This window comes from Henckelia pumila, chromosome 1 (genome assembly GCF_033568475.1).
Source record: "Henckelia pumila isolate YLH828 chromosome 1, ASM3356847v2, whole genome shotgun sequence".
In the NCBI taxonomy this organism is placed as follows: domain Eukaryota; kingdom Viridiplantae; phylum Streptophyta; class Magnoliopsida; order Lamiales; family Gesneriaceae; genus Henckelia; species Henckelia pumila.
In genome coordinates, this window is record NC_133120.1 from 89,013,745 (window position 1) to 89,151,509 (window position 137,765).

Consider the following 137,765-nt stretch of genomic DNA (forward strand, 5'->3'; position numbering starts at 1 on the left):
TGAGAGAAGTTCAGAATGAAGCGACGATAATACCCTGCTAGACCCAGAAAACTACGGATCTCAGCAACTGTCGTCGGACGCGACCAATTAAGTACCGCTTCAATCTTGCTTGGATCAACAGAAATCCCCTCCCTGGATATGATATGGCCAAGAAAGACCACTCTATCCATCCAAAACTCACACTTGCTCAGCTTGGCGTACAACTGCTCATCTCGAAGAGTCTGCAGTACTAACCGCAAGTGAGAAACATGCTCTTCCGTATTACGCGAATACACCAAGATGTCGTCAATGAAGACCACGACAAACTTGTCCAAATACTCCCTGAAGACACGGTTCATCAGATCCATGAATATAGCCGGCGCATTAGTCAAACCAAATGGCATCACTAGGAACTCGTAATGCCCATAGCGAGTACGAAATGCAGTCTTGGCTACGTCCTGATCACGGACTCTCAACTGATGATACCCAGATCTCAAGTCAATCTTGGAGTAAACTGACGTGCCCTGCAGCTGATCAAACAAGTTATCAATACGTGGCAACGGATACTTGTTCTTCACAGTGACTCGATTCAGCTGCCGATAGTCAATGCACAACCGCATCGACCCATCCTTCTTCTTCACGAAAAGAACAGGAGCTCTCCAAGGAGATACACTAGGATGAATGTACCCCTTGTCCAAAAGATTCTGTAGCTAATTCTTCAACTCACGCATCTCTGACGGAGCCAGACGATACGGTGCTCTAGAAATACGTGAAGTACCCGGCATCAACTCTATGCCAAACTCGACTTCCCTAACAGGAGGAAAACCCGGAATCTCATCAGGAAATACATCTGGAAATTCATCCACAACAGGAATGCTCTCTATCCCAATGCTCTCAGCGGACAAATCAACTGCATAGATAAGGTAGCCTTCCCCGCCAGACTCTAGAGCTCGACAGGCTCTCAAAGCTGATACCAAAGGCATCGGGGGTCGCGCTCCCTCACCATAGAAAAACTAGCTCTCACTTCCCTCCGGATGAAAGCGTACTAATCTCTGATAGCAGTCCACTGAAGCTCGATAGGTAGTCAACATATCTATTCCCAGAATGCAATCAAAGTCGTCCATCGCCAGGACCATGAGATTCGCTAACAGAATGTTCCCTTCGAACTCTAAAGGGCAACCCATCACTAGACGCTTAGCCAAAGCAGATTGGCCCGTCGGAGTAGAAACAGACATCACTACGTCTAGTGCAATGCATGGTAACTTATGCCTCTTAACAAAACGTGCAGAAATGAAAGAATGAAATGCACCAGTGTCAATAAGTACAAGAGCAGGTATACCATAAAGCAGAAATGTACCTGCGATGACTTTCTCATTCTCCTCCACTGCCTGATCATGTCTCAGGGCAAATACCTGGCCAGAAGCTCGTGGCCTCAAATGAGAACTCCCAGCAGACTGTCCCTGCGACCTCTGCTGTACGGTGGCCTGAGAACCAGATTCAGAACCAGATCCAGAACCGCCTCCCCCAGATAGTGGACAATCTCTCCGGATATGACCAGTCTCTCCACAACGGAAACAAGCTCCAGAAGCTCTACGGCACTTGTCGGATGGATGGTTCTTCCCACAGTGATCACACTTGTCCTTCTTACCGAAATGGACAACACCTCCAGAACCAGAGGAAGAAGTAGATCCAGACTTCTTGAAAAATTGGGCACGGGGACCCAAAGAACTAGCAGGCCTCGACTGAGGGAAAGACCTGTTCCGCCGAATGATGTCCTTTGCTTGGTGACAACGGCTCACCAAACCTTCATAGGACATGTCGTCGCCAACCGCCACACGGTCATGGATCTCAGGGTTAAGGCCCTGAAGGAATAGATTATACTTCATCTCTGAGCTATCAGCAATCTCGGGGCAATAGGATAGCAGATCAAAGAACCTCTGCTGATACTCATCGATAGACATGGCTCCCTGTCGCAGACTTAGTAGCTCGCCTGCCTTCGACTGACGGAGTGCAGGAGGAAAATACCGCTTTTGAAAAGCTGTGTGGAACTCGGCCCAGGTGGCCACTCCTCTCGCCGCAATAAAGGGTGTAGAAGTAAACCTCCACCACCTACGGGCTCGCCCATCCAGAAGATAGCCAAGGGTCTCCATCTTCTACTCCTCGGTGCAGTGGAAAGTCTGAAAAGTCGTCTCCATGCGGTCTAACCAGTTCTCCGCATCCTCCGGAGACTCACCTCCAACTAAGGGCTTAGGACCCATAGCTAAGAATCGATGCACAGTGAAACGCTTGTCGTCATGATGACGATGACGACGTTCTCGACGAGGCTCCCGGTCGGCATCACCCCAACGCCCACCAATACTGCCATGAGAACTCCGGTCGTCACGATTTGTCATCTACAAAAATACCTCATGATGAGACTAAATCCCAAGAATTCTTTTGCATGCTCTGATACCATAAATGTAGTGACCCTTACCCGGATCACCTACTAAATAGAACTTAGGCATGCAATTAACTTAATTAAACAGATATCAGAATAAAACTGCGGAAATCATAAACATTATACAATCCCAAGTAAAGGAATCTGTAATTTATCCAAATAATATACAACCAAATCGAATAGCTGTATAAACCCAAACAACAGTAATAAAACCTAGACGAAGCTCCAGCTGGCCAACCACTGACTAGCCCCTCCTGGATCCACCCTCCTCGTCCAATCGTAAACCTGCCCCATGGAATAGGGTGTCCAGAAACACAGAGTACGAGACGTGAGCATAAAACACTCAGTACGAGAGTATGAGTATACATGCATGCAAAGTGAACTCCCTAAAAACTCGAGGTCAAGGATCAGATAACAGAGACAGACCGGACCCTGGTATGTAGCACGCTGTGCCGTCGCTTCAGAAGGTGGCTCCCATACCGAGATAACCGTGGATACGCCGAACCCAAATCGATGGAAGTCCATCCACTAACAGGATAGGGTACAACCCTACTAACAGACATCTCAAAAGAGATACAGCAAGATGCAAATGAATGCAGCATAATATCATGGCATATAAATCATGCAGTCACATAATACATGCATACTCAGTCAGGATATCTCGAACAGTACTTCCGTACCTCAAAACAGTGCAAGCTCTACCAACTCTAGGTCCACGCCTATAGTCAGCTCTACACTGCCAAATGATACTACTATCATTAAAGTGCTTTAAAGTCTTAACTAAGCTATTGCATACTCCTAAATATTTATAGGAAGCAAAAGTTATACCTTCGTCTGTCGTTAGCCCTTTGATGTCGATGCCTCCAGAACTTGGGCACAACTCCACTACGACTACCGAACGCCTCGCCGACCGCCGGGTCAAGCCTAGGAAGGCTAGAACAACTCGAATAGACTAGAAAGGAGAGGGAAACACTCGGAATTGGAAATTGGAAATGAAGCCTCGGCCCTCTATTTATAGACAACGATCGGAACTTCCGATCCTCGATCGGAACGTTCGAACCTCGATCGGAACATCCGATCCTGCCATCGGAGCTTCCGAAGATCCTGATCTGCTACGTGTCAAAATATCACTTGTTGAATCCGGATAGGGTGATCGGAGCTTCCGGTCCTGATCGGAGCTTCCGATCTAACCACACGTCATGGATGACGTAATATCATCGGTGCCTCCGATCGCTCATCGGAGCTTCCGATCCTGTTCGGAGCTTCCGATCGTGCCTTCGGAGCTTCCGATCCGTCCGATACCCAATTTATTTAATTAGCATTAATCCTTTAATTACTCAATTAGGGTACGAGCTACTACATTTTATATAAAGTAATTAATACAAAAAAAATTCACAACTTTTATTAAAAAAATACATTTATCACAATAAAATTTAAAATAAAATATTAATTTTTCAGGCCCGCGGGCCAACCCAGGTCGTGGCAGGCCAACCCGCGCGGGTCACTGGACTAGGCGGGTTGGCCCATCTAGGCCCACATTTTGATGGGTTGAAAAAATTTCAACCCAACCCACTTAAATTGTATATGGAAACTAGATTCTGTAGATTCAACGATATAAAAACTATGTCATGTTCTCCCTCCTTCAGGTCCCTGCCGCTCGTGCACATCCTCGATTTACCCTCCGCATGAGCCAATGGGCCTGTAATTCATGTGGAATGGGGTCCCCTTCAGGGTCAACCTTTTTTTTTTAAACGATATAAAAACTATGCGCAAAATTAAAAGTATTCGAAAAATATTAATATCGTCTCTTTGAAAATTAACCTAACAAAACATATAATATAATATATATACACACGACTTTTTATCCATGAAGTGGATATGTAAATGAATACCAATATAGGGGATTTGATAATGTGAAGAAATTTAGCGTAATTACATATTCGAACCCAAAAAATATCGGAAATGGACCCAAGTTATATTTGAAATTTAATTCAAATTTGGACGAATTTTAACCTGATGGCCACTTTTTAACTATTGTAGTCTGTTTTTTTCAACAAAAAAAAAAACTATTGTAGTCTGTAGACGTTGAGCTAAAAAAAAACTAATGTAGACGTTTTTAGAAGATATCTTACACATATTTATTATTATTATTATTTTGAATGGACAAAAAAAAACTATATAATAGTTCAATATATTTTTAAAATATGGTATGATGAGACCCCGTTAACTTTAGAATTAAATATACTTCGTTTTGGGTTTTTAACTATACACTTTACAAAGTCACCTCTTATTCATAATATTAAATAATATGGACATTTTAAAAATTAATTTAATGAAAAATAATATAGAATGAATGTAATAATATAATAAACCAAAAAACATAATTTTGATTGTGAAAACTAAAAATTTTAAAGTTTATTCCATGTATTTAGAACTAAAATCGATAGGATTAACCAAAGGAAATTCTTAATGTAATGATACTAAAACTTTTGCTTAAAAAAACTAATATAAATAAAAAAAAACCATTTTTTAGGCGTGGTTACGTTTGTTCTAAAAATCTATTATAAATAAAAACTCATTAATGATAGAACGTAAAATAAAATAAAAAAATTTCTATATCCAAAGAAAAATTACACTAGTAACATATTTTTATGCTAATAATATAATCGATTTGGTCGAGTTTATTTTTTATCCAAAACTTGAATAATTTAATTTTTTCATTTGAATAATTTTAAATACAATTCAATCCGTGATTTGACTCAAAATCGATCCAAAGTTCCAAACCACGTACTTCGATTTTTTTTTAAAGTTGGATTATTTCCGAACACTTCTTATTACAAAACCTTTTTCTAAAAATTTTAAATATGATTTTGGTGCCATATGGTATAATGGCATCGATGTAAAATAAGGTAACCCTCAAGGGCTGCCATGTCAATCCGTTTCCTCGTACACTGAAAACTCCTCCGTATTCTTGATTAGGGTTTTGATCTTACAGCAAGGTTCGTTATTTTTTCGAAATGATTTGCCTCTGCAGCTGTTACTGGTCTATCTAATGAATCGAACCCTTGATTTCATTTTTGCCCATTCAGGTTTTGATTTGGAGCAATGCAATCTCTGTTCGGTAAGCTTCGATTTTTGTCGCGTCTAAGGGTCGACAATCTGAAAAATGTTGACTTGAGGACAGTATGTTTTGAGTCGAAATTCCTGTCGAATTTGGATAATCAGGCGCCGCGATTCAATTATCAGCTTCATTCCAGCTCGGCATTCTTCTTGGTATGTGTTGATTATTGATATACTCGTCAGTGCTCGCTGAATGCTGATTGTCCTTTGATGTCGTTTATTGGAGTCGTACTCCTAGAGTTATTCATTTGGTCGATTCAGTAAAGTATAAATCCAGAAGTTTGTGAGATGGGCATAATGACGCTGCCAGCTTAGTATAATTAGAATGTGAGCCTTGGATACAAAAGTCGAGGTTATTTATTCATTAGACCAAATTGACTGAGTATAGTATTATATCGTGTAAATCTGGTGTCTTTGATGTATTTGAGCTTCTATTGTTCACTCTCTTAATGTTGATCACGGAGATTTCGGCACTTGTTTGTATCTGGCCATTTGGTTTTCTGATTCTGATGAAAGAGTTCTTGTTCCAGGATAGAAAAATTGGCACTATAACTTCATCTCCAAAGTTTTCTTCACATGATGGAATAGGTCTAAACTCATGCTTGAATCAATCATCTTCAATGGTATTTGCCTCACCAACAAGGAATATTACAACTGTTGGATCTGCTTCTGAAGATGCATCCCAATCTGGTGACGTGCCTCAGCGCATCAAATTCAAGAGGCTGGATAAAACAGCCAGGCACATTATGCAGGCACTATTTGCGAAATTTTCACTCTATTATTTTCCTTTTTAATTTCATGATATGGTAGAAATTATTCCGTGGTGGCTACATTATTTTCTCGATACAAACTGCAGATAGTTGATAAAGAAGCAGTTGAGGATGTGAAATCAAATCGAGAGATACCCGATGTCAGGCCAGGTTATATTGTCCAGCTTAAAGTGGTACTGGTTTTCCCCTCAGAATGGTCATGATAGTGCATTTTTTACATTCTCTATCTTTTAAGGCTTTGTTTGTTTTCTTATGACCTTGCCATGGTAGGAAGTACCAGAAAACAAGAGACGTACGTCAATCATAAAAGGTATTGTTATAGCTAGACGAAATGCTGGTCTAAATACGACTTTCAGAATAAGAAGACTTGTTGCAGGAATTGGCATTGAATCTCTATACCATTTGTGAGTATGCATTTCCGGGTTGTAAACCCTTCATTTGGTTATTTTTCGAATACACTGTCATTGCTTGTTTTGGGAGTGCTTATCAGGGAATAGGTAGTAAATTTCTCAGAGTGGTGCAAAGTATGAGGAACTTACTAGTCAAGATCCTCACTCCTCGCCACCGTTACACCTGTTATCACCTGTTCTCTTTTGGAACGATTTCTCAGAATTCATATATGTTCTTGGCGTTTGTACTTCCACAAGAGGCACACAAAAAATATGATTAAATCATTAATAGAAGTCTGAAGTATTTGCATAAAACGAACTTCGTAGAACCCCTTGATCTAAAGTTTTTTTGTTACATTCTTTCTCGCTCTCTGATGATATTCTGTACAATTGATTTTATTAATAGAAGTCTGAAGTATTTGCATAACACGAACTTCGTAGAACCCCTTGATCTAAAGTTTTTTTTGTTACATTGTTTCCCGCTCTCTGACGATATTCTGTAGAATTGATTTTATAAACTTCCTCATCAGTTATCTTTCTCTGATACCACCACGAGTTAGCGGCTAAATGAATGGGTGATGACAGGTATTCTCCCAATATAAAGGAGATAAAGGTGTTGGACAAGAAGAAAGTGAGGAGAGCCAAGCTTTACTATCTCAGAGATAAAATGAATGCCCTTAAAAAGTAGTGATCAATGCATCTGAGAAGCAGAACTTCCTGTCTAGATAGTGGTGATGGAAAAGGTATATTGATTGATTAATGGTGGGTCTGTGTTGAGTGGAAAACACACATTTATTTTTGAAGGAAAAGGTTTTTGTCGTGTTTATTACCGTCCAAGGACTCGATCTCTTGGTAGACACGACTTATTAGGCAATCAGCATGTGGATTCAGAATATATGAAAAATGAGTGGAATTATTGGCTAGCTACCAATTTGTTCATTGCTGCTGTAGAGAAAATTTGTAAAACTTAGATATCATTCCCAATGTAGACTCTTATTCACAAAAGCTTTGATTTCCTACCATTTACTGTAAAATGGCTTGTTAACTGCTTTAAGATAGAATTCCGGGGAAAATACAACTCTATCTGGATAATGAAAAACATAGAGCAAAAGCATCTAATGCATGTTTCTGTTGGCTACTTTTATGAGGTATCCGTGAAGCTTTTAATTTGACAAGAACTGGGGTAGTGATTGGTTTCAATTTCTCCGTACTTGGAACGTTGTATTTTGAAATGTAATATATCATGTCATAATAATAAACGAAATAGTAGAGTTTATAGAGGGATAAAGGTTAAATAGAAGATAATAATCGTTTTAGCAAATTTAAAGGTAAGGTTTCGGGGAATGAAAATAAGCATCAAGTGCAAAATATTTATTTAGACTTTTGTGCTTTGTTTGCAAGTCGTCTTCCTATCGCGCTGGCTATTCTCTCCATCCATGATTCAACTTGTTTCGATCACACATCTCTTGATTTAGCTGAGTTCATGCTTTGACTGATGCTAGGCATGGAGACGTTTTGCGGTTACAGTGTGTGTGTTCAATGTATTATAATGAACTTAAAGGCAAATGTTGAATGAATACTCGGACGACGGCTGGTAACTCCAACTTATCTACATCACATGCTCTCTGTGACTCTATGCCATGTAGCTCTACCTTTTAATGCTTACCAATATTTTCTTGTGTAGATCATAATTAGAATCAAGTTTATTTTAAGATTTCTTCCTTTTTTTTTTTTTGAAAAAATAGATAACAGTATCCGTTGTCACTCAAGATCGGGGCCGTACAGATAGCGGCCTTCGGCTATGGTTATTTCAAACTCGTCGATCAGAGCCACGGTGGGCCGGCTAATATGAACGAATTTTTATTTCCTGTCTGTGAAAGGTGTTTGGTTGTTTGAAGATGAATTTTGGGTACATTGGTGATGGGAAAATTTTTTGAAACTAAATATTAGATTTAATAAGGTAAGAAGTATTTCAAGGTTTCACCGTGAAAAATAAAATGTGTATAGCCACCAAAATTTGTTGCGTTGGCTGTCCGATTCCATGTTAAAATTAGAATTGATCGCAAACTTGATGATTGGCGTTTTGAATTATTATTATTATTGCAAATTTGCAATACCCTCGATTCTACCGCATTGACAAAATAATTAATTTTTTTTTTTAAAAAAAAACTAGTTGCAGCTATAAGTTTTTTGGAGTTATTAGGGTTCATATATCATTTTTTTAGTTATTAATACTTCCACCCAAAAAAAAATACATGAAACTAATAGAAAGGACAAATGTTTACAAAAAATTGATCATTTTTTTGAAAATCTAAAATTACATCGTAATAATCATAATATCACAAATATTTGAGCTAAAAACATATCAAAAATATTTATATAGGATTGTCTAATTTATGAAAAATTATTACTTTTATTTCAAAAACATTACTTTTATTACATGAATTTGATTAATCCGTTTCGGACCGTATCCGTTTCCCCAGAGACACATCACTAATAACATTTGTCTTTATGAACAGAAAGGTCTTTTTAATTTTTTCCGAAATGAAAAATAAAATAAAAACCTGAGCCAGATAGATTTTGCTTCCTCATTTCGATCAAAATCTTTTTCTATGTGGCCAAATCCCACGTATGTGTACACACACACATATTTATTATAAAATAAAATATAATATAATATAATAATAATACCCACAATACAGAATTCTCCCTATTCAAATGTTGCAGAGTTAGAAATTCTTGCATAATTTTGTTCGTTCGTTTTTCGATATCTTTTAATGTTCTTGATTCCAATTCGACTGTCAACTACTTGAATCAGCCGTAAATACTCCAACTTTTCATTATTAGATTGGATAGATCTGAATCTGAGGGGTCTTTTGTTTCTAGAATTCTTTTTTTTAATTAACTGGGACAATGCCACAAGATTCCGCGGCGGAATCCGACCCGGACGATTCCGATTCCGAGCCTGAGTTTGTTGAGGTTGATTTGTCTGGTCGCTACGGTCGGGTGCGTACCCTTCTTAGAGTTTCTCTCCGTGCTTTGATTTGATTTGATTATTTTTTTTATGTATATGATAATGGCTAATGGTGCAATATAAAGTTTGGGATTATTTGCGTTTGCGAAAGGTGTCTTTTTTTTTTTCTTTTTTTTTTTCTATCGTCTTTCTATTGTCGTTTAGGAAGTATTTGGATTGCTTCTACAAAGTAATTTCGAGCTTTTTCCTTCACGAAATTGTTTTCTTGAAGCAATCTCAAACACTGGCTTATTCGATATTCGTTTGCTCTCTGCTTGCTGATTTGTTTCCATTTGTTGTGGTGCAATTTTGTAGTATAAAGAAGTGCTTGGGAAAGGAGCTTTCAAGAAAGTGTAAGATTTTCTGGAATTCATGCTGCTGTTGCTGCTTCAATTTATCTAATTATTAGTACATGTTCATAATTTGACTAATTATGGTGTTTTTGCGATCATGCCTCTTTTTTATGCTGACGAAATAGGTATAGGGCATTTGATGAACGCGAAGGAATAGAGGTAGCTTGGAATCAAGTTAAAATTGCTGATCTCATGAGGAATTCCGTGGACTTTGGGAGGTTGTATTCCGAAGTTCACTTGCTAAAAACCCTCAAGCACAAAAATATAATCAAATTCTACAATTCTTGGATTGATCCCAAGAACGAGCATATCAACTTCATAACTGAAATTTTCACGTCTGGGACTCTGCGACAGTATGTTTAAAATTTAAGCGAATATTTGATTTATAGAGTCAGCTGTGGATGGTGTATTGGGAGCTGAATATGGTTTTCTGTTTAGGTATAGGAAGAAACACAAGCATGTTGATTTGAGGGCACTGAAAAATTGGTCAAGACAAATCCTGGAGGGGCTTTCGTATCTTCATAGCCATGACCCACCTGTTATTCACAGGGACTTAAAGTGTGACAATATTTTCGTTAATGGAAATCAAGGGGAGGTGAAAATTGGTGATCTAGGACTTGCTGCCATTCTTCAACAGGCACGTGCAGCTCATAGTGTTATAGGTAAGATTTGATTTACTTGTATTCTTAGTGTTTGTATGTGGCATGCAATATGTTATATCTTGAAGGCAATGATGTATTGTAATTTTGATGTCAGGCACACCGGAATTCATGGCTCCGGAGCTTTATGAGGAGGAATACAATGAACTTGTAGATATATATGCTTTTGGTATGTCCTTGCTGGAGCTAGTGACCTTCGAGTATCCGTACGTTGAATGTGCTAATGCTGCTCAGATATATAAGAAAGTGACAGCGGTAAGTCATTTGTGACTCTCTGTGTGATATTTGAATCTTTTCTAAAATCAGATTGTGTTTCAGTTGGAATTTGTATTATGGTATATTTTGTTCCTTTTAGATTCATTCTTCATTACTAGTTTTTTTATGAAGATTGGAGTTGCTGTTTGGTAATGGGCATTAAAAGAAATTAGTCCCTGACTAATAAAGGTTCTCTTATCATAATAAATGCCTAAAGTTATGTTCACACTCTGTCATGCTTTTTCATCGGTGTACTTCTCTAGAGACTCATGTTGAATGTCACACTTTGTCATGGTTGTTCATTTGAGTACTTCTTCAGTTGGTGTGGATTTTTTATTTTTTTGTGTACTATTAAACGCTCGACTCATCCCTATAGACTCTATCCTATCGAGATTGTTCAGTGTTGAGTTTGTCAAATATTTTGTTTGTGATCCACTTTATTTGCGAGTTTGTCAAATATTTTGTTTGTGATCCACTGTATTTGCATGGTTTGTATTGATTTTCTTGTCACTCTAAAACTGGATTATTAGTGAGATTCATAGCTCTACGATTTGGATGTTAAAGCCTGGAAAGAAGTAAAAGTAAAAGTTTATTGCTTCTTGGTTATATTTTTCTTTACTTTCTCTTCTGTGTCACTGTTTTCACTTGAACAGGGAATAAAACCTGCATCATTGGAAAAGGTGAAGGATCCGGGGGTTAGGTCATTTATAGAGAAGTGCATTGCAAAAGTCTCTGATAGGTTGTCGGCCAGAGAACTTCTAATGGACCCATTTCTCCTACCTGATGAGGAATCTGGAAGTAGACATCGGTGGTTGCAATCTCAACCCTTAGATACAGGTACATGTGACAGTTTCCGCTTTTCTTGATTGAAATTCTATCATCCTAATCTTTTTTTGACATTCATATTTGAAGATGACAATGTCAATCAGCATGACCGAGGAAAAGCCCCCGAAGATTCTTTGCCTGAGGGAAGTCGAGATTTCACAGTGCAGGGTCAAAGAAAAGATCATAATACAATTTTTTTGAAACTTCGAATCGCAGATTCATCAGGTTATGTTTTTTCCTTCTCGCCTAATTAAGTTCCATGTTTTTTCACAAAAATTTCTGTATGGGTGTAATTGTATTTCTTGTTTGAGCAGGTCATATTCGAAACATTCACTTTCCATTTGATATTGAGGTGGATACTTCAACTGCTGTTGCTAGTGAGATGGTTGAAGAGCTCGACCTAACCGATCATGATGTCTCAGTGATTAGTGAAATGATTGATTCTGAAATTCGATCCCATATTCCTGATTGGGCGCCTATAGAAGTCTCTGGCGACAATGTTGGTGGTGAGATTATCTCAGAAAGTGGTGAATCTGGAGCTATGGATGATACTTCCCCCATTACTAATGATTCTGGCCCATTTGTTCTAGAAAGATTACCATCGGGTCGGAAGTATTGGTCTGATTCACCCAAAGCAAGTGGGGAATCCTCACCACTTAGGCCTGGACCATCTACGTTGTTGGCAGAGTCGGTAGCCTCCGTAGATAGCTTGTCTGAAGAAAATTTACAATCTCCGAGTGGCCATGGAGGTATGAGTCCTTACCATCTTACTTCTTTGCTCGGTCACGTGGAATATTATTCTGATTGTGATAGTAATGTAAAAGAGGAAGCGAACTCTGGACCTCCTGATTCAGAAGCTGTCGATATTCCTGCCAACCGTTCTTTTACGTTTGAGAATAACTCAAATCAACACGAAACAGATTCAACTGACATCAGAATTATTGTTGGTAAGCTAGAGCATTTATTGAATGAGCAGCTTGGGGAGCTAGCCAATCTTCATAAGAATCATGAACTAGCTGTTATGGATCTTCTGAATGACCTTCCTCAAGACACTCGTCGAGAGGTTCTTAGCATCTGCCATCAAAAGTTATGCGAGCATAAATTGCTCCATACATGGGACAAATAATCATTGGTATTAAAGTTCTGGTTGGTGTAACTCTTGCAATCTGATATTTCTAACTCACCCGTCGAAACGGACCGGCTAGCACGAACACATAGGACATGCTGTTAGGTGATAGATATATCATTAAATATTTATCATATAACAAACTTTATACCTCTGATATATTTCTCTATCTATTCCACATATTATCTAACTTTCTTGAAAAGTATACATGTAAATAGCTACATCTTTGTGTATTAACGACTAGCCATATATTCTTCAATCTACTGTTGTTACCCTAAAAGGAGACTACTTGTTATTTTGGCTCGTGAGACTGTACGAGGATGACGGGAAATTGTTTATATTTGTTTTATCTAATCTGTGTTGTAAAGAAATATATTTTGGCATGGATGTTATTGTGTGTTGCTGTGTTTATTCTCAGTTCAATATATATTATTGGTGGCTAACTTGCAAGCTTTAGCCAATTTATTTGAAGCCTTTTATTTATTTATTTTGTATCATTTCAATAATTTAACAAAGCTTGAAACAAGTCCACGGCATTATTGTTTGTCTTGCTGCCAGTTATTGTACAGAATATTTCATTGGATAAAATAATCTCAAAATTAATATGAGCTTGAACCTTGTAATTTTTGTGGCCCAAATTTTTGAACGTGGACCAGAAGTAGACTCAAAATTTTTTTGGGTATTCAAATTTTTATTCATCACATTCAAGTCTCTTTTCTTCACATAGGCCACAATAAATGTGAAGCGCCTCATATTTATACATATTTATAGGATTAGTTTATGCTATACCAAGAAAGTCATATCTCATTTTTCTTCAGATGTTCGCGCGATGTTTGCTAAAACAATCTCAAAAAAATATTGATAAGGTCTCCACGTGTTTTTTTTCAGTGAGATGTTCGCGCAAATATATGATGTGTTGAACGTCATTTTCGCACGAACATCTCTAGAAAACACTACTTGAGAACATATTACAAACTATTTTTTTTTTACAAGTTGTAGCTTTATTAAATAAATTCAACGTCCCTTGTTACAATATTAACCAGTCAAAATGAAAAATTATCAGGCACCAAAAGTAATTGAAAGTTGAAAGCCAAGTTCTATCATACTAGGCTGCGTTATGATTAAGTTTACTTCAAAAGTTTTTGCAATTTGAAACTTAGCTAAACTTTCCAATGACTAATGCAAGCATTTATGATTTATTAGCTATGGGGTGGGTTCAAAAAAGGCAAAATAAAAGAAGATAATAATTTTTTTTTAAAAAAAAAAAAAAGAAAAGAAAGAAAAGAAGTTGAGGATATGAGAAATGGATGGATAGGAATGAGACGAAAGGCCATATTTGCTCTACCAAACATATAACACACACTCACACACACACTCGTTATCCCTCCAAACCCCATCCCATCTCTTCATCTCCACTCTCCTCTCAGCTGTCGCCGCCCATGGCATCGATTTCCGCCGCAGCAGTGAGCTCCGCAACCGCCACCACAAAATTGGGATACCCCTCTGCCCTTTCCGTCTCTAATCCCATTTCTTCAAAACCCACCAAAGTCATCCTATCCTCTTCCTTCACACCCTCCTTATCCACTACCCTCTTCCTCCAACCCACCACTGCTACCACCGCGCCGCTCCGCCGCTTCACAATCCGCGCCGCGCGTGGCAAATTTGAGCGGAAAAAGCCCCATGTCAACATCGGCACCATTGGCCATGTCGACCACGGGAAAACCACCCTTACTGCTGCGCTTACCATGGCTTTAGCTTCGGTTGGTAACTCCGCTCCTAAGAAATACGATGAAATCGATGCTGCCCCTGAAGAAAGAGCTCGTGGGATTACTATCAACACAGCTACCGTGGAGTATGAAACTGAGACACGACACTATGCTCACGTTGATTGCCCGGGACATGCTGATTACGTTAAGAATATGATTACTGGAGCTGCCCAAATGGATGGAGCGATTTTGGTGGTTTCTGGGGCTGATGGACCAATGCCGCAGACCAAAGAACATATTTTGTTGGCGAAGCAAGTTGGGGTCCCGAATATGGTGGTTTTCTTGAATAAAGAAGATCAAGTTGATGATGAGGAGTTGATTCAGTTGGTGGAGCTTGAGGTAAGGGAGTTATTGTCTTCTTATGAGTTTCCTGGTGATGATATTCCTATTGTTTGCGGTTCTGCATTGCTTGCGTTAGAGGCTTTAATGGAGAATCCCAAGATTAAGAGAGGGGAGAATAAGTGGGTGGATAAGATTTACAAGTTAATGGATGAGGTAGATGCTTACATTCCTATTCCTCAGAGGCAGACCGATTTGCCATTTCTGATGGCGGTTGAGGATGTTTTCTCGATCACGGGTAGAGGGACTGTGGCTACCGGTAGGATAGAGAGAGGGACTGTTAAGATTGGTGATACCGTGGATCTTGTGGGATTGAAGGATACTAGGTCCACAACTGTGACCGGAGTTGAGATGTTTCAGAAGATTTTGGATGATGCCATGGCTGGAGACAATGTTGGGTTGCTGTTGAGAGGTATTCAAAAGCTTGATATTCAGAGGGGTATGGTGTTGGCAAAGCCGGGAACTATCACTCCACATAAGAAATTTTCGGCTATTGTCTATGTGTTGAAGAAGGAAGAGGGTGGAAGGCATTCCCCGTTCTTTGCAGGATATAGACCACAGTTTTACATGAGGACTACTGATGTGACGGGGAAGGTGAATGCCATTATGAATGACAAGGATGAGGAGTCAAAGATGGTGATGCCCGGTGACCGTGTCAAGATGGAGGTTGAGCTAATTATGCCGGTTGCTTGTGAACAGGGAATGAGATTTGCCATCAGAGAGGGAGGCAAGACTGTAGGCGCAGGTGTCATTCAATCCATTATTGAGTGAAGTGGATAATATATGGAGGACCATGGATTGATCTTCACTTGTTGTGCGTTTCAACTAATGATATATGGGTGGCCATGGATTGATCTTCCCTTGGGAGTGAATGCGTTTTCAGTTAATTGTCATAGATTATTCCCTTTTTGGTTCACTTTTCTTATGCATTAGTGTATTAGTTTAGCTGAAATCATTGTTGTGATAATTCAATGAAAGATCCAAGATGTTTTGCTTCTGTTGTTCTTAGAGCAACTTATAGGCACCTTGTCAATTGATTCTGCTCTGGAAAAATGAGAAATCCGCTTCTTTACTTGATTGCTCGGACCAACCCTTATCCAACCCCCGCATACCCCCTCTAATAATAATAATAATAATAGTAAGAAGAATAAATAAATAACTGCAAGTTATTTGAGAAAGCAGCTTTGCAAAAGCCAAGGGTACATCTAAAATGAATTTGGTCTGTCCTATTATGCCTTTTGGCAAGGTACAGTTTGTATTATTTTTGAGATTTTGCTTGTTGAAAGACATTGGCATTGTCATCATTTTGCCATATTATGGCAGAGTAAGGAGAATATATGAAAACTCAAGATTGTGTGGAATATGTGTATGGTCTTCCTGAAACAGCTTTGTTGATGCAATTTTTCAACTTTTATTCATATTTCAGGTACAGTAAATGCTTGATATTAGTTGTTTGTGCCCATGAACTTGTACCCGATAATCATTTGGTCACCCACTTAGTTCTATGTTTACTGACCAGTGTGTCACCCTAGGTGGACTGTTCTTTCATCTTTGCATGAAACTCTCAGCGGAGTCTGCATCATTGTATATCTGTGTGGATCCTTCGATAGCCATTTGTTGTGGCACCCACCTCATCATGGGAGAATCATAGAATTTTTCCAATTTTTTTAGGGGCAGAAGAGGGCTTTACAGATACCATTCAGTGAACATCTTCTGGGTAATTTTCTAACACACACCAGTTTCTACTCTTGAAAATGTATCAGCTCTCCCATTAGACTAAACTTCTGGGTTCACGCTTGATTATGTGACTATGTTGCTAGTGTCTTATCTGTGGACTCAGCAACGTGTGAAGTAGGCAGGTTGATTCGCGTGCTTCTGGTTGCAGCTAGAGGTAAACGTCGGTTCACAACCCTCTAGCCTATATCTGACTGGCAGCTGCCCCTAAACACGGAGTATACAATGACAAGATTTATCTTCAGAATTTAGTCCAGATTCAGGGATGTGTAGTGGCCACAGTCGAGGTTGTTAAAACATAAACTCGAACAAAGGTTTAGTTCATCTGCAAAATCGGCACTCATCATTCTTCTGAAACCAAAATAGCATCTTCTCGAATTGGGTTTGCTTCGTCTTAACAATGTCTTGGACCTTAACAACATTAATCACTGACTTGTTCCGTCGTCTCGACCAATATAAAACTCTTTCATTGGCTCAGGAAAATCCATGAGCTATGTTCCAACTGCTGCTATGGTCAGAACGAAAATGGAAGATTGAATAAGATGACATTCTGGGAGAGATGGATAGTATCGCAATTCCATTTGCGTCACTCTTCTGGTTTGACCGAACTTTTTCATCACATTTGACACTATTGCATTTTGTAGAACAAGTGGTTATTTGTATGTACCAAATTAATTAGATCGTAGAAGCTGTATGGTTTGAGTCTTATTAATTTTCTTTTATCCTGCACACATTGAAGTACAAAGAGTTTAGATTGTGATGTGAATTAATGAATTATCAACAATATACCAACTGAATTTATTTTTAAGATTCATCCAATTAAATTAATAAATTACGCACAAATACTATAAGAATTAAAATAAATGAAAAATTAAAGACTTCCAGAATTCGTTTGTCTACATGCACATATGACACTGACCATCTAAGATGAAAAACGGGTGAGACTATGCTGCACCTGGAGTTATTCTCCAGGTGCAGCACAATCGTTGGATGAAGAGCTCCTACATGAGCATGATTTCATGTGGGAGCTCCTATGATCCAACGGCTAAGCTTCACCAGACACCACCTGATAGAACATAGTCTTACCCGATGAAAAACAAACTACACCTGATGAAACATAGTCTCATCCGGTAAAAAAACAACTTATTTCTAAAGATTTTATTTGTCAGTCAGAAAACACGATTGAGTTTTTTAAATTATGTTTAATTAAAGTAAAATAAATAAATAAAATGATAAAACAAGTGGTCTGGAACCCAAACCCTCGAAAAGCTCTCTTGGTTGAAGTTGTGAGAGAATGAATCAAAAAAGAGCAGCCATGAATCACATAAAGAGAACACTGAGTGGCGTCCGATTCGTTCACTCTCCCTCTTCAATTCAACTCTCCAGATCTCCATCAATTCGCAAACTTGTTAACCCCTTTTCTCAATTTGCACCTTTTCTTTTCTCAAAGATTCAGTCTTTTGAAAGCAGCACTCGTAAGCAGATTCACTTCTTTTCATCGAGTCCGGAATCGGTTTTGTCCCTTTTTTCGTCCGAAGATTGGAGCAAGAATCTAGATAAAGAGATGCAAGATTCAAATTTGGCTCTAACCCATGAAAATGTTGTGTTTATCTTGAAGAAATTAAGCAAAAGCCCGGAAAAAGCTTCGAGGTTCTTCAAATATGTTAACGAAGATGGGTTCGAGCCTAGTTCTTCTATTTACAGTTTGATGTTAAGAATATACACTAGCAAGGATTTCTTGAAGGAATTCTGGATCACGATAAAGGAAATGAAAGAAAAAGGGTATTATCTCGATGAAGAAACGTACAGGACAATTTTTTCAACTTTTCGTGGTTTGAAGATGGAAAACGAGGCCACGGCACTAAGACATTTTTATCAAAGGTTGATTAGAGAGAATGCTATGGGGGAAGTTGTGAATGAGGTGGTTGAGGTCATTAAAAGTTCGGAATCGGGCGAACGGGCTGAGAGGAAGTTGGAGGAGATGAAAATCGTTCTTTCGGATAATTTTGTGTTGAGGGTGTTGAAGGAGCTTAGAGGGAAAGGAGGGTGTATTTTGAAAGCTCACAGATTTTTCAAGTGGGTAGAAAATAGTATGGGTTTCAAGCACAATGGTATTACTTACAATGGAATGCTAAGGGTTCTGTGTTGGGAAGAGTCGATCGCAGAGTTTTGGAGTGCCATGGAGGAGATGAAAAGTGCAGGTTTTGAGATGGATCTTGATACGTATATAAAGATTACGAGGCAGCTTCAGAAGAATAAAATGTTGAAGGATGCAGTGCGACTCTACGAGCATATGATGGACAGCCCGTTTAAGCCATCTTGTAAGGAATGTGATTTGCTTTTACGAACCATTGCCACTCATTCTAGTCCAGATCTTGACTTGGTGTTTAAAGTAGTGAACAAATTTGAGGCAGCTGGATATTCGAAGTCTAAGAGTGTTTATGATGGAATTCATAGGTCTCTCACAAGCTTGGGGAAGTTTGATGAAGCAGAGAAAATTGTTCAAACAATGAAGAGTGCTGGTTATGAACCGGATAATATCACGTATAGTCAATTGGTGTTTGGACTTTGTAAAGCAAGGAGGTGTGATGAAGCATCTATCGTCCTAGCCGAGATGGAAAAACAAGGCTGTAGTCCCGATATCAAGACTTGGACCATTCTGATAAAAGGGCATTGTGTGGCTAACGAGGTTGCTGAGGCAATGCTTTGCTTTGCGAAAATGATGGAGAAGGGATTCGATGCTGATGCTGACCTCATAGATGTGTTGGTCAATGGGTTCTTGAGTCAGGACAGAGCAATAGGTGCATATACATTGCTGCTTGAGTTGGTGAAAAAAGCTAGGTCGCGGCCTTGGCAAGCAACTTATAAGAATCTGATCCAAACGCTATTGGGAGGGAGGAAATTCGAGGAGGCTCTGGAACTTCTACACATGATGAAGAAACAAAAGTACCCACCTTTTTCTGAACCCTTTGTTCATTATATTTCGAAGTTTGGGTCAGTAGAAGATGCTCAGGAGTTCTTGAAGGCTTTAAGCGTGAAAGAGTATCCATCTGTTTCTGCTTATCAACATGTTTTCAAGTCCTTCTTTGATGAAGACAGACATTCTGAGGCTAAAGATTTGTTATTTAAGTGCCCACCTCATATACGTAAACATTCAGCAGTATGCAGTCTTTTCGGTTCTGCAACTTAATGTCTAGAAATGCAGGTATTTCTCTGGAACGCAAAATATAAATGGTGATTTGAAAAACAGTTGCACTCCAAAATTATTGAAAAAACAATCATATTATTGTATGAACTCCAGCAAATATAACTATGTTAAAGTGTTGCTGCTGAAATTTAGCAATTGAGCTAATCTGTCTGATACAAATATTGGCTTGATACTCCATAACTATTGCCCTTTCCTGGAAATTGATGGGCATATGTCTGATGGGGCGAACGACCCTTGATGGCTGCTTTCTGTGTAGCTTTCATTTGTGCAGTTTCTGAAACACGCTACTGTCAGATTTGAATGAGACCTAGACCTTGAATGAGACCTAGATGTAGAATAATTCAGTCAGTCTGGCATCTCAGAACATTCTCGTTTTGCTGTATCTATCATCTTCCGCAAGAATTTTTCTGGTCCACAGGCAAAAGGATTTGCAAGGGTTGCGTGAGCCAAAAATGGCAGTTTTCTGAGTGATCTTCCACTTAAACCCTGCAGATGAAAGTGTTCAATTATCAAATGTCTCCTCAACGGTGGACTGAGCAGCTGAAATCTGAGAGAGATTTACTTGAAGTTTATTGCACACATGAGAAGCTCTAACTGTATGGACAGAACAATGATGAAAGTTTTGAACGATTAATTTTTTGTGACATTACAGGGAAAAAATAACCTTGGGTTCAGCATTTCTATTTACATGATTTTTTCAAAACTATGCTTCAAATCCACGCAGAGAAGATGAAGTAAACGGCAACCTTTTACCAGAAATCATAAAATGCAAAGTCTCCGGCAATTTTTAATTTCTAGTCACAGATAAAGGAGCAACATTACAAAATAGAAAACATTCCCAACTTCCAATGGAAGTACAGAACGAGTAAATGAAGTTACCTCGCATGCTTCTGCAACTTCCAGCAATTGTTTACACAAATTTAATGGGGCTGCAGACTCCGTTGCTCCCGTTGTGGAATTTAGTTGTTCTTTCAGACTAGTAAAACTCTGAAGAAAGGGGTCACCATCCTGCATGAATACCATATCTTACTAAAAGATGAGCATAGTTGCAACGACTCATTAGTCTATTAAGCAGTACTGGAAGAACAATGAATCTCATTCAACATTTACAGCAATGTCAATTAATCAAGATTTAAGAAGCCTACAGCTCATCTGTGAAACATATACCTGGATCTGGGAATCTGATAATATTCCAGCCCGTAAAAGTTCAAGCAAGCAAGATCTTAAAATTTCATAGCGTGCTTGGAGGGTTGGAGGTCCCACGTATGCCTTTATATCAGCTCGATCCACAAAGGCTATATCTGCAACCCCAAAATGATAGATATTCAAACACTTGGCATATAGGTTTTCCGAACTTACATAATGTGTTCAAGTAATAAAAAGGCAAGAAAGTTATTTTTTTTTATTAATCTCAATTCCTTTGAAAGCTAAGATGATCATATAATCAAATAGTCCCTCACCGAAATCTTCAAGTGGTGTTATGATGAAGAGTCAAACATTTAACTGTTATCGTTCTTGGATCAAACTTGAAAAGGCAGAACGTAAATGAATCACCGTGATGTCATTTTCTTAACAAAGGGCAGCTTTATAATTAATAATTTAATACTTCTCATTACTCAAAATATTGACTCTGATTGTCTCCTGTAGGAATCTGATGATCTATATGCCTCAAAACTATACTAAAGTTTTCTTTTATTATTAATCATTCTCAATCTTAAAATGAACAGACTTTGGCAGTTCCCATGGAATACAACGGCCAATAATCAACTCCAGACTTCAAGCCTTTCATATCGTCCACAACTGAAGGAGAATAACGTGCATCACTTAGTGGCTTATATATATTTAACTAGCCAGCCAAATAACATGTGAGATGTTTTCAAAAGTTAGCATATCCTTTAACCATACCTATAGCAGCAGTTATATTTGAGGTGGTTAGAATTATCACATTGGGAGAGGACTTCAACTTGTCCATCTGTGTCAGGAGAGCATTGACAACCTGGAAGACAAGATTAAGTTTTTCAAGGTATAAAGGGTTCACAGGCACATTCAGTTACTCGAGAATATTCTTATGACATGAGAAATGTACCCGGATGGAATCAGAAGGTTCAGATCCAGACAAAGCAGCCTTCCTAGCGGCAGCTAGACTTTCAACTTCGTCTAGTTATTTCATTTAAAAAGATTTAGGCAGGCCTTAAGGCAATTAGGCTAGGAGGACAATTAATAATCTACCATCAAAATTACTTACCAATCAAGACAAACACGAGATTGTTTTCTTCTTCTACCATTTCTTGAATCTTAGAGAAAAGTTTTGCAACCTGAAATCCCGACGACGTAACAGCAACAAACAATCAACAGTAAGAACTAGGAAAACTTCCCCGTAACAGTTGAAGTTCATAAACATGCAGCTTCAACACAAATTTAAGCATAATATGGTATGCTCAGTTATTAGCCTTAACTATGTCAAAGAACATTGTACAAATCATCATACTTCATTTTGAACATTGAAATTCAAAGTATTTGAAAGGCACCTATTCAATGACGGCAGCTTATACATAAGGAAGGTTTCAAGCAAGTTGGTTACTTGGTTTCAATTGAGTAGTGAATAATTTTAAGCTGAAGGCCTAGAATACACAGAAAGCTACTTTCTCAAATTTGTTGGGCAAATGGATTTTTAGAGATTTGCTATCTGGATCAGGATATTTACAATAACATGATCTGAATAATATGATCAACATTTGAAATTAGAGAAAAAAAACATATGTTGCTTATTGTGGTCTGAAGCTGCCCTTGTATCCCTGGAAATCATACTTTTCATTATCATGAGAAATTGTAGACTTCCATCTATCTTGTAGTTGCTGTCCTCAGTTTGAGGTCATTTCTGTCCATACTCGGATTAATAATGTCTAATCATGACCATTCAGACCATCAGGGACAGGAATACAGTAATTTTCCAATCTGTTCTTTGATGGCCCATTTGGAAGCTAAAGCCCCAAATTTCTGATGATATCGATTCCAATACAGCTAAAATCTATGGTTGGGTGAGGAAATCTGGTAACAAATACAAGGAAAAAAGATAAGTTAAATTGAATGAAAAGGACAGTGGACGTACCAGCTTGCCACTTTCAGAAAACCATTTACTGAACAAGGAATGTGCATTAACCTCTATCAACTGGCACTGTGGGTATCTGATTTTTTAACAATATCAAATGCTGAACTGAAATGATGAAATGAAACTAAATAATGGCCTAAATATGAAATGACTGCTACACACAAAAAGGTTTTTAATCATAACCTGGAGCTTAAGCGTATGGAGAGTTTTTGTGCCAATGCTTTACACAGAGATGTCTTCCCCGTACCTGGAGGTCCATGAAGAAGAACGATGCTGTATAACCATTGAAAAGGGATCAGCAATCGTCTGAAATATTCTTACAAAATTCTGAATCAAAGAAGTGATATAATTCATAAATTTCCAACTCATAAGCATACATTGACTGAATACTTCTTAAATATTGTTTCTACCAAATATAATACGAAAAATAGTAGTAAAATATTTCTAAAACCAGTAATCTCACCGGTTCCAAGACACAATAAAAGGGTTCACACCCTTGTCAGTGAAAAGCAATGCACTCGCTGCATATCGTAGTAACCTCTGCTTCAGGCCAGATTCATAGATTAAGCTGTAAAAGAAAATCATAATAACAACAATAAACACGCCATCAAGGCTCTACATTCATCAAATTAGAACGAGGTATTGCTGAACAGACCTTTCCCACAGGCCGTCAAATTCCTTCGCTGGAAGAATCCATTCATTAAAGCTAGCAAGTTGGCCATCATTATTAAATTCCTCGCACGGCCCTTCCTCACTGAGCTGAAAATGCAAAAATTAGACAACTGCAGAAATTGTTGAAAAAATTTCAAATTTGACCGGTACCGATGGCAAAAAAGTCAAGTAGTTAAAAGATATTTCTGGAGGCATCATTCTTTTCTTAATGATTCTCGGTTTAAAATGATTGATTGATTTCTTTACTATATATAAGGTGTTTACAGTCCACTCCATGCAATCAAGGTACGAGACCACAAGTCATCAGACTAATGATGTTCCTACAGATAAATATAGACAATCTAAATCATACCTAGTATAGAAAGGGTTGATATATAAATGGACTTAGTACGAGGATGAGGATTCATATTTCAAGGCCTTAATTAAATACATAGCAAACAAGAAATACAGACCAGCCATTGTTCTCACAATCAGCCATAATTATACAATTATAAAACTGACCTGAAAAACATGGATGACGGGTCTGACTTGCCAAAACAGTAGAATATCGTGCTTTTCTACCCACATGTCTATAAACAACGAAACCGTTAGACAAAAGAAGGAATCAGAGTCTATGGCCGCATGCCTGCATCTTAATTTTCAAGTATTTTAATGTAAGCAACAATGAAAGAAGGGCGGAAATCCACCTCTCATTTCCCGGTCTCTTTCAAAAAGAACCAACTTTGAAACCAGTAAAACGGATTTTAAGAAAAGAATCCACAATACCTGTATCACATATACATATCCTTTGTACATTATCTACAAGAAATGAATTATCCACTGGAACAGGGATTGAACCATCAGCGTAGCTCATGCTTCTCTTTTCGAGCATACTACATACAAGAAACCCACAATAAATTTTAAAAAATCCAACAAAAAATTTTTTTTAAAAAAAAAGTTGAGATAAGAAAATTCTTGACCTACATTATTTAGACCGAAAAATACAAATGCCTGAATGAAAGAGTTAAAAATCATTTAAATTTTACCTTTCTACTGTTGACCTGACATCATCAAACCGAGCTGTACTGGAAGGTTTCAATAAAACTTCAACTGTGACAGCAATTCGAAAATATTAGGTTAATCTGGAAAATACATTCCACAGTTGGACTGAAAAATTAAATAAACTAAACATATTTTGCAAATTTACGCTGTTATTAGCTTGCACCTGAAACAAGGACTTTATCTTCGTTGTATGTCGGCGGATCAGGAGGCGGAGCAGATGGTGCAGCTGGTGGCTCAGTAACGGCGGCGCCTTGTTCGAGAACACCGCATTCCGCGGGGTTCTGCATGGTGATATCCATGGGAATACTCGTTTCAGCAGCTGTCATTGCAAGAAATCGGAGAACTTGAAGAAGATGAAGATCTGATTGCAGAAACACTAATCGATGTGTGAATTTGGTCAGTGTGTTTAATTTTAAACTGAACGCGGGAGAAAGAACATTTTTATTATGGTAATATTATTTTTTTAGAAAATGATATTTAAAAAAAAATAATATAATTATAATTTAATTTAAAATAACGATATCGACCACCGATCTCACGAATCTATTTTTTTTAAACAAATCGACTTAATCTATATTTATAAAGGTTGACTACTTTTGTGTCATCATTTTTCAATTATATCTTTTTTTGTCTACATTTTTCTCAACTTATTTTTCTAACCATCCTCTTCCATCTTTTCTTCAACCAATCTATCTCATATTTGTTTATACATTATTTCATAAAAAAAATCATTTATTATATCACACTCACACACGCAACTGCGTGTGCTTCTATCGCTAATGAATAATAATACTTGTTAACTCCGAATTGGTTTCAAAGCTAATTTAACCAAACAAATAAGAACATTCGTAAAACCTCCCACCACTTGATTGACCTTGAGTTGAAATGATTTGAAGTTGGATGCATTCCATTTCTCAGATGATAACAATAACAATAATAATAGGGAGTGATCTAAAATATCTTTATTTCCTATTAAAGTCAAACCAATTTGGTCTCTACGTAAGTTCCATTATTCAAAGTGTAGAAAAAAACAAGTAAATGCCATCCCATATTTCCTCATCTTTAATGGCAACAAGATAGATAAATTGCAGCCAAAAAATCATAAATACCATCATCATCAGAACTCCAACATGAGGCTCAGATTCACCCTCAACACATTAGCATGGATCCATAAACATCTCACTCACAAAAAACCATGAAGAAAACCAAGATCCAAGAACAAGAAAGCCACGCCAACATCATAAAGGCCGTGGCACAGGCCTGGCATGGACACTCCAGCAGCCCCGTGATCGAGTCCACTTCCGAGTTCGACGCTCACAGGCTGTGCTTCCAGTCGAAACCCACCCGGTTCAAGATCGAGGCGTTGCGGGAAGGAGTACTTCCACCTGGTAGCACTGTGAAGAAATGGGATTTCGCCAAGTCTCTCTGGGACTCTTATGAGATTGTGAATGTATCCAAGAAGCTGGAGAGATGCTTGTTGAATATGGAGGATCCTTTTTCGGAGTCGAACAGGGAAAAGGTGAAGCGGGTTCTTGTCAAGAAGCGGAAAGAGAGCAAGAACAGCCTCAGGAATTTGTTTAAGACGTCTTCCAGGAGATTCAATGAAGTCCCTTTTTCGTCGGATCAAGGTTAATTAGGTAGTGTTTGAGAGAGCTTTTGTGAAACATTTCTCAGCTTTTCTTTCACAAGATTTTGAGATTTGGTGAAATTTTGTGAAGCAAAAGTTGTGAAGTGCGTCATAGAAGATTGCTTCAGAACACTACCTTAAGCTAGTCTAGTTTTTATCGAAACCTTGAATCCCTTTTCAAAATGATGTTTCTTCTGCAGGTGAAAGTGAATTCTTTTTTCGTGCTATTGTGTTAGAAAAGAAGGGCTATACTGATCCATCATGTAATCTCCATTTTTTTTTTTTAACAAAATGGGACAAAACCATGAATTAATGAGCGCGGGTGATGTGATTCTTACATGTCCATGAATATCAGTATATATTTCAACAACTACATAATCATCAACAACATAAGATACAGGCATGTTATTTATGCGTATAATTCTAGGACAACGTATTGATGAACCTTATTTAGGTTGCCACACACAGCCTGTTTGTAGATCAATCCATATCTACTAACTCCAACCTTAATACCTCTTGAACGTTTCCCATTTATCAAAAGTTTGATGCTTCTTCTGAATGAATCCATCGGCCTCAACATCGACGCTGATCTCCTCATCGCGAACTTGGTGTTTCCCATTCTTGTCGATCTCCACATGTTCAACGAAATGAACTTTCTTGTTCACTTCCGGCACCCCATGATGCCCTTTATTGTGATGACGATTGATCATGGTAAAATTCTTCTGGTGATGATCATCATACTTGTCAAAGCCGCGCGTGGAGTCGCTCTTGAGACCGTAGTTGGCAGTTGGGGCGTTGGCGGAGGCGTAGGCAGGGGGTGCTTGAAAGACAATGGGAGGCATTAGGAAATATTCATCGTCGGAGATGGTATCTCTGCCGTAATATAGGGCAGAGGTGGTGTAGTAATCGTGGTTGTTTTGCATTTTTGTTGGCTTGTTTTAGCAAGTCCTGGTTGCGCTGGGAGAGTTGTGGAGTGGAATTCCAAATTTATAGGGGGGTCATGTCCAAAAGATATTCTTTAGTGACTTGGGTTAGATCCAAATATAAATAATATTAATAAAAACTTGAAACGGTTGGAAGAAACAATTTTTCAAAAATTTATTGATCAATTGATGCATATAACTTTGGGGAGTTGTATTTTTCCTTAATGAGGTTGGCAAGAATCAGATTCTTGTCTTTAGTCCATTTTCAGAATATTTGAACGATGTTTCCAGGTTAAATCATATCATCGGCGGGAATCAATATTGTAGGACCAAAAACTATTTGAACTATTTATCAAGACATGTTTCACATTGTAGATAATATTATAGATGTTCATGGAGAAATTACGAATATTCAAAATTTTAGAGATCTTGATTTAATTCACGAGAAGCCGAAACATACCACCAACTTAGGAGAGTAATTTTGCAATTTTCCCTGTGGTTTCACAAGCCCTCTAAATCGAAGAACGAACAAAGGATTTCCATATGGACAAAATAGCAGTCTTTGTACTAGGGAGCAGGGAAACGTCCCATGATTGAAGTTTGGGAGAAAAAAAGTTATTCTTGAAAAAAAGGAATATGAAAAGGGTGATTCTCTAGCACTAGTGAGAATATGAGATAAAACGAAAAACCAAAAAAGAAACAGAATATGAAATAATCAATGCAGAAGGAGCCTATTGGGTTTCATCGAATTGACTGAGAAATCCACAATTTTAAAGCAATGGAACATTATATTCCACCGACCACTTTTCGCTAGATTTTGATCATCAGAAGTTACTTGCACCTAAAGAAGATGAGATGGAAAGGAAAGGAAAGGAGATATTTGCAAAATACGCTTAAAATTTCAATATAGGAAAGAGAACATAGTTCAATAACTGTTGTTAGTGACATACATAACCTATGTTTTGGTTTCTAATTTTTAAATGAACATAAAATAGATCATAAAGACTTAGCATTCCAAGACAAAAGATCGAGCCTTTGTCTGAATGTGTTCGAATTGGCTAGAAAAGTCACTCGGATTCAATGTGACTCGGACATAAAACCTGTAACTGCGATGCTTGCGCAAAATAAAGACATTGGACTACAGCTATGAATTTGAAATCATCCGAACCTAAAGATATGGATGGGATATGTATTTCGTTTGCATCCTTCTGTATGCAACATACTATGTATCATTCCAGGAATCAAATAAATAATCCAATAAACAGTCAGGAAAGGAATAGGGGACATATTAACATCGAATAAACAAGTTCAACCAGCAAAAATCCAAATAAACAAGTTTATAAGAGACCAAGAACCAGAAACAAGCTCTAACAATTTACTCATGTCAAATGTTCCTAATACCTCTTCTCCAGGAATAAGATCCATGACTAAAGTGTGTTACCTCCGCAAAGATCTATCAGTGTTTGCTGGAAATCATACTCATGAAACCTCAAGATCTCCCTGTTTAACTCAACCTCAGAGAAGCCCAACGCCTCGAGTTCCCACAGAAGCTTCTCCTCTAATTCTTCAATTCCTTGAACCCCTTCTGAGTTTTCTAGTGTATCTCCAGCAGGTGAGAGCCGAGAATAGGACGGAGGTGGTGATGGTGAAGTATAGTCATGGAGCGAAACCGGATGTGGAGGAGAGATCGTCGGAGGAGTTGGTGGCGGTGGTGAATAGAAATTTGGTGGCGGAGGATATAGCAGAGATGGTTCTGGTGGTTGAATAGGATAGAACACAGCTGGTGCCGGTTGAGAATAGAGAAATGGCTGAGTTGGATAAAAGGTCAGTTGAGGTGGTGGAGCTGGATAGTGCATATATGGTGGAGGGTACACTGCTGATGCCATATCCGACCGATCGCCAACAGGGTTTAAGGTCCACGAAGGGGAAGTTGGTGCCAAGTTTGTTGCACCACTTCCTATCATTGAACTGTCAGGGATAGGAAACTCCATATCCTGTTCAATGTTTGGCAACGGTGTAATAGGTTCAGATACTTCCTCCGGGCGACTGTCTTTCACCAGTGGATCCATTACAGCATTATTGACTTTGGGGCCAGTTAAGGCATTATTTACCGGGGGTAAATTTAGGTTCAAGCCCCGAACACCATGTTGTGCCTCTTCAGTGGTAGCTTGAACCTACAGGTATACACAAACTGTCTCTTGAATTTTATAGTAGACATGACATAAAGAAGAAAGACAAAAGAGTACACGATTTGAGTTGATAGGGCATAGGCATAAAAGCCTACATCCAGACAGAATGGCAAAAAAAAAACAAAACAAAACAAAACAAAACTTTTCCAAATCTCTCGTACGTTTCATCATAATCTTAAAAGTTTTAAAATTTCGATTCCAAAGAAATGACCAACCTGGATGTGGACCCAAACACATTGCCCAAAGGTTAGCCCAGATGGTGCAGCCATTCTCCAATAAGAGATACATCGACCTGGAAGCTCGGGAGAAATGAAATCAACTGCGACATCAAACTCCTGGTTGACCGCCAAACCAGCCGCAGGAATCTGACATGACATGAAACTCATTATGGCGGAGTAACACACTTAAACAAGGATGAATTTCAGTAAATTGTCAAGAACAAAGGCATCAAGAAAACAGTAATCAAAATTCATTTGATGACCTATAGAAATGAGGATGAAATATAAATAGCACATAAATCAATAGACGGAGAGAAAGAGCGATACCGATCCACGCTAATGTCATGCATTCACCACTGAAGAAAAGGAAAAACTAAGGATATGGTACAGATGAAATAAGAGAGCATTGACAAAGTCAGCACAAAATAATGGCATATCTAAACCCAAAGAGAGAAGCTTACCTAGTTACCTATATAGGTGGTAATAGAAATTATATGAAATCATGACAAAGACAACTCACCTGTAATTCTACAGAACATGAGTTGCTCAACTTATTTCCTCCATCCCAAACAAGTCTTGTGTTTTCGGGCCAAGCAAGTGTACCGTTGTTCCTCATGCGCCAAATCTTGGTAAATGTAGTTGATGGAGTTATAATAGTGCCATCACTCATGGTGACATCCGCAATGAAGCAACTATCTAGCTTGGATACACCCAGATTAACTTCCATACCCCGGGGAACTTGTGAGTTCAATGAATAGAGCCACCGGGCATACTGATTTAGGACAGGAGTACAGAACACAAGGCATACATCACAGGCAACACAAATTAGCACAAGAAAAGAAGTGCTAAAAGAAATAAAATAAAGCATTGATGAAAACGCATACAAAATCATGCAACCCTGTAGAAGGCCAGTGATATGGATATGTCGCAGGGGGATCAGCGAGTGGTTGTGTACAGCTGCTAAAACCACCGGAATGGGGAACAATGTGCGGAGAGTTCCCGGGATCACATGGGGTCCAACCCTTCATACAATCATGTGCACCAACAAATGCCGGGTTTGGTCCAAGGTGAGGTCCAATAGCCTTATTGACCTTCTCTCCTGTAGAAACATTATTGCAACAAAAGGATCACTGAAAGAAGCACAAAAAGTTTCACCTAAACAATGCATTGAAAAGAGTTGCAAATCAGCAGATGTCAAATAAGACTTATCATTTGTGTAACCTCCGCCGACCACATTAGCTGGTTAATTCTTACCGACGTTATCAGGCACAAGTCTTGATTTAGGGAGAATGGGTTCTGAATCACAATGATTTTTGTTGATGCCGTCAATCGACCTAGCCACATCACTAATACCAGGTGCCTTTGAAGATGATGCCTCCATGCTTCCTTCAGGTGTACTAGCTTTCACATCTTGGATTTTCATGGTCGCCTCAGACTTGAGTTTTGGTGAGTGCAACGGCTTTTCAGATCCTCCTTGTGATTGGGCCTTCAATGGGGTAGGATCAACCATGGTTGCCACAGACTTGAATTTTGGTGAGTTCTCATTATTCGGAGGCAACTGCTTTTCATATCCTCCTTGTGATTGGGACTTCAATGGAGTAGTAGGATCAACCTTGGACAAACCAGAATCTTTGGTCTCTGTCACAGTTTCCCTTCTTTCAGGAACATCGTTTTGTGAGCTAGGCCGCACCCTAGCTTGGAGTTCTAAACTCTGGGAAAGATAGCCCAAACCCATGTTGGAAAAGTATTCAATAATCGCCGCGGTACCTGGAGTTATACCAGCAGCAGAAGAAGACGAGTTAGGTACCAAATCAGTCAAGAGCTTTGCAAGTCTCTCATGTAGAGGATCGGGTATAGGTTTTAGAATTTCAGAGACAAAAGAGTTAATGTTTTGAAACTGTTGTTGCACTGGAGGGGAACTCAAGGGAGTAGAAGATGAGCTCTTCTTTTCTTCATTCATTGTAACCGTGATCCTCAGAGGATCCAGGCCCTGTTTCACAACATCTCGGAGATCTTCATCATCAATCAGAGTAACTGTCTCCCCATCTTCATCAATGTAAGTAAGTGTGAGCTCAGTATCAGTAGGAAGGTTGAAAAGGATACAAATCTTCTCCATCAGTTTGCCCATACTAAGACCCAATTTATCATCTGTAACACTTGCATTGAAACGCCTGAGACAATCCCCATATTTTACCTGTCAAAATGTTGAGTTTGGTGAGCTGGACATATAGGACTTTAAGATTATGTTAATCACAGGCTGAAAAGCAGGCTGCCTGCTTGCAAAGTGTGCACACAGGGGTAACTCAACATGATTCAGATATCACTCATAACAGGTCAGAATCTACTAGAGGATCAAGGCTCACTTCAAAAAGCAGAAGTTCGCATTATTTGAAAGCACTCAAATTTATATACAAACTTTATCTATATGTTCTAACATTAATAATACAAGAGTGTTATTTGCATTTCAATTTTGGTTAAATATACTTCAATAATATCCTTTGTTTATTAATGTTTTAGTTTATTTTATTTTAAGAGTTAAATGTACTACAATCAACATAAAACGAATAAAGCTCAAATATATATTCAATTTAATTTACAAAAAATGTGAGCTTGATGACACAATGAACGTGAAATCTCAAGAGTCAAGATGGCTCGTGAGAAGAGTCTCATATATCGAGTAACACCTGTCTAAACTGCCTCACCTCGACAAAAGATCAAAAAATTGTTTGAAAATATAATCTTGCGTCATATTTTTCGATACCTCGGGTTTTTTTGGCGATCACTTCATGGCACTGCACCCACATGTGGGTGGCGCAAAAGGTAGTGAAAAATAACCTCTTGCAAATACGGAGAAAAGTGGATTTTCAAGAACCAAGAAGAACTCAGACACCCATCAAACAATGATCATGAAGAATCATTAAACAGAAACAGAGAGGGAGAAGAAAAAATAACCTTGATCACCAAAGTAGAAGCCTCCATAGCAATAGCAATAGCAGAGACCGAGAGAGAGAGAGAGAGAGCCCTTCTGTAGCTATGTTCTGTTCCTTAATATTTTCACGTTTCAGTGTATAATATTATTTATTATTATTAAATATACATACGATATTTCAAGTATGATTTATGAACACCCAGTCTTATCAAATATTTGGGTTTGGATATAATAAAGCATCAAACGACGATAAATCACAAGTTTAAATTTTAAATTAGAGATAACAAAATTATATCATATAGAAATTACATTGGCGTGATTAGATCGTGTTAGGTTTGGACACTCTAAAATCACAGAAATATCAAAAAACTTTTTGAGTGAGTGTTATCTATTAGTGTTGTCAGAGACGGAACCGGATTACGTAGTATGGAGGGCTAAATTTTTATGTTTTTATTGTTAAACAGGTTAACAAGTTCTTTACATTGCATTAATATTTAATACTATTAAATTATATATCTTATATTTCCTAATTATATATATTTTTTAAAAAAAACAATTTTGTAAAAATTTGACTGCGTGATTAGAAATTTATTTTTGATTTTTAATTTGCTTGAATTAATAGTTTATTATATATTATCCAAATGTACCAATTGTCTTGCAATTTTCTATTAGTATTTTTCAAAGAAGAAAATTGAAAAAATATAAACAAACTCCCCTGCAAATCCATAAGTTACGAAAAAATAAAACTAAAAAACGCACTAAATTTTGAACTCAAGATTACATTTTCATAGCCAAAATATTTCGTAAACATGCTAAGAAGCATTAAGCCTAATAAATGTAGTGAAGATTTGGGTTGTACTATAAAAATTATATTAAGCTCAATACATATACAAATATACATATACATGTGAGGGGTTAAGGGTGTGGGCTAGGCTGGGCTTCACAATGGGTCCGTCTCTGAGTGTTGTCAACACTTCACGATAACACTGTGCAGCAGATTATTTAACTAATAGCAAAAGTAAACAATAACACAGATAATTATGCACAAGTATCAAGTACTTGCGCGATGCCTCATGGCGAAATAATCACTAGAAAAATAAAATCAGTTTACAAAAACCAACTAGTGATTGTTTTATGAAAAACAATTTTTTCTCAACAAATTGAGAAAATAAAAGACTTCCTAAAAACTAGTAAGAACTAGAATAAAACATCAATAGGAAGTACTAAGCCGAAAAACAAAAAACCAAAGAAACACTTTCTGAACAACACTTCACTCGTGTGTTCTTCCGTGTTTCCAACACTACTCGGCAATACAACGTAGTAGCGATGAACACTTCAAAAATTCTTCAACGATTGATCTTCAATACTTTAGAATTTCTGCAGTACTTTCTCTATATATTTTGCTCTCTATATTTCACTCTCTTCATTTTTTTTCGTTGTCTCTCTTAGTCCAAGCACTCCTATAAATAGATTTTCAATATATTTTCATAAATAAGAACCTACAAAGCATGGAAACAATATATCATCAGAATCAAATATTTCGAATCAAGATATAACTGATATTACCAATCTTAAAACTTGTTCTAAGAAAGGCAAAACTATAAATATAGAAATTGAATGCAATAAGGAAATAATTTAAAAGACATGTACACAACATGTTCTTTTAAACTCTCTCTTTTTGCCTTTCTGGACAAAACACACAAACAAGTGCAAATAACTCTCCCTATCTTATGTAACTAAAGCTCCCCCTGAATTTAATCATCTCAAAACACAGTGTTGTGTAATTGTGTTGGCAACACCAACTCTCAACACTTACTAGATCAGAGTAGCAAATAGTTTAATATCATATCAGAGAGTAATAAGAAGCACAACCTAATCAACTCAGAAAAATATTACTAACTCAGAGCAAAATAATAAATAACAAAAATAAAAGATAAGGATAAGAAAAAAAATCCTAAAACCAATTACGATCAACCACAACTAATCATCTGCCTCTTCAGCTTGCTCAGCACTTGATTCTACTCCCCCTTTTTGTCCAGAGGGTCCTAGTAGTCCAAGTTTAGTCCTGTACTCAGCCATTAAGGCTTCATAGTACTCGAGATCAGCTTTGGCTTGTGCAATTTTCAGTTCAGCATGAGCCATTTGAGCACGAATTGCAGTAGAATTCAACATAATCACAGCAGTGCTATGAATGGTCATAGGTGGAACAAACTCAGTGTTGGCGATACTGGGTACAACACCAGTCCATGGTAGATCAAGCTTCCTATTTCCCTTCAACAGTCCAGGTGCAATCTTGATAAGCTCTTTTCCTCCGATCAATTCTTCATCATCATCTGGTTTGAACCCTTGAGATTCCAGCATACCATAGATCAAAGAAGGAAACGAAAACTTTGTTGCTTTCCAACCACCTTCTCTAAAGGTCATAATATTTTCAAACACCAAATTTCCAAAGTCCAAAGGTGCTTGAGTTCCAATAGCAAATAATGCAAGTGCTTGTGGCTTAGTTACCACGGTTGTATTGGTCGATGGCGTCCAATTCCTGATTGCAATCTTGTGAAGCACAGAAAAGAAAGAGGTAAGCTTTGCAGCTGACAACCTGTCTGGGTGCAGTGGAAATTTGTGAACCATGCCACCAATGATCACCTTTGTGACTTGATCAATGTCTTCAGTAACTGCATCATCTTCGAAATCAGCAGTATTGTAGTGCTCATTGATCAAAACAGGAGTAAAATCATACACCTTTCCCCTGATGTATACTCTTCCAAACTTGAATGATTCTTCATCTCCAGTCTTGATGTTCAGGTTGCAGTAAAATTCTAAAACAGCATTCCTGGAAAAAGGTCCAGCAGTGGTGAAAGTAGAATATAAATTCTGCTGTTGCAAGAATGTCACCAAATTCTGCTTTTCGATGGACACTTCATCAATATTCCTTTCTTCCAAACAGTCCTTTCCAGACAGACTCTCCCATTCGTCAGCAGACTCTTTTGAATAAAACTGAAGATTGTATGCTTTATCAGGATCAATCTCAGAGTCAGATTCGGCTGTAGTGTTGTCATCAGTGTTGGCAACACTGTCATCAGCAGCTTGTTCCTCAGAACTTCCAGATTCATCAGAAGAAGCATCCTCATAATTTTCTTCTTCAGAACTTGAAGAGGATGAACTATCAGAATTCTGGGGCCTGTTATCCTTAAATTCCTTCATCATTTCAGAATCTGGTTCATCATCATCAGATGGAACCTGTGAAGATGCAACGGGTTTAGCCTTGGTCTTTCGAATATTCGCCATGAAAGTGGCCAGTGAAATTTCCTCATCAGTAGACACTGGAACCTCTGTGATTGTCTTTGTGGTATCATCAACAACAGCAGCAGTTGGCTCTTTCTCACTCGAAGCCACAACAGTAGAATCTTCTTTAGATGAATCATCACTCGTTGATGATTCCTCATTCTTTGAGTTGGCCTTTGCAGCAACAGAAGGTTTTGGTATGGCAACCACCTCAAAGTCTTGATCTGTAGAATCATCTCCAGATGAAAAATCTGGATCATCTACAATAGGACGAGAAGTCTCCCCCTTTCCACGAAATCTCTTGGTGGTAGTAAAATCGGGGTTGAATCCCGCTTGGCGCTTTGACCTCCTTGCTATTGGCTGTGTATATCATGCGAATCAAAAGTTTTGCCTGCCATTATACATAATTTAGAGAGTAAGGGTTTCAGAAAATTTTAGCAGAGAGAAAATTAGATAAGGTTGAAAATGATTTCTACAGTAATAGAAATATATAGGGATAAGGGGTTCAAACGGTAAAAAAAAAAAATCAAAAGCCTCTATTTCTCATATCAGACTAAGAATCTCCCCCTAACGGTAACAATTCTCCAACGGATAAAAAAAATCTCTCTAATTAAGGAAATTAAATTTGATTAATTAAGGACACCCTGAAACTCTTACTTAAGAATATATCAATATTTCCCAAAAATAAATAACTCCACATCGAGTTTTAACTCCACTGAAACATATTCAATCTCAATCAATTCAATTTTCAGCTAGTTGGGCAATTTTTCCAATTTTTGTTCGTCTTTGAACTGTTAACTCTGACCATGATATGATCACAATAAATGCAAAATGCATGACCTAATTTATGTCTAAAACAGAATGTAATGAGATTAGATAAAAAATGATGCATGCAAAGTGTGTGCAGCACGTGTTAAGCACCAGTATTGGCAACACTTCCCAACAACACTGTAGTCTTCAAAATATTTTGAACTTTTTCACACTTCCAGAGCCATGTTTTTCTTCTTTTTATTTTGATTCAGAAGTGGTAGCCTGCACACTAAAAGAACGGTCTTCATTGGACTCTTTTAGGTAGCTTTTTCCAATTTTCTTCCGATTTTTGTTTGATTTTCAAGACATTGGTCACTGAAATTTTATCAAACCATGCTTTTTAATTTTTAAAACCACTTTTCACATGGGACAAGATCATGAAATACACGAACATCCCTCAACTACTTCGTGGTTTAAAGCACTTTTTCATGGCAAGTGTGATCTGAAAATAACTTTGGCAGAAGAACTACAAAGTGTTAGTCAGTATTATCAAACAGTGCAAAATATAGAACATTATGAATATGCAGTATGCCTAAAGTCCTAAAAATGCACATGCATGATTGGTGTTGTCCTTCAGTGTTGGCAACACTTCAGGACAGCAACTGTGAGTGCTTATAAAGAACACATGTTAAGAGATTTCTTTAAACTGGAGAATCTCTCAAAGTTTAATGCTTTTGTAAAAATATCGGCCAGTTGATTATTGGTCTCGATAAACTCCATTTGGATCATGTCCTTCTCAAATAAATCTCAAATGAAGTGATGTCTTATGTCAATGTGTTTAGTTCGAGAGTGTTGTACTGGGTTTTTTGATATATCTATAGCACTTGAGTTATCACAGCACACAATTGGTATTTCACTTTTAAGACCATAGTCTTGCAGCATTTGATTCATCCAAATTAATTGAGAACAGCAACTTCCCGCTGCTACATATTCGGATTCAGCAGTGGAAAGTGACACACAGTTCTGTTTCCTACTATACCATGACACCAAGTTGTTACTCAAATAAAAACAACCACCCGTGGTGTTTTTTCTTTCATCAACATCTCCTGCCCAATCAGCATCACTATAGTCTACCAAATTAGTATTGGTTTCGTTAGAGTATCATAGCCCCAAGTCTAAAGTTCCTGCAACATACTTCAAAATTCGTTTTACAGCCTTCATATATGTGACTTTAGGATCAGATTGATATCGGGCATACAAACACACACTGAACATAATATCAGGTCGACTTGCACTTAAATACAGCAGACTTCCAATTATATGCTTCTGTACAGAGTGTTGCCAACACTGTCAGCAACACTGTCTTTGCACATTTTTTCATTAGTTCCCATTGGTGTTTTCATATGTCTAACATGATCAGTACAAAATCTCTTTATCAAATTCTTAGAATATTTGCTTTGACACAAAAAGATTTCATCACTAATTTGTTTCACTTGTAAACATAGAAAGTAATTCAATTCTCCTACCATGCTCATTTCAAAGGTAGCAGTCATGCTTTCAACAAAATCATTCACAAGTTTTTGAGATGAAGCACAGAAAATTATGTCATCAACATAGATTTGACAAATAAGAATGTTACCTTGTACTTTTTGAACAAAAAGTGTTTTGTCTACCTCACCTCTTTTGAATCCAATGTCAAGCAAATATTCTGCGAGCCTTCCATACCAAGCACGAGGTGCTTGTTTCAATCCATATAAGACCTTCTTCAACTTATAAACATGATCAAAATGATTTGGATCTTCAAATCCATTTGGTTGTCTTACATAAACTTCTTCACTCAAAATTCCATTCAAAAATGCGCTTTTGACATCCATTTGAAAAAGTTTTATCTTCATGTGACAAGCAATAGCTAACAGTAATCTAACAGACTCTATTCGGGCTACAGGTGCGAAGGTTTCATCAAAGTCCACCCCCTCAACTTGTGTATACCCTTGAGCTACTAATCTAGCTTTGTTCCTTACAATATTTCCTGATTCATCAGTTTTGCTCTTAAAAATTCACTTTGTTCCAATGATATTACTATGATCAGGTGGAGGAACTAAGATCCACACATCATTCCTAACAAATTGTTCAAGTTCTTCATGCATAACATTGACCCAAAACTCGTCTTTTAAAGCTTCACCAATATTTTTTGGTTCAATACTAGACACAAAGCAAGAATGTCTTACCTGAGAGTATGCGGAAGTCATGCACACTAACCCGCTCATCTTTCGATAATCAACTTTTTCCTTTCTTTGGGTCTGCATCCTTCCTTGTGCATCTCCTATGATTTGTGAAGTAGGATGGTTTTTTTGAATTTTGCTAGGTACATCATGTCCAGCATCTTGTATTTCATCTTCAAAATCATCCTGATCTTCTGTATTCTGTTCATCCATAGTCAGTGTTGGACTCAGTGTTGTGCTGGGTGATTTTTTAGGTGGGACAACACTATTGACAACACTGAAATCAGTCTATGGAGTAACAGTATCTAGCAGATCATCAATATGGTCTTCAATTGTTTTCCCTTTCAGATCTGCATAATCATCAAATATCACGTTAATAGATTCAATGATAGTTCTAGTTCTCAAGTTAAACACACGATAAGCTCGACTATTCAAAGCATATCCAAGAAATAAACACTTATCGCTTTTTGAATCAAATTTAGCCAACTGCATCCTGTCATTCAAAACATAACATATGCATCCAAAAATATGAAAATATTTAAGGTTAGGCCTCTTTCCCATGAGAATTTCATAGGAAGTCATAGTAGAACCTTTCCTTAAATACACCCTATTGGATATGTGACAAGCAGTATTTAAAGCCTCAACCCAAAATCTTTTTGCAATATTTTTTGAGCTTAACATAACCCTTGCCATCTCTTGGAGGGTTCTATTTTTCCTTTCGGCAATGCCATTCTGTTGAGGTGTCTTTGGTGCTGAATATTCATGTGATATTCCTTCCTTTTCACAGAATTGCTCAAACAATGAGTTTTCAAATTCCTTACCATGGTCAGTTCGAATCCTGATAACCTTCAAAGCAAACAGATTAGTGATCTGCTTTATCAATTTTTTGAAAGAATCGAAAGTCTCAGACTTTTCTCTTAAAAAACTTACCCATGAGTACCTTGAAAAGTCATCAACACATACAAATAAATACTTCTTACCTCCACAGCTTTCAACCTCCATAGGTCCCATTAAATCTATGTGTTAGAGTTCAAGACATCGTTTTGTCCCACAATGTTGTAACATTGGATGTGACACACGAGTTTGCTTACCTTTTTGACAGTCTCCACACACGTATGGAACTCCAGAAGTCAAATTTGGCATCCCACGAACAGCTTCATACTTGCTCAGTTTCTTCAGAGCTTTGAAGTTAGCATGTCCTAACTTTTGATGCCACAAATTCAAATCATCAACCTTGGTGAATTTACAAGAAATTTCTTCTCCAAGTTGATAACAGTTGTCCGATGATCTAGTTCCTATCAAAACACAAGAGTTACTTTTATCAAATACTTGACATAGATTCTTATCAAATTTAACATAAAGATCATCATCACAAAGTTGACTAATGCTAATAAGATTGGCATTTAATCCTTCAACATGTAGAACATTGTGAAGCTTAGGCAGTCCTTCTACATTCAATGTGTCTTTTCCAACATTCTTTCCATTAGCTTCTCCTCCATAAGTCACTTTTCCTTTATCCTGTTCAACATAGTCAGAAAGATACTTCTTCAATCCTGTCATGTGGCGTGAACTGCCACTGTCGAAGTACCAATGACCTGCAACATTAGTTTTCAAGGAAGTATAAACAACATTACAACTGGATTTAGCTTTTGGTACCCAAACCTTTTTCTCAGTATTTTTCCTCCTGGCAGTGTTCTGGTTCAGTGTTGGCAACACTGATGACAGCTCTTGCCTGGAATTCCAGTACATATAGTCATACCTGAGTTTGAAACAGTAAGGCTTGATGTGACCTTGCTTGTGACAGTAATGACAAACAAACCTACGCTTCCTTTGATTTTTCCTCTGAACAGGAGCTTGTGTCTTCAAAGGAATTGGTTTTTCTTTTGGAATTACAGTTGGATTCTTAACAAAGTTATTGTTCTCCTTGACAAAAATAGTTTTTGATGACTCCCCTTCTTCAAACTTGCTATTATGAAAGCCTAGACCAGCTCTATCATCTTTTCCCATCATCAGAATTGAATCCAGCTTGGTCTTGCTCGAATTAAACTTTGCAAGAGTTGCATTGGCTCTTCCAAGCTCTTCTTTAACCTTGCCAAGTTCTAAATCCTTCTTGCTCAGCACAACTTCAAGTCTAGCCACTGAAGCTTTTAGTTCACGGTTCTCCTTTGTTAAAGCAGAATTTGACTTGTTCCTTACTATCCAATCATTATACAATTCTTCATACATCTTCTGAGCATTATCCCAAGAAAGTTCTACTTCACCAGCTTCTTGATTTGAGTCTCCAGAAACAGATGCATTCAGACAGAATAACTTTTGGTCAGTGTTGTGACCAAGTATTGGGACACCTGTGACAACACTGTTTTTCTGCTGTACCAGAACTAACAGTGCATTGTGAGTCTCATCATCTCCTTGTTCTGTACCCTCCTCATCTTCATCATTACTTAGGAAAGCACTCATTCCTTTGCGAAGTCTGGTTGGACACTCATTAGCAAAGTGACCGAAGCCAGTGCACTCATGACACTTCACAGACTCAAACCTCTTTGAGTTATTCAAGGTTTTTCCTTCATTCTGAAATCGATTTTGACTCTTTGATGGAATGGTATTCTGTTCTGGTCCACCGATTCTTAAGGGTTTTCCAACAGCAGGAGTATTTAAAACTTTGGGCTTCTGACCAGGTTTCTTTGAATCTCTCATCCTTTTCAAATAGGTACCAAATTGTTTGGTAAGAAAGGCAATGGAATCATCTCCTAGATCAGACTCGTTTACTCCCTGTGTCAAATCAACAAAATCATTAGTCGTTAGAAACTTGAAGTGCAATAGACTTACCTTTGTCCTTTTTCCCTACATTCATCTCCAACTCATATGTTCGTAGTGAACTCATCAATTCATCCAATCTCAGAATTGATGTGTCTTTTGATTCATCAATTGCACAAATCTTCATTTGAAATCTTTCAGGCAGTGATCTCAACACTTTGTTCACAAGTCGTTCATTCGAAATAGCATCACCAAGATCAATTGCCTCATTTTCAATCTTCCTCAAGCGACGTTCATAATTATCAATCGTCTCACTTTCTTCCATTCTCAGATTTTCAAACTGAGTAGTGAGAATCCTTCTTTTGGTTCGACGCACACTATCAGATCCTTCACAGTGCATTTGAAGTTTTTCCAAGACCTGTTTAGCACAAACACAATTAGTGACCAGAGAAAATATATTAGAATCAAGAGCAGTGAAAATAGAATTAAGGGCTTTGTTGTTCATATTCGAAGCAGCAGTTTCTTTGGCATTCCATTCCGTTTCTGGTTTGAGCGGAAAGTCTCCTTCTCCATCAGTTCTTCTTGGTGGATTTCAGCCTTGTAGCACACGTTGCCATGCCCTTTCATCAATCGATTTGATGTAAACACGCATCCTGACTTTCCAGATAGCATAGTTGGATCCATCCAAGGTTGGAGGACGTTGAGCAGTTCCTGAATAAGGTATTTCCATTGTGATGTCCTGTCAAACACAAAAACAGAATCACACTTAGTATCGTCAAGTGAATGTCTCTGACGCCACTTGTTAGGTTTGGACAGTCTAAAATCACAGAAATACCAGAAAACTTTTTGAGTGAGTGTTATCTGTTAGTGTTGTCAACACTTCACGATAACACTGTGCAACAAATTATTTAACTAATAGCAAAAGTAAACAATAACACAGATAATTATGCACAAGTATCAAGTACTTGCGCGATGCCTCATGGCGAAATAATCACTAGAAAAATAAAATCAGTTTACAAAAACCAACTAGTGATTGTTTTATGAAAAACAATTTTTTCTCAACAAATTGAGAAAATAAAAGACTTCTTAAAAACTAGTAAGAACTAGAATAAAGCATCAATAGAAAGTACTAAGCCGAAAAACCAAAGAAACACTTTCTGAACAACACTTCACTCGTGTGTTCTTCAGTGTTTCCAACACTACTCGGCAACACAACGTAGTAGCGATGAACACTTCAGAAATTCTTCAACGATTGATCTTCAATACTTTAGAATTTCTGCAGTACTTTCTCTATATATTTTGCTCTCTATATTTCACTCTCTTCATTATTTTTCGTTGTCTCTCTTAGTCCAAGCACTCCTATAAATAGATCTTCAATATATTTTCATAAATAAAAACCTACAAAGCATGGAAACAATATATCATCAGAATCAAATATTTCGAATCAAGATATAACTGATATTATCAATCTTAAAACTTGTTCTAAGAAAGGCAAAACTATAAATATAGAAATTGAATGCAATAAGAAAATAATTTAAAAGACATGTGCACAACATGTTCTTTCAGATTGAACCAAATTTAGTAAGAGGAAACGAACCGGGAATAAAACTTAGAGATAATTTTTATATCTATTTTATGAAACGTTATTATTTGTACTTGTGTGTGTATACTATATAGTATAATATGTGTAAATACAATATATTTTTATCTCATATTTATATTCAAAAATTATCTCGTTATCACTAATCGTTAAAATATCTAACTCTCTCATATCATCATTATGACTTTATCTTGTGATTTCAAATTATATATGACCTTCTTAATTATATGTGACCTTCTTATCTCTTATAATATGACCTTATCTCTCTAACTTTCATATAATTTTTAAAACTTATCTTATGATCTCAAATTACCTTATGACCTCTAATTATATATAGCAACGGAACGCGTGTGTAATATAACAAATAAAAAAATATTAGTTAAACTGAAATTAATTTAAAAATATATTGATTAAGTAAGTTTTATCATCAAGTTGAAATATACATTGCCCCTAAAATAATTAGAGTGAGAAATTAGTTATTTCCGCCAGATTGTGTAAAAAAAAATTAAAAAAAAAAAAAAAAAAAAACGAATGCAAGAGTATGATGAAAAATTAAGCTAAGAAATTAGAATACAAGAGGCCAACTTCAGCATTTCCAATTACACTTGAATATGCATCAATGTTTATACCTGTTCATTTACATTATATTGCAACTGTTGTGTGTCTATTAATTACATCATTATAAGTAGTAACTCTCAAGGTATACTCATTGATGTTCAATCCCCACTCATTCTTGCAACTTCTCGCAAGTCCAAAAAATTACCATTCTGCTTGTAAGAGCTCGCCTTAATTTGTTTCAGTGGTTATTCTATCCCGGCTTCGCTCGACCCGGAATACTACAAATTTATTAACTCAGCGTGTAAGATCGAGCGATTGCAGCTTTCGTGTGAGTGTGTTGCAATTATATATCATGCAAATTATTGGCAACTATCGAGTTGCTGCCAATAGAATCTCACTCTCCATCATTTGCAGTATTTCCTTGAACCGTTGGGTGAACATGCCAATAACATTCTTCGTTATTCTCTGCTGAAACGTGGTGCCTTTTAACCACACGACACCTGTATAAATTTCGCACTTGCAAGAATCATGAGCCAAAGAAGAGTTCTTGATCTGGTATTTCACATGAACCTGCAAGCATGCCACAGAAATTTTTTGAAAATCACTATTAGCTGTTCTGAAAAGAATAAAAAAGCAATAAATTCTGTCAGCTCCAGGGAAATTTGATCATACTCGAAAATGATCGCCAAACGGCACATCACGGAGGGTCATGATCTCGTTCACCACCCATCCTCCCTCATTTTCGAGGGGGGATTTTTGTTGTGTAGACGCAACATCCCCTCCAAAGATCGAGATATGGCGACTAAACTTGTACGAAACCTGTCGCTCTTGAATCTCGGGAGCCACAGGTTCCCATGTCGTCGTCACATAGTTGAGACAACCGGACTTGGTCATAACTCTGTGTTCCAAGTCTCCTCCGTCAAACATCATCACAAGTGATTTGTTCTGCAACATTAGACAAGCAGAGTCCATCAATACATAGAAAAATAAACTCGTAGCAGAAATTTTTTATTGATAAAATATTTACATCCATGGAAAGTTCAGCAGAACAGATCAGAGACATCTCCAAATCATCAGCAATAAAGCGCGATCCGGTGTCTTCAAATAAATGTTTTCCATGCTCATCCATCTGTTGTTCCAACAGTATTTCATGTTTCTGTTCTCTTTCCGACGTTCTTGTTTTCCACAAAGCCATGATTGTCCTTTTTCATCATGTTGTGAATTAGCATATACTATTTTAAGTGAAGAAAATTAGACAAAATTATATATATATATCCTCAGAATACCTGGACGCTGCATTGAAAGAAACGAAAGAATGAAAGTAGAAATGCAGCCTTCCTTCGTCATCTAAAATCTTTGCTCCGTGTTTTGCATCGACACCTCGACCCTTGTGCAGAATAATTACAAGAGAGGGGCTTCCAACCGTTGAAAACGATGGTGGAAGCTCCTGAATATCTTCTATGTCCTCCCAAAGGAAGAAAAATTTTGTTTTGTGACCCAAAAAGTTGGCATAAAACCCAATTATTCGAGCAGAACAAAATAGCCGCCCCTGCAGAAAATTAGCTAACACCTCAAACACAATAATGGAAATTCTTGATTACAGGTAGTATGGAACCATTCCATACGAACGAAGAAAACATGTCCACTGTTTATCAAGATGAGGGATGTTTCAAAATCTACCACTAATATATGAGTTCGATTTCTCATTCCAAGAAAACGTGCACTACCTGTAACGGCAAACTTCTTTTCAAGGAACATGTGAAATCATTGATAAGAAATTCTTCAGCGGGCAATCCAAATAATTTCTGAAAGGTTGAATTCTTGTATGGCGACCGAAGTTTTAACTGCGGCCACAAAACATTTGATGCTTCAACACAAATAGTGAGAAAAATCCAATTTCCCATCATTACAATATAAGAAAGGGACCGAACGCACCTTCTTTCCAACCTCTTTCTCCATTTTTGCTAGATAATCTGCAATTGTTTCGACCCCGTTATTATTGTACAGAAATATTCTCAAGTGCAGCTTCGACTGTGCAGACTGAGCAAGCTTTCCATTCAAAGGAATCCACAAGTCTGCCAGTTCAGCAGAAGTGTGTTTCAAAAAATTGATCTCCGCATGCCCAAGAGAAAAAACTTGATCAAATGGGCCATCAAAATCAAAAACTTCCACATTGAGCACGGAAGGTGGATCTTCTACAAGATCAAACTCGAGTATCTCTGCATAAATATGTACAAATACATAGCAGCAAATAATAGTAGCGTGGAAAAACAAGACAAACCGTTTGAAGAGATCTTACCGTTCCATTGAGGACAGAGAGTTTGAAGCTTGACAGAGCTTGTTCTTGTCTTACCATTGCAAGTGAACACGACGTAAGGATCAGATAACTCCGTAGAGTTCAAAGAAGTTAAATTTGCTCCTTCGATCAAAGCGATGGTTAGAATCCATCCATCACCGTGTGCTCGAACTCCAGAATCACTTCCTATTAACATTGTAATATCAGAGCATAGAGGGTAAAAGCTTTTCCTTTATATAAATAAAACTGACACACAACATCGGGTTAATGCACGCCAAAATGTGTAGATATATACAGCTGAAACAGAAGTATATAGAAGAAGATTGAGCTTTATGCCTAAGATATAAATCTTATCATACCAATAATTTATTGGTAATAAAACATTTTAACGAGAAAGATAGAAGCCAAAAAGAAATGATGAGCCAAGGGGATTAAGGACAAAGATTTCAGGAAACCTAAGAGTAATTCCCATGATACACAGTTAAAACATACCTGAGTCCCCAAGATTCACAGAAATCCGATAACATAATTATGGTCCATCTCTCAACATAGAGAGGCATTCTCAACCAAAATAACAGTATTTTTCACATACAGTAATCCCAAAAATTCAAATCAAGAAAAGGTTACCTCTTCGTAGCCTAGCATCCACAAAATGCATAATCATGCCATAAACTCTTTCCAATTGAATAACTATTATTCCACAGGTGATGATTTCTCCAAAACTATCTGGTAAGTCAAGCCCATCGAATTCTAACCCTCTCAGTTTGTCTCGCTCACAGAGAAGAACATGAATCAAGACGTACAAAACAACGAAAACGGTGGACACAACCGTGAAATTCCAAAAGTATTTCACATTTAACTCCATATCAGACCGAAGCCCCGACTCTCGAGTAGCCAAAATGTGATCTTCCCCTGACATATCTGCAGCAGTAACTAATTTAACTTTTCGAGACAGTAAGCTTGCAAACTGTTCAAAACTCTCTTTCAAGCCTTGCTTCACTCCTCCTTCAATCACGCTTTTCATCATCGTTTTTTGGCCAAAGTTAACAGCCCAAGATACTTCAAGACGGGAAGATTCCTCTCCCAAAGACAGAGATGTGCCAGGCATTATCCTATAAAGCAATTCAACCTTGAAAATGGTTCCATATGGGACATCAGGAGTACTTACATTAACTGAAACTGCGAATTCTGTCCCACCAGCCGTTACATATTTTTGTTGCTCAGTGGCTTTCACAGCCTTGACTAATTTTGTTGCAGATTTTGTGTAAGATACAGTTCGTGTCAAACAGAAATCATCTTCAGGTTTACACATCCAAGCTCCCTCGTGAATATCTACCGTACCCTGTAATTCTGACAGCTCGTTTCGGAAATCAGAATCGGGAGCAAAGAGAATGATATTAAGATCATCGGCAGAGGTCATGTATGTCTGATCCAGAAGAACACCACCTTGAAGAGTCTCCGGAAGCTCTCCTTTTCCATGCTTGGATTTCATAAGTTCAATTAATTCATGGAAGCTAGAGCTATGATGAGTTTCCTCCAAACAATCTTCCCCTTCTGATGTGCTGGAAGCTTCAGATGAATTGTCAATTTTCGATGTTTCCTCTGTCTTCACGAATAATTTGTCCAAACGACCAGTTATGGACTTCATCACCGACTTCCCATCATGCATCTTTTTAGGCCAAAGGGTGGACGGATAAGAAAATCGAGACCAAGCAGATTTGACCCCTGACTCACTAGAACTATCTTGGTCTCCTTCATGCATGGAAAGTGAGAGAAGAAGTTTACCTAAGTTCGCACAAGAAAAATTGGCTCATATCCTGTTTAAAATAACATCATCTTTACCAAGGTTCTGGTACTATCCAAAGGTAAATATAGACAAAACTTCAGCACATTTTTTGAAAATAGCATCCCCTGATTAACATAACATCATCGTATTCTTAATTTAATATGATAAAATAGAGATTGAAAACACAAAATCTCAACTTCACCTGATCGCACCCCTGCCTATAGTTTACATAAGTAGTTCTTGAATTCATGGATGTCTAATCTAACCGATTAAAACTGAACCAAAAACCGCATGAAAATAACTGATGAACACAATACCGGAAGACATATCTAAAAGGTGAGTTAGAAAAGAATGTCGTAGAAATTTCCAAAAGAAAATAATGCCTTAACTCAACTCACCACAATCCCCGTCGATTGATTTCACGTTCTTGGACCTGTGAACGGAAAACCAAGTTGGGGGCAGATTCTGATTCTCTTCCTCTACAATACTCCAAAGAGGAATCTTGACCCGACCCACCAAATTCCCAGTACTGACATTGAAGAATCCTGGTTCATGATCATTATGTTTATACACCGAAACCACCAGCTCATCCTGCAAATCATGCACCCCAAACACAAACTCCTCGTTCCAAACCGGGTTCTTGGTATTCTTCAAAACTCTGGTTTTCGACTTAAATTTCCCAACTTTCAGCTTCAAGTAAGAGTCCTCCACCGCCAAGTCTCTGCCCTCCAACAAATATGCGTGAAGCTTCTTCATTCCTTTACTTGCCTTGAATATTTGAGTGCGTTGTTTCTCGAAAAAACCAAAAAGGTGGGAATAAAAAGCCGAAGCGACAGTTAAATGGGAAAGGGATAGGGGAGATTTGTGTACGAAGCCATGAAGAAACGTGGTGAATGGTGACGGTGACACGAAGCTACAACAAAGCAAGAAAATGGGAGTTTCCCATTTAAGATGGTTTGGTATGGTGAAATATGGCAAAAAAAACCTTTTGAAAAAAGCAATATGCTATTTTTTATGGGTTTTTTTTTAAGTTTTTGTATGGAATTATATATTTTCAAATATTGTGTTAAAAAATAATGCTTTTTTTAGTTGGAAAAGGAGATTTTTTTTATAATAGAATTTCGAATCCGAAACTTCATCTCATGCTTGGAACTTTAAACTTTGGTAATAAATGAGCTACACGTTCTTAAATAATACATGTTATAAATAAGAAAATTTGTGTCAAAAAAAATCATATATGATTCTCATTTCAAAAAATAATAATAATAATTCGGATTATGGTGATATACCTTATAAAAGTCATTTTCTTTTCGGAATACTTTTTTTATTTATTAAGTTCGTCTTATTTTTTTAGTACTTTTTAGTTGTATCAACTTGACTAGTTTTAATTGATTTGAGCACGACGAAAAGTTGAGAAGAAAGTGTCAACTCAATTGGACGTTTTAAGTAAATTAATCGAGCATGTTGAATAATATTTTGTAATATAAAGTGCGCCTTTAAATTTTTATGACTATATGATAACTTTAGAGAAGATTAAATCCGATTTTATTGATAAATATTCATCCATAAAATTTATGATAATTACTCAAATTGATATGTTTTTCAAACTTTTAGTATGTATATATATAAATATATATTAAGTTAGATGCATCTAACATGAAAAGTTATTATAATAAAAGTTTTAATATTTTTAGATTAAATTTTAATACAATCTTTCAAATTCAAACAAAAAAAATGATTTAACAAAAAGAAATTAATATATATGTAACTCATTATAGACACTATTATGCGTGTACATAAAGTCGGGAAAATAGTCTGAAACAAGAAAATATATTTATTCTTCTCTCTTTAAAAAAGTATGTGTATTTCAGTATTTTACTCAAACAACTTTCAACTAGCAAATAACACAAGCTCGTGAGCAGTTTGATTTTGGTCAATATTGTTATTTGAATCAATCGACTATGAAAAAATTATGGAGTTATTCTTATGTGCGAGCAGTTCGATTTTGTTCACTATATTGTTACTTGAATAAATTTTTTTGAAACCGTTATTTGAATAATTGAATGAATCGACTATTAAAATATTATTGAGGGTCAGAAAAACCTCCCTTCCAATGTGTCTCGTTGTCATATAAACATTAACTTCTGGAAGTTGGAACTCCCAATTTCAATCTCTACTCATTTAGGCTCCGTTTGGATTTGGTAGATATTTTTTTAAAAAAACACTTTTTTAAGCTATAATTTTTTGCTTTTGAAAAAGCTCTTTGACTTAAAAAGGTGCTTATTTAAGCACTTTTTTGGTCAACCAAACACTATATTAAATGAAAAGCACTTAAAAAAATGTTTTTTTGGCCTAGCTTTTGAAACCAAACGGGGCCTTAATACGTCTTTTTTCATAATTTTTTTTAAAAAAAATTTAGAAGAAAATCATGATATTTTTTTTGAAGAGAAGAAAGTCATGATATTATCATCTCACCAGTTTACAATTTTTAAGATGCACATAATAGTATATATATCTTGTTGTCTCGGATTCTATTATAAATGCACACGATGTATGAATGATAATAATTTGAGTGTAAATAATATTAACGCGGATTGTGAAGTATAATTTGAGTAAGCAAAACGTGATGATTCGTCTACGATTCATTTAAAAAATATAAACTTCATGTATCAAAACAGTTGTGACACTACAAAAAAACACGGCATTTAGCGACTAAATTTTTAAAATTTAGCGACTAAATTTTTAAAATTTGTTCTTAAAATTAGCGACGTTTTATTAAAAACGTCGATATTAGCGACGGATTTTTTAAAAAAAGTCGCTAATTCAAAATTTTCATATTCAGTGACGAGTTTTGTACATTAGTCGCTGAATTTAGCGACTAAAATTAGTCGTTAGTTGCTAAAAATGAAGCCGACGAATGAAATTATTGATGTTCGTCGCTATTTAGTACGGTCTTCAAACAAAATAGTTCGTTGTTAAAAGTTTACGTAATTCCATTAGCGACTACTACATAAAAACCGTCGCTAATAACGACATAGATAAATATTTGTCGTTAAAATTACAGACTAATTAATGACCAAACATCGCTAGTAGCGACTACATGCTTTCTTTAGTCACTAATTGCGACGGTACACAAATATGTGTCGCTATTCGAGACACTTTTATATCGTCTCTAATAGCCTCGATAATGTTTACTATCCTCGCAAATAGCGACAATCTATCTAAAATCGTCGCTAATTACGACTAAAAATTTATAAGTGTCGCTAATAACGACCCTTTAATAAGTAGTCGTGATTAGCAACATAAATTATTTTTTCGTCGCTGTTAGCGACAATTTAATTTAATATTGTCGCTAATAGAGACAGTTTAATTATAAACTGTCGCTATTAGCGACGGTTTAAAAGAATGCCGTCGCTAATCTTGATATATTAATCCTTTTGAACCCTTAACGCCGCACACTTTCCCTTCTTCCATCTTTTGAGATTCTCTCCCTATCGCCGCACACTCAGTCGCGCGCCGATCGTTGCCCCACGCCGCCCAACACTAGACGCTAACCGTCGTTTTAGAAGAAGGTAGGAATATATATATACGTAAATATTGTATATATATATACAAATGTTTGTGATTATTGAAATATTTGGGTTTGAATTGTGTTTGTAGTGTGATTTTTTGGTTCCCTTCGGCCACCTGCCTCCTCCCGCCGTCCCCTACTCCGGCCACCGTCCTCTACAGTTTGTAGGTGATTTTTTGTGTATTGAAATGTGTTAATTTATAGTATAATTTAAATATACAATTGCAAATAAAATGGGTTTATTTTGTAAAGTACAAATGTGTTTTTAGTTGATTTGTCGTCTCTGCCGCCGCCGTCTCCGCAGCCTCCGCCGCCGACACGCTTCAGGTAAGTGTGTGTATATGTGTATATACCTATATATAAATACAGTTTTGATAGGAAAGGAAAAAATCCCTTGATAGTGCATGCATTAAATTCTCTGTTTATATTAGACTTTGAAAAGTTGTGAACTTAGGTGAGTCATTTATTTAGTTGATCAGATCAGATTCAATTTAAGACGTGTCACAATAAGAATTGGATCACTGCTATGAGCCAGATGAACATGATTTCGGAAGTTTTTAATGGTCTCTTTCCTGATTGACTTCATAAGAGATTTACTATATTTCTTCGATAATCAAACTCAAGCTTGATTTTCGTTCTTTGTTGGTTTACGTTCTTTGTTAAATTGAAGGTTTCTATAGAGAAACCAGCTGAAGTTTTTAATGGTCTCTTTCCTGATTGACTTCATAAGAGATTTACTGAAGGTTTCTATAGAGAAACCAGCTGAAATTATTTCTAAAGAATGTGAAAGCAAAAAAGCGGTATCTGTGCACAAGACCAAGCTTTTAACCGTTTTGCTTGATTGATGGAATTTTCTGAAGCTGAATTTTAATTATATTATATTTCTTTGCTAATGTTGTTTGTAGGTCATGTGAAACCAGTTTCAGAATTCGAAAATACATACTTTAGACAAGAAAAACCAAAAAAAAAAAACAATGAAATTAGAAGCCTGTTTCGAAAGCTATAAGCTTATATCAATGAAACTAGAAACCGACTTCTCCATTCGTGTGGTCTAAAATCATAGAATTTCGGTAAAGGAGAAAAAGTGAAGAAAAAAATAACTGACCTGTTTTTTCGTTGTGATCTCTGTGTGCTTCTCAATTTGTTGAGGAAGACCAATCGGTGAAGGCTGGCCTGCAGCGATTAAGTATAAACATAGGGTTACCGAAATTAAAACAAAAATTAGGGAGAAGATAGGGGGTTTCGATCGTAAGAGGAAAAATTGGGGGAAAACCAGCGCTATGTGCGAGACGATGGATTACTAGCGTATTATATTGGTAATTTGTTATTCGGTCCAGAACCCAAACATAAATTGGTTACTAGCGTATTTGCACACCCGTTGTGTGCAACGAAAAATTTAATTTTTTTATTAAAATTAATTTTGGAAATAAATCTAATAAATTTATGGAAAAAAATAAATGTTTCTTGGTTAAATATTATTCGTACGCTAGTAACCAATTTATGTTTGGGTTCTGTGGACCGAATAACAAATTACCAATATAATATCTACCGCGAATTGTTGGGCTTTTTCCGGGACTCAAGAGAAACTCCAAATCCCTAATCTCATTATAAGCGCCAAATGCTCATCTCAAATTCACTCTTCTGACCTCGCCGTGAGTCCAAGAAATCTCTCGCACATAGTTTCTGGTAGAAAAGAGACCGAGAAGTCATCCGCCGTTGATTAATCCATCGTCTCGCACATAGCGCTGATTTTCCCCCAATTTTTCCTCTTACGATCGAAACCCTCTATCTTCTCCCTAATTTTTGTTTTAATTTCGGTAACCCTATGTTTATATTTAATCGTTGCAGGCCAACCTTCACCGATTGGTCTTCCTTAGAACAAAATTGAGAAGCCCACAGAGATCACAACGAAGAAACAAGCAAGTTATTTTCTTCACCTTTTCTCCTTTACCGAAATTCTATGATTTTAGACCACACGAATGGAGAAGTCGGTTTCTAGTTTCATTGATATAGGCTTATAGCTTTCGAAACAGGCTTCTAGTTTTATTGCTTTTTTTTTGGCTTATGTATTTTCGAATTCTGAAACTGGTTTCACCATGACCTACAAACAACATTAGCAAAGAAATATAATATAATTAAAATTCTGCTTCAGAAAATTCCATCAATCAAGCAAAACAGAAACATATTTTCTTGCCCGAGAAAGCCCCTTCAACTTGAGTTTGCCTCGAGTGTCATCAAGTACTTGAACCTCATAGTCAGGATGTAAAAGGTTAAAAGCTTGGTCTTGTGCACAGATACCGTTTTCTTGCTTTCACATTCTTTAGAAAGAATTTCAGCTGGTTTCTCTATAGATCCCTTATCGAAGAAATATAGTGTGTCTTATCTCTCTTGAGTAAATCAGTTCATCTGGCTCATAGCAGTGATCTAATTCATAAGAATTTTTGTGAGTGACAAGATAAAACAGAGAAAATTTGTAAATACGTCTTAAATTGGAATCTGATCTAATCAACTAAATAAATGACTCACCTAAGTTCACAACTTTTTAAAGTCTAATATAAACTTCTGGATCTTAGTTAATGCATGCACTATCGAGGGATTTTTTCCTTTCCTATCAAAACTGTATATCCTGTAGTAATTGCTTGTCATTTCTTTTGAATTGTCAGCTAAAGATTACGTAGCTGGCATAGTGATGCAGTATATACCGTTCATATTACTCATGTATGCATTTTTTTTAATGCGTGCACTATCGAGGGATTTTTTCCTTTCCTATCAAAACTGTATATCCTGTATATAACGTTTTTTTAAAATATGTTACTCATGCCACTTACAGTTTCATCGCCACTGTGTTCTCCTCAAAATTTGAATTTTCCGATGATGTTCGTATTCGATATCCGTTACAGGTTGCAGATATAGTAGGCAATGGCTGAGTTTTACTTAGACGAGATAATCAAGGTCCATAAAATGGATAATCAAGTTGTATATGACAAGGGTAATGAAAACCGTGCTTCACTTCCAATGGAATTGGCTCTCTCTTGCTCTCCTTCACTTTTAAGTTGATGGTGGTATTTTTTTTCAGTTAATTAATGAGACATTTACTGGGATAGAGATCAGAACTTTGAGTTTTTGTCAAAAACTATGTTGGAACAAGAAAATCTTTGGGTTTAAGCTAATGGATTTGAATGATTTTTCAGTTTCGCGCATCATCGCAAGAAGTGAAGGTGAGGAGTTTTATATGGAGTTAGATGTGAACAAAGAACTGTATCCTATGCTCGCGGGTGAAAAATATCGAATGGTGATGGCTAGCACTCTGCTGATGGATGGTTCTGCTGTTACAGATTACTTTCCTGAGGTACGCTTGCTTGATGTTCGCATTGTGTTGTTTGGAAAACTTGAGGAAATTGTATGTGTTCATATTTGTTCTGCAAAGATGATGGTATCTGACATTTTCTTGATTTGTGGACTTCTTTTGTATTTTGTCATCTGATTGATTAAAGCAATGTTTCTTGTTCATGATGGTAAATATGGTTGGTTTGTTGAACTGTATTGTGGAAATTTTCTAGTTGGCACATGTACATCAATGACTGATCATTCAGAGTTATTCAATTTTGTGTTCGAACATCTGGGCAGAAGAGTTTGTCATGAGGCTTGTGATTTATTTGGTGATCCTTTGTTGTGTTGCTATATAAATTTACGGAGTTGGGCTTTGAAGTGGTTCTTGTTACATTAGGCTTGGAATTTGTTTGGATTCATGCTAAAGGAACAAACAAGAAATACTCTTCTTTGAAAATTTGAGGCAACATAGTCAAGAGCAGTGTTATGGTTCAAGCCTCTTGCTTTTATTTATGGTCGGTCATATCTCCATTGCAGGGCAAACAAAAATCTCTTGCAGACAAATTTGAGTATGTGATGCATGGGCTTCTGTATAAAATGTCAGAAGTTCAAGTAAAGGCTGATGATGGAAGCAATGATACTAAAGTGTATGTTGTACCACCTCTTTGTTCAAAATAAGTGATTGTGTTGCTTGAGAATTTTTATTTTCCATTTGCCATATTAATCAATCAGCTGTTTAAGCGAGAGGTTAGAAAGTCAGTTAATTGCTTCATTTTTTAATTGAGTTGTCTTTGAATTGAAGGATTTTGACATAGATTCTTATCTTTCATTTTTGTTCCTGGTATAAAATTTTTCAAGTGCTTTTAATTTAACAGGAGTCATGAGTTTCATTTTCTTATTTTAAACAAGAAATTTATAGAAAAAAAATTTCTCAATGTACTTTCTGTATTCTTAACTTTAGCTTAAAAATTGAGTATTTCTAATGAAAATAACCTAATCCTTCAACCCCAAGCATTTCATGAAACAAATCTTACATCAACACCCAACTGCGCTTTGCTATTTCTTTGGCGTTATGATTTGTTCGGCTGTTGTCCGTTGAGCGATCAATCTGATCTTTAATTTGTTGTTATAGGGCTGTCTATGTTTCATTTGGAGGCCTTCAGTTGCTGCTGAGAGGTGATCCCCTGAAGATGCACAAGTTTAAAGTCGACCAGAAGATGTTTCTTCTGTTGCGAAAGATATGATGCGTAACATAAGGTCTTTGTTTCGGGTCTACATTGTTTACATTAGTCTAGTCTTGCTATTCGGTTAACCGCATGAAAATGTTGGAACATAGTACAACGTGCCATTTCACTTGGTTCTACGCTTGTTTAGGCGATAATGAGGTACTTTAGGATGAGCTGGAAATTTTGCGAGGTCCATAATATATGTCAGCCGATGTATCTTGTGCGTAAGAGTCGGGATCAGTTGCTGTACAATTAACGTAGTTTCCATCTACATTCTTCTTGTATCCTGGAAAAGATGGCAACTACTCATTTTTTTGCACTCATCATTTGGCAATGTAGTTGCGGGGTGGTGTGAGTTAGAGTCGATTCATTAGCTTGTCCGGTTGGCTCGATTAGTGCTCCAGTCAAGCTCGAACTTTATTGAGACAAGCTTCCCTCAGATGTAGGTTTTCAAAAGCTTGTGACAATATATTTAGGTGGTGTTTGGGAGAATTTCTCTGAAACATTTCTCAGTTTTTTCTTAACAAAACTTCACAAAATTTCAATATTTTGTTAAGAAAAAGTTGTGAGCAATGTTTTCATAACCGGACCGGTGATTGAACTGATTTACTTTAAAAAAATGGTCCAACCGGTTCGACCGTTTTAACCGGACGGTCGGACCGGAAAATCGTTTATATTAATCTTTACTATTTTTACTATATAATAATGGCTAAACCCCTTAAATTAACTACTTAGTCCAAATTAATGTTCAGACTAAATTGTCTTCCATTAAAATTTTAATGGCATACTCCCAATTTGGAGTTCAAAGCCCACGTTAATCTTACTCTCAATCTCATCTCCCCACTTATTATCTCAATCTTCTCTTTTAACCGACCATCAATCGAGTTTTTAAAAAAAAAACAAATTTCAGATTATTCTTATCCCTAAAATAGTGGGAGATCAGTTAATTTGTTCTCTCAACGTTACCCCACTACACACATTTTCTGTTTCTCTTCGTCGACGTCGTGGAGTTCGTTTTTTCTATTTCCATTTTCTCTTCTGTTCAAATTATTCTTCTTATCACTTTATTTTTTTTTACTAACAATTTGTGTTGAAATCTCATGGTTGACTAAGGATACCAGAAATTCATGATTGAATTCTATTCAGATGTTCACAACTTCTTTCGAATTTTCATGATTGGTTAGAATAACGTCCTGGATTGTTAATTTTTTTAAAAGTGCATATATGATTTTGCCTCATAATTGGCCAATCTTGATGTATCACGAATCAAAATATACATGAGTCTAGTCGATAAACAATGATTTCTAAAAATCTATTTTCGAAACAAACGTCAATTTTTCAATTGTTTAAAAATGTGTTTGCTGAGCTAAAAACTCTACAAAGCAATTTTTTGAGTTATTTTAGAACTCACAAGTTCTTCAACCATTTGTTCAGGACAAATTGGTTAAATAACTTTTAATTATAATCAACAACAAGAAGTTATTTTTAAAATAGCGAGTTTCTTATTAGACCGTCTATAACAAATATTTATATGTGATATGCGTCAGCTCATATTTACAAAAAATAATAATATTTTTAACATACAAAATAATATATTTTTTCACGTGTGAGTGTGTGACCCAAATAAAAAATCATTTTTATAAAATTAATTCGTGAAACCGTCTTACGTAACGGTTTTTTTTTTATTTAAAAAAATTGAGATGACTCTAACTATTTAAAAAATATCTCATTTCAACATTTTATTTATCCAAAATAGTCTTGTATATTTTTACAAATGTCCACCACATCTTATACCTATTAAATATGGAATATTAAAAAAATTCCAAAAAACCTGAATTTTCTAAATTAAAATATGAAATATTTTTAATGTCTTTATAATATAGATTTCAATAAAGTTATAATACTATTTTAAATATCATTCATAGTATTATACCATTATTTTGTAATTTTAACAATAAAAAATTTGATAATAACAAATACATCATCATCTTCAATTTATTTAAATCAAGTTTATCAGAGTATTTTACCAACTTATTCTTAAAATAAATTTTACCAACTTATAAAATCTTAAATCAATTTATAAACAAGCTCATAAACTGTTTTAATAATTATAATTGAACATTGTTTGTGTCTTAGTTTGTGTTCCACATCGGTTGACTAAATAATTTGGGAACTTTTTATATAGACAAGGGCAAACCTCTCCTCTTGAGCTAGGTTTTGAGGTGAGTTAGTTTCAAATCAATTTTAACATGGTATCAAAGCCCTGAATACATATTTTCTTTTACAAAATTCCACAAATTGTGATTGTTCTGTTTTAAAACCTGAATACATCTTCTCAAAAAAAAAAAAAAAAAACCCCGAATACACAGTGATATATTAAATTAAGATATTAAGAAACATACTTACAAAATTATTTTCAGTCACTAACGTGTAGACACTTGCGATTTACGAATAAGGCGGTATATATATTTCTAAAAACACGCGGAAACAAGAAAGAAAATTATTTTGCTTTCCCTTTTAGGTCGGTCAATTAAAAATATCATATTTTCAATTTTATGTAAAAAAAAAATTTAATCGTGTATCTCTCTCATGTGTGTTTGTCCTGGACCCGATCTCAGTAATAATTAGGGGAAATATTTTTTTATCTAACTTTGGTCGATCATTTTTTTTTTAAATGCCTTCGCTGGTGTATTCAGGTTTATTTTTTTCAAATATCTCGAACGAATTTGGTTTAACAATCCACCAACTATTTCTCCAAGGCAAAGGCCTACCTGCAACCAAAAAACAAAAACAAAATCAAAATTTATCAAATCAAAAAATAACACTAATCAACGAGAAAAAATAATAAATAATTCAAAATTTGATAATATTTCTTGTGTCTCTTATAGACGAAGATATTCCTAATTCCTTACACCATAAAAGATGGGAGTATCCGAACTCAAAAAAAGATGGCGAATATCTGCCCAGGTTAATTACAAAAAATGAACCGACTAAACAAAGAACAAAACAAAACCAAAACCAGAAAAAGACGGGCTAAGCATCACTACTACACGTGAACACCACACCATAACGGCGTGTCACGTATACGACGCCGCCGTCTCCAGGCCGCGTCACGTGAAATCCACGCGATCGTTTACGGCGCGCGTAACGCCAAAAACAGCAATCAACTCAATTTGCCGCAGCTCATGTTTGAGTAGGAACCCGGAGTTTTGCCGTTAATAACAAAAGCAAATTTCAAACTCAGAATTCAAAGAATAAAATCAATTCCTCGCAGCAATTCGGTATCAACATCACGCAGGGTTATTTAACACGAATATTAGCTATGGGTAGCTTGGAAGTATTTTCATTGTATCTCGTGATCTTTTTCTCGGACTATCCTTTATAATAGTTACGCGAATTAGAGTAATTCCGGTGAGGTATATTTGGCACGTTCCTTGGATTCCACCCTTCGTGTCGCCGAAGATGCCCGGTGGGAATACGATATCCAACCGCCGGTGAGCAACGCTGGTGGATCGCCTGATCTGAGCAGCACCGGTGAACCGCCACATGCGGTGCTGTTTTGCAGTGCCTGACGGCGGGGGAGCTGGTTTTTCTACGAGGTTCCGGAGCCGAGGGAAAATCAAAACAAGAAATAGGTGACGACGGAGGAGAGACTTTCTTCGCTGCTTTGATAGGGAAAAGTACGGCTCTGATTTTCATTCCCGGCGAAGCTTTATCATACTCCTCAATCACATTCCTCAGATCCTCGTCGGATTTAACTGAAATCAGTATGTCCAAATCTTCACTCGGTAACTTGCACGTCAGATTCATCGAGGATCCACACGATTCACCAAATTTCACCATCAAATCTGTTCAGGAAAAGAATTCAATAAGTAATCAACAATCTTCTTCTTCCTCAAAAATAACGTAAGATAATCATGAGGGGGAAAACCGCGTAAAGCAAAAAAAAAAAAAAATTACCTAAAAAAGTAACCGGACGATCAACGGAAAGGACTCTAGTGAAACCGCCGACGTAACGGAGAACGCCGTCGGAAGGCCGAGGGGTAATTTTGCCGCCGTAACTGTATAGAAACTTGATTTTCTCCGTACTGTCAACGCCTGAATTCATGGTGGAGAGAGAGAGAGAGAGAGAAGGCGAGGGCAGTAGCGGTAGTGGCGGCAGCTTGAAGAAAATTATTGAGAGAATCAATGGGTTATTTATAGTCCTACGGAGGGAGGAAATTTCAAAATTAACAAGAATTCAACGCGGAAAAGTAAGTGTGTGATTTGGGGACTAGTCTAATTAAATATTCGAATATTCGGTGTTGGGAGATTGACTCTTTGATTATACGAATAGATCAACAATTTGCTGTCTAAAATGAATCTAATTATAATAACGGTCATTTATAATTCAGTCCCCATATCTAAACTTAAATTGGTAATCAGTTCTTATCAGAAAAAAATTTTGTTTAAATTTCCTGGGTCCACATATTTTGTTTCGGATGAAATTTGTTACAAAACATGAAAAATATGGTACAAATACATGATATTTGAGTATCAAATGTGTTAGATCTAGTATAAATATATGATTTTCGAGTACTAAAAAATATTGATATTAATAACACATTTATCTTATTTGGATGAAAATCGATACAAAACATTGAAAATATGGTACGCGTATGTGATTTTTGAGTACCCAATGTGTTAGATCTGATACAAATATATGATTTTTGTGTACTCAAACACATGTTGCAAGTTCACATTAATAAAGATGTTTAGATTTTATACTCAAAATTGTATTTTTTTGTACTCGATCTTGAACAATTAGTGCTCAAATATCTTGTATTTGTACCATATTTTCAATGTTTTGTACTTAATTTTATTCGAGAAAAATAATGTGAGCCCAGGGAGTGCAAACAATTTTTTTTGACAATGGACTGATTCTAAATTTGCTTTTGGATTTAGGGACTGAACACCAATTCATCCTTATAATAATTGTGGTAGTTTAGTACTCCCGCCGTTCACACAGATTAAGAAAAATGTATTGGAAAATCAAATTTTATATAAACTTCCTATTTTATCCCTATTCAATGTATTAAAAAATGATTGTACAATTTTCAAGGTGTATTTAATAGAAGTATATTAGTAAAGAAGTATAAAAAAATATTACTAAATATGGTATATGACTATATATTTGGGACAAACAAGAAAGAAAACGTGGACCAGTGTTTTCGGAACCGGACCGGCCGGTCCGACCCCAAGAACCGAAAAATCGGTCCAATCGGTCAAAACCGGTTGGACGGGCCAAGAAACGGAAAATCGGTTCAACCGGTTTTTCAAATTTTTTTATTTTATTTTTTGAAAATTTAATTTTGTTTTATTTTTAAACCTTAGATTTAATATTTTTAAAATTACAAAATATATTATTTATTATATTAAATTATATAAACGTTTTTTCGGTTTCGACCGTCCGGTTAAAACGGTCCGATCGATTTGACCATTTTTTTAAGTAAACCGGTTCAATCACCGGTCCGATTATGAAAACACTGACGTGGACAATATAATTGAAACGAAGGAAGTATTATATTATTTTGGAGTTTACTCGATGCGTATCGAAATATCACGACTATGAATTCCTATATCATAAAAAAACATGTATTTTGTGAGATCACGTGAGATGTGTCACCTTTGTTTATATTTATAGTAAATATTAATAATTTTAGCATTAAAAGAGATATTTGTTTATGGTCGATCCAAATAGGATATACGTCTCATCAGGGCTTGGATCCAAATTAAGGATTTGGAGGTCGCATATTAAGTGACGACAATATGCGACGGTATCGGAACTATCGATTTTCGGCAATGACTATTCTCTTTTGACTAGTGGTATATGAGTTCGTTTCCTCCATTTTTCTGATTGAATGTGAGATACGTAGAAATGAAAAAAAAAATTTAAAATTGAGAAACTTTTTGTTTGAGGACCATAAAAATACCGCTATTAACGAAATCAAAAAAATTTAACTTAATAAAAATCTTAATTTTATGTCATTTTATACTTTATTAAATTCAGAATTTAATTTAAAGTTTAGAAGAATTTTTTTACTAATTTTTGTATATTTATTTCTATACGAAAAAGCTAGTCAAAATCGAATCACTTCATCGCGTACTGCCTCAACTGTTAATGTGTTTATTAAAGTATTTATACATACTTGGGAAAAAAAAATCATACATAATACTAAAACTTTTAAAATTTGGCTTAAAAAAAAAAACCTTTAAAATTTTCAAGGGTGGGCTCTTGCATGATTTTTTGTATTATAATATAATAACTGCAGTGGTTTGATTAAAAATAAAATAAAAATGACAAAACTTTCCATAGATCTGCAAACTATGATACTGGATCCATCTATAATTTTTAAATTATTTAATGTTGGAAATTATATAAACCATCTCATATATTAGATTATTTAGGAAATTAATGTAATCGTGATAATCAATTGCTGAAGTCTCGCATGGAAAAAATGTCTGGCCTCATGCTCAAAAAAGAAAAAGATCCATGCGCCGATTTATCTCAAAATATTCTTGATTTTTCCATTTTTAAAAAAAAACAATTATCACAGATCATGTCCATTTCACCATGGAAAACACTAATTTCCAAATTTATCCACGAAATAATGACTAGGACAAATGGACAATATTCCCTTCTATGTTTCAAATAATTAAAACCACAACATTATTTATTTTTGGAAAACTATTCTTTTCAATTTTATTTACAAAAAAATAAAATAAAATAAAAGAGAAATGAAATCTATGCCCCAATTTATCCACGACAATTGGACTAGGACAATATTCCCTACATTTCAATAAAAACACAAAATTCTTTTTCTTTTCTTTTCCCCCCTTTTACAATTATTATCACGTATGATTCTTTTCAATTTCAGCCAAAAATAAAAATTGACTGGGACAGTATTCCCCCGCATTTCAAATAAAAAACAACAAATTTATTTTCTAATAATCAACACAATTATTTTCAATTCCACGGAAAAAGAAAGGAAAATTACATGCACCAATTTATCCACGAAACAATGACTAGGACAATATTCCCCTACATCTAAAAATAATAATAAACAAAATCCATGATTATTTTCAATATATGGTGAAAGCAGCACATTTTTTATTTTTTAAGATAGCAGAATTCCTTTTTTTTTTTAGATAAACATATTCATTCATTCAACTTAGATCCAAGTTTACAACAGAGCATAAAAACAAAAGACAAAAGTCCTTAAAATCATGGGAATTATTATTTATATATAAAAAACCCGTGAGAAGCTAAGGAGTGGACAACATTGTTTGCTGCGTAGTTAGGTTGAATTGATTAATTATAAAAGATACGATCGGAACCACATCAACAAAAATCGACGGATTTGTGATAGCCGAAACCACTACAAGGACCTCGGATTCAAAAATAACATTAGACTATTGGGATTGTATTACCAACAAAATACCTTAACGAACCGCCAATTGCCAAAACCTCCACAAAGGTTTATGGAAAACGGATTAGCAAAACAAATAAAAGTTGCATCTTCGTCCATGCATCTTCACGTTATGTTTTAAAATTATGCTACTGATAATCATTAATTAAAAAAAGTTAGATTCATTATGAGACGATCTCACAAATTTATATCTATAGATGGAGGGCCAATTTGATCCATATTTATAATAAAAAAATATCACTTTTGGCATATGAGTTGATATATCTTTTTTATGAGTAGGGCATGGTCGGATACTCGTTTTACAAAATTGATACGTGAAATTATTTTTATATGAGTGTTTGCTAAAAAAAATATAGGTATTATGTTAGATCAGGCTACTCGATTCATATTTAGAGTGAATAATTTTGACATAAGATAATTAAAGGATCGAATCGAATTGGATATTTGTATCATAAAATTGCCAATGAGACAATGTCATAAAAGTTTTTGTTATTTGATGATAACATTTTTTTAATCTAAACTATATTATAAAGCATCGGAGCTTTATGCTCCGTTTGGTATCAAAAGCCAGACCAGAAAAATATTTTTTTTAAAAAATGTTTTTTTAGGTTATAAGATGTTTGGATGGTCATTTAAATGCTTAAAAAACAATTTTAAAGTCAAATTTAGAGCTTTTTCAAAAGCACAAAATTAGAGCTTAAAAAAACATTTTTTTAAAAAAAATTCTATGAAATCTAAACGAGCTATTAGACTAATCATTTTTGGTGTATTTGGTGTAACACTTTTAAATACCAAAAATACTCATAGAAAAAGACAAAAATATTATTTAATTAAAAATATCATAAAATAACCGATTTTAATATATCCACAACTTATATAAATCTAACGTATACTTTTAATATACATTAAAACATCTTTTAAATTTATAAAAGTGTTTATTTATCACTCCTAGTCCTAATATATCATTATTGGTGTTAATTTTAAAATCTCCAATATTATCACTGTCATTATTATTATTGTTATTATCATGAATTTATTATTATTATTTAAGATCTTGTCCTTTATGTCCTTATATTTTGATTTTAGTCCATTATCTTCGTTTTATTTGTTTGTTTGTTTGTTTTTACAATTTTAGTAATTTATATTTTACGTGACGCTGACATAGAATGCACGTGTGTAATGCCATATTAGCATTTTCGACGAAAAAATACGAAATTTCAAAAAATCAAAAAATAGAATACAAAACTGAAATTTAAAAAACACGAAAGACTAAAATAATAAAGTGACAAAATTATTAGACCAAAATTACAATTTTTTTCTAAAAATTTAAATTTAAGGGCCTAGGTTTCAAAGTTCAAACCCGCTATTAACAATATCGGCCCAATTGATTTTGAAATATCGGCCCAATTGAAAGCAAGGGCCGCGATTTTATTTTCATCATTATTTGTGTAAAAAATATTTGACTACTTCAATAAATTTTTTGGGTTCTTTTTTGTTTTTTATATTTATATATATATATATATTATATATATTATTATTATTTAATATTTTAAAAAAACCCTAACATCGAGCAAGGGAGATGGAGACAAATTCATCATAAACAGGCCCAACAGATGGTGAACTCCGGCGGCGGCGCGTCGCTACCTGCTACATGTACCGACGCCCGAAAGCGGCGAGTGTCGTACTTCTACGAGCCGACAATCGGCGATTACTACTACGGCCAAGGGCACCCCATGAAACCCCATCGCATACGCATGGCTCACAACCTGATCGTCCACTACTCCCTCCACCGGCGAATGGAAATCAGTCGCCCATTCCCCGCCGCCGCCGCCGACATCTTACGCTTCCACTCTCCTGAATACGTCGAATTTCTCTCATCCGTCACACCCGACACGCTTCTCGACCACACCCACTCGCGCCAACTCAAGCGTTTTAATGTGGGAGAGGACTGCCCCGTGTTCGACGGATTATTTAACTTCTGTCAAGCATCAGCCGGCGGTTCTATCGGCGCTGCTGTGAAGCTCAATCGACAGGACGCGGATATTGCTATAAATTGGGCTGGAGGGCTTCACCATGCGAAGAAAAGTGAGGCTTCCGGGTTTTGTTATGTTAATGATATTGTGCTTGGAATTCTTGAGCTACTCAAAGTACACAGGGTAATATCAATACAGCCTTTTCAATCTTTTACTGGTTCGGTTGCATACACTTTCATCTTAGGCTTGACGAGAATGAAATCTTGATGTCATACTTATTTCCTGTGCTTTTCTTTGCTTGGGTTTTGGATGTGTTTTTTTTAACTTGACCACCCAATTCGATTTTTGTTTGCATTATTTTTTTCTCAAGTGCGGCGTCATGCTACGGAACACTGCTGAATCAATTCCATTTATTACGTAGATACATGCATTGATTCCGTTGGTAAGGTTTCTACTTTCGACTTCCATAGCCTATAAAGAAATAAGTAAGGTGGCGTTTTTATTAAGAATTTTTGGAATAGGAAAAACTGAATGAGAAGCATAACATAAAGCACGGCGAGGAAGAACCAGCTCTGTTTAAATTTTCTCTAAGCTTTTCAAAATGAGGGACATGGAGCTCCAAAACTGCCTAGCTCTTGAAATCAAATATGTTAGTTGTTAAAGTTTTTTCAACACTTTTGAAAGTATTTTTTTTTTGTCAAAGATACCTAATTCGCGTCTATGAAGAACTTTTCCAAAGTTTATGGGATATTTGGATGTTTGAAACTGTGTTAAATTTAAATTTCTGAAAATGTTCCTGATTTAGAATTTTGAAGGTGATTATATTTTATAATATATGGGAGTGATATCTTAATTTCAAGAGGAGGATGAAACCAATGAACTTTCGAATGAATAACATGAACTGAAGAACTCTCTAAGAAACACAAAGATGGTATCTTTGACATATGTTTATTTCACTTATATATGTATAATGAATTCATTGCTTTTGAAATACATACTACCTGTTTCGAGTTCTTGCATTTCTATGTCTTCAATGTGTGTAGTGCTGCTATCTCTGTTTGTGCGGGCTTTCATGAAGCCATAATTGCTCTCTGGAGATTATGTGACTGATGCTTGAGATTGTGTGTGATTTATGGGTATAATGTTGAAGAAGTCTTAAACGCCTAAAACACGATAAAATACGAATAAACCTTTATTATAATTGTCACGAACATTTGAATACTCTGAGTTGTAGCATGATTACTCTTGCATATTGTTGTTTCTCCTTTGTATTTTAATTTATTTATTTGGATTGCTTTACCTACTTCCCTTCATAACAAAGCAGTGAAAAATTGTTGTCTTTGTTTTCTCCTCTTGGATCCATGCATGGATACAATTTTTCAAGATTTTTTATAATTATTTTAGACTATCTTCAATAGAACCAGTATTTCAGTTGTCCCTCTCATATCTGGCGGGTTATGTTCTGATTTTTGTATTTTCAATGGCAGCGTGTACTATACATTGACATTGATATTCATCATGGAGACGGCGTTGAGGAGGCCTTTTATGTCACTGATCGAGTGATGACCGTGTCATTTCACAAATTCGGTGACTTTTTTCCTGGAACAGGGCACATCAAAGACATTGGAGTGGCGGCTGGGAAGAATTATGCTCTTAATGTTCCATTGAATGACGGATTAAATGATCAACATTTCCGAAGTTTATTCCGTCCCATCATCCAGAAAGTCATGGAGGTGTACCAGCCAGATGCTGTTGTTCTTCAATGTGGAGCAGATTCATTGGCTGGTGATCGGTTAGGGTGCTTTAATTTGTCCGTGAAAGGACATGCAGATTGCCTTCGTTTTTTGAGGTCTTTTAATGTTCCTCTCATGGTTTTGGGAGGGGGAGGGTATACAATCCGGAACGTTGCCCGTTGCTGGTGCTATGAGGTTATTCTCCTCCTTTATGCTTATGCCTGTGTGTTTTATGATTCTCGGAACACGGGCAATTTCTATGTTATTATTTGTTGTGTTTTCTTGGTTGGTCATAATCACATGAAATCACTAATGGTTGAAACTTTTACTCTTGGTAGACTGCTGTTGCAGTTGACGTAGAACCAGATAATAAATTGCCTTACAACGATTATTATGAGTACTTTGGCCCTGATTATACTCTTCATGTGGAACCAAGTACGGTGGAAAATCTGAATACAGACAGAGATTTGGAGAAAATGAGGTGATTTTCTTGCGCCGAGTTCCATTTGAAATTAGTAATCTCGTTAGTGAAATCAATCAAAATTTGTTTTTAGGTACTTGTTCTACTTTTTGCGTGTCGTGGAAGTGACTTGAGCTGTTAAGTTTTTGTCCGTCTTTCCGAAGTTTCCTAGTTTAAATTCACAGCGTTTTGTTTTAGACTACTGACAGCTTACATCTAATAATAACTGTTGGCCCTAAAAGCTATGTTGGTTCGTACATTTCGGTGTAATACTTAGCCACCATTTCTTTCACTACAAGATTTATGGTAGTATTTTGTAATATTTTGGGTTTCATTTGTTTTTCCTTGAGAGTCATTGTTTATGTCTGCTTCTATTCACCACTCTTTTATTCAGCCTCATCAGGTCTTGGTTTCCATTAATTTTACTCTTTACGTTGTATCATTAGTCATGTTATGCTATGTAGATTCATTTTGTTTAATTTCTTAGAACTCTCTGGGGTTGCATTTGGATGTGAGGGAAAAATTGAAGGATGAGTTTAAAATAACTCCATATTGAGATGGATTTGAAGTTCACTACAACAATTCAAAAATTAATTATCAAGGATTTAAAATCTATTGTAAACTGGATTTTTCAATGAATACAAATGAACCTGTAGTGTCAGATGGTAATCATATCCTTCTCTCTTTACTTGTGTAGAAGCAGGAACTATGACTCGTTACAATATGCACTGACCTTTTGAATTAGCATAGTTTACTAAAATTTGTTGGTGCTATTTTCAAGTGTCTTTTAAGTCTCGAAGTGCACATATATTTTATAGACTGAAATGGAGTAGTGTCCTTGGAAGCAGTGGCTGATATGTCGACCATTTGCAAATAACCTTTTTAAGCATCAGTTTTCTTGCTTAATAGCCGTTTTTGGCCATTATGAACTTTTCATGTTTATGTACTGGTCTTAGCATTTTTCTTGTTTATTGTATGTAAGGATATTATTTGTTCACACGTCTCTTTGATTCCTTGAAATTACAGAAATATGCTACTTGATCAACTTTCTAAACTAGAACATGTACCTAGCGTCCCATTTCAAGTAATGCCTCCAACCACTGAAGTTCCGGAAGAGGTAAGTTTACTGGGGGAGTGCTCAACACTCTTTCAAATTTAATTTACTTTCCATCATTCCATGCTTAAAATCAGGCATGCTTCATTTTCAGAGAGAAGAGGGCATGGAAGTGAGGGAAAAACCTCGTATATGGAATGGTGAATTGGATTATGAGTCTGAAGGTGATGAGAATGAGAATTCTCTTTAGGAAATTTGAATTAACAGGTCTATATACGGAGCAAAGGATGTACGAGGTATGTTCCGACCTTGTCATTATGCTATGTCTTTTAATGAAAGAAAGAATTTTCATGATAATATCCATTATTTGCTGCAGAAATTGGCGCTGTGAACAAAAAGCGGTTTTACATATTAATTTTGAGTTGTTAGAGTTGATGAACTTAAGACATTGGGCAAACCTATTTTTATTGAAATTGGCAGAAAATAAAAGATAGTAGGTTCGCTCTCATCTTGTCAGTCCATGTCTAACGAGTTGATGATCATACTAAACTCTTTGGAAAATTCTCATGATGAAAATCAATGTTGTGTACATTTCTTCTTCTTGTAAAAAATAATCTTACACTAGATATATGTGACTTCATGTTTCTTGGGATTAAGATTTGTGGCTTAATGCAAGTAGTTTCTCAGAATCTGAGAGTAGTAGTAGGAAATTTTGACTTGGTGTTTGGAGAAAATGTTTGAAAGGTTCATACGGTGGCAACTAGTTGCTGTTTTGTTAAAATAATTATTTAGTAGAACGTTGTAAAAATTAGTTATTGGGTAATTATGGTGCTAGTGTTTGAAAATGATGATTTGAGGTGTGAAATCATGTGTGATTTAAAGAATTTGGAAATGAAAATTCATAAGAGTAGGACACTGGACATAAAACATAGATGAGTGAAAAGAGATTTTTATCAAACCAAGCATATTGGTCTCATTAAAAAAAAAGATTGTTCGGGCTGTAACTATTGTTAATGTTTCAGGGGTTGGGTCATTTGATGGAGCCGATAAGGAAGGTGCGAAAGACCCAAACTGGGGGTTTCCCTTGAATGATATTAGGTTGTGGATAAAACAATGATTTACTATTCAGGTTCGTCGACTAGTCCATCTCTTTCATTTCCCCTCTTCCTAGTGTACAGGATCCAGCCGGGTAACCTTGGATGCTTTTGATGGATTTTCGACCTTAAAATATGTGCAACACTGAAATGTAATCAGGCGATTTCTTTATAGTTATTGCCAAGTTTTGTGTACAGTCCCTTTGCGTCTGTGTTATAGTTAATGCTTATGACTTGTACTTTCTGATTGTCTTGTATGTTTATCAAATTACAAGTTTATGAGTAGATGGGAATTGGTTTGCATCTTTTTGTTTTTTCCTTTAAAAAAATAATGATTCTTTTTGTTGCTTGTATTGTGAAAAGAAAAAAAATGAGGGCGCTGAACATTTTATTTTGAAAAACTTATGTACCTAATGATTTGAGTGCTCAATTTTTTTTTTTTAATACAAATTGCATCGAATATCGAAATTATATCATATTGCAACACTAAAGAGTAAAATTTGTCCGCATAACTGACGGGACTTTTGAGCATGTACTTGAGACGTACTTGTCTCGAGCTAAGAAAGTACCTAAATCTACCTAAATAAATTAGAAAATCTACCCGCAATCAGTGAGAATCGAACCTGAGACTTCGTGGTCTCAGTTTTGAGTGCTCAAATTGATGCAATCGATTCGGATAAATTAGGAATTGCGAGAACTAATTTGAAGGGAATTTAAACTAATATTTCATACTTTTTTTTAAAAAAAATCCGTCAAAAAAGATCATACTTTCTTTGTAAGAAGGCGTTGCGAAGCTTTTTGTCCTGATCGGTTTCTAGTTTAATTTTAATTCATTATTTATGAATTTGTCAAAAAAAAGTTCCACGCCAGAAAATTATATATGCTGCAAGAAAGATACTTCAAAAATGGTCCCTGTGGTATTATGGATTAATGTTTGAGGATACGTGTCGAATATTTTGTAAGAGTATCAATAAAATAAATCGATGAAAAAGATATTAGAGTATGAAATACAACATGTAACATAAACATTAATATAAATATTTTTTGTTTTTAAAAAAGTTTGGAGAAAACATAAATCGCGAAAGATAAATTTAGGCATAATATTAAAATTCATGGATGATGTGCTACCAGAGACAAGGGTCAAACAAATTCAAAGTATATATTTTTCATTTAAATATCTGTTCAATAACTCGTTGATTGCAATGCGAACATAAATTTATCCCCCACCAAAAACCATTTCGTTACATGATAGTAATATATAGTGTATGATGACGAAAACCATACGCAGATGATTTCCTTGAAATATTAACTTTGTAAAAACACTGTAAAGAGAAACAAAGCAAAAAATGCGTACGAGCTTTTACAAACCAAGAAGGTTCTTATATACTATGAAGAAGTGATACTTGATAATCGTTTGATAAATCGATCGAATATCATGTCGCGTGGTAGAACACTGATCCGAACATGTTTTTCGTCATCACCAAAATGCTTGCCACCTCTAGTTAGTATCTTGTGGTGGCGAAGAAAGCTTTCACAGTCATCTATTTCACTTTCACACTTCAACCAAGCGAAGGCTGTGACAAGTGAAAATCAGAGGGGAAAACAAGTTACTTTTGAACATTAAAGCTTTGATGACTTTGTGAAGTAAAACAAAATGTTTTTTACCAGGTTGTGATGTGAATGAACTGTTGGTAAAGGTGCATTGCCCGAGGGGAAACTCGGGTAAACTAAAGATTTTGGCATTGCTCACTGCGTCTCTGAGCTGTTTCCATCTTCTTGTCATGAGTTTATGGCTGTGTTCAAAGAAGGCTTCGTCGTCGTTAAAGTCGCCTTTGTGCTCGTGGCTATCAGATACTACTTGTAAAATCTTGGCAGCACGAATCTGTGACTCTTTTGATACACCTATGGTGCTTAACACGATGAACTCGATCATTTTCTTAGCGGTTTCTCGATCCTTCACGAGAGCCCATCTGCAATTGCATGCCAACAATGTGTCATGAACTGAGAACCCTTTTTGAGATCCATTTCAGGAATCGGCCTGTTTTTTCATGTGTTGAATTTTGAGCAGTTGGCAGTTTCTCGGGCAGTCAGTGGAATCAAGAAATCATGTAGCTTACCCGAGTCGAGAACCAGCGTGACCGGTGCTTTTGGAGACCGTAAATAGCATGATGTCGTGGTCTGCAGCGTGGGAGATGGGAGTATACTGCGGCCAGTAGTAAGCTAAGTCATGAATTAGTATCCCTTGATCTTGATTCACCACAGCATTTCTTGAAAATCCGTCTGGATTATTTGGAGATGTCACTAGCTCAATGTAAGGCTTATCTTTCTTGAATTTGTTTGCATCACCATCCCATTTGTGGAGTCCAGACTTCAAAAGGTCCGTGATCAATGGATATGACTGCAACAGTAGAAGATCTTGGTAGAGTGAAGGTGAAACTAAAAAAATTCTAAAAGTTACATCGATATATAGTTGATCTAGGAAACCATGGCTAACCGAGTAGAATGGCGCAGCGGATACTACATCGATGGGCTCTGTAGCATTTGGCGGAGAAACCGCATACAATGCGGCCTGGATCAGCTGTGATGAACCGCTCCCGACCACAATATCGCGATTTTCGGTCACAGCATTGCCTACTAACTTGTGCAATCTTATGACAGCATTCGCGAATTCGGGCTCCAGAAACCAGCAAAGATTTTTGACATCAGAAAAATAGCTGATGAATCTCCAACCAGGGATCAGGACCGTAGTTTTGTCCCCCATTTTCTGCCAATATCTCTCATACATTGTCGGATCACCGCTGTGCACAGATAATACTTAAATTACTACACAATGCATAACAGTGAAAAAACTCTTGAGATTTGAATCTCCAAATATTTCTGTATAAATTAGGACTATGTGCACTTTGATCCTTGTTGAAAAGGCTCAAGGGTGCAATTTGGTTCAAGCCACAATGAATACATCTGTTACAGCAAATGGTTTCATAAAAGGGTCCCGCGACCGAGCTAACTAGCACAAGCCCTCAGGACAATTATGGCCTTCTAAGTTACAGCAAATGGTTCCGTAAAAGGTTCCCTTTCGGAAAGTATCCGATGACATGACACTTTGGGGTGCTAAAGGCATATGTCCCAACTGCCGCGGAGCAAATTCCGGCCAAAATCGCCTCAAGCAAGGTACTTCTCCAGCACCTCCTACAACGGCTACTCAAGATGTTGCTCATAAAACTTGTGTGTTCTTAGATATACCTATATACATGTTCACATCCACTACTGGCATGCGATAATCAAAGACAGTGGTCCTCACCATTCCTTTAGGTTTGAAGATGAAATGGGAGGGCCAAACTTGTTGGTCACGCTCAATCATTCGATCAAATGATTGGATTGGATTACAAGCAAACATCACAGGTCCATCACACTTCCTATCGGTTACATGACACTGTCTCGAATCCAACAAGAACAAAATTCAAAGCAGGTTTTTTCCTTTTCCTTTATTACTCATCTTCAACTAAATATTTAATTTTGACGTATTTTTAAGGACAAAGTGTGTCTAAATATATCAGATGCAAAAGGTTAGAATCACCATCTAATTTGCCTTGAACAAAAACATAAATTCAAGAAGCTAACTAATTTTTTCTCTGTGCTGTTGCAACTTGCATGCACCATTGGATTTCTCTAGCACACAAGGACCTGTCCCTGTCTCTAAAGAGACATGACATAAATACCGAAAGAATGTCAAGGAATCTCTTTAGTTATAACATTAAAATCGAACCAACGCTCTGTAATTAACTACTGCATGGGTGGATGAATAGTATAGCGCAGATCACCCCTCTTAATCGAATAAAGTTCTAAACTTTGTATGTAATTTTTCTAAATTTTAATTTTGCGGATTCAAAATGCATCTCCTTCATTCAACCCAATTCTTGAGTCCAGTCCCTAGTACACCATAAGATACTAAAGTTTTCGTCTTTTCCATTACTTTGATACATATTAAACTTAACAACGGGAGGGATGAGCTAGCTATTAATTTGGGCAGCCTAATTTCACACTTTTAGCACCTCCTGTGTCAAGGGGGAAAAGGACATTGATCATAAGTCAAGATTCCAATCAAAGAGCAAAATAGTGGCGCTTTATTGTAACGAAAAGACGTTTGCGCCACTTTTCCAACACCAGATGAATGGGAAGTTCGTGCATAATTGAAAGAACAACTTGGAAGAAGATCCGAAGTACCAAGTTCAACCCCACATCAAGATTTATCTTTTTTACTTTTTCTTGTCTTGGTCGGGTAAACTACTAGAGAAAAAGTGTACAACAAAAGGCCCTTTTTCTCCCACTCAAGTTTATACACCAGCATCAGCATGGGGCAATAATTCCCTCGAGTTTTATGTATATTTTCTCAAAACAACAGAAACCCATAGTTCGAATATTTTGAGTCGTCTAGTCCATAAATGAACCGTCCCTAATAACTTTACTAAGTATAACAAAATTAAACTATCGTTGCAAGAATAGAAAGGAGGGTCTTTGTAAATTGTAATTGATTAGCACTTACTGGTCAAGATCAATGGTTTCATCAACAGCTTTTGAAGAAGATGTCACTTCAGTATTTTCAACTATATAACTGTTAGCATCTCGATTTGTGACCAGAGATGCATTCTTCAACTTATTTTCAGAGCTGAAAAACTCTTGACTATTGCAATAGTCTCTGTACAGCAAACCCAAATTCAAGGCTAAAGAAATCGCCAAGAAATGCCCCAAAATCATTGCTTTTAACTCCATACTTGGATTTCAATATCCCTTCACCATGTGTGGAAAAATCCTGATGAAAACAAAAGGGATCTTAGGGAACATAAACATAAAGCAAACAAAAATTCAGAACAAGTGCAAAAGGAGCTAGCCAACGCTCCATGCTCCCACCGGAGATTGAATATGCCTATATTGATACAAAGACATGATTTTTATTTCACCATTCAGGTTGGTTATATTGCATATATATATTCTGAAAAGGAAATTTTTACAGCTCTAACTTAAAAACCTGAACAAAACAAAACAACGTGAAATATTATAATTTTATGCTAGAAAACAAATATCCATACATGGCTCATTCTTTTTTGAAACAAATGGCTCATTCATTTATTCACATAAACAATTACCTGTAGATCCTGAATAGAATTCCCACTTCCCAATGTTGTTAAAAAATGGGAATGCTAGAATCTAAAGGTGTTTTTTTTCCCACATTTCCAAATATTGGGCAAGCTTTTAGAGAGAGCTGGTGAGATGCTCGAGAGGGCAAAGCTATTGTAAACGCATATATATATATTGGTAAAAAAAATGCGAACTTTACGTTGAAATCTTGTTGTTTTTTCACGAAGATGTTTTGGGTAAAAAAATTAACAGAAATTGCAATGGATTAATTTTAGAAAGCACAGCAGCTTCCCGCAACCACGAGATAGTTGGACGTTGGAGGGCCATCGAAATAGGTGGAGAGAAATCCCATTATTTTCTCTGAGAACTTTTCACGTGCCACTGCGTTTGTTTTTGTGATTGTGCTTTCCAGGTTATGGGTCGGAAGCCTAAGTTAAAAAGAAAAGCAGTCTTGTTCTCCCACTTATTCGCTACCATATATTTATAGCTGGGCATCGCACAAGCATTACGTGTGTAAAATAACCAAAAAAGAATTATATTTTTATATATTATACTTTCGCTGCGTGTGCAAAGTAATCAAAATTGTATTATATTTTTATATATTATACTTTTGCTAAAGTGAATGGTATTAGTGTTTGATTTGGAGTACAAAGATAGATATTGTGATAGAGGAAAGATGATAATTTTATATCCTCTTTCCCACATTTTTGGGAAGGTGGAGAAAAAAATATAACATCTTTCCCACATTTTTTTTTCCACCTAATTGAAGGGTGCGGTTAAGTTAAGTTTTGTTTTTATTTTTTGTAAATTTTTTTTTGTGATCATACTAAAATATCATGTTATGACCGTCTTACATAATAAATATGTATAGATATACATTTAAAAAGCTTTATGTGAGACCGTTAGATCGTTTCACATAGACATACTCATATGTATATGTATGTGTATATATACACACATGTAAAAATAATGTTTTGTGGTATGTATGTATCTGATCATGTACGTATTTGAAATTAGTTCATTACATAATTTGATATGAGATTGATTTAAAATGTACTTGAATCTTTTTATCCAAAATAAGTCAAAAAAATTTAAAATGCATCCATCCAAAATGCAAGCAAATGCAATACAACGGTAGGAGTCTTGGCATTTAATTTTTTTTAATAGTATATATGTTGATATAGAATGATCTAAAAATAAAATAAATGTATCATCTTCAAACTTTTTGCTTAATTGGAAAAGTGGAAAAGAGAGTAATGAGCTATAGGCATCTAACCCGTCAATTTTTATTACCACAAAGTGCCCCGAATCAATCAATGCCAATTATCAGCATTATTAATACTTCATAACTTTTAGAAATATGCATGCAAGTTGATTCATTTATTCTTTAACTGATATGTTTTATTGACCGATAGCATATTTCATTTATTAGCATAAATAAAAATATATAGTAAGTTAAAAATATTTTCCAATCTTGAGAATTATACGTTACAACTTTATGTATAATTATAATATCCTTTAGTAAAATTTTATTCATAGATTTATCAAATCCTCGTTGAAAACGTTTCCTCTAATAATAATTAATTTTTTTTAAAAAAATACACTCAAAAATTATATTATAGAAATGTAGATTTTTATGAGAACTATAAAATAATTGAACATAAATTTATATAAAACTTGAAAAAAAAAATTTACAGTGAAGATCTTTTCAACTCTTAGGCCTAAATCGGGTCTACAAAATCAGACATCCACTGACAACATTGGAATACGAGGGGACCACATTCACATTGCCGAAGTTAATGGGCTGGATCTTGCTTAGATCTCGTAATTAATATTAGTCGCCATCCGTGAGCAGGCCCAAAATGAGAAGTGGTCCATTCTCGATGAAATGGGTCACAACCCATCAATTTTTGGACCTCAGCCCAGTTGCAGATTTTCCTTCACATTGAAGTCGGCTAATGTCAGTCGCTGTGCTTACAAGGTCCCCTACTAAGACTAAAAGAGTCATATGAAATTAAATAACATTTTTGAGAACTAGCGTGGAGTTATATTCAATTCTAGATGGATAATTGTCTTTGGTTTATAAAATTATTTTTTCAAATTTTATATTGTATTTTCTAACATTCGTTTGGAAATTTTAATAATAGATTAGAACGATAATTAAAAAACATTTTTTTTAAAAGTGCTTGTTTTTTTAAGTTGGATTTTAAAAGTTTTTTTTTAATTAAAATTTTTAATAATTTTGTGTTTGGACAAATATATGAAAAATAATTTTTTTATTTGATTTATTAGAAAAAGACAATTGAAAAGATTTAAATATGAGTCTTTTAGAAAATCACTTATTTTAGCTTACTTAAGTGTTTTTAAAACCATTATAAACCTTACACATATTAAACAATAAAAACATTTTTTTAATAAAAAAACGTCATTTAACTTTTTAATCCAAACACACCATGGATAATAATTTTGTCTCTCGGACGACAAACTATAGACTAAGACGTACTAGCGCATTTTACATGTTAATCTTTTGAAATGCAAATGGAATTCGATGTATAGAACTTGATGTTATATACAATTCGAATAGAGGGTGGGGAGTTATTTTAATTTATGGAATATATAGGCCAAAAGTGATGAACAACGAGAAATTTTTTTAAAAGAGTATATTAAAAATATTGGTTGTCTATAACACACACACACACACACACACACACTCACTGTGCATATAATATTTATATTTTCAAATATTTTTTTATTATAAGGTGTTAAGTTGGATTACATACTTCATTCTGTTGGTTGATTGGCTCAAGGTTTGAGCATGCACAAGAAGCTGTGGAGTGCTGATGCATGGGATAAAAGGGCTGCAACAACCACTCAACTAACCAAGAATCAGTTATGATATGATATAACTGGTGCATGCACACGGATCTCAGAAGGATGGATTCATTTTTGCCGTGAGAGCTGCTGCAGTTGTATATGAGAATGTGTGCGAGGGTTTTGAGAGTGGATATATATATACATGCATGTGCGATCACAAAAGCAGTGTGAGAAGTTCATTGTAAACAAGATACACTTCTTGATTCCATTTTTGGGTGATAGTGAATTTGAGCCCAAGCAAGTGGATGTAGGATTATTTTGAATCCGAACCACTATAATCTTGCGTGTTCTTTCTTTGATTTCATGTTCCATTTGCACGATTCTATTGCTGTGTTCTTGCGTAAATTGTGATCATCTCGATAAGAATTCATTGAAGGTTGATAAAGATCATAACAAACTGGCATCAGAGCCTCGTTTGAAGATGAGCACCACGCGATTCGATATCGAGAAATTTACGGGCAAGAATGACTTCAGTTTATGGAGATTGAAGATGAGGGCATTGTTGGTCCAGAATGGAGTCGAAGATGCGCTCCTAGGGGATGACAATATGCCTGAGAAAATCAAGGGAGTTGACAAGAAAGAAATCATTGCGAAGGCTCATAGCGCCCTGATCTTGAGCCTTGGAGACAAGGTGCTGCGTGAAATTTCTAAGGAGACCACAACTGCTGCGATCTGTTGAAATTAGAACACCTCTACATGACTAAATCTCTTGCGAATAGGATTTTTCTTAAACAAAAGCTGTATACATTCAAGATGCCAAACGGTAAGTTGATTGAAGATCATATTGATGATTTCAATAAAATCGTTTTGGACCTTGAGAATATAGAGATTAAAATTGAAGATGAGGATCAAGCTCTGTTGTTGCTGCGTTCACTTCCTGATGTATATGATAATCTGAAAGATACCATGATCTATGGTAAAGAAACCCTGACATTGGAGGAAGTCAACTCTGCACTGATGTCTAAAGAATTGAATAAGAGGGCTGGAGTCCATGGTAATGATCAGAGTGAAGGACTTTATGTTAGGGGAAGATCAGATAAAAAAAAATTTAAACCAAGGTACAAGTCTCGATCAAAGTCAAGAACCAAGTTCCACAGGAGATGTTTCACCTGTAATAAAGAGGGGCATTTTAGAAAAGATTGCCCTGAGAGGAATAAGAAACATACAGAAAAGGAGTCTGGGTCAGAGGATGCAGCAGTAGCTGAGGATGGCTATGAGAGTGCTGATGTTCTGCTAGTAACTACTGATAAGTTTGAGCAAGAATGGATTCTAGACTCTGGATGCTCATTCCACACGACTCCATGTAAAGATTGGTTCAGTAGCTTCACTAAAATCAAAGGTGGAAAAGTTTTGATGGGAAATAATATGGCATGTCAAATAGAGGGCATTGGATCTGTTAAGCTTAAGTTGAGTAATGGTACTGTTAAAACTGTATCTGAGGTAAGGTTTGTACCAGGATTGAAACGAAACTTAATATCACTTGGTATGCTAGATCAGAAGGGGTATGAATTCAGAGCCAAAGATGGAGTCCTTAACATCACAAAGGGTGTGATGCTGGTTATGAAAGGATTGAGACATAATGGTTTATATGTGCTGGAAGGCAAACCATGTATTGAACAAAGTGCCCTGAGTGCAGAAGAAAATAAAGACAGAACCAAGTTATGGCATATTAGGCTAGGACACATCAGTGAAAGGGGAATGGTTGAGTTAAACAAGCAAGGTGCTTTTGGTAAGGACCAAATAAGCAAACTGGATTTCTGTGAACATTGTGTACTGGGGAAGCAGACTAGAGTCAAATTTAAAAAGGCTGAGAACAGGACCAAAGGTACAATGGATTATGTACACTCGGATGTATGGCGGCCTGCAAGAAATCAGACACATGGAGGCTCTAGATACTTCATAACATTCATAGATGATTATTCCAGGAGAGTCTGGTTGTACACAATGAAACACAAGAATGAGGCTCTACAGAAGTTCATTGATTGGAAAACATTGGTTGAGAACCAGACAAGCAAAAAGATAAAGAGGCTAAGGACAGATAATGGCTTGGAATACCTCAGCCATGAGTTCACTGATCTGTGTAAAAGAGCAGGAATTGCTAGACACTTCACTGTACGACATACCCCACAGCAAAATGGACTAGCTGAAAGAATGAACATGACTTTGCTAGAAAGAGTGAGATGCATGCTCTCAAATGCAAAGCTTGACCCAAAGTTTTGGGGAGAAGCTGTCACTACAGCATGCTATCTCATTAACCGGTGTCCTTCAACAACATTGAATTTCAAAACACCCATCGAGGTGTGGTCAGGGAAATCATCAGATTACCAAGCACTAAGAGTCTTTGGATGCACTGCTTATATACATGTGAATGAAGGTAAGCTTGCACCGAGAGCAAGGAAATCTATATTTCTTGGATATACAGAAGGAACCAAAGGATATAGAGTTTGGATTTCAGAAAATGGGCATGGTAAGGCTGTGATCAGTAGGGACATTACTTTCAATGAAGATGATATGTTAAGAGACACACCCCTGGAAAAGGAAGCAATCCTGGATGAGCATTCTAGCAAGGATGATTACATTATGGTGGAGTCACATGAAGAAAATTATCCTGAGCATAAACAGCAGATTCGAAATACAGAAGGAGATGCCATTGATCACTCAAAAGGTGACCTTGATTTGAAAGATTAAAATCTTGCAAAAGACCGAGTTAGAAGAACTATCAAACCGCCTGATAAATATGGATATGCAGATTTGATATCATATGCTCTTAATGTATCAGAAACTTTGAGTGACAGTAAACCAAATAGTTATAAAGAAGCTATGAGTTCCAAGCATAAACAGCAATGGATGGATGCCATGCTTGAGGAGATTGGTTCACTCAAAAGGAATGATACATGGAAATTGGTGGAGCTACCTAAAAACAGAAAAGTAGTAGGTAGCAAATGGGTATTCAAAATAAAGCAAGGCATCCCAGGAATTGAAAATACCAGATTCAAGGCTAGACTAGTAGCCAAAGGATTTACTCAAAGAGAGGGTATCGATTTTAATGAGGTATTTTCACCTGTTGTTAAGCATACATCCATAAGAATTCTGTTGGCATTGACAGCAACAATGAATATGGAACTAGAACAGATGGATGTGAGAACTGCATTCTTACATGGCAGTTTAGATGAGACCATTTTCATGAAACAACCCTAGGGATATGAGATACCAGGCCAGGAAAACAAAGTGTGTTTGTTGCAGAAGTCACTGTATGGTTTGAAACAATCATCAAGGCAGTGGTACAAGCGTTTTGACAATTTCGTGATTTGCAATTCTTTTGAAAGAAGCAAATATGACAACTGTGTGTACTACAAGAAGGACCCTGCCAGCTACACCATTTTTCTCCTACTCTATGTTGATGATATGCTCATAGTATGTGAAAATATGAATGAGATTATGAAGCTCAAAGACAAACTCAAATCAGAGTTTGAGATGAAGGATCTTGGTCCAGCAAAGATGTGAGACCTCGGTTCTAAACATCTAATTAAGGAGTAAACAATAATTAAGCATACAAGATCTAAGAACTACAAGCAAAGCAAAGGAAATTTTTTTTTTTTTAAAAAGGGCCGCGCTCGGGCGGCCAAAAACCGCCGCTCGAGCGCGCCCTGGACAGAGGCGCTACTGAGTTCTCAGAGTGGGGTGCGCTCGGGCTGCTAAAAAATGCAGCTCGGGCGCCCTCCTACAGCAGAAACAGAACAGCAGAAAAAAAATGCATAGAAACTCAAGCTAAAAGCTAATCCAATGCATCAACTCGAAAGCATGCATTACAACACGAAACCTCCAATTAATACATGAAGTGCTAATGTTTAACAACTACTCCAAAGTAGGACATACAACGATAATAACACGGCAAAGCTTGCATGACAATACAACATAATAATGAAGTTCGTTATCTAAACATGTTCTAACAACACTAGGTAGACATGCTGACACGACTTCTAAACCGAGTCTCACTGCTACAACTTTCCCTCGGAGCTAACCATGCCTCTTCTGACTTGATCCTGCCCCACCTGTTGCCAAGTACACATACAAAACAAAGCAACAGCCGGATAACCGGTGAGAACGACATTCCCAGTAAAAGCAACATAACAATTAATACAACAATCAACATGCTTTCAATACAACAAAGAAATCAATAATAACATAATGAATGCATGTCTTTTAAACCGGGATATCAATCTGATAAACGAGGGATTGCTGCTGTGCTTTTGGGATCCCGAGGATAAGATCACGTAACAACTCACCGACTCTCCCAATCGAGGTGGTGCCACGTATCTCACTCCTCTAGACTTTGAGCAACTATAATGAGTATGCTAGCACTAGGCGAAACGACTACGACCTAGGCCACTCAATCATAGTTCCCAAACGTCTAAACAAAAAGGGCGGTTCTGCCCGCTGAAAACAAGATTGGCTCAAGATGAATGTATAACAAAAACATAACACATAAGCCATTTAACAAAAGCCAATACAATCAAACAAGACACAAGTTCCTCATGCTAGAACAAGTGTAAATGCAAGTATGTGATTTCAAAGGGGAAACTCGAGAACCACAGTCCCGAGTATGCTATCCCGTTACGATGACTGCTTTTACCTTTCAATGCAGTAGCTCCCAACTCTAGATACACTACAAAAGAGATTGTATCAACAACTATACAATCTAACAACAACGAGGCAACGGTTCAAGGAAATTCTCTATACCGTTCTTTGTTCAAATCTCAGAAACGATCAAACAGCTGCTAACTCTGGGCTTGGTACCTCCAAACGAATCTGTTACGGAGACAAAAGAATGATCAATAACCACGATCAACTTACAAGTCTAGTTCAACAACTCAAATACGGTTCGAAATCCCCAAAACTCAAACCGACGGCATAACGGTTATAAACTGAACAAACCGGCAACGCAGACAGCAGTTCAATACCGATAACAACTCAATTCAATGCTAATACAACAACAACAAGGTAAACCCAACACATCTCAAAACTCACATTTTCGAAAATAGCTTCCAAAAATCATAACAATTCCAAACGTCGCTCTAATTCAAAACCGACAGATAATAAACGATCAGAACTCCGCCAAGAACAACATACTAGAATCTAAATCGATTCTAAGAACCTCCAAAAAATAAAACATATCCGATCGGAGAAATACTTACGGTATAACGGAGCTCTCACTGCTGTGATCACTAATCTGCCTTCAGAATTAATATCCAACGGACGGATCGAGTTCGGACTGGATTATAAGAGCTTGGAGAAAGCTTTGGGCGTCTCTAATGGAGAGAGGCCGATGGAGAAGAAGAAGAAGGAGAAAAAGGAGACTTGGTCAATCCAATTCCAAGAGTATATAATATAACAAATTCAAATTTTGCGTTTTAGTCCCTGAAATTTCCAAAATTTACAAAATAGACCCCGATCAATAAAAAGTCGGCTCATTAACTCTGGAAATTCTGATTATCTCAAATAAGCTTAATTAAGATAAAAACGGGGCTTTACAATTCTCCCCCACTAAGAAGAGATTTCGTCCTCGAAATCAACGAAAACCACAACTCATAAGATAGAATAAAGAACTAAAGACAGTAAGAAGAACTCACGTCAACTGAATAACTCTGGAAAATGCTGTCTCATGTCAGACTCTGTCTCCCAAGTCGCTTCCTCGACTCCGTGACGGCTCCACTGTTTCACTAATGAAATCAACTTGGTTCTGAGTTGCTTCTCTTTCCGATCAAGGATCTGAATCGGTCGTTCAAAATAGCTCAGAGTCTCGTCTAACTCGGCTTCGTCAGGCTGAAGGATGTGAGTAGGATCTGGATGATACTTTCGCAGGATAGAGACGTGAAAAACGTCGTGAATACCAGATAAAGACGGAGGAAGTGCAAGTCTATAGGCAAGATCGCCTATCTTCTCAAGAATCTCGTACGGACCGATGAATCTCGGAGATAACTTTCCTCTCTTACCGAATCTGACAGTGCCTCTGAACGGAGAAATCTTAAGGAAAACGCGGTCTCCCTGCTCAAAACTCAGAGGTCTACGTCTGACGTTCGCATACTTCGCCTGTCTATCTTGAGCTGACTTCATTCTGGTCTGAATGATCTTAACCTGCTCTGCCATATCTCTAAGCATATCCGGTCCCAAATCTGGTGACTCGGACAAATCATCCCAAAACAACGGAGATCGGCATTTCTTACCATACAATGCCTCAAAAGGCGCCATACCGATACTTGCTTGGAAGCTGTTGTTGTAAGAGAATTCGACAAGAGGCAAAGAATCCTGCCAACTAGTGCCAAAATCTAGCACTACCGCACGCAGCATATCCTCTAACGTCTGGATAGTCCGCTCTGACTGTCCATCGGTCTGAGGATGATAAGCTGTACTCAGATGCAATCGAGTACCAAGTGCCCCCTGAAGACTGTGCCAGAAGTGAGAAGTGAATCTAGGATCTCTGTCTGAAACGAACGACTTCGGCATACCATGCAATCTCACAACATTGCTAACATACAACTCAGCCATCTGATCATGACGATACGTCATCCTGTACGGAATAAAACACGCAGACTTCGTCAATCGGTCGATCACTACCCAAATGGCATCACATCCTCGAACGGATCATGGTAGCTTCGTGACGAAATCCATGGAAATGTGATCCCACTTCCATTCAGGAACAGATAGACTGAGCAACAGACCTCCTGGTCGCTTCCGTTCTGCTTTCACCTGTTGACAATTCAAACACCGAGATACAAACCTCGCTACGTAGCTCTTCATTCTCTTCCACCAAAACTGGTTCTTCAGATCGTTGTACATCTTACGACCTCCAGGATGAATACTAAACCGACTGCAATGAGCCTCTCGGATAATACGCTGTCTCAACTCCGGAACATCAGGCACAACAAGACGGTTATTCACAAACAAGACTTCATCTCTAACCTGGAATTCAGACTGATGCCCAGATCTGAATTTCTCTACTGAAACCTGAATGCTCGGCTCAGACTTCTGTGCTTCTTTGATTGCAATAAACAACTCCGGTTCGGCTTGAATAGCAAACACTCTGATAGTCTCCCTATCTGTTTCAAACTCTAAACCAGAAATGCAACAATCATCGATCAACTGAGAAATACCAATAGTAGAAAGAGATAAAGAACAAAGCTTTCGGCTCAAGGCATCTGCAACTGCATTCGACTTTCCCGGATAGTACTTGATTTCACAGTCAAAATCCTTCAACAGATCTAACCATCTTCTCTGTCTCATATTCAGCTCTGCCTGAGAAAACAAGTACTTAAGACTCTTATGATCAGAAAAGATCTCGAAGGACTCACCATAAAGATAGTGACGCCAGATCTTCAAAGCAAAGACGATCGCAGCTAGTTCAAGATCATGAACCGGATAACGAGTCTCGTGCGGTTTCAGCTGCCTCGATGCATACGCCACCACATGCTTATGCTGCATAAGAACACAACCCAAGCCTCGGTTAGAAGAATCACAATAGACTGTGAAACCTTCAGTACCCTTCGGAATAGAAAGAATTGGAGCACTGGTCAGTCTCCCCTTCAGATCAACAAAGCTAGCCTCACAATCTGGAGTCCAAACAAAAGGCGCATTCTTCTGAGTCAGCTGGGTAATTGGCTTGGCAATAGATGAGAAACCCTCGATGAAACGACGGTAATAACCAGCTAAACCCATGAAGCTTCGGATCTCCGGCACTGAAGTAGGTCTAGGCCAATTCATAACCGCTTCAATCTTGCTGGGATCGACAGAAATCCCATCTTTAGAAATAATATGACCGAGAAAGACAACTCGATCTAACCAGAATTCACACTTAGACAGCTTGGCAAACAACTGCTCAACTCGCAAAATCTGCAGTACGGTCCTCAAGTGCTCTGCATGGTCAGTACGGTTCTTCGAGTAGATAAGAATATCATCGATAAAGATAATGACGAACTCATCTAAATAATGCTGAAAGATACGGTTCATCAATCCCATAAAAACCGCTGGAGCGTTAGTCAATCCGAACGGCATGACTATAAACTCGAAATGACCATACCTCGTTTTGAATGCGGTCTTAGGAACATCTTCCTCTCGCACTCTCAGCTGATGGTAGCCTGACCTCAGGTCAATCTTAGAATAGATAGAAGAACCCTGCAGTTGATCAAAAAGGTCATCTATTCTGGGTAAAGGATACCTGTTCTTAACTGTAGCCTGATTCAATTGGCGGCAGTCAATACAGAGCCGCATAGAACCATCCTTCTTTCGAACAAAAAGCACAGGAGCACCCCAAGGCGATACACTAGGTCTGATGTATCCCTTGGCAATCAAATCCTCAAGCTGTTCCTTCAACTCTCTCAATTCAACAAGTGCCATACGATAAGGAGCTTTTGAAATAGGTTGAGTACCTGGCACTAAGTCAATGCTGAATTCAACCTCTCGAATGGGTGGCAATCCTGGAACATCTTCCGGAAACACATTCGCAAATTCTCTAACCACTGGTATATCGACCAAATCTGGGCTAGATTTCAGTACATCAACTGCATACACCAAAAATCCTTCTGCACCTCTCTGTAGCAAACGAGTCATAGATAACACTGAAATCAAAGGAATTCTAGATCGAGAACCCTTACCAAAGAATTTCCACTCATCTGCCATTTCCGGTCTGAACCTGACAACTTTCTGGAAACAATCGACTGTCGCCCTGTACTTGGTTAAAGCATCTATCCCGACAATACAATCAAAATCTGATAGTCCAAGTACAATACAGTCGAATTCTAACAAATTTCCTTCAAAACACAGTTCACAGTTCCTGACTAATCTGACAGAAACAATTCCTCCACCCAAAGGTGAAGTAACAGCTACTACTGTAGGCAACAATTCAGTTGGCAAAGCATGCAATAATACGAATTTCTCAGAGATAAAAGAATGGGAAGCACCCGTATCTATCAAGACATGAGCAGAATAACCGAAAATTGAACAGTTATGTAGTAACCCAGATACCATTTTAAGATAATAATATCTTAAACATGATTAAGGGTTGGTATTTAACCAATTTCGGAGTGTTATTGGACTTCAGAAGTAAAATTTGGGCTTTTTCATTTTGGGCCGGATAGTAAGTTCCGATCCCGGATAGTAAGCTCCGATCCCGGATAGTAAGCTCCGATCGGAACGGAAGCTCCGATCCTGGAACGGAAGTTCCGATCCCCAGCTGTCAGAAATGATCGATGACTCAGTCGCGAGTTTTGACAAGTGTCGGTCATAGAGCAGATCGGAAGCTCCGATCGTAGATCAAAAGTTCCGATCCTGGCGTGGCAGACATGCACGCAATGAGCTGGATCGGAAGCTCCGATCCCGAAATCGGAAGTTCCGATCCTGGCCGAGAAATTTGGCTATAAATAGGGCCGTTCAGAGTTCATTTTCAATTACGAATTCCTGAGTTTCCTTCTTCAGTTATATAGTGTGAGTTATACACTTGAGGGCCCTATCAGTTATAATAGAGGTTCTGGAATAACCAAGGGGTGGTTATAGTCATCCGGGACTAGCGACTCCAAAGGGCTAACTACGGACGAAGGTATGGTCCGGGAATATATTTAAGTTTTGGGAGTACTTATTAGCTTTTAGTTAAGGCTTATAGAATTTATGTAGTGATACGGTGAACTTTTGAATATAGGCTTGGAACCTAGGATCCTATTATACTTGAACTAGCCTAGAGGTACGTACACATGGACTGAGATTGCCAGCGAGTATACATGTTTATATGTTGCATTTATTTGGCATTATTATATGGCATGAGATATGATTTACCGTTTTCTATATTCATATGTCATGTGCATATACACGTTGAGCCTATACTTTGTTATACCTGACTATAGAGCCGCTCAGCTCTATATTCGATAGTCTGTCACTGAGAGTACCGCGACGGCGGGGGCATTTATGTCTGTCTACTCTGGTGTACTGGACGAGTGTGGTTGCACCCAGAGGTTCATCCGTGCGGTGGCAGCACTCATATGGCGCCGGTTCTGAGCATGACTTTTCAGATGATCTTTTACCAGTCATCATGTTGCATGCATTATATACATATGTTTACTCATGTCTATGTACTGGACGTAGCGCTCACGTCCTAGTTGTTATCTTGGACACCCTATTCCATGGGGCAGGTCGCAGAATGGACGGAGCTGGTAGTTCAAGGCAGGACTAGGGAGCAGGAGCCTTGAGGATTTTATTATACAGTAGGATTCGATATAGCTGTATAATGTTTACTGTTTAAGATTTCGATTTGGTTGTATCATTACAGTATTAAGCCTGAATTATATTACTAAGCTGATATGTAAATTATGGTTAAGTTTCCGCACGTTTTTACTCTGTTAAGTATTTTGCTGTATTAAGTTTAATGCATGCTATTAGTTGCCAGTTAGTAGGTGATTTCATGCAGGGTCACTACATTTTTGGTATCAGAGCATGCTTAGATTTTGGGATTAGTACTTGGGATTTAGTTTAGTCTTGAGTAATTCTTGCGCATTTGGGATTTTAATGTGCAATTCTTTTCAGGATATGGCTGACGAGAGTCACGGTAGTGTTGGCCAGGGAAGTGGTCATCATCATCGTCGCCATCATCATCAGGATGATCAACATCGTCCTCATGAGGGTCGACGTCGCTATACTATTAATAAGTTCATGCAGGTAGGACCGAAACCCTTAGTGGGAGGCGAGAATCCTGAACAAGCTAGAAGCTGGATGTCTAAACTCGAGAGTACTTTTCGTGCTTTCGATTGTACTGAGGATCAGAAATTGGAAGTTCTAGAATTCGTTCTAGAGGATAGAGCACGTTTTTGGTGGGATGCCAAGGTTGCTCAGGCACGTACTGAGAGAGGACAGGTGACTTGGGGGGATTTTTGTCGGGAGTTTCAGAAATTGTATTTTCCTCCGGCTGTTCGCCAAGCACGATCTATGGAGTTGCTTACTTTGAGGCAAGGATCAATGACTATTGATCAGTATCAGCAGCGATTTCTTGATCTGCTACCTTTCAGTCCTCATATTAATGCGAGTGATGCGTCGAAGTATGATATCTTTCTGCAAGGCCTGAACCAAGATATCTATTCTCAGGTTGTCGTCTGTGATGACCCGGTGTCTTATGAGACTTTGGTGAACCGTTGCCGTCTTGTGGAGACCAGCAACAGGCGTGGACAGTTGATGATGCCAGCACAGCCTAGTGGATTTATTGAGCCTCGAGCTCAATCTGTTGTGCCATCTGTACCTACGTCTTCTTTTACTCCTACTACTTCGTCTGGTTCTTGTGGTTCACGAGGTACTTTCCGCTTTGGGAAGAATAAGAAGAAGGAGGAGTTTTGTAGCCACTGTGGTGGGAAGCATCCTGCAGCTTCATGTCGGAGAGCTACTGGGGCGTGTTATATTTGTGGTCAGCAGGGACATCTGCGGAGAGATTGTCCTCAGCGCATGGGTTCTGCTAGTGGATCGGGATCCCAGGTTGGATCTCAGGCTTCTACTTTTCCACGTCAGCAGCCAGCACCACAGAGTTCTTCTGGTTATCATCCCCAGACTCAAGGGCAGGTGTTTGCTCTGTCTCAGGAGCAGGCTACTGAGGGAAGCGATCGCATGTTGGCAGGTAACTTCTTGTTATGTGGTATTCCTGCACTTGTATTAATTGATACTGGAGCATCGCATTCCTTTATTTCTAGTCGCTTCGTTAAGAGACATAGATTACCTTACGTATCATTAGATATGGATTTAGTTGTATCTACTCCGTTGGAGCAGGAGGTAGTAACTAAGCGTCTAGTGATGGGTTGCCTTCTGGAATTTGAGGGTAATGTGTTATCGGCTAATTTGATGATATTAGCGATGACGGATTTTGATTGTATTTTGGGAATAGATATGCTGACTTTGTATCACGCTACTGTGGATTTTTATCAGCGTCTGGTACAGTTTCATCCGGTTGAGGGTGATAGCTGGTATTTTTATGGTGAGGGTGCGCGACCTCCGATGCCACTTGTTTCGGCTTTGAAGGCATGTCATGTCTTGGAGTCAGGTGGGGAGGGCTACCTCATCTATGCAGTTGATATGTCCATGAGTAGTACGGGTATTGATCAGCTACCGGTTGTCAGCGAGTTTCCTGACGTATTCCCTGATGAGATTCCTGGTTTTCCTCCGGTTCGAGAGGTTGAATTTGGTATTGATCTAGTACCAGGAACTACGCCTATATCCCGAGCACCTTATCGTCTAGCACCGTCAGAGATTAGGGAATTGAAACAGCAGTTGCAAGATCTTCTTGATAAAGGATATATTCGTCCGAGTGTTTCTCCATGGGGAGCACCTGTTTTGTTTGTCAAGAAGAAGGATGGATCGATGCGATTATGTATTGATTACAGGCAGTTGAATCGTGTCACCATCAAGAATAAGTATCCTTTGCCGCGGATTGATGATCTGTTCGATCAACTACAGGGTACTTCTGTTTATTCTAAGACAGATCTGAGATCTGGATACCATCAGATGCGGGTACGAGACTCAGATATATCTACGACTGCTTTCAGGACCAGATACGTGCATTATGAGTTTCTGGTGATGCCATTCGGTTTGACGAATGCACCGGCAGTCTTTATGAATCTGATGAATCAGGTATTTCGAGATTATTGAAAGAGTGGGTGCCCGGTGAGCCAACTTGTGGCTAAGGGCTTTGATGACTCTTTGTATAAACAATCTTTTGTTTAATATTATTTACACTTTTATTAAAGGCAATGACTTTATCTCTCTTCATATTGTTATATTGTGATATACTATTGTTGTTTTGATAAAGACCTTGAATATACTATAGTGTATGTAAGATGTGGTAGAACATGGAGATGTCTATCATAAAACACATCTTATAGTCATTGTATATTCTAAACTGTTCCTAGTCAATTGAGCCGTCCGATAATAAGGATAAGGATCGCTCGAGTTTGAGACTATTATTTGCGATGCAGAGTACCACGTTTCATTGGTAAGGAACATGGAGATGTTCGAAGCATGCAAATGGATATTCATACGATGAATGATCGAACTACCCTATCCGGACTTTCCAAGTGGTTATCACTTATCGAGTGGATATAGTCCGCGGTTTTGGTTGTACACCATTAGTCCTTACTACTTGAAACATCATTGAGACTCTATATGCTAGTACTGTGCTTTGACTCGTTTACCGACTCTATTGGGGTCATCAGGTGTCGGGATTGGGTACAGTTACAACACATATAGGAGTCGATGCTTTGTTGTCAAGGATTCACCACATACTTGCGAGTGTGGATATCCTATGCGATCTGAGGAGATATTAGTGTGACGAATCTCTGGCCAGAGTACATGATGTGATTTAAGAAATGGTTTCTTAGTAACACATGCGATGTCACTATTTGATCTTCAAGATGTGTTGCATAGTTATCGAATCTCGAGCGACTCTCGATATACCAATGGTTGTTGATTCGATCGGGATATTTGGATGAAGGGACCGTACTGTACGCTAACCAAAATCTATTGGTTCTTGTAGGCACTATCAGTGATACCTAGGGAATCATGGGGCGATGTTGCTAGGCGCTCTTACCATGATTCGATGGGCAAGTCGGAAATTGTTGTTCCGAGTCACAAGGAGTTGTGAGCCCACGGCTAGCTGTATCCCTGAACCATTGAGGGTCACACAGTGTAATGGATTTTTAATCCCCGTTGAGATAGTTAAATTTAAAGAGTTAAATTTAATGAACAAAGAAGTTGGACTTCTTATTTAAGAGTAGAGGAGTAAGATTTTCTAAAATGACATAGGGATGGGCATTTTTGGAAACCACTGAATTCGGATTCAGAAAAATTTATCTTGACTTTAAAAGGTGCAGAAATGGTTTTTGTGCACATTGGTGAAATCGGTTTATCAATCGAAGTCACGATGAATTTTATATTAATTTTTGAACATGCGGGCTTTGCTTGTCGGGCTTGAACTTATGACTAATGAGCCCTAAGCTGTTAGTGACCTACATTATAAATAAGTTATTGCAGTACAGAAATTATACACAACAGGTCACAATTTTCGAAAACCTAAGTATTTTCTATCAATAGTGGCCGCCCCCCCTCCCTCTCTACTCGGTAAAATCCAGCCTGTGATTTTGAATTACAGTCTGGTTTAACGGATCAAATTCGTTAATTCTCTTCGTAGAAACTTCTGATAGATTTTCTAGTGCAATCTATCAGAGGGATTAATTATCCGTTCGTGGACCTGATTGAAGAACAGTTCGTCTATCAGTTCCAGGGATATACAACAAGAGCAGAGAAATCTGTTGGTGTCCAAAATCTCGATTCGAGATTAAAGGTAAAAATTTTATAATCTTTATTTAATTTTTACACACACAATTTAATCGTAAGGTTGATACCCATTATGGAATCGTTCCATATAAAAATTTTAAACTTCCGCTGCACTGGGTATCAATCCAAATTGATCTGATCGCCGCGTTCTCCAACAGTGGTATCAGCGATTAAATTAATCGATTGTACAAAAATTTTTTTAAGCCTCGGTTTTTGAAACAAAATAAATATTTAAAAATAAAATATTTTTTTTTTCGGGCAAAAACCCGGGCAGCGATTGGATCGCTGCCCGGGGCTGGGGCAGCGATGTGATTGCTGCCCAGGGCAGCGCCATTAAGGCGCGGGCAGCCCGGGAATGTCCCGGGCGGCCCGCGGGAAAAATTATTTTTAATTTTTAAATTAAATTTTAATATGTTAAAATTCTATTTTTGGTCCGATCGAAAATTGTTTTGATTGGTCCACGAGGCATCGGATCGAATTGTTCGAGTCCGAAAATTTTAAAATTGATTTTTGGATAAATTTGAATTTTTGGAAAATTTTAATATTTTATCCTTAAATTGAATTTTGAAATTAATTATTTTTGGTACAATTGATGATAAGATATGATCTTATGGGTATATTGAGTAAAATATGATTTTATGTATAAAATTGGATTTTATAGATAAAATATGATTTTATTTGATAAAAAGATAAAATATGATTTTGTATGTAAAATATGATTTTATGTATGAAATATGATTTTATCCTTTTAAATTTAAATTGCCATTGCATGTTATCCAATAAATTAATTTTGAATTAAATGTTATTGGATAAGGATGATCGATTGCCATGACCAATTTTGTAGGTGTATGTTAGGAATTTACATTTGTTTTTATTGTTGTTGGATTTATTAATGGGCCTGGTTTATGACCCAATATGAATGTCATATGTAATAAAAGTGGGCTTGGTTTATGGCCCGTTCCCACCCCTTAAAAATGTATCCCCTACTTGTCATTGTTATTTATTGTAAATACATTAGATTTAGTGGGAGATCAAGATTTGAAGATGGAGGTGGGCCTAGCAGACAATAAAGACAGAAGAAATGTAAATTGGAAGCAAATGTAATAGGATTGCATTGCATACTGCATATTACCTAGGATTGGACTAAGACTCGTGATTGGCAACCACGAGTCGATTAGAAATGGAATCGATCATCCTATATAATATGTGATATTATAGTTGTATGCATGTTTTAGACATAATTGTGTGAATTCGGCAAGCATACAAAAAGTTTCAAAAATGATGAGACAAATTTTTATAATTAAAATCCCTCATTTTAAATATGATTTAAAATTGATATCAAGATAAATGAAGGAAATTTAAATTTGTTTAAATGTTCCTACCTTCCATCAACGATTAATGTATGAGATGCTACCCACGGATACGGTCCGGCTCATATTATTGGGGGGGCCCGTTCGTCGGAAAGCTGTACATTGGATCGACACATGTTGTAAGTTGGGTGGAACTCCCATGGGATCGGCTCATATTATTGGGGGATCCACATGGCGACCGTCCATCACAACTTAATATTGATGGGTCATCTTGACATGTCACAATAAACGGCGTCATATTATTGGGCCCTTATTGGACATGAGGTAAAAACATGGAGGTTGCTTTGGAAGCAATTGGGCTCTACCTTTTGAAATTATGGTTGGCTGATATTATTTGGGACCATAGATTGTCAATTGGACTCCATGTTCTCACTAAGGAAAACAGTTTCCCGTTTTCACTAGAGGGTAGTGAAATCGTTAAAATAGTGGGAGTGAGATTCATAAAATAAATATCGCCTATTTTGTGTCTTAGTAAATTGCTTAAACAATCACTGATATTTGTCTGTTTCTTTTCAGTATTTCATAAGATGAATTCGCGTAATCCACTTTTCTCAATCCTCGAACAAAATAAGTTGACTGGCGCAAACTATACGGAATGGTTCCGTAAGTTGAAGATTGTCTTGACTTCGGAGAAGATGCTCTACGTGTTAGAAAAATCTCCTCCGAAGGAAGCACGAGCTGACGTAAGTCCGGAAGAGTTAGCCAAACTTGATACATGGTGGGACCATGATATCAAGACCAAATGCTATATGCAAGCCTCGATGTCTGATGAACTCCAGAGGCGATTTGAGGACACCGTGAATGCTGCTGACATTCACGTTCAACTCAAGGAACTTTTTGGGGCTCAATCGAGGGCTGAAAGGTTCTCTACTGTAAAGGAGCTAATGACGTGTCGCATGCGTGAAGGGACTTCGGTCCGTGATCATGGGGTACGAGTGATTTGGCTCATACAGAAGTTGGTAACCCTTGATTTGGTGTTGGAGCATGAACTCAACGTGGACTTACTACTATTGTCTCTTCCTTCTTCATTTGACGGATTTGTGGTGAATTTCAATATGAACAAGTTAGAGGCCTCCCTTGAAGAGATGGTCAATATGCTTGTGACATATGAATCCACATTAAAGAAGGATAAACCGGCTTTCTTGGTGGGCTCCTCTTCTTCTGCTAAGAAGGGTCCAAGTACAAAGGGCAAGAAACGTTCTGCCCCACCCAAGAAAATCGAACCCGAGAAGAAGTACAAGACAAAGGCTTCAAACATGGAAAATCCAAGGATGTTTGCCATTACTGCAAGAAGCCCGGTCATTGGAAGCGTAGCTGCAAGGAATATCTAGAGCAGTTGCGAACTGCGAAGGGTATGTTCTATATTGAAATAAATGTTTCACTTAATACTACTTCTTGGGTATTGGATACCGGATGTGGATCTCATATTTGCAATGATTTGCAGGTGATGACAAGAAGTTGTAGGCTTAGAATGGGTGAGTCCCAGCTGAGGCTCGGAAATGGTTCCAGAGTTGAAGCTAAAGCCGTAGGAGATGTTTATTTAATTTTGCAGAACGGTTTTAAGTTACTTTTAAGAGATGTTTTATTTGTTCCGGATTTGATTAAAAACATTATTTCTGTTTCTATGCTTGATAGAGATGGTTATTCTTGCAATTTTGTGAATAGGATTTGCAATATTTACAAGAATGAATGTTTGATTGGAAATGGACAACTTGAAAACGATCTATACAACTTAAAACTAAAGACGTTCCAATAAATTATGTTGATAAACCGGCAACAACAAACAAAAGGAAAATCGATAGCCAAAACCCGGCAAACCTTTGGCACGCTAGGCTAGGTCATATTTCCTCAAGGAGGATGAACAAGCTAGTGGGAGAGGGCATGTTTGATATGTCTGATATTAACTCTCTACCTACTTGTGAATCCTACCTGAAAGGAAAAATGACTAAATCTCCTTTTAAGGGGAAACCTGAGCGTAGTCAAAATCTGTTGGATTTGATCCATACAGATGTTTGTGGTCCATTTAGAGTTGGTACTCAATATGGCCACACCTACTTCATTACCTTTACTGATGATTATTCGAGGTATGGGTATTTATATTTAATGAAATATAAGTCTGAAGCATTTGAAAAGTTCAAAGAATTCAAGGCTGAAGTAGAAAACAAGCTAGGTAAAAGTATTAAAGCACTTCGATCGGATCGAGGTGGAGAATACTTGAGTACCGAGTTTTTGGACTATCTAAAAGAGAATGAGATTCTCTCTCAGTGGACTCCTCCTATGACACCACAACTTAATGGTGTATCGGAGCGTCGTAATCGAACTTTGTTGGACATGGTTCGATCCATGATGAGCTTCACTGAGCTTCCACCTTCGTTTTGGGGCTATGCGCTTGAAACGGCGGTATTGTTGTTGAACAACGTCCACACTAAAGCAGTGGACAAAACACCATACGAGTTATGGAATGGCAAAGCTCCTAAGTATTCGTACTTGAGGATTTGGGGATGTCCTGCTTACGTGAAGCGGACAGTGGGAGATAAGTTGGATAGTCGATCCAGCTTATGTTATTTTGTAGGGTATCCGAAGAATTCAATCGGATATTATTTCTATTATCCTGCTGAAACAAAGGTGTTTGTTTCAAGAAATGCCACCTTCTTGGAGAAGGAGTTCTTATTGGATAAGAAAGGCGAGATGATGGAACTCGAAGAAATTCGAGAAGAACCCGAAATACAAAATAACGATCCTACACCTCAGGAACCATTGATAGACACGCCTGTACCTAGAAGATCCGAGAGGACTTCTAGACCTCCTATTCGATATGGTCTTCTTCTTGAAGGGGATCAATATGAACCCGATGTTGGATGTGATCCAAGAAACTTCAAGGAAGCAATTTTTGATGCGGATTCAAATTTATGGCTTGAAGCTATGCAGTCGGAAATAGATTCGATGCATACAAACCAAGTTTGGTCTTTAGTAGATCCTCCCAATGGAATTGTTCCAATAGGGTGTAAATGGATCTACAAGAGAAAGCTTGGGCCTGATGGTAAGGTATTGACCTACAAGGCACGATTGGTGGCAAAAGGTTATACTCAAAGACAAGGAGTTGACTATGATGAAACCTTTTCACCAGTTGCAATGTTCAAGTCCATAAGAATCCTTATTGCCATAGCTGCATGGTATGACTATGAGATATGGCAAATGGATGTGAAGACTGCTTTTATTAATGGAGACATTAAGGAAGAAATCTATATGAAGCAGCCTGAGGGGTACACATCCATGGGAAGCGAGCATAAGGTATGCAAGCTTCAGAGATCAATTTATGGTCTAAAACAAGCATCAAGAAGTTGGAACCAGAAATTTGATGAAACAATAAAAGATTTTGGTTTCATCAAGAATCCGGAGGAACCATGCGTGTACAAGAAAGTAGTTAAGGATGCTGTGACATTCTTAGTACTTTATGTTGATGACATCCTACTCATTGGGAATGATGTAGGGATGTTGCAGTCAACAAAGATATGGTTATCAGGTAGATTCTCGATGAAGGATTTGGGTGAGGCATCCTATATTCTTGGGATACAGATCTATAGAGATAGATCTAAGAGAATGATAGGACTCACTCAATCAACCTACATCGACACCATATTGAAACGGTTTTCAATGGATGGGTCCAAGAGAGGACATCTACCCATGTGTCATGGAGTTTCTCTATCCAAGTCTATGTGTCCCAAGACTGATGAAGAGATAGAGAAAATGACACATGTACCATATGCGTCAGCCATAGGTAGTATCATGTATGGGATGATATCTACCAGACCGGATGTAGCATTTGCTCTGAGTGTCACGAGCAGATATCAAGATAATCCCGGTCAAATGCATTGGAAAGCCGTAAAGGACATTCTTAAGTACTTACGAAGGACTAAGAATATGTTCATGGTATATGGAGGAAGAGAACTAAAATTGGAAGGCTATACCGACTCTAGCTTCCAAAGTGACGTGGATGACTCGAAGTCAACCTCTGGATTTGTGTTCATGCTCAATGGCGGTGCTGTCTCTTGGAAGAGTTCCAAGCAGGACACCACAGCGGATTCCACCACTGAAGCAGAATACATTGCAGCATCAGCTGCTGCTAAAGAGGCCGTTTGGATGAGGAATTTCGTCCAAGAGTTGGGCGTCATTCCTGAAGTTGTTGGTCCAGTCCCGGTGTACTGTGACAACACGGGTGCCGTTGCTCAGGCAAAGGAACCAAGGTCTCATCAAAGATCCAAACACGTATCATCCGGGAGATTGTGGAAAGATGAGACATCACTGTCGAAAGAGTGGCCTCTGCAGAAAATATCGCTGATCCACTTACTAAGCCCTTGCCAGGACCATTATTTGACAAACATCGCGAAGCAATGGGTCTACGTAGTATGACTAGTTGGCTTTAGGGCAAGTGGGAGATTGAAAGAGTGGGTGCCCGGTGAGCCAACTTGTGGCTAAGGGCTTTGATGACTCTTTATATAAACAATCTTTTGTTTAATATTATTTACACTTTTATTAAAGGCAATGACTTTATCTCTCTTCATATTGTTATATTGTGATATACTATTGTTGTTTTGATAAAGACCTTGAATATACTATAGTGTATGTAAGATGTGGTAGAACATGGAGATGTCTATCATGAAACACATCTTATAGTCACTATATATTCTAAACTGTTCCTAGTCAATTGAGCCGTCCGATAATAAGGATAAGGATCGCTCGAGTTTGAGACTAGCATTTGCGATGCAGAGTACCACGTTTCATTGGTAAGGAACATGGAGATGTTCGAAGCATGCAAATGGATATTCATACGATGAATGATCGAACTACCCTATCCGGACTTTCCAAGTGGTTATCACTTATCGAGTGGATATAGTCCGCGGTTTTGGTTGTACACCATTAGTCCTTACTACTTGAAACATCATTGAGACTCTATATGCTAGTACTGTGCTTTGACTCGTTTACCGACTCTATTGGGGTCATCAGGTGTCGGGATTGGGTACAGTTACAACACATATAGGAGTCGATGCTTTGTTGTCAAGGATTCACCACATACTTGCGAGTGTGGATATCCTATGCGATCTGAGGAGATATTAGTGTGACGAATCTCTGGCCAGAGTACATGATGTGATTTAAGAAATGGTTTCTTAGTAACACATGCGATGTCACTATTTGATCTTCAAGATGTGTTGCATAGTTATCGAATCTCGAGCGACTCTCGATATACCAATGGTTGTTGATTCGATCGGGATATTTGGATGAAGGGACCGTACTGTACGCTAACCAAAATCTATTGGTTCTTGTAGGCACTATCAGTGATACCTAGGGAATCATGGGGCGATGTTGCTAGGCGCTCTTACCATGATTCGATGGGCAAGTCGGAAATTGTTGTTCCGAGTCACAAGGAGTTGTGAGCCCACGGCTAGCTGTATCCCTGAACCATTGAGGGTCACACAGTGTAATAGATTTTTAATCCCCGTTGAGATAGTTAAATTTAAAGAGTTAAATTTAATGAACAAAGAAGTTGGACTTCTTATTTAAGAGTAGAGGAGTAAGATTTCCTAAAATGACATAGGGATGGGCATTTTTGGAAACCACTGAATTCGGATTCAGAAAAATTTATCTTGACTTTAAAAGGTGCAGAAATGGTTTCTGTGCACATTGGTGAAATCGGTTTATCAATCGGAGTCACGATGAATTTTATATTAATTTCTGAACATGCGGGCTTTGCTTGTCGGGCTTGAACTTATGACTAATGGGCCCTAAGCTGTTAGTGGCCTACATTATAAATAAGTTATTGCAGTACAGAAATTATACACAACAGGTCACAATTTTCGAAAACCTAAGTATTTTCTATCAATAGTGGCCGCCCCCCTCCCTCTCTACTCGGTAAAATCCAGCCTGTGATTTTGAATTACAGTCTGGTTTAACGTATCAAATTCGTTAATTCTCTTCGTAGAAACTTCTGATAGATTTTCTAGTGCAATCTATCAGAGGGATTAATTATCCGTTCGTGGACCTGATTGAAGATCAGTTCGTCCATCAGTTCCAGGGATATACAACAAGAGCAGAGAAATCTGTTGGTGTCCAAAATCTCGATTCGAGATTAAAGGTAAAAATTTTATAATCGTTATTTAATTTTTACACACACAATTTAATCGTAAGGTTGATACCCATTATGGAATCGTTCCATATAAAAATTTTAAACTTCCGCTGCACCGGGTATCAATCCAAATTGATCTGATCGCCGCGTTCTCCAACAATTATCTGGATAGATTTGTCATCATCTTCATAGATGATATTCTTGTCTATTCTCATGACAAGGATGAGCATGCACAGCATTTGAGGATTGTTCTACAGACGTTACGAGATAAGCAGCTATATGCGAAATTGAGCAAGTGTGAATTCTGTCTTGATCGGGTAGTATTTCTCGGTCATGTGATTTCTAATGAAGGGATATCTGTTGATCCTAGTAAGATAGAGGCAGTGCTGAACTGGTCTCGACCGACGACGGTTGCTGAGATTCGTAGTTTCTTGGGTCTAGCTGGATATTACCGTCGGTTCATCGAGAATTTTGCACAGTTGGCAAGGCCTTTGACTCAGCTTACACGGAAAGATGTTGCCTTCATTTGGTCCTCGGATTGTGAGGAGTCATTTCACGAGCTACGTAGACGTCTTACTACTGCACCTGTGTTAGCTCTACCTTCTGGATCAGGAGGTTATGTTGTCTATACTGATGCCTCTGGTCAGGGGTTAGGATGTGTTTTGACACAGCATGGACATGTTATTGCCTATGATTCTCGACAGTTGAAGTCACATGAGAGTAATTATCCAGTGCATGATCTCGAGTTAGCCGCCATTGTATTTGCGCTCAAGATTTGGAGACATTATCTTTATGGCGAGAAATTTGAGATATTTACGGGTCACAAGAGTTTAAAGTATTTATTCACTCAGGCAGAGTTGAATATGCGACAGAGACGCTGGATGGATCTCCTGAAGGATTATGATTGTGAAATCAAATATCATCCAGGTTCTGCTAATCTTACTGCTGATGCCTTGAGTCGGCAGGTGAGACTGTCTGCACTTCAGACTAATGAAATATCTCATATGATTCAAGAGTGCTGTTCATTGAGTTTTACGCTCAAGCACAAGAAAGGGAGGAATGGGATTCGTTTGTATACTATTCTATCTGAGCCAACATTGTATTCTCGGATCAGAGATGCTCAGATATCTGATGTTAAGACTCAGCGATTGGCACGTCTAGCCAATGGAGTTAATACATCTGGATTCCATTTTCAGGCAGATGGTTTATTGTGCCTATCCAATAGAGTGGTTGTACCTAATGTTGCGGAGCTCAGGAATGATATTCTATCTCAAGCTCACAGGAGTCGATTATCAGTTCATCCTGGAAGTATGAAAATGTATAAGGACTTGCGAACTAGATTTTGGTGGAAGGGGATGAAGCGAAGTGTGTATCAATTTATTTCGAGATGTTTGGTTTGTCAACAGGTCAAGGCTGAACATCGACGACCAGGTGGATTACTGCAGAATCTTGAGATTCCCGAATGGAAGTGGGAGCACGTGACTATGGATTTTGTTACCCACTTGCCTATGACTTCACGTCAGTGTGATGCTATCTGGGTTGTCGTTGACCGTTTGACAAAATCAGCACATTTCATTCCTTATAACCGGGAGTATTCTTATGATCGCATGGCACGCTTATATATCCAGGAGATTGTGCGATTACATGGGATTCCAGTGAGTATTGTCAGTGATAGAGATCCACGATTTACTTCACATTTTTGGGGTAGTTTTCAGCAAGCGTTGGGTACCACTCTGAGTTTGAGCACGGCGTATCATCCGGAGACTGACGGGCAGTCAGAGCGCACTATTCGTATGCTGGAGGATATGCTACGTTCTTCTGTCATGGATTTTGGCTTATCTTGGCAGGATCAGTTACCTTTGATTGAATTTGCCTACAATAACAGTTATCATCGTAGTATTGATATGTCACCATTCGAGGCATTGTATGGTCGACGGTGTCGTACTCCGTTATTCTGGGATGAAGTCGGGGAACGGCAAGTCGAGGGTCCTGAATTGGTACAGCAGATTGTAGACAAGGTAGATTTGATCAAGCATAGGATCAAAGTTGCTCAAGATAGACAAGCCAGTTATGCGAATATTCACCGCAGGCCACTTCAGTTTGAGCCTGGTGAATATGTTTTTCTGCGAGTATCACCTTTCAGGAAGGTGATGAGATTCGGTGTGAAAGGCAAGTTGTCTCCTCGTTACATTGGGCCTTTCCAGATACTGGAGAAGATCGGAGATGTTGCTTATCGTTTGGCTTTACCGCCATCTATTTCCAGTATACACAATGTTTTTCATGTGTCGTTGCTTCGACAGTACATAGCTGATGAATCTCATGTGATTCAGTCTACTGATATTCAGCTAGAGCCAGATCTGTCTTTTGTTGAACGACCAATCTGTATCCTAGACAGGAAGGAGAAAGTTCTTCGGAACAAGACTATACCACTTGTGATGGTACAGTGGCAGCGCCGAGGCGTTGAAGAAGCAACTTGGGAAACTGAGAGTCGTATGCGAGCAGAATATCCTGAGTTGTTTGCTTTGTATTTTTGATTACCATATAAGATGTAATTACCGTTGTTGTAATAAGACATGGTTTAATGTTTCATATTGTTATCTTGATTTATCTTTAGATGTTATTTCGCGGACGAAATATCTAAAGGTGGGGAGAATGTAGTAACCCAGATACCATTTTAAGATAATAATATCTTAAACATGATTAAGGGTTGATATTTAACCAATTTCGGAGTGTTATTGGACTTCAGAAGTAAAATTTGGGCTTTTTCATTTTGGGCCGGATAGTAAGCTCCGATCCCGGATAGTAAGCTCCGATCGGAACGGAAGCTCCGATCCTGGAACGGAAGTTCCGATCCCCAGCTGTCAGAAATGATCGATGACTCAGTCGCGAGTTTTGACAAGTGTCGGTCATAGAGCAGATCGGAAGCTCCGATCGTAGATCAGAAGTTCCGATCCCGGCGTGGCAGACATGCACGCAATGAGTTGGATCGGAAGCTCCGATACCGAAATCGGAAGTTCCGATCCTGGCCGAGAAATTTGGCTATAAATAGGGCCGTTCAGAGTTCATTTTCAATTACGAATTTCTGAGTTTCCTTCTTCAGTTATATAGTGTGAGTTATACACTTGAGGGCCCTATCGGTTATAATAGAGGTTCTGGAATAACCAAGGGGTGGTTATAGTCATCCGGGACTAGCGACTCCAAAGGGCTAACTACGGACGAAGGTATGGTCCGGGAATCTATTTAAGTTTTGGGAGTACTTATTAGCTTAGTTAAGGCTTATAGAATTTATGTAGTGATACGGTGAACTTTTGAATATAGGCTTGGAACCTAGGATCCTATTATATTTGAACTAGCCTAGAGGTACATACACATGGACTGAGATTGCCAGCGAGTATACATGTTTATATGTTGCATTTATTTGGCATTATTATATGGCATGAGATATGATTTACCGTTTTCTATATTCATATGTCATGTGCATATACACGTTGAGCCTATACTTTGTTATACCTGACTATAGAGCCGCTCAGCTCTATATTCGATAGTCTGTCACTGAGAGTACCGCGACGGCGGGGGCATTTATGTCTGTCTACTCTGGTGTACTGGACGAGTGTGGTTGCACCCAGAGGTTGATCCGTGCGGTGGCAGCACTCATATGGCGCCGGTTCTGAGCATGACTTTTCAGATGATCTTTTACCAGTCATCATGTTGCATGCATTATATACATATGTTTACTCATGTCTATGTACTGGGCGTAGCGCTCACGTCCTAGTTGTTATCTTGGACACCCTATTCCATGGGGCAGGTCGCAGAATGGACGGAGCTGGTAGTTCAAGGCAGGACTAGGGAGCAGGAGCCTTGAGGATTTTATTATACAGTAGGATTCAATATAGCTGTATAATGTTTACTGTTTAAAATTTCGATTTGGTTGTATCATTACAGTATTAAGCCTGAATTATATTACTAAGCTGATATGTAAATTATGGTTAAGTTTCCGCACGTTTTTACTCTGTTAAATATTTTGCTGTATTAAGTTTAATGCATGCTATTAGTTGCCAGTTAGTAGGTGATTCCATGCAGGGTCACTACAAGTTACCTGCTATAACATCGTCAGGTGTTGCTTGAGCCTGATCCTCTGTCAGAGCAAAGACTCGTGCTTGCTGTCTCGGAGGCTGATTTGCACTGGTACTCCCTCCCTGTCTGTTCTGCTGCTGAGGCTGGAAAGAGTGCACTGCAAAAGACTGCCTCTCAGGCTGAGCTGCAGGTCTAGACGAACTCCCACTCTGAGCTCTATCTCTATTACGCTGAGGGCACACCTTAGAGAAGTGTCCCGGTTGCTGACATGTGTTATAATTGCCAAAGACTCCCACACACTGATCCGATGAGTGTCTTCCTCCACACTTGCTGCAGTACAAGGATGATGACCCAGAACTCGGTCCTGAACCGAATTGCTTCGAACCACTGGAACTGGACGAACTGTTCCCCTGCCTCTTGAACTGTTTACCTCTTGCCTTGTACTGATCCTTTCTGTTTCCCCCACTGTTACCACCTTCATACCTCTGCTGCTGGTTCTGATGCTGAGGTGGCTGATTCTGATACTGAGAGGGTTGGTTCTGATACTGCCTCTGCTGCTGAGGTGCCATCTGATTACCTCTTTGCCTCCACAAGCCTGCTTCTGCTCCCTTTGCGTGATTCATGGCATCCGCAAAGTTGTTAGGCCTGTTGGTGTTAACCAACGTGAAGACGTCAGGATTCAAGCCATTAATAAAATGATCTGCCTTAGCTTCTTCATCTCCGGCAATTAGTGGTGCAAAACGCAACAGACTATCAAACTTGGCAACGTACTCTTCGATGTTCAGATTCCCTTGTCTCAAATTGGCAAATTCTGCTCCCTTGTCCTTACGGTACGAGATAGGGAAAAACCGCTTATAAAACTCAGATTTAAAAAGAGTCCAAGTAACCTCTGTACCTCTACTCTCAAATGCTTTCTTTGTCATGATCCACCAGCTCTTAGCACCACCACGCAGCTGATGAATTACTAACCTGATTCGGCGGTCATCTGTGTAGTCAATGGAATCAAACAACTGATCCATATCATCCAACCAACTCTCACAGTCAACTGGATTTTCTGAACCCATCAACAACGGCGGATTGAACGACTGAAACCTCTTCAGCAAGGTTTCCATAGGAGTCGCTGAAGCATCCAACTGATCAACTTCAGTGCTAGCTTGCTCAGTCATAGGAATAACTGGCGGTGTGTTTCTGTTTATCACTCGACGAGGACCCATCTGATAATCAAAGGTTAGGACACGAGATATCTCAATCGCTACAATCAGTTCCCTTACAACCGCTTGGAATACAGGATACCAGTCGATAACAGAAACAGTTATATCTCAAGTAGATCATGCTTTATAAATTAAATCACATAACCATGTAATTCAATAATTCTAACAATAAAGCATGCTCGCATGGAATTAAGTACATAGTTAAATAATTCAAACACATGCGAGGAGCCAATACATGCAGACTCGATCTACCCGCTCACTGTAGTTCAACCAAGAATCTTAACGCTCTGATACCACTTAATGTGAGACCTCGGTTCTAAACATCTAATTAAGGAGTAAACAATAATTAAGCATACAAGATCTAAGAACTACAAGCAAAGCAAAGGAATTTTTTTTTTTTAAAGAGGGCCGCGCTCGGGCGGCCAAAAACCGCCGCTCGAGTGCGCCCTGGACAGAGGCGCTACTGAGTTCTCAGAGTTGGGTGCGCTCGGGCTGCTAAAAAATGCAGCTCGGGCGCCCTCCTACAGCAGAAACAGAACAGCAGAAAAAAAATGCATAGCAACTCAAGCTAAAAGCTAATCCAATGCATCAACTCGAAAGCATGCATTACAACACGAAACCTCCAATTAATACATGAAGTGCTAATGTTTAACAACTACTCCAAAGTAGGACATACAACGATAATAACACGGCAAAGCTTGCATGACAATACAACATAATAATGAAGTTCGTTATCTAAACATGTTCTAACAACACTAGGTAGACATGCTGACACGACTTTTAAACCGAGTCTCACTGCTACAACTTTCCCTCGGAGCTAACCATTCCTCTTCTGACTTGATCCTGCCCCACCTGTTGCCAAGTACACATACAAAACAAAGCAACAGCCGGATAACCGGTGAGAACGACATTCCCAGTAAAAGCAACATAACAATTAATACAACAATCAACATGCTTTCAATACAACAAAGAAATCAATAATAACATAATTAATGCATGTATTTTAAACCGGGATATCAATCTGATAAACGAGGGATTGCTGCTGTGCTTTTGGGATCCCGAGGATAAGATCACGTAACAACTCACCGAATCTCCCAATCGAGGTGGTGCCACGTATCTCACTCCTCTAGACTTTGAGCAACTATAATGAGTATGCTAGCACTAGGCGAAACGACTACGACCTAGGCCACTCAATCATAGTTCCCAAACGTCTAAACAAAAAGGGCGGTTCTGTCCGCTGAAAACAAGATTGACTCAAGATGAATGCATAACAAAAACATAACACATAAGCCATTTAACAAAAGCCATTACAATCAAACAAGACACAAGTTCCTCATGCTAGAACAAGTGTAAATGCAAGTATGTGATTTCAAAGGGGAAACTCGAGAACCACAGTCCCGAGTATGCTATCCCGTTACGATGACTGATTTTACCTTTCAATGCAGTAGCTCCCAACTCTGGATACGCTACAAAAGAGATTGTATCAACAACTATACAATCTAACAACAACGAGGCAACGGTTCAAGGAAATTCTCTATACCGTTCTTCGTTCAAATCTCGGAAACGATCAAACAGCTGCTAACTCTGGGCTTGGTACCTCCAAACGAATCTGTTACGGAGACAAAAGAATGATCAATAACCACGATCAACTTACAAGTCTAGTTCAACAACTCAAATACGGTTCGAAATCCCCAAAACTCAAACCGACGACATAACGGTTATAAACTGAACAAACCGGCAACGCAGACAACAGTTCAATACCGATAACAACTCAATTCAATGCTAATACAACAACAACAAGGCAAACCCAACACATCTCAAAACTCACATTTTCGAAAATAGCTTCCAAAAATCATAACAATTCCGAACGTCGCTCTAATTCAAAACCGACAGATAATAAACGATCAGAACTCCGCCAAGAACAACATACTAGAATCTAAATCGATTCTAAGAACCTCCAAAAAATAAAACATATCCGATCGGAGAAATACTTACGGTATAACGGAGCTCTCACTGCTGTGATCACTAATCTGCCTTCAGAATTAATATCCAACGGACGGATCGAGTTCGGACTGGATTATAAGAGCTTGGAGAAAGCTTTGGGCGTCTCTAATGGAGAGAGGCCGATGGAGAAGAAGAAGAAGGAGAAAAAGGAGACTTGGTAAATCCAATTCCAAGAGTATATAATATAACAAATTCAAATTTTGCGTTTTAGTCCCTAAAATTTCCAAAATTTACAAAATAGACCCCGATCAATAAAAAGTCGGCTCACTAACTCTGGAAATTCTGATTATCTCAAATAAGCTCAATTAAGATAAAAACGGGGCTTTACAAAAGATGATATTAGGTATGCAAATTATCAGGGACAGAGACAAGAAGCTGATGTATATATCACAAGCCAATTACTTAAAGAGAGTTGTGGCTAAGTTTGGAATGGAAAACTCCAAGTCTGTTATGACACCATTGGCTTCACACTTTAAACTATCCAAGGATCAATGTCCAGAAGGGCCTGATGAGCATTCCTATATGGAACAAGTGCCTTACTCAAATGCCATGGAGAGCTTAATGTATGCTATGGTTTGTACCAGGCCGGACATAGCTTATGCCATTAGCTTGGTGAGCAGATTTATGAGTCAACCAGGCAAGATTCATTGGGAAGCTGTGAAATGGATATTGAGATACATCAAAGGAAGTACATCCACTGGATTGGTATATGGAGGAATGGATAATATAGAGATGGGGGTAGTTGGTTATGTTGATGCTGACTATGCGGCTGATATTGATAGAAGAAGATCAATAAGCGCATATACATTCACTTTTACTGGATGTGCAGTAAGTTGGAAAGCAACATTACAAGCCATAGTGACTCTATCTACCACAGAGGCCGAGTATGTTGCGATTACTGAGGCAGCAAAAGAAGGGATTCGGCTCAAAGGAATCTTGACAGAACTGATGACAGAAAAAGTGGGAGTCAATATTTACACTGATAGCCAAAGTGCCCTGCATTTAACTAAGAATCCTATGCATCATGAAATGACAAAGCACATTGATATCAGGTTGCACTTCATAAGGGATTTGGTGGAGCTTGGAGAGGTTGAGATAAAAAATATTGATACTGAAGACAACCTGACTGATATGCTTACCAAGCCTGTTCCAAGTGTTAAGTTCCAACATTGCCTTGACAAAGTAAGTGTTGGACAAGTTAAAGAAGTTCCTTAGCTCCTGGAGATTGGCCCAAGGTTCATATGAATCCAAGGTGGAGATTTGTTAAGTTGGCTTACATACTTCATTATGTTGGTTGATTGGCTCAAGGTTTGAGCATGCACAAGAAGCTGTGGAGTGCTGATGCATGAGATAAAAGGGCTGCAACAACCACTCAACTAACCAAGAATCAGTTATGATATGATATAACTGGTGCATGCACACGGATCTCAGAAGGATGCATTCATTCTTGTCGTGAGAGCTGCTGCGATTGTATATGAGAATGTGTGCGAGGGTTTTGAGAGCGGATATATATATACATGCATGTGCGATCACAAAAGCAGTGTGAGAAGTTCATTGTAAACAAGATACACTTCTTGATTCCATTTTTGGGTGATAGTGAATTTGAGCCTTGGGCAAGTGAATGTAGGATTATTTTGAATCCGAACCACTATAATCTTGCGTGTTTTTTCTTTGATTTCATGTTCCATTTGCATGATTCTATTACTGTTGGTAAACGCGGCTCTCTGATCAATCACGATTGATACCCGGTGCAGCGGAAGTTTAAAATTTTTATCATGGAACAATTCCATGGTGTGGGTATCAACCATTCAACGATTAAATTATTGTGTGTGTAAAATTCAAATAACAATTAATTAAATTTTACCTTCAATCTCGCAACGAGATTACTGGACACCAACAGATTTTATCTGCTCTTGTTGTCTCTCCCTGGAACCGATGAACTCCTTCAATCAGGTCCACGAACAGAGGTTTAATCCCTCTGATAGATTGCACTAGAAAATCTATCAGAATTTTTCTGCGAAGAGAATAAACGAATCTGATTCGCTATTCCAGACTGCAATTCAAAATCACAGACCGGAAAATCTCGGGCAGAGGGGGAGGGGTCGGCCGAACAGAGAGAGAGCTAGGGTTCGAAAATTTTCTCTGTCTCAAAAATTATGACCTGTTGTGTGTAATTTCTGTACTGAAATAACTTATTTATAATGCAGGCCACTAACACCTTAGGGCCCATTAGTCATAAGCTGGGGCCCGACAAGCAAAGCCCGCTCGTTCAGAAATTAATATAAAATTCATCGTGACTCCGATTGATGAACTGATTTCACCAATGTGCACAGAAACCATTTCTGCACATTTTAAAGTCAAAATAAATTTTCCTGAATCCGAATTCAGTGGTTTCCAAAAATGTCCATCCCTATGTCATTTTAGGAAATCCTACTCCCTTACTCTTATTTAAGAAGTCCAACTCCTTAGTTCATTAAATTTAACTCTTTAAATTTAACTATCTCAACGGGGATTAAAACTCCATTACACTGTGTGACCCTCAATGGTTCAGGAATACAGCTAGCCGTGGGCTCACAACTCCTTGTGACTCGGAACAACACTTTCCGACTTGCCCAACGAATCATGGTAAAGCGCCTAGCAACATCGCCCCATGATTCCCTAGGTATCACTGATAGTGCCTACAAGAACCAGTAGATTTTGGTTAGCGTACAGTACGGTCCCTTCATCCATATATCCCGATCGAATCAACAACCATTGGTATATCGAGAGTCGCTCAAGATTCGATAACTATGCAATACATCTTGAAGATCAAATTAGTGACATCGCATGTGCTACTAAGAAACCATTTCTTAAATCACATCAATTACTCTGGCCAGAGATTTATCACACTAATATCTCCTCAGATCGCATAGGATATCCACACTCGCAAGTATGTGGTGAATCCTTGACAACAATGCATTGACTCCTATATGTGTCGTGACTGTACCCAATCTCGACACCTGATGACCCCCATAGAGTCGGTAAACGAGTCAAAGCACAGCACTAGCATATAGAGTCTCCATGATGTTTCAAGTCGTAAGGACTAATGGTGTACAACCAAAACCGCGGACTTAATCCACTCGATAAGTGATAACCACTTGGAAAGTCCGGATAGGGTAGTTCGATTATTCATCATATGAATATCCATTTGCATGCTTCGAACATCTCCATGTTCCCTACCAATGAAACGTGGTACTCCGCATCGCAAATGCTAGTCTCGAACTCGAGCGATCCTTATCCTTATTATCGGACGGCTCAATCGACTAGGAACGGTTTTAGAACATACAGTGACTATAAGATGTATTTCATGATAGACATCTCCATGTTCTACCACATCTTACATACACTATAGTATATTCAAGGTCTTTATCAAAACAACAATAGTATATCACAATATAACAATATGAAGTAATATAAAGTCATTGCCATTAAAAGTGTAAATAATATTAAACAAAAGATTGTTTATACAAAGAGTCATCAAAGCCCATAGCCACACAGTTGGCTCACTGGGCACCCACTCTTACAATCTCCCACTTGCCCTATAGCCAACTAGTCATACTACGTAGACCCATTGCTTCGCGATGTTTGTCAAACAATGGTCCTGGCAAGGGCTTAGTAAGCGGATCAGCGATATTGTCTGCAGAGGCCACTCGTTCGACAATGATGTCTCCTCTTTCCACAATCTCCCGGATTATGTGGTATTTCCTCAGTACGTGTTTGGATTTTTGATGAGACCTTGGTTCCTTTGCTTGAGCAACGGCACCCGTGTTGTCACAGTACACCGGGACTGGACCAACAAATTCAGGAATGACGCCCAACTCTTGGACGAACTTCCTCATCCAAACGGCCTCTTTAGCAGCAGCTGATGCTGCAATGTATTCAGCCTCAGTGGTGGAATCCGCTGTGGTGTCCTGCTTGGAACTCTTCCAAGAGACAGCACCGCCATTGAGCATGAACACAAATCCAGAGGTTGACTTCGAGTCATCCACATCACTTTGGAAGCTAGAGTCGGTATAGCCTTCCAATTTGAGTTCTCGTCCTCCATAAACCATGAACATATTCTTAGTCCTTCGCAAGTACTTAAGAATGTCCTTCACGGCTTTCCAATGCATTTGACCAGGATTAGACTGATATCTGCTCGTGACACTCAGAGCAAATGCTACATCCGGTCTGGTAGATATCATCCCATACATGATACTACCTATAGCTGACGCATATGGTACATGTGTCATATTCTCTATCTCTTCATCAGTCTTGGGACACATAGACTTGGATAGAGAAACTCCATGACACATGGGTAGATGTCCTCTTTTGGACCCATCCATTGAAAACCGTTTCAATATGGTATCGATGTAGGTTGATTGAGTGAGTCCTATCATTCTCTTAGATCTATCTCTATAGATCTGTATCCCAAGAATGTAGGATGCCTCACCCAAATCCTTCATCGAGAATCTACCTGATAACCATATCTTTGTTGACTGCAACATCCCTACATCATTCCCAATGAGTAGGATGTCATCAACATAAAGTACTAAGAATGTCACAGCATCCTTAACTACTTTCTTGTACACGCACGGTTCCTCCGGGTTCTTGATGAAACCAAAATCTTTTATTGTTTCATCAAATTTCTGGTTCCAACTTCTTGATGCTTGTTTTAGACCATAAATTGATCTCTGAAGCTTGCATACCTTATGCTCGCTTCCCATGGATGTGTACCCCTCAGGCTGCTTCATATAGATTTCCTCCTTAATGTCTCCATTAAGAAAAGCAGTCTTCACATCCATTTGCCATATCTCATAGTCATACCATGCAGCTATGGCAATTAGGATTCTTATGGACTTGAACATTGCAACTGGTGAAAAGGTTTCGTCATAGTCAACTCCTTGCCTTTGAGTATAACCTTTAGCCACCAATCGCGCCTTGTAGGTCAATACCTTACCATCAGGCCCAAGCTTTCTTTTGTAGATCCATTTACACCCTATCGGAACAATTCCATCGGGAGGATCTACTAAAGACCAAACTTGGTTTGTATGCATCGAATCCAATTCTGACTGCATAGCTTCAAGCCATAAATTCGAATCCGCATCAGAAATTGCTTCCTTGAAGTTTCTTGGATCACATCCAATGTCGGGTTCATCTTGATCCCCTTCAAGAAGAAGACCATATCGAACTGGAGGTCTAGAAGTCCTTTCGGATCTTCTAGGTGCAGGCGTGTCCAGCAATGGTTCCTGAGGTGTAGGATCGTTATTTTGTATTTCGGGTTCTTCTCGAACTTCTTCGAGTTCCATCATCTCGCCTTTCTTATCCAATAAGAATTCCTTCTCCAAGAAGGTGGCATTCCTAGAAACAAACACCTTTGTTTCAGCAGGATAATAGAAATAATATCCGATTGAATTCTTCGGATACCCTACAAAATAACATAAGCTGGATCGACTATCCAACTTATCTCCCACTGTCCGCTTCACATAAGCAGGACATCCCCAAATCCTCAAGTACGAATACTTAGGAGCTTTGCCATTCCATAACTCGTATGGTGTTTTGTCCACTGCTTTAGTGTGGACGTTGTTCAACAATACCGCCGTTTCAAGCGCATAGCCCCAAAACGAAGGTGGAAGCTCAGTGAAGCTCATCATAGATCGAACCATGTCCAACAAAGTTCGATTACGACGCTCCGATACACCATTAAGCTGTGGTGTCATAGGAGGAGTCCACTGAGAGAGAATCCCATTCTCTTTCAGATAGTCCAAAAACTCGGTACTCAAGTATTCTCCACCTCGATCCGATCGAAGTGCTTTAATACTTTTACCTAGCTTGTTTTCTACTTCAGCCTTGAATTCTTTGAACTTTTCAAATGCTTCAGACTTATATTTCATTAAATATAAATACCCATACCTTGAATAATCATCAGTAAAGGTAATGAAGTAGGTGTGGCCATGTTGAGTCCCTACTCTAAATGGACCACAAACATCTGTGTGGATCAAATCCAACAGATTCTGACTATGCTCAGGTTTCCCCTTAAAAGGAGATTTAGTCATTTTTCCTTTTAGGCAGGATTCACAAGTAGGTAGAGAATTAATATCAGACATATCAAACATGCCCTCTCCCACTAGCTTGTTCATCCTCCTTGAGGAAATATGACCTAGCCTAGCATGCCAAAGGTTTGCCGGGTTTTGACTATCGATTTTCCTTTTGTTTGTTGTCGCCGGTTTATCAACATAATTCACTGGAACGTCTTTTAGTTTTAAGTTGTGTAGATCGTTTTCAAGTTGTCCATTTCCAATTAAACATTCATTCTTGTAAATATTGCAAATCCCATTCACAAAATTGCAAGAATAACCATCTCTATCAAGCATAGAAATAGAAATAATGTTTTTAATTAAATCTGGCACAAATAAAACATCTCTTAACAATAATTTAAAACCGTTCTGCAAAGTCAAACAAACATCTCCAATGGCCGTAGCTTCAACTCTGGAACCATTCCCGAGCCTCAGCTGGGTCTCACCCATTCTAAGCCTGCGACTTCTTGTCATCACCTGCAAATCATTGCAAATGTGAGATCCACATCCGGTATCCAATACCCAAGAAGTTGTATTAAGTGACATGTTTATTTCAATATAGAACATACCCTTTGCAGTTCCCAACTGCTCAAGATATTCCTTGCAGTTGCGCTTCCAATGACCCGGCTTCTTGCAGTAATGGCAAACATCCTTGGATTTTCCATTGTTTGAAGCCTTTGTCTTTTGCTTCTTCTCGGGCTCGACTTTCTTGGGTGGGGTAGAACGTTTCTTGCCCTTCATACTTGGCCCCTTCTTAGCAGAAGATGAGGAGCCCACCAAGAAAGCTGGCTTATCCTTCTTAAGTGTGGATTCATATGTAACGAGCATATTGACCATCTCTTCAAGGGTGGCCTCTATCTTGTTCATATTAAAATTTATCACAAATCCATCAAATGAAGAAGGAAGAGACAGAAGCAATAAATCCACATTGAGTTCATGCTCCAACACCAAATCTAGGGTCGCCAACTTCTGTATGAGCCAAATCACTCGTACCCCATGATCACGGACCGAAGTCCCTTCACGCATGCGGCACGTCATCAACTCCTTAACAGTAGCGAACCTTTCAGCCCTCGACTGAGCCCCAAAAAGTTCCTTGAGTTGCGTGTGAATGTCAGCAGCATTCACCGTGTCCTCAAATCGCCTCTGGAGTTCATCAGACATCGAGGCTTGCATATAGCATTTGGTCTTGATGTCATGGTCACACCATGCATCAAGTTTGGCCAATTCCTCCGGACTTATGTCAGCTGGTGCTTCCTTCGGAGGTGCTTTCTCTAACACGTAGAGCATTTTCTCCGAAGTTAAGACAATCTTCAACTTCCGGAACCATTCCGTATAGTTGGCGCCAGTCAATTTGTTTTGTTCGAGGATCGAGAATAATGGATTTCGCGAATTCATTGTATGAAATACTGAAAAGAAAAACAGACATATATCAATGATTGTTTAACAATTTACTAAGACATAAAATAGGCGAATTTAATTTTATGAATCTCACTCCCACTATTTTAACGATTTCAACACCCTCTAGTGAAAACGGGAAACTTTTTCCTTAGTGAGAACATGGAGTCCAATTGACAAACTTATGGTCCCGAATAATATCAGCCAACCATAATTCTCAAAAGGTAGAGCCCAATTGCTTCCAAAGCAACCCCCATGTTTTTACCTCATGTCCAATAAGGGCCCAATAATATGACGCCGTTTAAAGTGACATGTCAAGATGACCCATCAATATTAAGTTGTGATGGACGGTCGCCATGTGGATCCCCCAATAATATGAGCCGATCCCATGGGAGTTCCACCCAACTTACAACATTTGTCGATCCAATGTACAGCTTTCCGACGGACGGGCCCCCCCAATAATATGAGCCGGACCGTATCCGCGGGTAGCGTCACATACATTGACCGTTGATGGAAGGTGGGAACATTTAAACAAATTTAAATTTCCTTTATTTATCTTGATATAAATTTTAAATCATATTTAAAATGAGGGATTTTTAATTATAAAAATATTTGTCTCATCATATTTAATTTATTGCATGCATTGCCGGATTCACGCAATTTATGTCTAAACATGCATACAATCATAATATCACATATTATATAGGATGATCGATTCCATTTCTAATTGACCCGTGGTTGCCAATCACGGGTCTTAGTCCAATCCTAGGTAATATGCAGTATGCAAATGCAATCCTATTACATATGCTTCCAATTTACATTTCTTCAGTCTTCATTGTCTGCTGGGCCCACCATCTTCAAATCTTGATCTCCCACTAAATCTAATGTATTTACAATAAATAACAATGACAAGTAGGGGATACATTTTTAGGGGGTGGGAACGGGCTATAAACCAAGCCCACTTTTATTACATATGACATTCATATCGGGCCATAAACCAGGCCCATTAATAAAACCAACAATAATAAAGACAAAATGTAAATTCCTAACATACACCTACAAAATTGGTCATGGCAATCGATCATCCTTATCCAATAACATTTAATTCAAAATTAATTTATTGGATAACATGCTGTGGCAATTCAAATTTAAACAAGATAAAATCATATTTTATATATAAAATCTCATTTCACATATAAAATCATATTTTATCTCTATATCAAATAAAATCATATTTTATCTATAAAATCCAATTTTACAAATAAAATCATATTTTACTTAATATATCACAAGATCATATCTTATCATCAATTGTACCAAAATAATTGATTTCAAAATTCAATTTACGGATAAAATATTAAAATTTTCCAAAAATTCAAATTTATCCAAAATCAATTTTAAAATTTACGGACTCGAACAATTCGATCCGAAATCTCGTGAACCAATCAAAAACAATTTTTGACCGGACCAAAAATAAAATTTTAAATATTAAAATTAATTTTTAAATAAAAATATAATTTTTTCCCGCGGGCCGCCCGGGAAACTCCCGGGCCGGCCCGCACCCGGGGCGCGGGCCGGGGGCAGCCCGGCTGCCCCCTTAGGGCAGCGCCTGGCGCCGCCCCTGGGCGGCGCCGAGCGCCGCCCTGCGCAGCGCCCAGCGCTGCGCTGGGCGGCGCCGAGCGCCGCCCCTGGGCAGCGCCGAGCGCCGCCCCTGGGCAGCGCCGAGCGCTGCCCTGCGCAGCGCACAGCGCTGCCCTGGGCGGCGCCGTGCGCCGCCCTGGGCGGCGACGGTCGCCGCCTTGGGCGGCGCCGTGCGCCGCCCGGGGCAGCAACAATTGCTGCCCCACCGGGCAGCGATCCAATCGCTGCCCGGGTTTTGCCCCGAAAAAAATTTTTTTTTATTTAAAAAATATTTATTTTGTTTCAAAAACCGAGACTCAAAAATTTTGTACAATTGATTAATTTAATCGTTTGATCTGAGCAACCTGGCTCTGATACCACTGTTGGTAAACGCGGCTCTCTGATCAATCACGATTGATACCCGGTGCAGCGGAAGTTTAAAATTTTTATCATGGAACAATTCCATGGTGTGGGTATCAACCATTCAACGATTAAATTATTGTGTGTGTAAAATTCAAATAACAATTAATTAAATTTTACCTTCAATCTCGCAACGAGATTACTGGACACCAACAGATTTTATCTGCTCTTGTTGTCTCTCCCTGGAACCGATGAACTCCTTCAATCAGGTCCACGAACAGAGGTTTAATCCCTCTGATAGATTGCACTAGAAAATCTATCAGAAGTTTTCTGCGAAGAGAATAAACGAATCTGATTCGCTATTCCAGACTGCAATTCAAAATCACAGACCGGAAAATCTCGGGCAGAGGGGGAGGGGTCGGCCGAACAGAGAGAGAGCTAGGGTTCGAAAATTTTCTCTGTCTCAAAAATTATGACCTGTTGTGTGTAATTTCTGTACTGAAATAACTTATTTATAATGCAGGCCACTAACACCTTAGGGCCCATTAGTCATAAGCTGGGGCCCGACAAGCAAAGCCCGCTCGTTCAGAAATTAATATAAAATTCATCGTGACTCCGATTGATGAACTGATTTCACCAATGTGCACAGAAACCATTTCTGCACATTTTAAAGTCAAAATAAATTTTCCTGAATCCGAATTCAGTGGTTTCCAAAAATGTCCATCCCTATGTCATTTTAGGAAATCCTACTCCCTTACTCTTATTTAAGAAGTCCAACTCCTTAGTTCATTAAATTTAACTCTTTAAATTTAACTATCTCAACGGGGATTAAAACTCCATTACACTGTGTGACCCTCAATGGTTCAGGAATACAGCTAGCCGTGGGCTCACAACTCCTTGTGACTCGGAACAACACTTTCCGACTTGCCCAACGAATCATGGTAAAGCGCCTAGCAATATCGCCCCATGATTCCCTAGGTATCACTGATAGTGCCTACAAGAACCAGTAGATTTTGGTTAGCGTACAGTACGGTCCCTTCATCCATATATCCCGATCGAATCAACAACCATTGGTATATCGAGAGTCGCTCAAGATTCGATAACTATGCAATACATCTTGAAGATCAAATTAGTGACATCGCATGTGCTACTAAGAAACCATTTCTTAAATCACATCAATTACTCTGGCCAGAGATTTATCACACTAATATCTCCTCAGATCGCATAGGATATCCACACTCGCAAGTATGTGGTGAATCCTTGACAACAATGCATTGACTCCTATATGTGTCGTGACTGTACCCAATCTCGACACCTGATGACCCCCATAGAGTCGGTAAACGAGTCAAAGCACAGCACTAGCATATAGAGTCTCCATGATGTTTCAAGTCGTAAGGACTAATGGTGTACAACCAAAACCGCGGACTTAATCCACTCGATAAGTGATAACCACTTGGAAAGTCCGGATAGGGTAGTTCGATTATTCATCATATGAATATCCATTTGCATGCTTCGAACATCTCCATGTTCCCTACCAATGAAACGTGGTACTCCGCATCGCAAATGCTAGTCTCGAACTCGAGCGATCCTTATCCTTATTATCGGACGGCTCAATCGACTAGGAACGGTTTTAGAACATACAGTGACTATAAGATGTATTTCATGATAGACATCTCCATGTTCTACCACATCTTACATACACTATAGTATATTCAAGGTCTTTATCAAAACAACAATAGTATATCACAATATAACAATATGAAGTAATATAAAGTCATTGCCATTAAAAGTGTAAATAATATTAAACAAAAGATTGTTTATACAAAGAGTCATCAAAGCCCATAGCCACACAGTTGGCTCACTGGGCACCCACTCTTACAATTACTGTGTTCTTGCGTAAATTGTGATCATCTCGATAAGAATCCATTGAAGGTTGATAAAGATCATAACATAAGGTTCAAAATTCAATCATTTAGGTGTATAAGTAGATTGCAATAAATGAATGGTATAATATGTATGATTAAAAAATTGTATGAGTTGACGTAAAGAGAATCAGAGATAGCTAGCTATATGTTTTAACTAGGAAAAGATTATGTGATTTTAACAGATAAATTAAAATTTAAAGTGATTTACTATGTAGAAGTTCGCCATATAATTTTTTCATTAAAGGGAACGAGCGAGCTAGCCGTTTGTGTGCTTGTGTTTATATTTGTTAGGTAATAATTTTCTATATATTACATATAATTTAGTCGAACATGTATAATACGTTATCTGTTTATCTCTTAAAGATGCATTAAGTCGTTATTGATTTACTAATAAAAAATTTATTTATTAAATTATATTCACCTCTTTCCTAGTTAATTAATATATTCGACACTTACTTTTTTTTTTTTTTTTGAACTTGTAATTTTTACAACCTTTACAGTTGATAAAAAAGATTAATGTCAGATAACATTAAATATATATAGATCAGGCTGAATGTAAAATTCTCGAATATAGAATATGTCGTAACTTTTTCCGCCATCGTTTGACAGTACTAATTAATTAGTCCCACCAAAGATAAAATAGATGCAAAATTCCACCACACAATGTTTTCGCGCAGCCACACAAAACGATAACACTTTTTATTTTCATATATCTGAAATGATTTAGCCAATTTATAATTATAAGCTGACATGTAATTACAATTTATGATGTGGCTCATGAGCCAGCCACGTAATTTAATTTACTTCGAAAATAATATCATTCGAGAATTTGAAATATTTTAGAAGAAAATATAGAATTGATAGTTTGAAAAAGAAAAAAATTCAACTTTGATATTATTATTATTATTATTATTATTATTATTATTATTATTATTATTATTATTATTATTGTTGTTGTTGTTATTTTATAGTAAATGAAATCACCAATTTGAAGCATCTTATATATCGATCGGTTTCGAGTCTCGATCGCATGCACAATCGCTAGCTTTGCACAAAATGCCACACTCTTTCGCACGAAAACCCCATGGAAGCCATATAGATCACCTTTATCAAAGCTTATATAACTAGTCCCTCCATGTCCACATGTTAGCCAAATATTTGACAATATATTGAAGAAGAAGAAGAAAAAAAGAAGGAAAGAAAGAAAGAAAGAAATCAAGCTTTATTTGCATTTTTTTGTTTCTACGTACATTTCCAGCTGAAAGTTATATATCTTTAGAATGTCTCAGGGTGACCATAAGGCCATTTGGTGCTCATGGCACATGATGGAGCACCCTTACTCGCCGTCGACTGTCTCTGTAGAAGGCGATGGGGACGATGATGACGGAGATTATGATTATGCTCCTGCTGCATAATTTAATTTGGGGAAACTTAGAGTCATTAGCATGTTATGGGCCGACAATCTAGCCAGCTATATATACTATATATTAATTTGTGCGATGGAAGTTAGATATATTATATATATGCATGCTTGGTTGAGTCGTCGTTTGCTTTGAATGTAATCAAGTGTTTTACTTTCCTGGCCGGAATAATCACTATATATTTTCAATATTAATGTTACCCTATAAAAATACAAATATGGAGCTAATCAATATTTGAGTTATTGATGATCATCAGAGCAGTTGATGTTATAGACTGAGGTACGCTGTGATTAGACGTCGTCTTTTCCTAAGCAAATTCGGGAAAATAACATCGATCAATTCTTGTGTATTCAAAACATATGTCATAAGAAAATTTACAGTTCGATTAACATCACAAACCAACATATAGCTAGCTTGATCGAATTAAATCATTTTCTTATTGGGCTAGAAATCTAGAAAAATAATTTTTCTTTCCCAATGGGAGGCTCGCATGACATACTATTAGCTTAGTGGTACAACACAAAATTGAAAATTGTGTCATTGTGATTTGTGTCTGGGTTGTGAAAGCTCTCAGTCGCATAAATAGTTCAATGTGTGCATCGTGACTGACCTTGAGATGTTGATCATCCAAGAAACATTGGCATGGTGTAATCTTCCTGTTCGAATCGAGGTTTGGGATTTTTGACGCAAATAAGTATTTTTATTGAAATGTCCGTACATAATTAATGGAATATTTATAATATCTCAATTGTCTGATAAATATATTCTTTCAATATCGATATAAATGATAGTTCCTCACGTTGTGCTATAGCAAGAGCCCCTGGTTTCAGAGTTTTTTTTGTTGTTCCAACCCAGTACAAACAATGCATTTCTCGGCCCCAATGGTCCTGTAATACATAGTTTTACAACATTTTTTATTTTTATTTTTATTTTGAAAAAGACATGTTTTTATTTTTGACTCACTATTTTTATAACTTTTGGTTATTTATCACAATCTTTGAAAATGTAATTTTTTTACTCCATGACCATATTTATCTTCGCTGAGTTACTTATGTATATTTTGTTTGAATTATTTTATTTATAATTCTCGTCCGATTTTATATATATTCCTTTGTTTAAAAGAAATTCATTATATTTACATAATCGAATAAAATGTTTATATTTCTAATTTAAATAATACATTTTAAAAATTATTATATTTTTCTCATATATATGATTATAATAAAAAAATGTATTGATTTTTTGTCTTATTTATTCCTCAATACTTATGTTTAGTCGATTGAATTTTTTTGGTTAATGTTTTTATTACTAAAATTTTAAATAAGATCAAAACATAAATCAAGATATTAATTTTAATCATCAAATTGATTATAAAAACTGATTGTATTAATTTTAAAGTTCAGAGACACAAATATTAAATATAAATATTTATGGACCACAAAAATTTATAGATAGTTAAAATAAAAATTTCACATCGCACTTTTTTTCTTATTAATCAATTTATTAACTATTCTATTACAATTATAAATATATGAGTAACAATTGTGAATTAATTTAAATATTTTTTTTCGCACTTTTTTTTTTCTATTTATTTGTTCTCCACTTTTATATCTTATGCATATATTACTTATTATTTTTTCTTCTTATTCGAGTTCTCTTAATAAATAATTTAACTTATTTAATACACAATATTTTCTATTAATTTTACAAAATAGTTTATGTATACTTTTTTTTTGAACGGAGTTTAAGTATACTTGAAATTAAAAAAAGTTTCATAATGTACTTTATTTTTGTTATTAATCTATCTATTATCAATTGTATTACTATTATAAATATCTGAGTAATAACTGTGAAATAACTTAAATGTTTTGGTTTTTTACACATTATTTTTTGTTGTTCACTTTCATATTTTATGCATCTACTATTTATTACTTGTTCATTTTCTTATTTGAGTTTATCGAGACTTCGTAGATTAAATTTGTCCCAAAATAAAAGACATTTAAAAAGAATTTAACACGTGTCTTTGTCTTCTTTTCAAAAATAGTACAGTGCCACGGATGTCATTTTGACTGTAGCAAAATATGAAAATCAACGGCTCCTTTAATCCTTTTGTCGTTAGTGAAAATATTTTCGAACAATCCTTGAGTACATCAGATCGAAAGTTATACGCAATATTTTTCTGTTCAAACTGGTTTTCTTGTTCAACAAGGCTTTGTTGAAACTTCTGAGTCTTGAAATGCTGAAAGTAAATAACTCTCTTTACTTTGCTTGTTTATTAAAACATTTAATCTGTTCCTGGGTTTGGTTTTCAAATTCTTGGAGATTCAGGTTGATTGAAGTTTGGGTACTAGAAGGAGCCACAGTTGCAGTTTTCTTTCATTTGGTTTTGAACTGTTCCAATCTAGAATCTGTTTTGACCAAATTCTTCCCCGTGATCACAATTCAATATCTTATTGTAGAGATTGAGATAGTTGTAATAGGAGCGAGTTGAATTACTCGAGTGATCACATGTTTGATCAGCTTGGATCTCTTTTTCTTCTTTGGGTGATGAGTCTTGGGAGGTCTGGTCTGGTCTGCTTCTTCTGAGCCGGTTCCTTGGCTGAAATTCATTTTGTCTTGACAACCAAGACCTCCGTCGATATAGATTATTGGCCCGATAAGTTGTACTGGATCTCTCATTCAAAATCTTGTGCATGTGAAGAGTTGAAGTACCACCCAACTGAATGTCAAAATTCTTCAAATTACAACTGATCTGGGTCATGAACCCTTGAGATTTCAACTACGGATGATGATCATATAATGAGATTTTTGAACAAAACTTCTGACAAGTTTATATGGATCCAGCAGTGATAACAGTCGTCACATCCAGCTTTTCCACAGTGATGGTATCAAACGACCCACTTTCACCAAAATAGACTTTGCTACAATATCACCAAGAAGTATGTACTTCATCTTTATGCATTTTTTCTTGCATGATGACTTGATAGGAACATTTGTTATGGAGTATATTGACTACATTTCTTCTCGAAGTTGCCTAAAAATTTGGGAGGTGTGGGTAGAGCAAAGGCCTCGATGAATGAATCCTTACTAATGGAGACTGATATCCCACCAATAGAGCTTTCTACTATATCAGACCTGGAAAAATTTGGGAGACGCCTATTTGTAGATCTGGTTGTCACATCTCAAAAGTTTTCGCATCCCAGATGCTTATAGAGATCATAACTAGAGCCGTCAATTTGGGTTAGACCCGTCGGATCGGCCGATCCGCCACATAATTTAAGTGGGTTGGATTGAAATTTTTTCAATCCAACAAAATATGGGCCTAAATGGGCCAACACGCCTAGGTCCGCGACCCGCGCGGGTTGGCCCGCGGACCTGGAGAATTAATAATTTATTTTTATTTTTATTGTGATATATGTATTTTTTAATAAAATTTGTGAATTTTTTTTGTATTAATTACTTTATATAAAATTTACATACATTAAATCAATAATTAAAATTTTTATTAATATGTTTCTATTAATATTTATTTATGAAATTATATTTGTAATTAATTATAATATTTATTTATTTATTTTTATTTGTCATGAGCCAACCCGCGGGCCGGCCCGCCTAACCCGCAACCCACCTTGGGTTGGGTTGGGTTGGGTTGGGTTGAGAATTTTCAGCCCGCCAGGATGGTGGGTCGGCCCGCCATCAACCGCCAAAAGGTGGGTTTTTGGTGGGCCATCTCGCCCCGCCATGGGTTGGCCCGTTTGACCGCTCTAATCACAACATCTCTATCATATCAGCATCCTGTAGATCGTACATAGTGTGAAAGTCGACATGAAGAATATTTTGGGTGATTGGAGACATGGTTGCAACATAAATTTGTGCAATGAAAAACATTGAGTACTTAAAGTAGATATATATTCTTAAGAACAAAAATTCCAACTATTATTACGAACAATAAGAATAAGAGATTGACTTTCAAAATATTGAGTATACATACGTTCACTTAGGTAAATTTGTCGGTCCACGTGATTACATGTTTAAAATTTGAAAAAGTAAAGAGAAATTTAAAAAAATAGTAAAAATAAAACATAAATTAAAATAAATTAAAATTAAAATTAGTAAATAATTTTGAGTGTTTCATATTGAATTAATATTTACGAAGTAAATGTTAATTACTTTGAACGATTGGATAAGATTAGACTAATTTTTGAAATGTTGATATGAATAAGCTTAATTTCAAAATTGAATTGTAGCATCTTCATTTCAAAATCAAATGGTACCGGCTTGCTTTCAAAATCGAGATATATCGGATGGCTTTTTAAAATTTTGCTGACAAATGTCTTATCCGTTCTAATTTTCATTTTCCTGAGTCAATGCGTAATCAATTTAAATAAACTAAACCATGAAGTATGAAAACATAGCATTGGGACTTAGTGAAGATGTCTGTCACTTGTTGCTTAGTTGAAATATATTCAATTTGAATGTCGTTTATCATAACATGATCTAGAGTAAAGTGATGTCTGTTGTCAATATTCTTTGTTCTGAAAACCTTTGAGAAAAGTCAAATCTACTTATATGTTCAAATAAAAATAATAATTTTGAAATAAAGATTAATAATTTTCATCGGTGTCTCAAATATAAAACCCATCTCGCAAAATTAACTCGTGAGATCGTCTTACATTGTTGTCCTTGTGTATTTTATGGCTGTAATATACAAATATGTAGGTTTCATTGTGAATTTACATTGTTGTCCTTGTATATTTAATGACGATAATTAATGAGTTTTTTTTCTTAATTTCTAATAAATTTAATTATATCGTTTATGTTTAAACATTACTTACATAAAACAGGAAGAAAAAATTATTGTGAGCTATTTTTTCCCATTTGAATTATTATTTTGTATTTCTTTAGTTGTGATTGTTAGCTTGATTTCAAATATTAATTTTTATTTATATATATAAATATGCAAGTTACAAACATCCACTTGTTTGTTTAATGAATTTAATTAATGAGGTTTTTTTTATATTTTTAATTAATTTAATTTATAATATGGTTTATGTTTATATATTACTTGCGTAAAACATGGTGAAAAAATTATTGTGAGCAATTTTTTTCTCATTTAATTCTTCTTTCTTATCTCTTTAGTTGTTAGTGTTAGCTAAAAATTATTTTTTCACACCTATAGCATGTTGCTTACTTTTGGATATGTAGTTTGTTTTAAATTTTATAGTTTGGATTTAAAAACTAATTAATAAAATATGGCCATCTGATATTTTTTTTGTTTAAAATTTTTACTTTTTAAATCATTTTTACTTGTTATCCTACTGGATCCACTACTAATAAGTTGATAATTAACCATATACTTAACTTGCAAGTCGCTCTTTCGAATGTACTATCCATAAATACTGACAACGATCTTGGAATATTTATAAAAAAACTGGTTAGTAGCACAAAGTTTATAAATTCACAGCCTAAAGATAAGTGAACATCACATCACTATTTTTTTTTATCTAACAGTCTCTATTATTCCAATAGATACTCCCAATAACTATTAAATATTCGAGAATTCTTCTATCGTTATTCCGTAGAAGTCGAGATCCCCGCTACTGAGCATAGTTTCGTTACGACCTCAATAACACACTGCTCCTTGCTAGCCCTCGATAATATGACTAGAAACACTCAAATATAGACTGAATAACTCAAGAAACTTTGTTGCAATTAGGTTACATCTATTTTAACTTATGTGTTTAAATTAAATATTTTGCGACCAACATTTCGTTATGATTTTTATTTATAAATTACTTAAATAAACAAAATAAAAGATTGTTTTGATATGATTTTTTTAGTGTTTCTAATTTTCTAATTTGTAATCATTTTTCCAACCAATGTTTTCTTATAATTTACATTTATAAATTACTTTAATAAAACATGGTAAAAAATCATTACGATAATAATATGACAAAAGAAAATGATACGATAATAACATATATGAGAAACAATTTAGTAGTTCAAATATTAATTTTTTTTAAAAAAACATGTTATTTTTTGGGTGAATTGGTGTTCAGTCCCTAAATCCAAAAGCAAATTAAGAATCAGTCCCTTGTCAAAAAATTTTTTTTTGCACTCCCTGGGCCCACATTATTTTTCTCGGATAAAATTAAGTACGAAACATTGAAAATATGGTACAAATACAAGATATTTGAGCACTAATTGTTCAAAATCGAGTACAAAAAATATAATTTTGAGTATAAAATCTAAACATCTTTATTAATGTGAACTTGTAACATGTGTTTGAGTACTCAAAAATCATATATTTGTATCAGATCTAATACATTGGGTACTCAAAAATCATATATTTGTACCATATTTTCAATGTTTTGTACCGATTTTTATCAAAATAAGATAAATGTGTTATACATATCAATATTTTTTAGTACTCGAAAATCATATATTTATACTAGATCTAACACATTTTATACTCAAATATCATGTATTTGTACCATATTTTTCATGTTTTGTACCAAATTTCATCCGAAACAGTTTATGTGGGTCCAGGGAGTTTAAACAAAGTTTTTTTTTTCTGACAGTGACTGATTACCAATTTAAGTTTAGATCTGGGAACTGAATTATAAATTACCGTTATTTTTTTCCAAATTTGTTAATATGAGTAATTAACATGAATTGTTGAAAGTTAACGCTATTGTTATTATTATTTTTTTAGTTATTTAATTTGGCTCGGGTCTCTTTTCAGACGTTTTTTTTATCCTTGAGACCAGTCACTCTTGCTCATATTTACAAATAAAAATAAAATTTTTGACAAAAAATATTAATATTTTTTTATGGGTGACCTAAATAAAAAATCAATCTTACAATGTTGACTCGTGAGATTGTTTTATTGGAATTTTTGTTTTAGTTTTGTTTCAACTTTTAATTACTCTATCGTATGTTCCCCACGTGCAACACACGTGCATATTATCTATCTAGTATCTTAAAAAGTATGAGTTTAATTGTTAAATGTCCATTTTGTCCTTGTGTGAACATTAAAATGGTAAGAGTTTAGGTGTGAGTTTAATAACATTAAAATGGTGATAGTTTAATTGCAAGTCTTCCTCTTAAATGTCTTCATATTAATTTATTATCATGTTAGATGATTTTTTATCCTACGCATATTTTTTTGTCTCTCATTGTTTAATTAAACTTTTTTTATGTTCCCTTTGATTTATTGTTTAAATATAAAATAAATTGTGTTTTTAAGTTCAAAATTTTGTTTAATTATTATCCAAATTGTCTTAATTTTTAAATTATTGTCTTAAATTGATGTTTGTATCCACATTCATGAGTTTTTATGTATCCACTAAATCTTTTACTTTATTTTCACTAAATTTAAAAATTGTTTATTTGATGTTAATCGTATTTAATGGATATAGAGTGCAAAATTATAAATTTAGTTGTCATCATTTGAAACTTAATTGGATAAAAATAATAATGATAGAATAAAATAATTAAAATAATGATGACAATGTTATCAATCTTTTTATTTTAAAAAATGACATGTTGGGAAATTTAGTTTTGGTATTGACAAAACAAAGCCAAACTGATATACAGAGATGATGACGTCATGATGACCTACAGGCGCTAAACTGAACCATAAGCAATTCAGTCTACCTCGACTTAACTGAATCTATCAGTCACGCTAAAGGAACACAAAGCAGTTTACCTTGCTAAACTGAATTCATCAGTCCATCATTACTCAACTGATTATCTCAGAGATACAAAGCAGTTTATCTTGCTAAACTGAATTCATCAGTCCATCATTACTCAACTGATTATCTCAGAGATACAAAGCAGTTTACCTTGCTAAACTGAATTCATCAGTCCATCATTACTCAACTGATTATCTCAGAGATACAAAGCAGTTTACCCTGCTAAACTGAATCTATCAGTGTACCATTGCCCAACTGATTGCGCAAATGAATTCACAGTACTTTCGGATAAGATCGTCCGTACTCTGACATCTCTGCAGAATGTAGTACCGCGATACTAAGGGAATGTCGGCATCAGAGATCGTTGATGATAGTGACAAATCCAACGGGAATAATTTGAAACCGATCTGGAGAATGACTTGAAATTATGACCGTTGCAAACCAAAGCTTATAAATAGGAATCTTGATCAAAGTTCAAAATGGTTGACACTTCTGCTATTGCAAAAATTTCAAGAAACATCTTACGCTCAAAACTTTTTCAAGAAACTCGAAAACACAAACACTCAAAAGCATCATTCTGACCATTGAAGGGTCGATCCTTGTGTTAAAAGATTTCGAGTTGTATTTATTCTTTTGTAAAATCAGTCTAGGACTGAAATCAAGGTGATATACTAGGAGTTCTTATTTAGGCAGTGTTTAAGTCCTAAATAGGATTGGGTTTGTGCAAATTGCTTGTATAAATCAAAGTCTTCTAGTGAAATACTTTCGAGGTGGAAGAAGGGGTGACGTAAGAGTGTTTGAAATCTCCGAACATCCATAAACAATTCCTTGTGTCATTTCAGTTTACTATCCTTGTTCATACTTCATATCTACTCCCAAACTGATTTACACTAAGTGTTTTAAATCTGTAGCTTGACATCCTTCCGCACACATTCTGTTTGACAAACTACATTCGACACTAAGATAAGCCTTGAACTCATTCTTAAATCGATCGAGTTCCATCTTTCTTATTAAAACTGCTTGAAAGTATATTCACCCTCCTCTAAACTTTCAACCGATCCTAACAAGTGGTATCAGAGAGGTTATTATCTTATTCTTAAAGCACTTAAACAAAATAACTTCATTCAGCAAGATTCCTATGCTCTCAAAGAAAGATTTTGATGACTGAAAAATTCGCATGCAAGCACATTTATCAGCACTAGATGATGACATGTGGTTTGTCATCACTGACGGACCTCTTGAGATCACAAAGGTCAATACTGCTATAGCCCTCTCTGGAGGTGGTCCTCAATACATTGAGAAACCTAGAATTGAATGGACTGCCGAAGACAAAAAGAAGGCAAACTTGGACAATGTGGCTAAGGATATCTTGTATAAAACTCTTGACAAGAATACCTTTAGCAAAATCAAGACGTGCAAAACTGGAAAAGAGATTTGGGAAAAGTTGATTCAACTTTGCGAAGGAAATGAACAAACAAAGGAAAACAAGCTATCTGTAGCTACTCAAAAATTTGACAACATCAAAATGAGACCAGGAGAATCAATGAAAGAGTTTGACGAGAGAGTTAGCAGCATTATTATTGAGCTCAACGGATTGGGAAAAACATATCCCAACAGGGAAGTTATCCTCAAAGTAATTCGAGGCCTTCCCAAAGAATGGGATGTAAAGACAATGACCATGAGAGAATCAAAAGACTTGAACAAATTAGAATTGCATGACCTGTTTGCAGATCTAAAAGCATATGAATTCGAGTTACAGACTCGAGAGGAAGATCAGTCTACCTCACAATTGACCAAGGCCTTGACTGCAGTAAAAATTGAGTCACCAGCCAAATAGGAAAAGTCAGCAGAACAAATCAGCAGTGATGCCATGTCATTGTTTGTAAAGAAATTTGGCAAATTCATCAGAAGAAACCAAGAAGGATCACACAGAAGAAACTTCCAAAAGAAAGATTCATTTGAAGAACCAAGACGCTGTTTCAACTGTGGGAAAACAGGACACTTCATTGCCGATTGTCCAAAGCCAAAGAACCTTGACAAAAGAAAAAGTTCAAGGAATGATAGACACATTTCAAGACAGAAGCATGAATCATTGGTTGCAAAGGACAGCAAAACCAAGTGGGCTGAAAAAGACAGTGATTCAGAAGGATCAAATGACTCTTCTAACTCAAGTGATGATGAAGAAGAAGTCAAATGTCTTATGGCAAACGATCATGAGCTTCCATCCACCAGTGAACAGGTATTTGAGTTTAGTTCTGAGGAATTTACCAGAGAAGAACTGATCAAATCTCTTCATGATATGGCAAATGAATATCATCAACTGTCCTTAGCATTCGATGAAGTTAGAGCAAAGCAAAAGGATCTGCAAGACAACTCAACTGAAATCTCCTTTGAACAATCAGTTGAGATAAGCTGTCTTGAAACAGAGATTGCTGTGCTCCGAACGGAGAATGAATAGCTCAAGATCGATATCAAGAATCTTTCAACGGAAAAACATAACATGGATGAAATAATAAGATCATGAAATAAATCTTCAAGCCTGTTGATAGAAATGAATGATTCACAAAGACCACTTCATGACAAAACTGCTCTTGGTTTTGGTAAGACAGTGGAAACTGGTGAATCAAGTACTCTACCCAAACTGAATATGTGCAAAGGTAAATACATAAACTTTGTACGAGCAGTTAGGGAACATGAAGATGAAAAACCTATTCTGATGACTTGGCAACAAATAGAGCAGATGAACAGAAGAATATTTGGTATTGGCTTCAATCCTCATGAAACTAAGGCAGAGATTGATAAAAGTCCTAAACAGACTAATGCATATCAACCTAATATCATGAGAGGAAATAGAAATCAATACCATAATCAACATTCAGTTCAAAAGCGATATAGAAATATCAAGGATATTGGAAAAGGCAAACAACATACAGTCTCACAAGCACATTACACTCCACAATCTAGAGCATCTAACTTAGTGCGTACCTATAGGAACACAGAAACTGGCAAACTAGTTAAAGTATTCCAGGTTTGGGTTCCTAAATGATTAATCCCTCGTGGACCCAAATAGATATGGGTACCGTACCAAAAGTTATTCAACTTTGTGAATACAGGAAGCATGTATCAAGAAAAAAGAAGAAGAATCATGGTACCTAGACAGTGGATGCTCAAGACACATGACTGGAAATGATAAACTATTATCTGAGCTTGTTGAATTCAATGGTCCCATTATCACCTTTGGTGACAACTCAAAGGGTAAGACCGTGGGTAAGGGTAAGATTATCCACGACAACATTATCATTCAAGATGTTCTATTGGTTGAAACTCTCAAATACAATTTACTCAGCATTAGTCAAATGTGTGACTACGGGCACTCTGTTTAATTTTAAAAGCTAAACTGCATTATTAAAGATGCCTCTGGTAACATTATTTTGACAAGAAACCGATATGGAAACACCTATAAAGTATGCTGGAATATTCAGTCTAGCAAACCAGTCTGCCTCATAGCTTCCAATTCTAAGCGCAACTGGATTTGGCACAAGCGACTGAATCACCTTAATTTCAAATCAATTGCCAGTCTGAGTAAGCTCGAGCTAGTAACAGGACTGCCTAAAATTGATTTTTCAAAGGACAAAGTTTGCTCAGCTTGTCAATATGGGAAGCAAGTTAGGTCATCATTTAAAAATAAGGGTTATAACTCATCTTCCCGATGCTTGGAACTGTTACATATGGACTTATTTGGTCCAATCCCAGTAACAAGCTTAGGGGGAATGAGGTATAAACTTGTCATCATTGATGATTACTCACGTTTTACCTGGGTCATTTTCTTAAAATCAAAAGACCAAACTGCTTCTCAACTCATAAAAATCTTTAAAAGACTATTTAATGAAAAATCAAGTAATATTGACAGAATCAGGAGTGACAGAGGAACTGAATTTTTCAATCAAACTTTATCTTCATTTTTAGAGCATTATGGAATCAAACATGAATTCTCAGCAGCTAGAATACCACAACAAAATGGTGTTGCAGAAAGGAGAAATCGTACTCCTAAAGAAGCTGCGAGAACCATGTTAGTTGACTCCAAGATTTCTCAAAAGTTTTGGGCAGAAGCTGTGAACACTGCTTGCTACACTCAGAATAGATCAATGATATGCAAGAAATTTCTTAAAACCCCATATGAGATCTGAAATGACAGACAACCTAATGTATCATACTTTAAGATCTTCGGGAGTAAATGCTTCATCCACAACAATGGTAAAAATCATCTGACTGCATTTGATGCGAAGTCAGATGAGGGTATTTTTTTGGGTTATTCTTCAATCAGTAAAGCTTATAGAGTCTTCAACAAAAGAACTCTAAATGTTGAAGAATCAATCCATGTTATTTTTGATGAAGATCTTACTACTGATGTTGCAACTAATACTCATAAACTTTCAGATCTATTTCAGAAAATACAATTAGAAAACGGTGATCAGGATGAAAGTGAAGACGAAGCTTCACCACCTACAAGAACTCTTCAATCTCCTGAACCGGAACTAGTGGACCCAGTAGTTGAGGATCTTAACATTGATCAACCAGTTGATATTCACCAAACCCACACAGTTGAGGACATTGAAGAACAGCACCATGAGACCACAGAGCTTGACCACAACAACATGTCTAACCGAGATCTAGAGGCACAAGTGATCAGTGAAAATCAGTCTAATACTAGACTGAAATGGTCCAAAAAGCATCCACTCAATTCTGTTATTGGTAATCCTTTAGCACCTCTAAGGACTCGAGGACAAATGATTAAAGAACTTCTTCACGCGGCCTTTATATCTCAAGAAGAGCCTAATAAAATTGAAGAAGCATTGACTGACAGTTAATGGATAGATGCTGTTGGAGAACGCGACGATCAGATCAATTAGGATTGATACCCGGTGCAGCGGAAGTTTAAAATTTTTATATGGAACGATTCCATAATGGGTATCAACCTTACGATTAAATTGTGTGTGTAAAAATTAAATAACGATTATAAAATTTTTACCTTTAATCTCGAATCGAGATTTTGGACACCAACAGATTGCTCTGCTCTTGTTGTATATCCCTGGAACTGATGGACGAACTGTTCTTCAATCAGGTCCACGAACGGATATTTAATCCCTCTGATAGATTGCACTAGAAAATCTATCAGAAGTTTCTACTAAGAGATTAACGAATTTGATCCGTTAAACCAGACTGCAATTCAAAATTCACAGGCTGGATTTTTCGAGCAGAGGGAGGGAGGGGGCGGCCACTTATTAAAAACGCAGCTAGGGTTTTAAAAATATTTTGTGACCTGTTGTATGTAATTTCTGTACTGCAATAACTTATTTATAATGTAGGCCACTAACAGCTTAGGGCCCATTAGTCATAAGTTCAAGCCCGACAAGCAAAGCCCGCATGTTCAGAAATTAATATAAAATTCATCGTGACTCCGATTGATAAACCGATTTCATCAATGTGCACAGAAACCATTTCTGCACCTTTTAAAGTCAAGATAAATTTTTCTGAATCCGAATTCAGTGATTTCCAAAAATGGCCATCCCTATGTCATTTTAGGAAATCTTACTCCTCTACTCTTAAATAAGAAGTCCAACTTCTTCGTTCATTAAATTTAACTCTTTAAATTTAACTATCTCAACGGGGATTAAAAATCCATTACTCTGTGTGACCCTCAATGGTTCAGGGATACAGCTAGCCGTGGGCTCACAACTCCTTGTGACTCGGAACAACAATTTCCGACTTGCCCATCGAATCATGGTAAGAGCGTCTAACAACATCGCCCCATGATTCCCTAGGTATCACTGATAGTGCCTACAAGAACCAATAGATTTTGGTTAGCGTACAGTACGGTCCCTTCATCCATATATCCCGATCGAATCAACAACCATTGGTATATCGAGAGTCGTTCGAGATTCGATAACTATGCAATACATCTTGAAGATCAAATAGTGACATCGCATGTGCTACTAAGAAACCATTTCTTAAACCACATCATGTACTCTGGCCAGAGATTCGTCACACTAATATCTCCTCAGATCGCATAGGATATCCACACTCGCAAGTATGTGGTGAATCCTTGACAACAAAGCATCGACTCCTATATGTGTTGTAACTGTACCCAATCCCGACACCTGATGACCCCAATAGAGTCGGTAAACGAGTCAAAGCACAGTACTAGCATATAGAGTCTCAATGATGTTTCAAGTAGTAAGGACTAATGGTGTACAACCAAAACCGCGGACTATATCCACTCGATAAGTGATAACCACTTGGAAAGTCCGGATAGGGTAGTTCGATCATTCATCATATGAATATCCATTTGCATGCTTCGAACATCTCTATGTTCCTTACCAATGAAACGTGGTACTCCGCATCGCAAATGCTAGTCTCAAACTCGAGCGATCCTTATCCTTATTATCGGACGGCTCAATCGACTAGGAACAGTTTAGAATATACAGTGACTATAAGATGTGTTTCATGATAGACATCTCCATGTTCTACCACATCTTACATACAATATAGTATATTCAAGGTCTTTATCAAAACAACAATAGTATATCACAATATAACAATATGAAGAAAGATAAAGTCATTGCCATTAATAAAAGTGTAAATAATATTAAACAAAAGATTGTTTATACAAAGAGTCATCAAAGCCCTTAGCCACAAGTTGGCTCACCGGGCACCCACTCTTTCAATCTCCCACTTGCCCTAAAGCCAACTAGTCATACTACGTAGACCCATTGCTTCGCGATGTTTGTCAAATAATGGTCCTGGCAAGGGCTTAGTAAGTGGATCAGCGATATTGTCTGCAGAGGCCACTCTTTCGACAGTGATGTCTCCTCTTTCCACAATCTCCCGGATGATGTGGTATTTCCTCAGTACGTGTTTGGATCTTTGATGAGACCTTGGTTCCTTTGCCTGAGCAACGGCACCCGTGTTGTCACAGTACACCGGGACTGGACCAACAACTTCAGGAATGATGCCCAACTCTTGGACGAAATTCCTCATCCAAACGGCCTCTTTAGCAGCAGCTGATGCTGCAATGTATTCTGCTTCAGTGGTGGAATCCGCTGTGGTGTCCTGCTTGGAACTCTTCCAAGAGACAGCACCGCCATTGAGCATGAACACAAATCCAGAGGTTGACTTCGAGTCATCCACGTCACTTTGGAAGCTAGAGTCGGTATAGCCTTCCAATTTTAGTTCTCTTCCTCCATATACCATGAACTTATTCTTAGTCCTTCGTAAGTACTTAAGAATGTCCTTCACGGCTTTCCAATGCATTTGACCGGGATTAGCTTGATATCTGCTCGTGACACTCAGAGCAAATGCTACATCCGGTCTGGTAGATATCATCCCATACATGATACTACCTATGGCTGACGCATATGGTACATGTGTCATTTTCTCTATCTCTTCATCAGTCTTGGGACACATAGACTTGGATAGAGAAACTCCATGACACATGGGTAGATGTCCTCTCTTGGACCCATCCATTGAAAACCGTTTCAATATGGTGTCGATGTAGGTTAATTGAGTGAGTCCTATCATTCTCTTAGATCTATCTCTATAGATCTGTATCCCAAGAATATAGGATGCCTCACCCAAATCCTTCATCGAGAATCTACCTGATAACCATATCTTTGTTGACTGCAACATCCCTACATCATTCCCAATGAGTAGGATGTCATCAACATAAAGTACTAAGAATGTCACAGCATCCTTAACTACTTTCTTGTACACGCATGGTTCCTCCGGATTCTTGATGAAACCAAAATCTTTTATTGTTTCATCAAATTTCTGGTTCCAACTTCTTGATTCTTGTTTTAGACCATAAATTGATCTCTGAAGCTTGCATACCTTATGCTCGCTTCCCATGGATGTGTACCCCTCAGGCTGCTTCATATAGATTTCTTCCTTAATGTCTCCATTAAGAAAAGCAGTCTTCACATCCATTTGCCATATCTCATAGTCATACCATACAGCTATGGCAATAAGGATTCTTATGGACTTGAACATTGCAACTGGTGAAAAGGTTTCATCATAGTCAACTCCTTGTCTTTGAGTATAACCTTTTGCCACCAATCGCGCCTTGTAGGTCAATACCTTACCATCAGGCCCAAGCTTTCTCTTATAGATCCATTTACACCCTATTGGAACAATTCCATCGGGAGGATCTACTAAAGTCCAAACTTGGTTTGTATGCATCGAATCTATTTCCGACTGCATAGCTTCAAGCCATAAATTTGAATCCGCATCAGAAATTGCTTCCTTGAAGTTTCTTGGATCACATCCAACATCGGGTTCATCTTGATCCCCTTCAAGAAGAAGACCATATCGAATAGGAGGTCTAGAAGTCCTCTCGGATCTTCTAAGTACAGGCGTGTCTATCAATGGTTCCTGAGGTGTAGGATCGTTATTTTGTATTTCGGGTTCTTCTCGAATTTCTTCGAGTTCCATCATCTCGCCTTTCTTATCCAATAAGAACTCCTTCTCCAAGAAGGTGGCATTCCTTGAAACAAACACCTTTGTTTCAGCAGGATAATAGAAATAATATCCGATTGAATTCTTCGGATACCCTACAAAATAACATAAGCTGGATCGACTATCCAACTTATCTCCCACTGTCCGCTTCACGTAAGCAGGACATCCCCAAATCCTCAAGTACGAATACTTAGGAGCTTTGCCATTCCATAACTCGTATGGTGTTTTGTCCACTGTTTTAGTGTGGACGTTGTTCAACAACAATACCGCCGTTTCAAGCGCATAGCCCCAAAACGAAGGTGGAAGCTCAGTGAAGCTCATCATGGATCGAACCATGTCCAACAAAGTTCGATTACGACGCTCCGATACACCATTAAGCTGTGGTGTCATAGGAGGAGTCCACTGAGAGAGAATCCTATTCTCTTTTAGACAGTCCAAAAACTCGGTACTTAAGTATTCTCCGCCTCGATCCGATCAAAGTGCTTTAATACTTTTACCTAGCTTGTTTTCTACTTCAGCCTTGAATTTTTGAACTTTTCAAATGCTTCAGACTTATATTTCATTAAATATAAATACCCATACCTCGAATAATCATCAGTAAAGGTTAGGTGTGGCCATATTGAGTACCAACTCTAAATGGACCACAAACATCTGTATGGATCAAATCCAACAGATTTTGACTACGCTCAGGTTTCCCCTTAAAAGGAGATTTAGTCATTTTTCCTTTTAGGCAGGATTCACAAGTAGGTAGAGAGTTAATATCAGACATATCAAACATGCCCTCTCCCACTAGCTTGTTCATACTCCTTGAGGAAATATGACCTAGCTTAGCGTGCCAAAGGTTTGCCGGGTTTTGGCTATCGATTTTCCTTTTGTTTGTTGTTGCCGGTTTATCAACATAATTTATTGGAACGTCTTTTAGTTTTAAGTTGTATAGATCATTTTCAAGTTGTCCATTTCCAATCAAACATTCATTCTTGTAAATATTGCAAATCCCATTCACAAAATTGCAAGAATAACCATCTCTATCAAGCATAGAAACAGAAATAATGTTTTTAATCAAATCCGGAACAAATAAAACATCTCTTAAAAGTAACTTAAAACCGTTCTGCAAAATTAAATAAACATCTCCCACGGCTTTAGCTTCAACTCTGGAACCATTTCCGAGCCTCAGCTGGGTCTCACCCATTCTAAGCCTGCGACTTCTTGTCATCACCTGCAAATCATTGCAAATGTGAGATCCTCATCCGGTATCCAATACCCAAGAAGTAGTATTAAGTGAAACATTTATTTCAATATAGAACATACCCTTCGCAGTTCGCAACTGCTCTAGATATTCCTTGCAGTTACGCTTCCAATGACCGGGCTTTTTGCAGTAATGGCAAACATCCTTGGATTTTTTCATGTTTGAAGCCTTTGTCTTGTACTTCTTCTCGGGTTCGATTTTCTTGGGTGGGGCAGAACGTTTCTTGCCCTTTGTACTTGGCCCCTTCTTAGCAGAAGAAAAGGAGCCCACCAAGAAAGCCGATTTATCCTTCTTTAATGTGGATTCATATGTCACAAGCATATTGACCATCTCTTCAAGGGAGGCCTCTATCTTGTTCATATTGAAATTCACCACAAATCCGTCAAACGAAGAAGGAAGAGACAGAAGTAGTAAATCCACGTTGAGTTCATGCTCCAACACCAAATCAAGGGTTACCAACTTCTGTATGAGCCAAATCACTCGTACCCCATGATCACGGACCGAAGTCCCTTCACGC

General features: G+C 37.2%; 11 protein-coding genes and 1 long non-coding RNA gene across 25 annotated transcripts; 6 read left to right on the forward strand and 6 right to left on the reverse strand.

Annotated features, from left to right (window-relative positions):
* The first annotated feature begins 5,299 nt into the window (after positions 1-5,299).
* LOC140872397 (large ribosomal subunit protein bL19c-like) lies at positions 5,300-8,739 on the forward strand. 3 transcript variants are annotated; one of them, XM_073275204.1, is made up of 6 exons: positions 5,300-5,415; positions 5,506-5,689; positions 6,067-6,288; positions 6,393-6,479; positions 6,577-6,710; positions 7,281-7,700. In XM_073275204.1, the coding sequence occupies exons 2-6, from the start codon at positions 5,522-5,524 to the stop codon at positions 7,381-7,383; spliced, it is 714 nt and encodes a 237-aa protein (XP_073131305.1). In that variant the 5' UTR covers positions 5,300-5,415; positions 5,506-5,521; the 3' UTR covers positions 7,384-7,700. The 3 variants fall into 3 exon arrangements, 2 of the variants coding, with proteins under 2 accessions (XP_073131305.1, XP_073131303.1); XR_012147822.1 differs by lacking the exon at positions 5,300-5,415 and adding an exon at positions 8,441-8,739 and having other exon boundaries at positions 5,429-5,689; positions 7,281-7,438; XM_073275202.1 differs by lacking the exon at positions 5,300-5,415 and having other exon boundaries at positions 5,429-5,689.
* A 378-nt stretch (positions 8,740-9,117) lies between these two features.
* LOC140864585 (probable serine/threonine-protein kinase WNK3) lies at positions 9,118-13,076 on the forward strand. The gene is made up of 8 exons (XM_073268899.1): positions 9,118-9,701; positions 10,024-10,061; positions 10,187-10,414; positions 10,500-10,723; positions 10,818-10,975; positions 11,629-11,812; positions 11,888-12,025; positions 12,115-13,076. The coding sequence occupies exons 1-8, from the start codon at positions 9,609-9,611 to the stop codon at positions 12,924-12,926; spliced, it is 1,875 nt and encodes a 624-aa protein (XP_073125000.1). The 5' UTR covers positions 9,118-9,608; the 3' UTR covers positions 12,927-13,076.
* Positions 13,077-14,262: 1,186 nt separating this feature from the next.
* On the forward strand, positions 14,263-16,028 carry LOC140864665 (elongation factor Tu, chloroplastic). The gene has a single exon (XM_073268992.1). The coding sequence runs from the start codon at positions 14,366-14,368 to the stop codon at positions 15,800-15,802; it is 1,437 nt and encodes a 478-aa protein (XP_073125093.1). The 5' UTR covers positions 14,263-14,365; the 3' UTR covers positions 15,803-16,028.
* Positions 16,029-18,006: 1,978 nt separating this feature from the next.
* On the forward strand, positions 18,007-20,619 carry LOC140864446 (pentatricopeptide repeat-containing protein At3g48250, chloroplastic). 3 transcript variants are annotated; one of them, XM_073268663.1, is made up of 2 exons: positions 18,007-19,970; positions 20,392-20,619. In XM_073268663.1, exon 1 carries the CDS (start codon positions 18,060-18,062, stop codon positions 19,953-19,955), a length of 1,896 nt encoding a protein of 631 aa, XP_073124764.1. In that variant the 5' UTR covers positions 18,007-18,059; the 3' UTR covers positions 19,956-19,970; positions 20,392-20,619. The 3 variants fall into 3 exon arrangements, with proteins under 3 accessions (XP_073124764.1, XP_073124839.1, XP_073124903.1); XM_073268738.1 differs by having other exon boundaries at positions 20,466-20,619; XM_073268802.1 differs by lacking the exon at positions 20,392-20,619 and adding an exon at positions 20,230-20,289.
* On the reverse strand, positions 19,974-25,149 carry LOC140864735 (pachytene checkpoint protein 2 homolog). 2 transcript variants are annotated; one of them, XM_073269182.1, is made up of 14 exons: positions 24,959-25,149; positions 24,780-24,843; positions 24,520-24,626; positions 24,256-24,323; positions 23,738-23,841; positions 23,546-23,650; positions 23,266-23,355; positions 23,083-23,158; positions 22,219-22,288; positions 22,060-22,130; positions 21,879-21,969; positions 21,141-21,274; positions 20,853-20,960; positions 19,974-20,459 (listed from the first exon to the last, which is right to left on the reverse strand). In XM_073269182.1, exons 1-14 carry the CDS (start codon positions 25,119-25,121, stop codon positions 20,319-20,321), a joined length of 1,392 nt encoding a protein of 463 aa, XP_073125283.1. In that variant the 5' UTR covers positions 25,122-25,149; the 3' UTR covers positions 19,974-20,318. The 2 variants fall into 2 exon arrangements, with proteins under 2 accessions (XP_073125283.1, XP_073125209.1); XM_073269108.1 differs by having other exon boundaries at positions 20,853-20,981.
* A 3,423-nt stretch (positions 25,150-28,572) lies between these two features.
* On the reverse strand, positions 28,573-32,808 carry LOC140875020 (protein JOKA2-like). The gene is made up of 6 exons (XM_073278530.1): positions 32,705-32,808; positions 31,007-31,946; positions 30,637-30,851; positions 30,273-30,524; positions 29,750-29,899; positions 28,573-29,519 (listed from the first exon to the last, which is right to left on the reverse strand). The coding sequence occupies exons 1-6, from the start codon at positions 32,729-32,731 to the stop codon at positions 28,773-28,775; spliced, it is 2,331 nt and encodes a 776-aa protein (XP_073134631.1). The 5' UTR covers positions 32,732-32,808; the 3' UTR covers positions 28,573-28,772.
* A 6,415-nt stretch (positions 32,809-39,223) lies between these two features.
* LOC140867820 (uncharacterized) lies at positions 39,224-42,194 on the reverse strand. The gene is made up of 8 exons (XM_073272879.1): positions 41,781-42,194; positions 40,755-41,704; positions 40,598-40,667; positions 40,361-40,453; positions 40,027-40,276; positions 39,866-39,951; positions 39,540-39,781; positions 39,224-39,428 (listed from the first exon to the last, which is right to left on the reverse strand). The coding sequence occupies exons 1-8, from the start codon at positions 42,192-42,194 to the stop codon at positions 39,224-39,226; spliced, it is 2,310 nt and encodes a 769-aa protein (XP_073128980.1).
* A 1,718-nt stretch (positions 42,195-43,912) lies between these two features.
* LOC140864066 (C2 and GRAM domain-containing protein At5g50170) lies at positions 43,913-48,798 on the reverse strand. 2 transcript variants are annotated; one of them, XM_073267984.1, is made up of 9 exons: positions 48,328-48,798; positions 46,771-47,928; positions 46,147-46,329; positions 45,783-45,820; positions 45,575-45,691; positions 45,134-45,396; positions 44,875-45,049; positions 44,520-44,792; positions 43,913-44,417 (listed from the first exon to the last, which is right to left on the reverse strand). In XM_073267984.1, exons 1-9 carry the CDS (start codon positions 48,683-48,685, stop codon positions 44,217-44,219), a joined length of 2,766 nt encoding a protein of 921 aa, XP_073124085.1. In that variant the 5' UTR covers positions 48,686-48,798; the 3' UTR covers positions 43,913-44,216. The 2 variants fall into 2 exon arrangements, with proteins under 2 accessions (XP_073124085.1, XP_073124077.1); XM_073267976.1 differs by having other exon boundaries at positions 45,783-46,066.
* Positions 48,799-51,383: 2,585 nt separating this feature from the next.
* Positions 51,384-56,535, forward strand: LOC140880185 (DNA-directed RNA polymerases II, IV and V subunit 8B-like). Of its 8 annotated transcripts, none has more exons than XM_073284424.1 (7): positions 51,384-51,501; positions 51,590-51,668; positions 51,753-51,827; positions 54,401-54,489; positions 54,692-54,849; positions 55,368-55,477; positions 55,963-56,534. In XM_073284424.1, exons 4-7 carry the CDS (start codon positions 54,420-54,422, stop codon positions 56,072-56,074), a joined length of 450 nt encoding a protein of 149 aa, XP_073140525.1. In that variant the 5' UTR covers positions 51,384-51,501; positions 51,590-51,668; positions 51,753-51,827; positions 54,401-54,419; the 3' UTR covers positions 56,075-56,534. The 8 variants fall into 8 exon arrangements, with proteins under 8 accessions (XP_073140525.1, XP_073140535.1, XP_073140498.1 ...); XM_073284434.1 differs by having other exon boundaries at positions 51,770-51,827; positions 54,164-54,489; XM_073284397.1 differs by having other exon boundaries at positions 51,770-51,827.
* A 2,368-nt stretch (positions 56,536-58,903) lies between these two features.
* LOC140875000 (uncharacterized) lies at positions 58,904-60,222 on the reverse strand. Its single transcript, XR_012148291.1, has 2 exons — positions 60,017-60,222; positions 58,904-59,904 (listed from the first exon to the last, which is right to left on the reverse strand). It is a non-coding gene; the product is annotated as an uncharacterized lncRNA (long non-coding RNA).
* A 4,862-nt stretch (positions 60,223-65,084) lies between these two features.
* LOC140876343 (histone deacetylase 6-like) lies at positions 65,085-70,142 on the forward strand. The gene is made up of 6 exons (XM_073280299.1): positions 65,085-65,681; positions 66,986-67,426; positions 67,570-67,712; positions 68,718-68,808; positions 68,900-69,041; positions 69,768-70,142. Exons 1-5 carry the CDS (start codon positions 65,139-65,141, stop codon positions 68,993-68,995), a joined length of 1,314 nt encoding a protein of 437 aa, XP_073136400.1. The 5' UTR covers positions 65,085-65,138; the 3' UTR covers positions 68,996-69,041; positions 69,768-70,142.
* Positions 70,143-71,025: 883 nt separating this feature from the next.
* On the reverse strand, positions 71,026-75,140 carry LOC140875778 (tryptophan aminotransferase-related protein 2). The gene is made up of 6 exons (XM_073279563.1): positions 74,984-75,140; positions 74,383-74,649; positions 72,334-72,637; positions 71,957-72,237; positions 71,505-71,809; positions 71,026-71,413 (listed from the first exon to the last, which is right to left on the reverse strand). Exons 2-6 carry the CDS (start codon positions 74,607-74,609, stop codon positions 71,226-71,228), a joined length of 1,305 nt encoding a protein of 434 aa, XP_073135664.1. The 5' UTR covers positions 74,610-74,649; positions 74,984-75,140; the 3' UTR covers positions 71,026-71,225.
* Positions 75,141-137,765: the final 62,625 nt, after the last annotated feature.

Bases quoted from the DNA above. Each gene is read 5' to 3' on its own strand.
- LOC140880185 (XM_073284453.1), top strand. From the start codon at position 54,420: ATGGCTGAGTTTTACTTAGACGAGATAATCAAGGTCCATAAAATGGAT. The intron at 54,850-55,367 runs GTACGCTTGCTT...TCTCCATTGCAG, and splicing joins TTACAGATTACTTTCCTGAG to GGCAAACAAAAATCTCTTGC. The intron at 55,478-55,962 runs GTATGTTGTACC...TTGTTGTTATAG, and splicing joins GGAAGCAATGATACTAAAGT to GGCTGTCTATGTTTCATTTG.
- LOC140867820 (XM_073272879.1), bottom strand. From the start codon at position 42,194: ATGAACAACAAAGCCCTTAATTCTATTTTCACTGCTCTTGATTCTAAT. The intron at 40,454-40,597 runs GTTTGGGTACCA...TATGTTGAACAG, and splicing joins GGAAAAATACTGAGAAAAAG to GATAAAGGAAAAGTGACTTA. The intron at 39,952-40,026 runs GTAAGCAAACTC...TCTAACACATAG, and splicing joins GTGTGGAGACTGTCAAAAAG to ATTTAATGGGACCTATGGAG.
- LOC140864665 (XM_073268992.1), top strand. From the start codon at position 14,366: ATGGCATCGATTTCCGCCGCAGCAGTGAGCTCCGCAACCGCCACCACA.
- LOC140875778 (XM_073279563.1), bottom strand. From the start codon at position 74,609: ATGGAGTTAAAAGCAATGATTTTGGGGCATTTCTTGGCGATTTCTTTA. The intron at 72,238-72,333 runs GTTAGCCATGGT...CTACTGTTGCAG, and splicing joins CCGCTGCGCCATTCTACTCG to TCATATCCATTGATCACGGA. The intron at 71,414-71,504 runs GTAAAAAACATT...CACTTGTCACAG, and splicing joins TTCATTCACATCACAACCTG to CCTTCGCTTGGTTGAAGTGT.
- LOC140872397 (XM_073275204.1), top strand. From the start codon at position 5,522: ATGCAATCTCTGTTCGGTAAGCTTCGATTTTTGTCGCGTCTAAGGGTC. The intron at 6,480-6,576 runs GTACTGGTTTTC...TTGCCATGGTAG, and splicing joins ATATTGTCCAGCTTAAAGTG to GAAGTACCAGAAAACAAGAG. The intron at 6,711-7,280 runs GTGAGTATGCAT...GGGTGATGACAG, and splicing joins ATTGAATCTCTATACCATTT to GTATTCTCCCAATATAAAGG.
- LOC140864066 (XM_073267976.1), bottom strand. From the start codon at position 48,685: ATGAAGAAGCTTCACGCATATTTGTTGGAGGGCAGAGACTTGGCGGTG. The intron at 47,929-48,327 runs GTGAGTTGAGTT...GTGCGAACTTAG, and splicing joins ATCAATCGACGGGGATTGTG to GTAAACTTCTTCTCTCACTT. The intron at 46,067-46,146 runs GTAAGATCTCTT...ATATTTATGCAG, and splicing joins TCTCTGTCCTCAATGGAACG to AGATACTCGAGTTTGATCTT.
- LOC140864446 (XM_073268663.1), top strand. From the start codon at position 18,060: ATGAATCAAAAAAGAGCAGCCATGAATCACATAAAGAGAACACTGAGT.
- LOC140864585 (XM_073268899.1), top strand. From the start codon at position 9,609: ATGCCACAAGATTCCGCGGCGGAATCCGACCCGGACGATTCCGATTCC. The intron at 10,415-10,499 runs GTATGTTTAAAA...TTTTCTGTTTAG, and splicing joins ACGTCTGGGACTCTGCGACA to GTATAGGAAGAAACACAAGC. The intron at 12,026-12,114 runs GTTATGTTTTTT...TTGTTTGAGCAG, and splicing joins TCGAATCGCAGATTCATCAG to GTCATATTCGAAACATTCAC.
- LOC140876343 (XM_073280299.1), top strand. From the start codon at position 65,139: ATGGTGAACTCCGGCGGCGGCGCGTCGCTACCTGCTACATGTACCGAC. The intron at 65,682-66,985 runs GTAATATCAATA...TTTCAATGGCAG, and splicing joins AGCTACTCAAAGTACACAGG to CGTGTACTATACATTGACAT. The intron at 68,809-68,899 runs GTAAGTTTACTG...CTTCATTTTCAG, and splicing joins CCACTGAAGTTCCGGAAGAG to AGAGAAGAGGGCATGGAAGT.
- LOC140875020 (XM_073278530.1), bottom strand. From the start codon at position 32,731: ATGGAGGCTTCTACTTTGGTGATCAAG. The intron at 30,852-31,006 runs GTAAGAATTAAC...ATGTTTCTACAG, and splicing joins ACTTGTGCCTGATAACGTCG to GAGAGAAGGTCAATAAGGCT. The intron at 30,525-30,636 runs GTATGCGTTTTC...GTCCTAAATCAG, and splicing joins CTACAGGGTTGCATGATTTT to TATGCCCGGTGGCTCTATTC.
- LOC140864735 (XM_073269108.1), bottom strand. From the start codon at position 25,121: ATGACAGCTGCTGAAACGAGTATTCCCATGGATATCACCATGCAGAAC. The intron at 24,324-24,519 runs GTATTGTGGATT...CGTTGTTTATAG, and splicing joins GATATGTATATGTGATACAG to ACATGTGGGTAGAAAAGCAC. The intron at 22,289-23,082 runs GTACGTCCACTG...TCGGGATTTCAG, and splicing joins TTTCTGAAAGTGGCAAGCTG to GTTGCAAAACTTTTCTCTAA.